The sequence below is a fragment of the Suillus subalutaceus genome (assembly GCF_016647625.1).
Source record: "Suillus subalutaceus strain FC151 chromosome Unknown DFJ58scaffold_150, whole genome shotgun sequence".
In the NCBI taxonomy this organism is placed as follows: domain Eukaryota; kingdom Fungi; phylum Basidiomycota; class Agaricomycetes; order Boletales; family Suillaceae; genus Suillus; species Suillus subalutaceus.
The window spans coordinates 1-123,567 of NW_024540399.1; the positions used below are offsets into that span (position 1 = coordinate 1).

Genomic DNA, 123,567 nt, shown 5'->3' on the forward strand with positions numbered 1-123,567 from the left:
GGTCTTAACATTGTGACACCCATCAGCTTCAGGTAAGCAGGTCAAAGGATGAAATCCTGCACTATCTGAGAGTTAGACAAGAACATGGCATCATCAGCATTGCATAAGCAGATCAAAAGATGAGATCACACATGGTTCTGAGAGGAGGACATAGCCACAGCACTATCAGCATTGGGTAAGCAAGTCGAAAGACAAGATCACATAAGTCTGAGAGTAGGATATGGTTGTGACACCATCAGCATTGGATAAGCAGGTTCAAAAGACAAGATCATGCACAAAAAAAACAAGGTAAGTTAGTGTTGTGAAGCACCATAAAAACATACAATATACACATCTCTCTGTGCACAGATGAGTGCCTAGTGTTGAAAAAAGGGTGAAAACACCTGTAAGTAATGTACATACATACATAGATTTTCAAGTGCAGCATTGGAGTCAGCAATATACACCAGTAGTACTCATACCTGTGACCCACACAGGTTTACCTAAACCTGTGCAGATCCCTACCTATGATAAATTCTTACCAGTCAAATAATCCACATTTCAACTCCAGTGCACATTGCAAACATTTGACCAAATGTAAAGACAATACATACTTTGCACTTTAAACAAAATTGGTATAAATAAAATAAAATAAGACTTCTTTTTGTTAGTGAATCAAAATTTGACCAAAGTCGACATCAGTGGTCAGCAGTCAACACTCAACAGATAAATTGATTATGGTAGGTTGACCTATTGACTGTTTACTGTCTACTGTTGATATTGACTATGGTCAATTACTGACAAAAAGAAATCTGATTTTATTTTATTACTAATTTTGTTTACAGTGCAAAGTATATATTATGTTCACATTTGGTCAAACCTTTTTCTGTCAGCTGACTTTGTGTTTTTTATTACATATCAGACAAACAAAGTGTAGAAAAAGGAAGAACATAGGGTGATATAAATTAAAAACTGCATAGAAAGTGATCAGAATGAAAATACTATCTTCCTTGCACTCACTGGAAAAAAATCCCTCAGCTTGATTCTAATGACAAAAGAATAAACACAATATAATTGTGGTTTAAATTCATTCAATGTGTACTATCCATAACTTATTGAAAATATGGTCATTATGCAGTCGGAAGGGAAAAAAGGAACAAAAAGATGTCACAAAGCAAATGTTATGTCTGGTTAAAATGTGTACAAATGCTGAACAAAATTTAAATGTGAGAATAGAACCCAAGCTGATATAGATTAAGGAAAATGTGTGCAAAAAATAAATTGTTGTTATTATTTTCCACCAGAATTAAAAGTGACCCAAGTTTGTCTGAGATCACACTGGGTTCAACATTTGATCAGCAGGCAAATTGGTCCCTGCCCCCAGTGAGAAGTTGAAGAGCAGATGAACCATATCAAGAATGGGGAGAAGCTTACTCCTGAGCTTGAGCCTCCTATGCTGCCTGACTCCCTTCCTTTAGAAAAATCAGCCCTAATGCCTGGCTCCCATCCTTCAGAAACATCACCCCCCCACAACTGCTACAGAGCTTGAGCCTCCTATGACACCTAACTCCCTTCCTTCAGAAACATCAGCCCAAACACCTAGCTCATGTCCTTCAGAAACACCACCCCCCATGACTGCTACATCTTTCACAGCACCCCTTCCCAATTCTTCACCTTCTCCAGTCGAGGATGAGAACAATACCAATCCCTTCATTCCTGATTCCAGTACGTCTGGGCCTTCTCCTTTTGAGGACAACAACAATCCCCTTCCTGCTGAATTTACTCACACCTCCTCAATTACAGATGTCTTGTTGGATCCTGTACTTTGTGTGCTTGACAATTGTAAGTGTTGTATTAATGCTCTGTCATCATCATTGTATTAATACTGTCTTTTTAGCTTTTACTGCGCCTGTTGAGCATCTTCCAAGTCAACCTGATAGCCCCCCCTCCAGTCAGCCTCAACCTCATACTACTACCTCATTTACTCCAACTAATCAAGATTCCCTGATCCCAATGATAAATAGTAGTCATAAGCAACCTGTTAATGACACTGCACCATCCAAGGGACAATGCCCAAAGTGTGCCCGCAAGCTCACCAAAAAGGCACAACAGCTGTGCAGCATGGGCTCTGACTCACGTGAGAGCAACAAAGGACAGCGGAAAGCAAAAGGTGGACAGCGCGCAAAATAGAGCAAGGCCATCATCAATTCAGATCAAGAGAACATCATGTAGAATAGTTTTTGGGCAATATATCAACCATTTTGTGTACACATTACCTCTGTCCATGAGAAGTACATTTGTTATCAAAAAATTGCTATTAAAAACATGTTATTTTGATGATGTACTTGAGCTCGCTGTTGCAGATGATGAGGGCAAGGGTGGCAGTGCTGTGCTGCTGATGATGTTGCCTAATTGAGCAATCTGAATAAACAAACCCGCAGTGTGCCACCGCCAGTGCTCTATACCACATGTACAAGGTAGAAAAGCTTATTACAAGTCTATAGAACCTGCCAGTGTGCACCGCCAGTGCTCCATAGGAATGCTTGGAGGCTTAATTAAGTGGTTCTTCAACAACTGTGGTGCCACTTTACTAACTAGATAGGTGGTAAGTAATAGTGTCAGTGTTCAACAAAGTATCTAAGATATGTCGAGTGTTTCTTGGTTGATAGTCTCGGAGTTTTGTCAGAGAATGCATGTCTTCTTCAACACATTGCCAATGCCCGGACGTCAGAATAGGGACACTCAAAGTTGGGCACACACGTCACACACCGCACACCGCACACACACATGACCCCCTCGCACATGACCCCCTACCCAAAATGGTAATCTTAGATAATTGTCAGACTTTGGACTAAACCTTGCGGCACCCAGCGCTGAACAATACTCTACAGTACTTGTCGTGAATTGTCTACTATATAGCTTTAAAGCAGCATCTCTAAACCTTGCCTGAACCAGTTTCAAACCTCATCATCCCTAAAACCTTACAGGCCATTGTAACCCTTGCCATGTTTGGCCTAGACTTTGTCCCAAAACCAGCAACTTAGATAACATTTTGGGTCTTTCCAAGTCGAGTTCATCAGCCAACCACTAGGTCCGACATCCACAACCCTGCCTCAACCTCAGTACTTGACCAGTCCTAAACCTTTTAAACCCTTTCCACACAGTATATTGTTCAGTATATACAATGTTATGCTTTTTCATATATCATATATCACGTGATCACTCAAAATACGACTTTGAATTGATTACATAAAATATTCAAGTACTTGTGTACAACATGTGCACTGAAGGTTTAGGGTCCAGGGATGACAAGGTTTGAAACTGGTTTGGGCAAGGTTTAGGGATGCTGCTTTAAAGCTATATAGTATGTTGAATGTACAACTTCGACCATGTCTTTGTCATCCCAGTGGCTATACTATTACTATATAATTACAATGTGTTACGTTGTTTGTACCTCAGCTGTTTGTCTACAACACTGAGGTATAGTTCATGTTCTCTTGCACGCTGTCTCTTACTTATGTTACTTCGTCTCCAGACTTGTCTATTAGGTATTATCAATGTCAGCTGTTTGTCTACAACGCTGAGACTTGTCTATTAGTTTCCACTTCCAAGATAGTAGACAATGCACGACAAGTACTGTAGAGTATATATTGTTCGGCGCTGCGATTTGTTACTTAGTAAAAAACTGTACAGTACCAAATATCTGATTGAGATCGTTGCCGCTCATAAGTTATAACTTATAACAAGCTTGATGTCTGATCATTTATTTTCGGATCCTACTAATGGTTTGGTTACGGTTCGAACAGGTTCGCTATGGTCCACAAATTCAGTCAGTCCCCAAACCTCGAACCTCTCGAACCAGACCGTTGTTGGACCGAACCGTGCGTCCAGTTCGAGGTTCAGAACTGGACTGTGGCAACTTTAGTCGTGTGCGTGTGCGGTGTGCGGTGTGCAACGTGTACGCCCAACTTTGAGTGTCCCTATTAAATGATACACACCCATCACAATCCAAATGATCCCAAACTTCCAGGGCCATATTTTAATTGTACTTGTTCACGCAACGCATGATTTTACTCATTCAAGCATTGCGCAGAGGCGTCCTACTCTTGTCAGTGGGGACATTAGCATTAGTGCTTGTCTACTTTCAGGGCCATGTTTTAGCTACACTCGTTCATGCAACACATGATTTCACACGTTGTAGCACTATGCAGGGGTGTCTCCACTCTTGTTAGTGGAGACCTTAGTGCTTGTCTCGACGATTCACTCTATTAGTTTGTGTCACATCTTTTATTCGCAGACCAGTTCGTGTTTACAATGGAGCATAGAGAGCAGTACAACTCGACTGGCTTACTTACACATTCATCTTTCCTTCGTAAGGTCAAACATTTCTAAGTAAGCCCCCCCGCCACATTTATGTTGATTGCTGATGTTGTTACCAATACAAGTTAACTATGACCTTTTCATTTGTTCACCAGTTCACTGATGACTAACCCTGACATTCATTCATGGACAGTTCCTCAGAGGTTCATCTCAACTCCATCTTGATCAAAGTGGTTACCACGCCAGAATCAAAATCTGTTTCTCTTGGACTGCGCAGGTTCGAAATCTGCTGAACGTTCGTTGTTTTGCTATCGGAACACACTTTGATGTTCACTCATGGATGGTTTCCTCGGAAGTTCATCTCAACTTCGTCCTGGCAAAAGTGGTTACCTCAACAGAGTCAAAAAAAATCTGTTCCTCTTCGACTGCGTAGGTTCCGAAACCTGCCGATGAAAAGGTTTGTTTTACTCCAAAGCACAAGTTTCAGGAACATGGGGAGGATATATGGAATCTTGTCTGCTTGCACCACATCATGAGTGCTTCATGAGACGGCATGATGCAGAAGTGGAACAATACTGTGACACAGAAGGTCTTGTCGAGCAATGCGGTTGGAACACTCTTGAGTCTTGACGATTCACTCATAAATGGTTTCCTCTGGTCCATCTCAACTGGGCTTAGCCAAGTGGTTGTTAACAGAGTCAAAATCTGTTCCTCTCGGACTGTGCAGGTTTGAAACCCGCATACAACAAGGTTTTTTGTCTATCGGAACAGCCTCGAAGATTCACTTATGGATGCATCGATGATTCCTCACGCGTTCATCTGGATTCCGAACCGATCTTACTAGCCAAGTAGTTCAAACCACAACGGAATCGAAATCTATTTCTCTTGGACTGTGCAGGGTCGAAACCTGCCGTCGACGTTTTTTTAATAGGAACATCCCTTGACATTCTTCATGGATGATTTCCTCGAGGTTCATCTTATTAGTCTAATGCTTGTCCAGGTATACTCAACACCAGCACATAGAGCACGTTCAAATTTAAAACCTGCCGCGGCTGCGTGCCCAGTGATACAGACCTGCCTTAGACCGGCAGTAACTCTGACTTTCGTGACGGTAAACACCATATATAAACTTCGTCTGATATCAAGACTATGAACTACTATGACTTTCACAATCTTAAATGGCCCCGTCTGTAGATTACTATATGCTCTTTACATGGTGTGTCACGACAGTGCCACAGATGTGGCCCACGTGCCAGTGTTTCAGCGCTCAGCGCTCAGTCCCTACAATAGGAATCGTTGAGCTCTACAGAATGACACGACGTCGCAAGAATACGAATACCCCCAAACAACAAGCCAGAACGGAGCTTGCAGGAGAAGCTCAGAAGACGGACGGCTCTCCGAGTCCATGTGCATCCACCATACAATACCAACATTTCATTCCATAGTTTATATTGCGAAGATTCCAAGTTGGACCTGTGAGGTGTGTTTTCAGAGTCTTCTTGAGCACTCTGCGCGTAGGCACTAGACCAGAACACTGAATGATATTCTTTGCAGGTCCAAAACTGAACGACAAAGAGAATTTCGACAAACAGGTGTTGATCCTGAATACGTCCACTACTATGATATTGCTGCGGGTAGCTTTGACATTCGCCCCATTGAAAAGGTTTACGGGGTACCAAATTTCTATCAGGACGTCCGCAACACCCATAATATTAATGAACTAGAGGAGAAATTAGCGGACCTCGAACGCCATGCAGCCTCCATCATCATGGGGTTGCATAAAGCGCTTCCTCAGGGTACTTTCACTCTGAAGCGGAGGTCACTAGAGCTCCTGCGGAAATTCCTGTTTATCATGCATTATCGTAACGTATCGTGCGCCAACACCTACTTTCAAGCGGATCACCCGGAGAACACAATGAGTCGCCAGTGGATTGAATCCATCATGAAAGCGAAGGATATTCGATCTGCTGTCGAGTTTTGACTATACATCCTCATCCTCAATACCAAGGGCATAGGTGACCTCCTGCTTCCACGCAAAGTATGTATCCGGACCTGTCAATTCCGGGATGTGGTTGAGCTTTCGTATGTCAAAGAAAGACGACGAAACATCTCTAAGAGAATATTACAGCGAGTCGCTGAAACAAGGGCGCATGTCGGTATGTAGCCTGATAAAATTTCATTTAGAAATCGCAACTGATAACCTGTTAGAAGCTAGACGTGAAACACGCTCAGTGGTTGGAGACAACGACTCAATATTATTAGTACCTAGACACAAAACACGCTAGAGAACATAACATTAAGAGACGGCGGGACGACGAGGAACTAGGAACCATACCTCAGACCTCAGTACTAGTGGTTGGAGACAACGACTGAGGCATGCGGAGACGAGACGGTGCGTATTATATATGCAATTGGTGCACATGATAAGTAGGAAAAGGAATAACGCTCCGGGCGATGACGAGAATACTTAGACGAGGTCCGAGGATTCAACAATGCCTAGTAACAAGACAAAGAATGAATGGGGCGCATATGAACTGCAGCAGAAAGACGCTGCAATCGCCCTATCAGGTTAATGCGCACAAGTTCCTAGCAACAGGATCCGGGACCGCAGACCGATTACAATAGAACAAGGTCCAGCAGATAATCTGGGTGACGGTCAACATCAATCAGGATCCCATGCTTCCGCTCGGTAACAAGATACCAAAGATAGCGCTCATATCAAGATGTGGAGTTGAGGGTCAAGTTCGCTCTAGAACCAATCACCCAGACCGAAGTGCACGTTTCACACCATTGATGAGCAAGAACACCGTATGTTATAGCGCATATGAATCGGAATCGCACGGACGTTTATGACCTTTCAGAGAGTTAGCTTGAGACTTCGCAAAATGAGATGATGGATATTAATGGACATACACGTGCGCGATGATGTGATCCGATCATCCTGGTATGTTACACAGCTTCGAGTATTTTTAATTTTATATATATATAAATTTGGGTTTAAAGTAGACTCATCAAAAATGTTCCTGACCTTCAATGGAGTTGTCAAATGGCAGGACGTGTGTTCACATCATGGTCGTGAATGATTTCTTGCTATCTTCTCTACGTGTTCGAACTTTCAACGTGCAGGCTTTCGTCCGCGCAACTTGGAGTCGATTGCTTTGCATGGCCACTGAGGTTGGTGGATCTCAAATTATCAAAATAACGCACCATTGCCCACACAAATGAAGTTTCCCTCGCAACCCCATCCTAGATAGCGCTAATCTTGATATGCCTCGCAAGGCTGCCGTGAAGTGGAGAGGGTTTAGTAATGCCTTGTGAGGTGAGCATGGGCATCTTGGACAATGATGCATCGATGTGATGAACAAATGATGTCGCCGCTCGCGCCTCGGAAGGCATCACGGGTCCGTCGGATTTTCTCTGGACCTGACCACTTTTCCTGATGGCCGAAGCCAACTTGATCCGCAATACTTATTAAATGCATTCCCCAGGCACGTACTATTTAACCAACGTTGTGTGCCGAAACAGAGCTATTTTCGCTAGACTCATAATTCCAAGGTACCCTCTTATCTCGCTACTAGACACGAGACACATGCTCACGATACCACGCGTGCAGCTGGTGCCACAGAGATGGCCGTACCGAACAATTGGATCTCCAATTACGAGAATAGTCGCTTATTTGCGTTTGAGTGACTTTGAGGTAAATACTTATAGTCAGCGGCTGAGCGCTGAAACTTCTCGCTTCTCTTACAGTACTGTCTTATCAGGTACGATGAGTCTGACCGCTGCAGGGGCGATCGGCGAGCACACTGTGCCCAGCGAGAAAGCTCTTAGCAATAGTGACAAATCGTTCGATAGGAAAGGCGACGTCGAAACTGCAACAGTCGATGCTGACTCGGACAGCGAGGAAGGCGTGCTCTCCAATGAACGTGATATTGCTACGCACGTCATCTCGGTGGACGACGACCCTTCTCTGAACCCGTGGACATTTCGTGCATTCTTTATTGGTCTTGGCCTCTCAACCTTTGGTGGAGTACTCGGTGAGCTTCTTTGAGTTCGTTTTAGCCAGTATGATATTCATTAATGTCAATTTGTAGCGGAAATCTATTATTTCAAGCCTGTGCGTAGTAGAGCAAGCATGACGAATTTATGTGCTCATATCATTGCCGCAGCAAACAATTTTAGTGTCATTGATGTTCCTCGCGGTTGTTTCTTATATCCTGGGCGTCTTCATGGAGACCTTTATTCCTCGTCGCGGACTCCTGCGCTATTTGAACCCCGTAAACCAGTTTACCCTCGCTCGTTGCTTTATTCTAAGCATCTTTCACAGGGACCGTTCAATAAGAAAGAAAATGCCTTCGTTGTGATCATGGCAAGCGCCTCTGCCAACTCTGCCTTAGGTTCCGAAGTTCTTGCTGTCCAGCGGTCAGTGACCCTTACTCATATTGATAGAATTTACTGATCTTTGCTAAAGATTGTATTACAATGTCACGCCCAATGCCGGTGCCTCAGTGTTCCTACTCTTCTCTTCTCAACTTCTTGGGTACGAGAATTTTTGTTAAATTTACAGCAGACGCTGACAAAGTTCTCAGTTATGGAATTGGTGGCATGATGAGAAGTATGTCCACAATTGAGTCTGTTGTTGAACCCGGTGTTCACATACATCTACCAGGCATCCTGTTATATCCATCAAAGATGTTATACCCCGGTGTGCTACCATTGCTGTCCATGTTCGATGCTCTCTACGAGGGCGGGATGACAGCACGGAAAAAGCTCAGAGTCTTTTACATTGTGTTTACTGCGTAAGTCCCTCGATTAAGACCGGCAATGATCAAACACGCTGATCGACTCAGTATCTTTTTTTGGGAGCTTTTCCCAGAATGGATCTTTCCGCTTCTGACCGGGTTGTCGATTATGTGTCTTGCAGCTCCCAACAATGCCGCCGTCTCGCGAGTGTTTGGTGGTACAAACGGTAACGAGGGTCTAGGGCTCCTGTCTTTCTGCTTTGACTGGCAAGTAAGTGTGAACACGAACTTTGAAGTAGATCGCGTTACTGACTGGATCTGCGGCAGTATATTTCTCCCGGGGTGAACCCTATGACTATCCCGCTTAAAGCACAGGTATGACCTCTTCTCAGATACGAGGGCCAGAAGTCTTACATATTTTTTGGACAGCTCTCGACTTTTCTGGGCTACCTCCTTTGCATGTGCGATCACTCCGCCCTGATTCGAGACCTTGCATTGACTTATGTCTAGGGTTGTGTTTGTGGCTGTATATTACAACAACATCTGGAAGGCCCAGAACTTCCCATTCGTTAGTCTACATTCGTGTGCAACGGCAGAACATTGACGCCAACTCCCCACAGCTTTCTCAACTCTTGTTCTATGAAAACGGAACACAGTACAATCAAACACTCATTCTCAATTCCAACTATCAAGTCGATCCCACACTGCTTGCTGAACAAGGAATACCTTACTATTCCAGCACTTGGATAGTCTACTTGCTTTCCTCAAATTTGGCAAGTTCACCAAACGTTAGTGAGACTCTGCGGACTGACAGTCTGAAATCCTAGGGTTTGGCGGCCACGTTTAGTCATCTTCTCCTCTGGAATCGTAACGATATATATTTTGCATGGAGTTGGATGAATCCGTCGGGCATCAAAAATTTATGGGCGAATTTTGACTGGAAGTTCTGGCGAGCCGACGGAATGCGGAAGCAAGACGTCGATGATGAGGATATCGATCCCCACTACAAGCAGATGCTGAAGGTTAGTTTTGCATTTCTCTGTATTCAGCTTACCAACATGAATATTTCTGTAATAGTACCCCCGATGCTCCCAATAGCTGGTACTTCGTCGTTTTTCTCCTGTCCTTCGTTGTTGCCCTGGTCGTTTTATACAAGACCGATTCGACTTTGCCATGGTGAGTAGCTGTGATTGGAAATGTGGTCCAGGCTGATGAGCGTTAAAGGTGGGGCTTCCTTGTCTCGCTCTTGCTGGCGACGATTTCTATTCTATTCTTCTGTGCACTCGCCGCGATTACAGGATTGATGTTCGCCATCCAGCCGTAGGTGCTTGAATTCAATTTTGATCTTCGATATTTCAATTTGCATTCAGGTTTGTCCAGATGATTGGTGGTTACCTTCACAAGGGGTTGCCAGGTGATTGCGTTGCTCGTCGTTGATTTATAATGTGCTTTGATTGACGAATACGACAGTGGCAAATATGTACTTCGTTCTATATGGATCCAGTATGCGTCAGCCTTGCGTTCCAAGATCAGGTCAGCTAATCCAATGTTATAGACTCTGTCACCCAAGCCTATCTATTACTCCGCGACCTCAAGATTGCTCAGTGTGCGTGTATTTCAAGCGTGTAGGAGGACAGGGCAATCTGTGTTGACCGTAATTTACAGATGCAAAGCTGCCACCTCGCGCTGCATTTACCGCCCAGATTCTTGGCACGCTGCTTGGTGCTGTCTTGAACTTCAGTGCGTACGCCACTTGTTGCATGACCAAAACAATCAACTGACATTGCACGTGTAGTCATGATGAATTCAATCATAGATAACCAACGTGAAATCTTGTTATCTGTTCAAGGAACCAATATCTGGTCTGGCCAACAGCCACAGATGTACAACTCTCAGGCAATTGCATGGGGTGGACTCAGTCAGGAGCTCTTTTCCGCAGGCCAAAGATACCAATGGGTTCCTTGGGCTTACCTAGTTGGACTTTTCATACCTGTTCCTTTCTGGGTCATTCACAGGTATTGGCCAAAGCTTCGTGCTGATTATCTTTATACTCCAATTATCACGTACGTTCAGTGTTCCTTGAATTACTGACAGCATGCTCACATATTTCACAGCTACTACATCGGATGGCTTTGTGTTGGAATCAATTCATCTTCCCTCTCCTACTTTACTGTCGCATTCGTCTCGCAATGGTGGCTGCGTACGCGCTACCCTCGCTGGTTTGCCAAATACAACTACATCGTCGGAGCCGGTCAGTATTCTCAAACGTCATTAGGGACCCCAGACTAATCAAGTGGTGTAGCCCTTGACGGAGGCACTCAAGTCATGGTGTTCATCCTCTCGTTTGCGGTGCAAGGCGCTGCTGGAACCTCCCACCTGTTTACTACATGGTGGGGCGCGAACCAAGGAGGTAATTATGACCGCTGTCTCATGTTGAACTGAGATTAGTGATCATTGGGTGACTGTGGGACTTATCGCACGTATCATTACTAAGTGTGCGGTATCCATTGTATATAAGCATGGTGCAGCACTATTTCCACGCCCTTCAACTACGCAGCTGAGACGAGGAGCACAGGAAAACGCCTCATTGAATGTGTTTCACGGCTGGAAACATGAGGCCGCTAAGCTCTAAGCAAATGATGCACTGCCACCAATGCTTCTCACCCGATTTCATCCTTTTGGCGAACCGCGCCACTCGTTCCAAATCACTTTTATTTATTTCGATTGAAATATTCATGGCTCCAGCTACAACGTTCCTTGCCCCACTGCACCTCCTTCTCTAACGCTAGCTTCCAGCAGGCTATAGGTGTCCTGCACCACTCTGTCGCAAACGGAGAACAAGGGAATACGTAACCACAGCTTTCAACAACAATAGACCAACGGTTAGTACAATGGAACAATAAGTAAACAACACGCCTTGGACATGCAACTCATTTTGGAGTATCCTTTATCATGATTCGCAGGTGAAAATCCAGACTCAGCAAGATCGACAGCCTGTGTATCTACCCTCACTTCTACCTCTACCACCACTGGTTGGTGCTTTCATAGTTTCTCATGTTCGCCCGTATCGCCAGGTTGCGATTCCTTCTACCCCTTCTTCTTACATTCTCTTCATTGGCAGCTGCTAGAGATGACTCTCTGTGTACGTCTTCACCTACGGTATTGTAATTAGAATATACCTCATGATTTGTACAGTCACTTCCTCCGTGACTTATTGCTCACCACCAGAGAGTCTCCTCATTCAGCAGTTTGACGTCGCATACTTTGCAAGTAATCAGTCCATATGGTTCAACATTTCCGCAGCAAGTGTCGTACGTGGCTCTCTGCTAAAGCAAAGCTTTACCTCATTTTTCTTTCAAGGACGCCAACGTCAATGTGACCGCTAATGTATTGGTGAACGTCTATGGAATGCATCCCGTCAACTTTACCATCGATTTATGCTCGCTGTTCAGTGGTGCCCTGTGCCCATTACCGATGTATAACTTTACCGGTTCCGACTCCATCCCTCTGCCATCTTCCCTCGGTGTTTCCGACAAGATCCCTAGCATCGCTTTCCAAATTCCGGACCTTGAGGCATATGGTATGTTCTCGCTACGTTATACTGGACGTTGCGCTCATGTCTTGTTAGTACAATTATCCCTCACGGAAGTGAACACTGGAGTCCTTAAGGCTTGTGTTCAGGCAACCCTTTCTAACGGCTGGTCAGCACATCAAGTAGCCGTGGAATGGGCAACTGGTGCACTCGCACTACTTGCTCTTCTTTCTGCAGTTTTCTCTTCGTTTACGCCAAACACCCTGGCACCCTTCCGTCTTTTCGATCTTCTCTACCTATATCAATGGACTGCGTCAACAGCACTCCTGGATCTTAATTATTCCTCAGTCTATCAAGCATTTACAACAAACTTTGCATGGGCGATGGGTTTATTCTCCGCGTCTGCAACCTCTCCCATTCAGATTTCCATCAACAACATGCGTCACCTCACCGGAGGCAATATGGCTGATGCCACTGGAGGTTCTGCAGTTGCTCTCGTGAACCGCGAACTTAGCCCATACAATGCCATAGCTTCGTTAACTTCTCTCGCCTCTTCCGATCAATATGCGGGCATCGGCGTAGAGAACCTTTGGGCGTCTTCTAATATGACTTCAGCCAATTATATCTCGGACATCTCGGTAGCCTCTGTTCAAGAACTCTCTACCTCTGGCGATGTACAGCTTGTGACATCGGCATCCACCAATGTTCTCCAGGCCGGTGTACCTATCTATGTCAACTCTGTTGGCATCGCCACGGCCAACGCTTTCATGACCGTCTTCTTGGTCGTCTTGATGATCACCGCAATATTACTTGCGGTCCTTTCCGTCGGTTATTGCATCCTTGCCGCAACATCCTGGTATGGACAACGGACAGAAAGGTACATCGCTAATTGGCGTCATCGATATCCTTCATTTGCCCGTGCCTGGCTGCTGCGCATCGTAAGTATGGCTCGGCCTCCATTTAATCATATTCGCTTACGCATTGTCCTAGTGCCTGATTGTATTCACACCAGTGGCAATATTTGCGTTCTATCAGTGGACGCTCAAGGATTCATGGCTGTCTATCTTCCTCTCAGTGATTTTATTCCTTGCGGTGGTTAGCTATATCCTACATTCTATCGTCCTCGTGCATCGCCTGGCCCTTCGTTCAACGCCCTCTGAACTGTATACGCAACCCGATCTCCTAGCTTCTCATGGTCCTCTGTACGCGATATACCGCTCGGAGCGATTTTACGCGACTACTCCCTTGATATTGGCTATTTTCGTGAAGGCCCTCTTTATTGCCTTTTCTCATGTCAACGGTGTCGTGCAAGTTGCCGCAATCCTCGTTGTAGAATGCATGGTCCTTGCCTCTCTATTAACCCTTCGGCCACACAAATCAAGAGGTGCTGATGTCCTCGCAACCTACCTGGCGATTACCAGAGTACTTTGCACTGGCCTCATGATCGCTTTTTTGGAGAGCCTAAACTTAGGGGCAATACCTCGCGTTGTGATCGGCATCGTGATAGCTGTGATCATTTCGGTTGCGGTCATCGTCATGTTTATCAACACGCTTGTGAACATGGGCATCATGAGACTTGTTCCGGCACGTTATAGACGGCGCCCGGGTGCCACACCCAGTGGTTTGGATGTGGAGAAGGGCGCTGAAAATGATGAGAAAGACTGGCGGCCGCGGAATCCTACGCCAGAGCGGAACATCCCCCTGGATCCTGATGTTAATCAACCATATCCCGACAGTCCTTCCCAGACTGTGACGGACCATCAGAGTCTCTATTCAGAAGAGTCGGGGTCAACAACCCTAGGTTCACTGCTCCCGCGGCGGTGGTCAATCCAACAATCTCAACCCTCAAATCACTCGCGGTCCAACTCTCAATCGCAGTACTCATCAAGTCAATCCAATTATTCACCCTCCCAGTCCAATTATATATCAAATGTGTCGTCACCACGGCAGTCCGTGCCACCTTCGCCGCTACGCACACAATCACCATCACATAGCAGACAGCCTACTATAGACGAGCACCCTCCATTTCCATAGACGTTCCTTTTCCCCCTCAAGTCATTTTCCGTAGAGTTAAAGCACTTTCGCCTTCTCGCATCTGCATGTATCGTTCTTCATCTTGTTTCACTCGCATTCACTCTCACTCATTTGGACAAATCTGGTAATGCATGTAGATAGTTCTCCATGATGTGCATGATGAGTCACGTTATATACTTATTCTTATTTTCTTAAGTTGCTTTTGTTATAGTCTTACGGGCGAATAATTATATTGGTATCCGTAACAAACCTAAGTAATACAATCTCCATCTATGCAGTGTCATTGCACCTACACAGGGCGCAGATCATCGGCATGCTGAAACTACAGTGACAACTTTGACATCCCTTCGTAGCCACTAGATTTAGTGAAGCAATATCCCGATCGATATTCGTAAAGTCAGCGCCAAAGCTGGTTTCTTGGAGATCTTCTGTTGGACTGCAGAGCCACTGACGTCAGTTAGATCACGTTGTGATCGATCAGGCGCCCTTTTGTTCTCCACTCACCTATGTAGGCAAGCTCAAACTGCACATTGTGCTCCTCCCATGACTTCATGACACCAATACCCAAGACTATGACGTTATGGCCAATGAGCTTCGAAGTTGCTCCGAGGAAGGCTGGCATGAAAGCCCCGCCACCTAATCAGCGTAAATCCACAGCACAAAGGTATATCATGTGCTCTTGTCACGTCACGATGGCGCTAACGTGGGCTCTTGCACCTCTGATCGATAACTTCGTCGTGGGGCCGAAGAAAGCCGCGTGTTCGACTTCCCTTAGGCACATGAATAGATTGAGACTTGCTATAGTGATGACATCGGCACTGTGAGCTTCGATGATGAAGCGAAGGGCGAGGTGCCTTGAATCCACTGGATGAACTCCAGAACGTCAAGTTTCATATAGAATAGAAAGTACATTTTACTCCGTGAATGCTCACCTGACATCTAAATTAATGTTGCAAGAATAAACAAGGGTAGCAGTAACCCTGCCGGTGACGGGCCATAATACTGTAATTACTAGGCTTCGTCATGATTAACGACACGCAGCCAAGCCCTATTGTGTTCCTTCTGTACGTTGGAATCAAAGCGCTTTTCGAGATGAGAGCTGAGCTGGGGATGAGCAATCTATTTGTGAGAGCGGAACATGAAGGGGTATCTTTGTCTGATGGCAGTCCCAAGTGATATTTCGGACCGATCAAGGCGCGATTTGGACAAAAATATACGCCCACTGGACACGTTAATCGTTCTCGCGCACATGCTTGTTCGGGTCCACGACTGAATTGAAAGAAGGTTTGGGTTTTGGGGTCAAAAGATTGTCAAAAGATAAGTTTTAAATGAATCACGTGACTAGTATACACGCATTTTGTATTGCAATAAACATAGTTTACGGTTCACCGCGACACGACAACGATGAGCTCTAAAAATTCATCGAAAAAAGCCGCGAAAGCGAAGATCCCTGATAGAAATCTAAGGGTAACCGACTTTTTTACCCGAAGACCAGCCCAAGCGTCGGGTTCGTCGGTTGTGTCGTCTCAGCCTAGTTCAGTCGCGTTGGCCACACGTTCGCGTCAAAGCCACGCTTCAAAATCATCAGCTGAGACATCTGTGACAATTTCTAACAAACAGACCATGACTCCTATTCTCTCTGCTTCGCACACGTCCACTTCTAGTGGTTCTGCTACTCTTCTCTCTCCGCCCCACACAGCATCTAGAACTCGTTCTTCTGCTTGTCAAACACCGACAGGTCCTATGGTAACGCCTCGTATCACACGCAGCCATGCAGCACGGAACACCCCTAGGAGGGTCTCTCAAAAGCGTCCTCGTTCCCCAGACCAGTCTCTTGGCGCCTCTCACCTCCTGAGCGCGTCTAAGGCCAAGTTGCCTCATAAGCGCAAGAAGAAATTCGAGAGCGACTCCGAGAGTGAACGTCCAAGCGGTGTCATCTACGTCCAGAATCCAAGCTCTCCTTTCAAACCATCCGTACTAGCCCCTCCACTCACAGGGCCTCGCACCCCGTCATCCAGTAAGCATCTCATATACAGTAGCCAATCTGACGAGATGGAACTCGTCGTCCCTATACTAGACACCCGCTCCCTCAGTCAAGTCAATGAACAAGTCTACAAGTGGCGCCAAACCACTTTGGCATCACCATCCTCGTCTGTCATTAATGACAGTAGCCCCTGTGACTCAGGTGTAACGGATGCAGGCCTACCAGTACCTGCTAATTCCCCATCACATGACGGCGCGCGCTCGCGCTCTGCAACATCCTTGCCTAATGCACCACCTGAGACGCCCCTTCAACCCTCTGCTTCACTGCCCTCCCCGCCTGACACCGCAGGCGCCCCACCACTTCCCACCACACCCCGCGTCTGATAAAGCAGCCAAGGCTGCGCAGCTCATTGCAAGTATCAAAGCAAAAGCATTTGCCGAAAGCCCCCTGAGCGACGAGGAGAAAAACTACAAGTTCCGCGAGCTCGATGAGAGCAGCGATGATGACCTTGAAAACATGTCTCTCCTTCCCGACAAGAAGGGCAAGGGCAAGAGGTCTGTCTCATTCCATACACTTCAATGTACCATATTTTGAATCCGAATTCTCTTTAGCTCGCATCTTCCAGTCCTGAATGGTATGGATGGCATATTTGACTCGCCGCTATCAAGTGTTTCATCTTCGCCACCCAAACCCTCTACCTCCTACAATCTCCGCAACCGCCGTTCTCCTTCTGCCTCCCCCACGTGCGCCCCTGTTGATACCCACAGGATGTCCCGATCTCAAGTACATACCCGCTCTGGCCGTACAAGCAAGCCTGCACCACCCCTACGCCTTCCCACCATTGTCGTCACCAAGAATGCACCTGGACCCTCAAAGCTCAAGAACTCCTTCAACCCGCTTGAAGCACTCCTTCGCGAGAAAAAGGCTGCGGAGAAACGCGGGAACGGGAGTGCCGCATTCCTGCGTGCTGAGAACGCTTTACAAGCGCACATCTCTTCGGATGTGAATCTGGAAGATGATTTGAACTTGGCAGATGAGGGTGCCGCGTGGCAGGCGATTCAAGAACACGCTCAACGCAAGTCGAGTAGCCCCATGCTCGAACCACTGGAAGATGATGTGTTCATGGGCGAGCGCGAGACTAAAATTCTTGGTCGTGAGGCAGGCGAAAAGATCGAAAAGATCCTCGTCAGTGACAAGAACAGCAAGAGCAAAAAGCCGAAAGGAGAAGTTGTGGGCGTGCCGTTCTGGCAGGAGGGTGCGGATGATGATGGGATGGTTATCGATGAAGAATATAATGTGAGCTTCGGGGGTGCCAGTAACCATCCCGTATTGGCACTTTTGCAGCACTTGGGTGAGATCGGAGGTACGTGTATATATCGGAGCCAGACTTGGGGACTCATGTTCTGGGTAGCCGCCGATAAGCTGGCTTTGACTCTGTCTTCAGGAGTGCTCGGTGCTCTAGGTCCCGAGGAGAAATATATTGTTGTCTCTCCTCTTTTTGCGCTGGGTATGTATCGACACTGATCGAATGATTCATGTATTTGTTCACTCACGTTTTGCATTTCTAGCCATCAGCCTTACTGAGTCCCGCCTCTCTGGAGCGGCATATAGTGCTCTGCGTGGTTTGTGGAGTGCAACATCCTACATATCTAAATCTGTGCTCCGCTTTACTGACATCGCTACTGCACTCGTCAACCTTGGTGCATGTCGTCATGTGGCAGAAGACCTCCGCTGGACTATCCGTGAGGATGTACACCCGTTACATATTACCGCTGAAAATCGTTCGCGTGTTTTGAGTAAGCTGGTAACGCTAGTGGGCATTGCTGGTCGGTAGGTATCAATCATTCTTTCATAGACAGAAACGTACTCACGCATGACGAATCACAGAACGGAAAACCTTGTGGCAGAAGATATCCCGGACGTGCTGTTGAGCCTCGTACTGATTGGCCTCGACAGAACCACTTCGAACGAGTTGAGGGCCAATTTACATCTCGCCATTGACAGCATTTGCCGGACTATCAATACGTCAACTGTGAGTTTGCATTCCCAGAATCTAGCGCGTCATTCGTCTGAGCGTCTTGTAGCACCTTTCCATTCATCAACGACTTCTCAGCCATGCATCTACACTTACGCCAGCCAATAAAGCTTATTTTGTTTCGTTCTTTAGTAGCGGCAGTGGCCGCACTCGTCACATCGCACAATGGCTAGCATATGCGCTGTTCCTTCCAAACAGTATACCCTCTGTACGTGTCTCTCCTACCATGTCTAGGTTTTGTTTCACTGACCGACGTGACTCATAGGATGCACTCCCTCCACTCGATCCGCTCATCCTTCTGCTTTCACCTATACCTGGCTCTGATGAGCTCTTCGACGTGACAAGCGCAAACGCGGATTTCGAGGACCTCGGGCATTACTTCGCTATCATCAGTGTCGCGCTCGCAAACATCGAGGCCTACGTCCATGAAGAGCACTCGTCTTCCCAGTTGCTTTCTCGCCAATCATCGATAGATGATAGCCCCCGGAAGAGTCAGAAGCCTCTTGCTCCCCTCGAATTACTCCTGCGGGTGTTAGAGGTCACGCAGGGGCGTATTGGTGAGCATCTTTGTATGTAGTCAGTCTCGTGCGGTATTGACGATAGTTTGATGCAGTCGACACGCGCGCGGCGCACCTGGATCGCTCACGCACCAAGGCAGAGATGCATCGCCTCCAGATGCGCGTGTATTATCAAACGCCAGGCGCTCAAGCCCCCCGCAGCGTGGACAAAGACGGCCACCATCCAGCATTACTTCGGCCCCAAGTAGCCCCCCTAAGTATACCTAAGTCGCGCATTTTGCATGCCTCGCTTCTCTGTCATGCGACTTCATATGGAATGTTAACCTTATTCTATACGCATCCACTTCGCTTTTGCATAATGCCCCTTTCCTCATGTTTTCCTCAGATGGTGCTTTCTTTTAACTGTATGAGCTACCGACGATGCTACTTCCCCGTCTCCCCACCTGCTGCAGTAACATATTGTGTCCATTATAGCATGCCTATTGTAGATGAATTTGCTGTCAACCAGCTTTAAATCGTGTATGCTACCTTTCGTATTTGTAGCTTGCTCTTAATGTTTTTTCGGTTTTTGTATGACGTGTCAATTACTCAATTCTTTATCGTATGGGTAGTGAATGTGCATACAATCAATACGTATCCACCGCCATTTCTACGATGTATAAGCCTCACTCATCTGAGCCTAATGAGTTCCCAGCCCGCCCGAACCCCTTCTTAGCAGCCAGCCGTGGGTCCACATACAGGTCATCCGAGTCATCGTTGAGGTCAAGCTCGATATCCCATACTGGCGACGGCTCACGTGGAGGTGGAGGCCCGGAAGATGCGGTGGGCGGAGGACTGTCAAGATCAAGTTCTATATCCCATACTGGGCTTGGGCTGCGTTGCGCTGGTTCTTTTCCCTTTCCTTTGCCCTTAACCCCGCTTTGTGTAGGTATCGAGTCCAATATCGCTTTCGAACCTGAGGCAGCCATAGGTTCTGCCACCTCCGAAACCTTTTCTCCATTGGACGTAGACACGACCTCATCGCCAGCACCCCGTGGGAGTTGCGAGCCTACAGAAAATACAGCACTGGTAGGATTTCGAAATGGTTTGTCGAAGGCGTCTTTGATGCGACGGACTTTCACGGGGCCAAAGCCTGGTAAGGTCTGGAGGCGATCAGATGGGGCGCGAGCTATGTCGGCGAAGCTCTGGCCCGTTAGCTAAGTATATTTTAAATCGAAATAGTGTGAAGATGACATACCCCAAGTGACGAGCGCAAAGTCTCGACGTCGGTTTTGTTCACTTTATTGATGCTGGTGAGCGCAGTGCGGAGGACGGCATTGTAGTCCTTATCCACACGCTCCTTGATGAGATCTGGTGGCTTGTGCTCAAATTGCTTGAGTGTAGAGATGTACTGCCCTGCTTCTTCGATACTGCAAAAGTGAAGCAGTCAGTTGTCTGATTAATTAAGAGAACTGTGAACGAATACCTCCATGCGACGATGATGGTGATGTTATTGATGAGACAGACCTACGTGGAGCTGAGAATTGGTGGTCACCAGTGGGAAGGGGCAGACCTTGGTAAGCTCCCGGATTGGCTCCTGATGCTCGCTCTGCGGGTGAAGGAATTTAGAGAGCTCTGGGTGGGAACTCGAGAGCTACTTACCACATCACACATGATAAGCAAAATCCTGAGATTGAATGCATGCCCAAGTTTTTCTATGCGAGTATGAATGTACTCTGGGTGCAGGCGGTGATATTTCAGACTTCAATCCAATGTCAAGGATGCACTTCAATGATAAGCAACGCGAGACAGAGCCCACCTGAGAAAGAGAACGCCAGAAGTACGCCCCACTTGGAAGTCGGAGACAATGTCGCCAAATTCTTTGCCAACATTGCGAATGCACTCGAGAACGGGGTTCAAGCGCTGAGGTTGCTTACATCAAATTGAGTCAAGAGAACTGACAGGGGCACTGACCTGGTTGGGATTTATTATAATATTGTTGCCTGTGCCAGGCTGTACTACAGGAGGTTTGGCTTTTTGAGCAGCGGATCCCCCTGCTGCTGACACGCTCGTCATAAGAAGGCTTAGTAATCAATGATCAGCACCTCAACAAATAAAGGACCCGTTAATCGGAACCAACCCGTGACAGTGCTCCGGCCCTTCTTGTCCGTATGATCAACTGACAATCACTAGTACTGACAAGGACTGACTGTGATTTCCCAGCTAATTTTATTTCGTTATCATACACCGTAGCATATAAGGACCAGCGTCTGTCATTACTTGGCTCTTGTTCATCTCCTTGTTCGGAATGGACAAGCTACCTACATATTCCGAGTCTCCACCAGTTGACTTTCCGCGACTGGCAAGATGGAAGCTGAAGCACAGAATGGCACCAATAGCACTCACGTTGTGTTTGATATCCATAGCGAGCTTACTTTTATCTCTGTCACAGATCGCGTTACTAGGAAAGCAGGCCGTTCAGCTCCCCCTCCATGCTGAGCAGATACTGCAGAGATGCAACATGCTACACGCAAAGCCTGGCCCACCTTCCGACTTTCACCAACGCACTGAGTCTGATCGTTTTGTCGAAGGAACCCCCGCGACTCTCATTAGAAATGCGTCCATTTGGACTGGAGATCGGGAGATCACGCAAGGGGATATCTTGCTCGATAAGGGTATCATCAAATTTGTTGGACATGCAAGTCCAGGTATGTTCAACAACTTCAAGGACTTGGTCACATTGGATGCAGGTGGAAGTTGGGTCACACCTGGGTACGCGTGCACATGATCAAACCTCTCTTTCTCTTCTCTAATCCTACACCCAGGATAGTCGACCTTCATTCCCACCTGGGTGTTGACAGTGCCCCAGCTCTAAATGGCGCAGGTGATACCAATTCATTGAAAGGTATTACATCATCTCATGTCTCAATGATGCATGAAGATCCATTTTTTTTGCAGGTCCTATCTTACCCTGGCTTCGCAGCCTGGATGGACTCAATACCCACGATGATGCCTACAGACTCAGCATATCCGGTGGCGTAACCACCGCAAATGTCCTTCCTGGATCTGCTAATGCCATTGGTGCGGTCAACTTGATTCCTTGGTGTGGTGCTATTAACACCTCCTACAGGTGGCCAGGCTTTCGTTATTAAGCTTCGTCCCACTGCAGAACGCTCTCCCTCATCTATGCTCCTGGAACCACCCTATACTCTCAATGGCACGCATGTTGATCCGACCTTGCCTCCAAGATGGAGACAAATGAAGTGCATATCCTTTTCTTTTTTGAAGCACATGTACTGATCTATTTTAATCACAGACACGCGTGCGGCGAGAATCCCAGTAAGCTTTCATTCTTCCTTATCTCGCATATCCTTGTCAAACACGAATTCGAGGTCGTGTATACGGTAACACGCGTATGGACACTTTCTGGGCTTTCCGACAGGCGTGCGTTCTACAGGCTCTCCTTGGCTTCCTTCTCATGACAACACCTATACCCACAGATATGATACTGCTAGGCAGATTAAAGAACAACAGGACGCGTATTGCACTCGTGCGCTAGCAGGTGAATGGGAAAACCTCGGCGAGTTCCCTGACAACCTACAGTGGGAAGCGCTTGTCGATGTATTGCGCGGGCGTGTCAAGGTATGTTTCAGTATTTCCTATTATGTAAGAGGACATCCTAATATCTTTTTCCTTGAAATCAGGTTCACACGCATTGTTATGAGGCGGTTGATCTGGATGACTTTGTCCGTGTGCGTAACGTCGAAGTGGTTGTGCTATGGGTTGCTGATGAGGTTTGAACAATAGCTTACCAACGAATTCCAATTTCCGATCGCTGCGTTCCACCACGCTCATGAGACATACCTCGTCCCAGGAACTCTTAAGCAGGCGTATGGTATAGTGATCTCGCTTTACTGACCTCTTATTGTGTTGATCCGTTCTGCAGGCCACACCCCTGCAGCAGCCTTGTTCGCCACGAATGCCCGGTACAAGCGTGAGGCATACCGCGGGTCGGAATTCGCTCCGCGTATTCTAGCCGAGAACGGGATCGACGTCGTGATGAAGGTCTGCACATTTGTGTTCCCCCTGACTCCTATGCTGATTTGATGTATCGCACAGAGTGATCATCCTGTCCTCAACTCTCGCTTCTTGTTATACGAGGCGCAGCAAGCGTACATATACGGCCTTCCGGCACATCTTGCTCTTGCAGCTGTTACGTCGACATCCGCGCGCATCATGGGGCAGGACCATCGGATTGGATTCATCCGCGAAGGTTTGCTACTATCTTTTCAAAATCGAACACATGCTGACATATTTCCAATACCAGGATATGACGCTGGTCAGTCCACTTGCTGCATCTCTGTCGCGAACCGTGACTAATTCTAACTACCACCCAGATCTTGTTGTATGGGATAGCCACCCTCTCGCGCTAGGTACAACGCCACAACAAGTCTGGATTGACGGCATTCCCCAACTTTCTGAGCCCGCCGTCGCCTCAAAACCTGCGTCCTTCCAACAGGCCCCGCGCACACCAAATTTTGATCTCGAAGCTGCCGCGGCTATCAAGTATGACGGTCTCCCGCCCCTGACGCCGAAAAAGGCAAAAGATTTGGTGGTGCTTGCGAATATAAGTAGCATGTTTGTGCCGGATGGAATGGGTGGTGTAATGAGTGTGGCCGAAGTAGGAGAGGGCAGTGTGGTAGCACTCAGGAAGGGTGTGGTGCGATGCTGGGGTGCTGCAGCTGCTTGTGCGGATGAATTTGCCTCAGAAGATGCCGAGTGGATCGACCTCGAGGGCGGGTCTATCGCGTGCGTTGTCACTGACTTTCAGCCCTATTCTCTCATGTTAACGCGACTTACGTAGTCCTGGCCTTATCTCTTACGGCTCCCCACTTGGTTTGGAAGAGATTCAAGGCGAGAGCTCAACGCACGACGGCACTGTTTTCGACCCTCTCACCGGCTCTATCCCAAGCATTCTCGCAGGGAGCGAGCTCATCAAGGCTTCGGATGGTCTCCAGTTTGCTGGGCGCGACACGCTGTAAGTTGTCTATCGAATTACCGCTATGTCTGCTCTAACTCACAATCACGCTAAAGCATTGCCTACCGCGCGGGTGTCACTACAGGTGTCACCGCGCCAAGCTCAAATGGGCTCATTGTTGGGCTGAGTACGGCGTTCAGCACTGGCGCAGCGCACAGACTTGAGGACGGGGCTATCATCCAAGATGTTGCGGCACTGCATGTGCAAATTGGTCACTCAAACCGAGGACCGAGTGTCAGCACGCAAATCGCAGCACTAAGGAACATACTGCTGGATGATAAGAGTAGTACCACGTTTACTGAGGTTGCAAAGGTATGTTTCCATCTGTCTTTCTGTGTCATGATGTATCTTAATGTATATCCCATAGGGCGCTATACCCCTGGTTGTGCAAGTCCAGAACGCGGATATCATTGCCTCGCTTATCGAGCTGAAGAAAGAGATCCGCGCGCGCACCGGGACTGATATTCAACTCACTGTTTCAGGTGCTGCTGAGGCCCATCTTCTTGCCAAGGAACTTGGTGAGGCGGGCGTCGGTGTTATTCTCACACCGTCACGTCCCTTCCCTGATTACTGGGAGTCAAAGAGGATGTCAGTGATTATGCATTAGACTGTGTCAACAAACTCATTATCTACCAGATTGCCTGGCCCGCCATTGACCCATGAGAGTGCTATTACCACCCTCCTAGCTCATGGTGTTACTGTTGGTATCGGTAATGTGGAGCAGTGGAGTGCTCGCAACACGCGCTTCGACGTAGCATGGGTGTGTAGATTCTCTTTCATCAAGTTTCCGGCTTATCGTATGGCTACCAGGCTGCTCTTGAGAGCTTTGATAGGATCTCAAAGGAACAAGCTCTCGCACTTGCGTCAGTCAATCTTGAGAAGCTGTTGGGAGTCAAGCCCTCTGGAGGGCTCGGCGATATGGTCGCAACTCGTGGCGGTACAGTCCTCGACTCTGAAGCGAAAGTCGTCGGCATTATCTCAGCTCGCAGAGGCGTCGTAGACCTAATCTAGATATAGGATAGCAGCAGGACAGCATTCGAGATAGCGATACACGGGAAGGAGGATACCACGGAGTGCAGCGTGGCACGACTTTGATACTTATGAAAAGTGCTTATTGCGGCTTTCCTATGAGGGACTGTCTGATATGGTCCTGAATCAAAGGGAGCCCTTTCATAATGAGCTTAATGGGTTTGGTCTCGTCTATGTTGATCGAATCAGATCTAAACGTAGTCACTTCTAAAAGACACGAACCGATCTGAAGGACTCTACCATGTCTCTTGAGAATCCTCGCTTCAGGAGCAAACGCTGGGTGCTCTGGATGGACAATTACGACCGAGTTCTTTGTGGCATATGATTAGATATGCTAGCTGCAACAAAACACGATACAAACCTTGGAATACCATGCTCGGAGCTCATCAGCGTCCTTGGGTATCAACGGGATGCTTATGCTTCCCACAACCTGTATCACCGTATTGACATAGCGAATCATGCCGACCGCTTAGTAGAAGTGAGCTACCTTCAAGTATGTTTAGAGTACGAGATACGTACGACGACTCTCCATAAGCTCCATAAGTGCATGACAGCCGGGGCCATGTCCAATGAAGACAATGTTTTTCGCTCCCGAAAGCCTGAAGAAAACTTAGCTTTTAGAGCTAGGAAATTCGTGGAGACGGCCAACTGTATATAGTTATCCCATAGGTATGTAAGAACGTCTCGTGTCCACGACTCTACGTGTTTGTGGCCGCGCTGACAGGCCAAAGGGGTCAATACTAAATACCACAACATGAACACTAGTATACGTACCGGCAGAGGCGAGGTAAATGGTCTCGGGAAGACATTGACATCGAGCAGGGCATATTTTTCCTTCATAATCCATGAAATGAGTTCCTTCGAAAAGTCGATCTGGGACATGTTAGCATGAGTTGTATAAATGTGCCGTCAAAGATGGGCAGCTGACTAGATAAGAGTTCTCCATCTGCACATCGCACGTGGGCTTTCCGTCCAGTTCTATGCGCAGATTTCCGCTGTAATAAAGTCAGCAATGAACAACGAGATCACTCGAGGAATGTTCACAATTCATGGACAAATACAATAATTGTAGGATTTTCTAAAAAGTCGTTCCTGCGTTTTGCTCAGTCTAACAAAGTAGTAACAAATCAGACTACGCACGTGCACATAACTTGAGAGCCGAAACGCTCTTCAAACATCTTGGTCATTAATGGAACCTGGAGCATTTGGTATTGCGTGTAGAGAAAGTGTTGTCTGTGGCCCTTGAGAATTTCTGCAAGGAAGTCATGAAACGCGAAATACACGACATAGAAGGAAATGCTTACCTGGGATTGAGAATGATATTTCATCGACCTCTGTAAGGAAGTTTGTATGAGCACTCGACTGTTTCCCGCTGGATATGAGGAGACAAACCTTCGCGTGGTTCACAGGCCTTGGGGTTCACGCTCTTCCAGTATTTGCTCTGTTCCATAGCAACTTGCCAAACTGTTTCTGTCCCTGCCTCAGACGCAACCATAGGGGGGAGCTCAGGAGGAGCCTCGCCAAGAAGTACGCGAGCGACTGCAAGAGAAGAGTTAGATATCGAATCAAGGTTATAGCCACCCTGTGGAAATTGGAATCGGAAACTCAGAATGTCATGGATTAAGCTATCATCAATAAACCTACCTCTAAGGCGACGACTAACTTTCCACCAGCAAGCCCCGATAACATGTGTGTCATGTGTGCGTATCCCGCTGGAGAAACAAAACATTCGCCAAGATCATCCCCAACAGCAGCGTCAAAGCCAGCAGAGACTTCATAATGTTAGCCCGCGGGTGGCATGAAAATAAAAGAACACACTAATCACTAGGTCTGGAGCAAATTCCATTCCTATTGGCATCACGATTTGTTGGAAGGCGTGAATATAATCCGCATCTGTCATGCCCTTCTTCGGCCAGGGTATATTGACAGAGCTGCATTCATCAACCTCTGTGAAGCTGAACGAGGGGTGTTCACTCACTAGCCGAGGCCAGCCCCTTCACCACAGGATTCCATGCTGCCAAATGGTCCACACGGGTAAAATTGCCCTCGCTCGTAGCGATGCAATGAGATGTACAGAACGGAGGGATCATCATTGAAAGCACGCTGTGTTCCATTACCTATACAGGCATTTATATGATGAAATTCATTTAGTAATTGACGTACCATGATGTACGTCCCTTCACAGAAAGTAAGAATACGTATAAAAGAAAGATCGCGAAGACCTACCAGTCGAGTATCAAGATCTTTTTAACTGGAGTCAGAAACTGTGTGACCTTTGCAGCGACAGCGACATTGTTAAAAAAACAAAAACCCATGTGCTCCTCAGGCTCAGCATGGTGCCCGGGGGGTCGTACTATTGCAAAGGTCTTCTTCAGCTCACCACGAGCCACAGCGAGACAGGCCTCAATCACGCCTCCACAACTCAAGCGCGCAGCTCGGGTAGTACCGCTGGTAACGTACAGAGATAGGGACTCATAATATGCTTCTGATTCAAAAATTTCGGACGGTGTCATTGCTGAAGAAGCAGGTAAATTCTCGAAGTAAGCAATGTATCTTATGCATGAAACACTAGTGCGGATATGATTTACGAGCCGCCACTCACATTGAATCGCAAGGACCTTGTGCCAATGTTCTTGAGAATGGACAAGAAGGACTTCATCTCGCTTTACAGGTCGAATCGGGATTTGTTTCATTTTCTGCAATAAATTCGCATCGCGAATTGCCGTTCGGATTCTTGATATTCGTTCTGGCTGCTCCGGATGCTCCCCAGTTGCCGATGAATGGAGCATCATGTCCTGAGAATAGACATAACCGACCGTGAAATGCGGCAGACGGTGCGGCACGGAGGAGGCGCGTTGGACAGGACTCAATGAACGTTGAATGGATACTTGATCTTGGTGATGGTCTTCTCCATCTACGTCCATTGGATTTACTTGTCCTGTCATGGTGAGCTCAGTACCAGCCGCGCTCGATAGAGCTCGGAGACTTGTTTGAAAGAAGAATGAAGGAGATAAAATCACTATAGATCCAAAACTTTAGTTTACAGACAAGGAGGGCAAGTGAACAAAACAAGACCAAACACCGGTGAACCTGCCGGTAACCAAAAACATGATACTTATGACGGCATGCGACTACCAGTAACCACATGCCATGCGTGTGCACCGCTCCCTTCTCAAGATCCCAGGACTGAGCTCAGAGCGCTGAGAGCACAGGTGAGATTTTTTTAGCTTGGATGTCACCATAGCGATCACGAATGCTTAGGTTAAACTATGTATTCTTACCAGTTCCGACTCCGAGCCGTGCACAGACTCTGCGGAATCCGTTGAGTTCACTAATGAATTAAGTCCCGGGTTACCGTGACCGCCACGACTACTACTACGCCTCAAGGTCAGCACTATACTTTATTTTCACTCTTCCCCACACACCATCACCTATTAATATTTGCTTACAATGTGCTTTCTCAGATCCTGCTAGATCTGGCATCTAATTTTCTTTTTTCTTGGCGACCCGATTTTCATTACCCACCGCGTTATTAGGTTCCATTAGCGCCATGGCCTTCAGCCTCAAAAACTACCTGCTGTATTCCCCGTATTTTTGTTTCTGCATACCAGTGCGATTCGGATTCGTGCTATTGACTTGTCTGTCCTTCCTGTTTTCGGGTGTACTATCTGTTTTGGTGTGGTTTGAACTGTCTCGTGCGTGTGCTCAGGTCTGTCACATTATCATGATATAACACTGATCATGTTGTTAGATTCGTATTCACTAACTAACAAGGAGAAAATTTCCTTTTGGGCTGTGGGCATTATAGAAACCATATTGCTTGCTGTGTCTGTCATTGGGTGCGTGTCATACATACCTCATACTCTGAACCAATTCTTACTTACTGGTGACCTTCACATAGGTTCATTGGCGCGGTTGCCCGCAAGCAACGTTTTGTTGCGATTTACGCATACTTCGTCTATATCCATCTTCTCCTCAATGTCATTGTCGGCATCTACTTCCTCGTTACTATCCGCCAGAGCAACCGACAACAGCTAGTTGACGAATGCTATGCTGTACTCACCAACAATCCATCTGAATCCAACTGTCAAAGCCTCATGAATGTTTCAACATACGTTTTCATCGCTGTGGTATCACTTGTATTGCTTCTTGAATTATGTGCGTCCAATACATGTCCCTCTGCTCAATGCTGATGGGCATCCATCGTCATTTTAGACGGTGCTCTCATCGCCACTCGTTATCTAAACACACTCGCAAAGCAGAAGAAGGTCGAACACAGTCGCAGATTGGGATTATACCATTCAGTTGCCAACATCCGTCCCAGTCATTCTCGCGATCCAAGCGGCATGTCTGATGACATAGAATTGCTTCATCATCGAGACAGTTCCGGAACTACTTTTTCGTCACTTGGAGGTGCATATGATTATGGTGACGACGTTCTCGACATAACGCATCCACCTACAAGCAATGAGCTTGTTCCGACTCATCACCCCGATATGCTTTCCCATAACCAACGACCATCACAGTCATCAAGCACTCCCACCCATCGGCAGCAGCCATCTCATTCAAGCGCATACCCTTCATCCAGTACTTCTTCACCTCCGCGAAGCTTCCGTGCACTCCCCCCTCGTCCGTCGAGTAGTGTAGTTGCTGAAATCCCAGCGACAAGTATATCACCGCAAGTATCGGATCAAACGCCACGTACTACGACAATCTCTGACCCTCCGTCGAGCTTCTCGTACGAGAGCCGTGATCCATCAACACATCCGAATGATGACTTTGATCGACGATCAACATATTCTGTTTCTACAAACGCACATGCAGCATTGATGGAACATGCTTCGTTGATGTTGCCAAGGTTCTTTCCACCATCTAATGTTCCTCCAGTTCCGGAGTTGCCACCGTATAGTCAGTCTGGGGGATAGTATGGACTCGATGGAATAATTCCTCGATCTACTTTGACTTTTATTATTGATGATTTTTATTGCTACGACACACCGTAGTTTTGTTCTGTTGCATTTCGACAAACTCTTTAGGTCAACATATGTAAAATTTTCTATAATGGACAGTGATACCGGGATGTATTCACATTTTAAACATGAAAACGACTCTCCGCTTGCTGTTTTGAGGCTGTTGGACAACAGGTCCAAACACCGGCCTTGATGCCAACACTCTACAGAGACTTGACAGCAGAAGCAGTACTTGGCAGGGACGAACATAACGACTATATCTCCACGGCGAGACATACTAGATGACATGCACAAGCGTCATGACGCCCAACGCCAGCACATCATCGACTCCGTACGTTTCTGTCTTTCTGAACATTATGTATGAAACTCACGCCGGACCACACAGTTGCATGACCTATTGTTCCAATTGCATGCCGTCTCCTTCTTTCTCGCGCCCTCACTCGTACCACTGGTTACCAGAGCCATGTGTTGTCAATTCCTGTGCTACAAGCCGAGGGAGATCGACCCCAAAGTCTCTCTGCGATCGTGGTTCCTGCTCACTTTCTTCCTCAATTTCCCAAGCTTCTGGTTACATGCACGGGAAGGCACGGGTGAGGGGCGGACGGTCGTGCTGGATTTTGTCGGAATGGGTGCGTCCATTATTCTACTAGCTTTCATGAAAATGAAAACAATGACCTCACAGAGTATGGACCCTCTAAAATGCATCTCCTTCTGCTTGACGTCCTCATCTTGGTTTTCCTATTGCTGTTGGAAACGCTCGCATACGAGAAGTCGCTACAGCAGTCATCCTCTATCACCTCCGAGGTTCTCCTTCGACATCCCTTCGTCCCCACACTGCCACTCTCATACTCGGACGAGGATGAACAGCCGAAACCTTCCCGCAGTGAACGAACATACATAGTAGACCTGCGCCTTGCGCCCCTGATAAATCGCATACGACGGCCGGCCCCAGATGTAGTAGAGCAGCCTATGGAGGCACTTCCACTTCCTAATACCACCAACATCCCCGTGATACCCCTCCGTATTCAGGCATTCATGAGGACGAGAGGACGTCCGTCGCAGCCCGAACATGGTTTCACAGCTTCAGGTGGACAGGAACAAACTGAGACGGAGCAAAGGTTACCAGGGAGCATGGGAACTGAGGATGTCGACTAGTTAACGTCGTATGTATCTTAATGGCATGGCTTTCCAAAAGAACGCAAATCTACATCATCTCCTGGGCGTCTGCATCTTCGCATACATTTACATAACTAGGCATCACCATTTGCGTTTCATCTTGAGAAATATACAGGGTCAGAAGATGCGTCCTTTATCATCACAAAGAAGACATACAGCTTCACGCAAACACTGCCCGAACTTTTCAAATTCCTGTTTGCAAGAATCTTTGCGAACATCTGTATAAGCAGCAAGTATGCATTTTCCATATGCCGTTGCATGCGATGAGCATGTGGTAGTCGAATGCAGTGCTAACTGCCTGAGAGGCGTCGTGCTTGTCTTTGCTGTCTGCATGACCGACGACTGGGAGCAGCACTGCTCCCGGCAATTTAAACTGCTGATTAGTCAACGACGATGAATGCCGCAAATTGCTTAAACGGCGAATAGCGGCTTCGGAACTTCCACTGACCAAAGCCGAATACATGATGCAGCTCTAACGCACACACCACCACTACATAGCACGAAGGGCTTCAAGTCATCCGACGCGGAAAGCGCGGTATATAATAGTCTTTCAAGGTCCTAGTCGTACCGTTGTCGAACCTAAATCTGTGAGAGTCACTGCAACATGCTTCAAGTTTACCTCCTGGTTTCTTGCATCTGCGTGCTCATAGCCGCAGTCTTCTATACTTTCTACTGGAACCGCATTATTTCTGGATTTATTAGTCTTCTCCTGCGAATCAAGTATTGGCGACAAGGAGGCTCCAGTATATGGGTGCACATCGGTCGGTTTTCCATTACACTCGACTCATTGGCACCACTTAAGGTATAGTTCAGGATCCATACACCTCTCAATCCTCGCGGGACGCATACTACTCAAAGATGTCAAATATCATTCCAGCAATATGACCGTCAAAATTGTGACAGCTCAAATATCTTGGAGATATTGGTTGCGCGTCCCAGCCACTGAGGATGATCTGAATCACGCCCATGTTGGTGGAGAAGAGTGTAAGACTGACGCTTATTTGGCCTTTTTGTGCATTGAGTAACAAGTGCGCGTTCTGACAGTCAACCATACGTCGCCGTTCCCTTCTTGCCGAATCAAGGTCTCCGTCCAAGGATTCGAGTGGCTTCTATACAACAAGACTGCAGCATATGATCATATCATCTCCCAAATGCAGGCTAAGGCATCTCCATGTTCAGAGGTCTCGGAACCTCACAGAATGTTTTCTCCTACTTCAGGAGCTGATGGTATGTCATTCCATGTACTTGTTGTTCATCTAACTTACTTGTTTGATCATAGGGCTAGGTTTCTACCCCCCTCCTGCACTGGCAAACATCAAAGCGCTTCCCGTCATTCATGCTGCACTGGCGTGGATTAAACGTCAGATGCCCTATCTGGATCCGAATGACATTTTGCCCATTGCACTCGAGTTGTCCAAGGTTGCCATCACTTGCGGCAATCCTTCAACACCAAGTCTGTTGGTCGCAGAGTGCCATAGAGCGGAAGGCACGTTTGGGATAGTCCAGGTCGGCTTGTTCATCTTTGGTATGCATATTGATACCGACACCTTGGATAGGCGAGGTCGAAGTGCGACCTCTATAAACAGCTCTTGAATTTGAACTTTCAAAAAGTGCTCGTGCAACTTGTTGAGAACGACTACTACCAGGGTAGCATGCCAACAATAGGGCATCGCATTCGCGAGAATGCAGAAACATCGAGGTTCGTCGCGTTTGTGTTTAATGATTTCGATTGACGTCATTGCTGCGTATTCAAGTCGGTTCCTAGAACTAGTTCCTTTAGGTTATCTTCCATTCCGGGCATTCTCCAGGATTTGGAAAGGACTGAAGTTATATACGTCTGGCCATGGCTCGTCCGTTCACGACCGCCGCGCAGCTGAGAAGTGTTTTGGACCTATGCCAAGCAGAAAATCAGCCAAGAGCATTGACGAAGAAACACCTGTTGGCGCTGACTTTACTACTCTAGAGTATGCTATTGAACGGCGGATTATCGAAGCCCCCGTTCTGGAGCTATCATATTACACAGATATCGTCGGCGATGTGCCTGCTGCACAAGATGGTCCAAGGGGCATGGGGTTGGAATCCTATGACATCGGCAATGGTGACCTACCTCCTGAGTGGGGTGTAGATCTGGTAATAAGAAAAGGAACCATTCGTTATGGACCATGGGCTGATCGCCAACGGTAATGGTCATTTTCTTAGTCAGGAAGCGCGCTCATGATTCAAATTCTATTTCCAGAGTCCATCTGCAACGGACATTTTTCCCGCCAACATATCACGACTTGGAGGTGTCAAAACATCTTAAGCCAGGAGATAAACGTACTTGGACTGCAATGAAAGTATTTGTCGAACTTCGTGATAAAACAGTGCTGTATGTTCCTTTCCGAGAGCCTTCAAAGGTAAATACATGGCAAGAGGCTCGTATCTCTTTGTTCATCCTCTCTTAGAACTGGCAATGGGATGGTGTCAGCGACTATCCACGGCCAAGGAAGCGTGACCACGCAGCTCTTCATTGCACTGCAGGTGACAGCTCCTCAATTAGCTACCTTCTGCCTATGGTTACAGGACCCGACGGATATGAACCTCGTTTAGAGGTTCATCTCGATACAGTTTCTGTAACGTCGAGCCTCAACGATATCAAGCTCATCGAAGCCGAGTCATGTCGCGTTCGTACATATCCTACTATCCCATGGAAATTATGCTAAAAACCACTCAGGTTCATGCGTCATTTCCATCGCCCCTTGTATGGAACGCCGAGCGTCTTTGGTCATTCTCTATCTCTCTTCGTCAACCGGTTATATATCTCTTGCGAGACCACATCAATATGTTCACTGATTTGACGCGGGACTGGACCTTTGGGCCGCCTACCGAATGGAATCTTTTTGTGCCAACTATTTATGCGCTCGAGCTTGATCTGCATCAGTTTGAGCTCAATCTATATGCTAACGACCAGAACATAATTGATAAGCCTTTGGTCAAGGGAGAGAACAGTAAGTGGATTCTATTACCTGGTTGAAAACATCATTATTTATAAAAATTCAGCGTTGGTGACGATCCGTGCACCGCGTTTAAACATTCAAGTTACCTTACCGTCAAATAAATATCGACCCGAGGCGACGTCCATCCCATTCGTTGTTAATGTTCCAGATGTGAATGTTTTTCTCTCTTTGCCGCGGTGGAATACGCAGTACCTCTACAATTCAGGGAATGAACATCGTATAATCCATGCAGCAACCTTCCGCATCACGTCCTCGTATTACTTCTGGGCCGACGTTCAACCCGACAACATTGATCAGTTAAAGCTCACTGTCGAGGTATGTCTGGCATTTGCTGATCGCAGCCCTTGCTCATTGCCACTAAGACTAGTAATGTCGCATTCAAGGCCCTCGGTTGGTGTGTCAGATACTTAATGGTACTTCGGGACAATTATTTGGGATCTTTCACCCACTTTTCTACGCTCGTGGAGTATCTTGAAAAACGGAGCATTAATTTGATTGGAGATCCACTGGAGATGAAGCATCGGCCAGGCAAAGTCAGTGAACCAGCTGTGTATCTTGAAGTCACCTAACGGACGAGATATAGTCAAACTCCCTACAGGTTCAGGTATCAGTACAATTACAATCTGGGATAATGCTTTTACCTGCGGGCTTGCCTGGCTACGAAGTGCGCGTTGCAAGCGACAGATCATTCGATGGTATTGGCGCATCCACAGTCATGGCTTGTTCAGTGCTTCAACTAGACTTACGACTGCATGACTATTTCATGGGTCAGTCAGCGTCAGAAGATGAAACATAACTATTTAACTGTGCAACAGATGCGTCACTGAATCTGAACGCAATCAAGGGTTCTGTCCTGGACGCTTGTTCTGAGCATGCTTTCTTCGCCCAGGCACATCAACGCTACGAAGACTCGTTCTTAATCGATGGTACTGTCGATTCCGTTTGTCCTTAACAACCATAACTCATTCGATTCCAAGGCCTGAATATCACTGCTAACAGACTATTTGGGCCACAGCCGCGTACTCGCACATATATATGTGTTTGGGAAATTGCAATTGGACCAGTGAAGGCCCTATTGACATCTCATGATGCCCGAATCTTGCTGGCATCTATGAATGCAGTCCGTCTTAATTACACGGACCTCGCCAACGCTCCCGCGACTGAGTTTGGAGTACCTGTAGATCCAGATGGTAAAGGAACTATCCTTGCACGAGAGCATTCCCTGACACAATTATTTAGTCACTTTCATCAGATTCTCAACTAGCCATGTCGACGCCACTTGGTCTGCTGGTGCAACAGCCGTAAACCTGTCAATTCCTTCGGGTTTCAGTGTTCATACCAATGATCTAGAAGGCCAATTTTGCGGCAAGCTCACGAGTGTCAGACTTCCCCTTGTGTCACTGAAGATTCTGTTATCATCAAGGGATTCGAAGACGAGCTGGTGTGAGGCGGCCGATCTGTCTACAGACATCAACCTGGATGTGTACAGATCCCCGAAGGTCCGCAATCTATCACAGATGGATTTCATGAAGGAGCAAGATGAGTTGACACATCGAGCACAACATCTACTTGATGAAGTAGAGAGGGCACGAAAAGCCTCTCTTTCTGATAACCGACAGTCGCTGCAACGCACGCGTTCTAGTCACCATCGCAATGGACTTTATCTTCCTCCTCCGCGTCTCCCACATTTCTGCAGAGTAAAACCACACCCTCCAGCACCACTCACGAGCGTTGCACCCTCCAAGAGCACGGCTGCTTGGTGGCCTCAACTTTCCCATCTCTCAGAATCCGACGGAGAGGAGAATATATCCGAAGCGGATCGTGATGCACGTCTGGCGTACGTTGTCCATTTTATCGTCTATTCTACTAGATATAACAGTTTTTGCAGGAGGAGTCGACTTGCGCCACCGGCCGCCGTCGACGACGACATCTCTGTGTCAGGGGAGGAGTCGGATGATGAAGACTTAACAGATACTGAATCCTCGATAAGCGGCTGGTCCTCGACTAGATGTAAGTGGTTTTTAAATGCAGAGCGTTACAACTGCTGAGTTTAGACAGCCGCGACTCAAAGGCACTCACTGATCAAGCGCTACCGTCGTGTAACGAGGTGGTACCAAAGTCTCGACCTGGACGACATCAACAGCTGGGAGGACTCGCCCTTCGTTATAATCAAGGTAAAGTGGGCAGGCCCATTTTTCCGGAACGTCCCTCAATTAGAAACCAGGAACCTAGAATTACAGCCCCAAAGAACAAACATTCATCCAGAATACGTCCGATCGTACAAGCCAATGAAACAACGAGTTCTGTCCACTCCACAACTTTCCGTATACAGTGCAAAAGGGAGATTATGGTTCGATTAACCCCCTTGGCTCTCATGGGAGTCAGAGATATAATTGAAGATCTGCAATCGCGAGTTCGTATTATCTTTTGAATGTGTTGCTTTACCTTAATGGTTTCCTGCAGCGGCTCAGTCCAGAATTGATATTGGACTCAGTGATGGCAAGCCACATGGCAAAGTTCGGTGACTCGTCAGATTCCCCCTCTCTCGACGGCCTTCGACATTACCATAGGGTCCGCTCGTCTTCAGGTATTGGAACACATATCTTGCCCACGTTCCTCCTTCAAGGAAGCATCAGCTCAAAGAGACTTCATGGTTACAATCAACTGCTTGGCTTCCTGGATGCCACCTTGCCATGTCCCACGAGGCTCAGAAATTAGCTTGCCATCTAGAAATATCTGAAATATCTGTAGGAGTGACGGATAACTCGGGAGTTGCTCTGGGTTCCAAATGTCCGCCTGGAAATAGCCCAATATTATCTCTTCGTCGCCTCCAACTGGATGCCACAGGAGAATCATGCTAGTATCTCTGTTGGCCGTGCTGCATTGGAACTTCAACCCGTTAGCCTTGAGTACGCTGTCGCCACGTTTCAGGCGTTGGAACAGGATTCGCGAGACCTCCTACTCGACCCCTCTGTGCAATTTGGCTCAACTACCCGTTTTGCTGAGATTGTCTACTACTACTCTGGATCTCACTCAGAATAGGGCAGCCGTCGATCCACTTTCGACTATTCAACCTTCTTTCCTCGTCCAACGGGGTCACCCCCAAGCTCTCCGGACACATGCTACCTACAAGTTTCTATTCCATTTACGAACTGCACTCCAGTTCGCCCGCCTTCAAGGAGATATTGGCACAAATAGCACGGGCCAATTCATTGCAGCACATGATGTGAAGGCTTTGGTGGATTCGTGTCTCGCAGAGCTCATGCTGGACCTAGACTCCTCCAAGGAAGGTATTACCTAGTCCGTTGGAAATGATTCACCCTCGTACCTCTCCCAAGTCCACGATTAGCGCGCAGCTTATCATTGGCTCCGTCAACTTCACTGCCGACCTTGTTAGCATTATCATTGCAGATGAGTTGCCGGCTTCCACCAGTCGCCTGGACATTAGCTCTTGTACTCTACGGCTTCGCTCTTCAAAGCTGGTCCCTTTGGAAGGAGTCCAATTACAGTCACAGAGCCCTTCCCTGGCAAACCATGATACTACTACCATTCCACAGACTGTATGTACTCTTGCCATCAGTGACGTCAATGTCACCGTCTCCCCTCACTTGATGGTCTTCGCACAATCTGTACTTCGCCTACGGAGGGTATCAAGTAAATGGAAGCCGGTCTCCAACCAAGCACTTCCAAACTCTGGGCCGTCTCACCTCATTTTGACGGTCGCCCTCCGCCGCGTTAGCATCCGCGCCGCAGCTGAAAAACTTGCATTCGAGATTGGGGCCACGAATACGGACATTTTTTTCACATCACTCAAACGAGTCGATCCGTTGATACACAATGAGGTCCACTCTGTCAGTTACACCGCTAGCTTCAGCGACGCCTTCATACGTGCGAGGGCCACCGGTATTGCCCCAGGAATTTGGGCCCGGCATCAGGATGTTCTTGCTTCCTTAACCTTTTCTTCTGGCAAGCTCAACTTGCTTTGGCGCCAGGAATCATCCGCGAGTACTATCCGTCTCGCGTTCCTCTTATCCAGTATTGCTATTTCCGTACCTCGCAGCGCCCTTCGTCTTTACCGTTTCGTGGAAGAGTGGAAAGCGGACTTCCTTCCAGGCGTTGAAGCCGCCACACGAGCCTTTCTAGCAGAGTTGAAGGAAGGGACGGGAGGTGATGCACAGACAACACTGACTCGCCCTCGTGCTGCCAAGAGGAACGCACTAGTGGCCCATGTTACGGGACGCATATTAGAATTTGGCGTGTCTCTTCAGGTCATGCGAGGGACGTGGTTGTCATGGAACATACATGATCTGATTATATTCCTTTCCTCGCCAAGTGGACCAGGACCTAAGTCGTCCACGTCCTTTGGCATCCAATTTGGCTCGCAAACGTTGGGCGTTTCATACAAACTACAGTCCACTGATGATCATACAGATACGCCACGCATCAAAGTCAAGCTCCCTTCACTTTCATTGACAGGACGTCATGGCCGCTCTTTTGTCAAAATGATTGTTTCTGTGGACTTCTTTGATGTTTTAATCAAGCCTTCACATTGGGATACACTTCTCGTCGTCCAACAGAAGTTCGGTCAAGATTTTACTGACTTGATGGACCTGATACACCAAACTCGCCAACGAAGGTCTAATCCGTCTGGATCGACATCGAATACATCGCGATCCTCTCTATCATTCAGTGGACATGTCAACGTGAAGGGATTTAGACTTGGACTTGAAGGTCGCTCCTCCACCTCCTATCTGGAATGTGAAGATGTTGGTGGAGATATATCCAGCAGTGATCTGGGTATTGCATGGCGAATCAGGCTTTGTGACCTGGCTTTGTCACTTGCACCTAGAGCGGGCGTTGTGTCACGAGAAACTACTTTCAATCGGAACCATCGATCTGCGTTTCTTATCGTGGATCTTCGCGCCAGGGGAAATGTCCACAGATTGGAATTCCGCATCCCAAAAATCCATGCTGTGATGCAACCCAGTTCTATAGGAGAAATTGGCGACTTCTTAGACCATCAACAAGTACGATATCATCTTCGGCATTGGCCTTGTTACTCAAACGTTTTTCAGGCTGAATTGCTTATTCGAAGAGATCAGCGAGCTGCAGAGTTAGCAGCATTCAAGGAAAAGACTCGCAGTGTTTTGAAAACGTTTGATGTGAGAACGAGCGAGACTACTCGTGACCAAAAACCCTTCTTGGTTTAGCAAACATACCATAGATGTAGTCATTCAGAAGATTGGAGTGGCCTTCCCCCTCAGTCTTGAACAAACGCTGGAACTTCCCCGGACGAGTTCCCGTGACGGCCCTTCAGTCAGGGCTTTCCTGTTTGCTGTTCGACGCATCAAGTTTAGCGCACAGAGAGGAGAAGCGGGCGAGATGTCAACAAAAGACTTATCCTTCCTATTTGTGCCCAGGTAAGACTTAGCGGCGCTCCAGCGAGCTCATCACACTTATTCTTCATCATGGCACCTTAGTTTCAGGCAATCTTCGTCTGAAGACTTTGCGGCAGACAAGCATAGAAGCCGAAACCGACTGGTGTACCCCTACATGACCGCGCGGCTACGATCCGAGACTTCTTTGCTCAGTCGTCGTATCTGGCTCTTTGGAAACGTCAGTGGGTTCATCCTGGACTTGGACTCAAATATCCCTGATTACATATTCTCGCTCATTGATGCGTACCGTCAAGGAAGAGAACGAATGATTCGCATCGCCGCAAGCCTCCCCCGTACTACTATATCGCACGCTGACCTTGCGAGGGACGATGTCTCACCGCAAGGCGGACACCAAGATGTTCCGGCATCGAGTGTTTTTGCAAATATGGTCTTCCAGAGCGGAGAAGTGCACGTTCATAGCGATGCAAAAAGTGCACAGGCCTCGCTTCTGGGTACTCACCAATCGTTGGACGGCCAGCTGTATCCAGAGCAGGAGACACTGAGGCTTCCTGTAGTCTCTGCTTTGGTTGAATATCGTGCTTCAGGTATACGAGCCGGTCCTGCAGCCCTGATATTCAAAAGCACCATTCATTCCAGCCAAAACACTTTGAGACCGAGTCTTCTGCCTTTCATAACCGAAATCGTCGACTACGTGCAGTTGCGCTTGCGCAAAACTAGTCGAGGAAACACGCTGCTCATTGCGACATCTCCCATAGAAGATGAACCATCCCTGCTGCTGACCTCGAGCCGCCTAGAGAATTTATCTGAGGCATCATCGAGTTTGCAAATCACCTTCAGTCTCCGCATAGACAAGTCAACGCTCGAATTGACTTGTCAGCCGGATGTCAATGTGGCAGCAGCTTTACGCTGGGAAAGTGGCGGTTTCCTCATAAGCATCTCACCGGGTGCTCATAACCTGACATTGACGGGCACTGTGGACGGTCTCACGATTGGCCTCAAGCACGGGTTTTTGAGCGACGACTGTGTCAATATCGCAGCTCGCAATCTCGCATTCTTCCTTGCTTTTGCCAAGAATGAGGACCGAGCTGGCAATATCGACAGCACGATTTCCCTGGTGGTGGATACAGATATTTCTGGTGGTGTGCGTTTCTCCCGCTTGCAAGATGTTTTATGTTTCAAGGCGGTTTGGCTCGATCGTATCCCTTTGTTTGTCGCAGAGCATGCAAGCTCTGACAGATCACGCCCGCCAACAGCCTCTTCCTCCTCGATTACCACTCCTGTGGTGAAACAAGAGGTTACTACCGCGCTCATGATTCGCATTCGCCAAATCCACTTGGAGGTAGATTTGGGACAGTCCATCAGCAATGTGACTCTGGACCTCCAGAGCGCAGTTACGCGAATGCGTTTCTCTGAAATGTCAACTGAGGTGTCGCTCTCAGTGGCAAATGTCTCCATCCTCGCCAGGGGAAACGTCGCGGGTAGCATGAATGTACCGGACTGTGTCTTTCAGACGGTCCGCAGGAATGAAGGCGCCCTGTCCGATGATTCACGGACAGCTAGGATGCTCGAACTCAGCATGACTAGTGGTCCTTTAAGTGCCGAGCTCGAGTCAGACCACCAACGGCTGTTGATTTACAGGTAATTGTTATCATTATGTCCCGCCTTATCTTTGTCTGATCCTTGAGTATCTTCAGGGCTGATCCCGTGCAAGTGGAAATCCACGATGATTGGTCACTCGTTTCCTCCGCAGACAGAGGACAAGACCGGTTTTTGCTGCTTACATTCACAGTCAATGGCGAGGAGATCATTGCTCTTGCTACCATCGCAACCATACCGAAGTTGTTGATGTATACCAACAAGTTCCAGGCCAATATTACCGCTCAGCGTGAGGGCGCAAGTCATGAATCGGCCGCTTTCCGTGCTACCCAATTGCCCAAGCCTGACAATCCACTCACCGAAGTCGCTTCGGCATTCTTCCACTCAGCCCGTAACCGGTTCAAGGAAGCAGACGCGGAGCTGTCCCACAGAATTCGCCAGCAGCTGAGCTTCCGCTTGGAGACCCTTCGGCTTGTCCTTTTCCCTCGCACCATGGGTGACACCGAGCTTGCGCAGTTCATCGGACGTGATGTTCATGCGAGCCTGCAGCGTACGGTGATAGACGAAAGCCCACCTCATAGGGAGATCCGTTTATCATTCACGACCTTGACTATTTCCAAGTTCAGCCAGCCTCAGCCACTTCTCCCGTCGACTATAGCAGTGTCTGACAACAAAGCTTGGGTGGATCAATTGTTCAAGCATCCAACAGAGGCAAACATCGTGGGTCTGCCTGCGATGAATATGCTAATGTTCACCGACGAGGTGGTCAAAGAACTCATCAAGTACATCGACTACAACTTCTATAGCTCATTCGTGCGAGGCAAGGGCACCAAGGAGCACGAGGACATCTACATCTCGCTCAACGTAGCGCTATATTCATGGCTCACAGGTCTTCGCAAGAATTTGACCAGGGAATTGGAACAGGTTCAGGGATCCCAGGACTTGCGCAATGCGACAGCAGGTCCATCATCGCGCAAAAGAGCAGGGGCTCCAGAACCACCTCCGTCCATGGACGTTGCTCAGATAGATGCATCAAGTCCAACCAGCTCCACATCTAGTCCATCATTTCCCGAAAAAGCCCCGTCACTGGGTCTCAAACCAATTGTCGCGGTTTCTCCTCAGCTGCCCTCAGAACTCTTCGCACACCCACCGCTGCCAACTTCCCAAGCCCGTTCCTTACCAGATGTGCTGGATCCTTCTGTACTGCTTCCACCCCCTGCCGCCACGAAAATTGTAGCCGTTGTGTACACGGCTCATGAACGCGTGATAGAGCGACTGACCATGCGACAACTTGGCGAAGCGACTCCGGATATTAGGCACCCATTCTTCATGAAGACAGCTGGTTTCAACCTCGAGGATTCTCTTCCGCAATACGTTCATGAATACGCCACGATTCCTCTGGAGGAAATCATGGAGGCCCTGCTGAAATTGTACTCGAAACAGCTAAGAACCGATAAGAGGATAGGTCAAAATTAAATCAGGTTATGACCGTAACGACTACACATAATGTAGATAAACTACTTACTTCAAGCACTTAATTCTCTCATTTACTTCATTGTGTAGCAGGCATCTGGGTTTCCCAAGAGTATCATAATTATGGGAGGGAAAACAAATGTAATGCAAGTGTCTATCTGGCTGTACTTCCTGCGCCAACATTAAATACACTCAGTAAGCCAAAGCACCCGTAGAGAAGTGCAACTGGATATGCGACAAGAAGACGTTGGTCCGACATCCTCAACACAGCTACAAATATCCCAGAAGCAGCGAAAGTGCACCATATGATGGATAACAAGGAGAGGACATAGCCAAGGATACCGCTACAATGAAATAAGTACTTGTGAGACAATGGGAGATTTGGAGCAAAGCAATGGATCACGCACTCTAATGTAACAACCACGCTGATTGCACCAACGCCTACCATTGGCAATAAGCAATAGCCTAGTACAGATACCACGCGATATGCATCGATGCCGTTTTCCGACATGAGATTTAGTAAGGTGTAAATGGAGATGGAGCCAAGCAATCCGAAGCCATATATGTACCCAAACTGAGGCTTCCCTGACTATCAACACCAAATGAGATGCGTTACCACCGTGTCAAAGAATAAAACTCACCAGCAGTAAAAGGACTCCAAAACAGAAGAAAAACAACAGTGGACCGGCAAGGTCTGCGTCATCCATTATCCGCTCATCAACACGTCTTAAGGGATTGAGAACTGTCATAGACTTGGCACGTATGTGAGAGAAGTTAATCCCCAATTCTGTCGCGCGCATGGTTCCGTCATTCAACAACATGTCTTTATGGAAATTGCTTACCCTCCAACAACGGTGGCTCTCCTTCAAAACCACCAGTTCCGAACGCGGTCCACCATCCTCCCGGTTGTTGCTGGATATTCCCTCCAAATGCTGGAGCAGGGCCCCCTTGTCCTATTGGCACATGTGCACCCATATTCCCCTCCAGGCTGGAACGAGACCCTGGATAGAACTGCCCTTGGTCTGGTCCAGGCGCGTAGAATTGAAGGGGTACGCCTTGTTGGGGAGTCTGACCATAGTATTGGCTATGTGACGACGACGCGCCGTACTGACTCGCGGTGTCCTGCCACATGAATATTTAAGTCGTAAAAGAAAGATGGAAGATCAAAAAGAGCTGGAAGCAAATGACGTGCCACGTTTCGCGGCAGCGTTGCACTCGTCACTCGTGCGTCTCACCTGCGGACGCCAACTTTCACAGCGCTCCGACGGCAATTGCCGGCGTGTCCCAAAGTTCCTTTCGTCTGTCACAGTCATGGCAAGTTTCTTCAATCTCTCATTCTAGACTATGCTAACATCCTCCCGCTCTGCCACCAGCCGCAGGTAAACCATATTTTATAAACCAAATCTAGCTTTCATATGCTCATGTCCAATTTTAGAATGAGTATATCGAGGAACACATTAAACGACATGGTAGACGATTAGATTACTACGAACGCAAGTGCGTGATTAGTTTTTATCGTGGCCTTACCTTTCAGTGCTAACGTTCTCGTTTTAAGACGTAAAAAAGAGGCTCGTGCTGCTCATAAATCATCAGCAGTAGCCCAAAAAGCCTTCGGTCTCAAGGCTAAGATCCTACATGCGAAACGTCACGCAGAAAAGGTTCAACTCAAAAAGACCCTCAAAGCTCACGATGAGCGCAATGTCAAGCAGGCCGACACATCCGCCGTTCCAGATGGTGCATTACCTACATATTTGCTCGACCGTGAAGGCCAGAAGGATGCCAAAGCCCTATCATCCGCAATCAAGCAGAAGAGAAAGGACAAGGCGGCTAAATTTGCGGTTCCATTACCCAAAGTCCGGGGGATTGCAGAAGATGAAATGTTTAAGGTGATGAAGACAGGGAAGAGCAAAAGCAAATCATGGAAGCGGATGGTTACAAAAGCGACGTTCGTTGGGGAAGGATTCACCAGAAAACCTGTCAAGATGGAGAGATTTGTTCGGCCCATGGCACTTCGATATAAGAAGGCCAACGTTACCCATCGTAAGTCTCGTTATCTTATCCTATACGAAAGTGGGGACCTGACCGTCTTGCAGCGGACTTGAAGGCCACTTTCCAGCTTCAAATTCTTGGGGTCAAGAAGAATCCACAGTCGCCGATGTATACTCAACTCGGAGTTTTGACGAAAGGCACCGTCATCGAGGTCAACGTTTCAGAACTTGGGATGGTCACGACAGGCGGCAAGGTAGTATTCGGCAAGTATGCTCAGATTACCAATAATCCTGAGAACGATGGTTGCATAAATTCTGTTCTTCGTAAGTTCTTCGACTTGGTTGCGAGTCCGTTGGCCTAATTTGAATTTTGTAGTGGTATGACCAGTGACAACTGCACTATGTTGTATTCGAATCTATCGAGAGGTCTCTCCAATGTTTCAAAAGTAGAATCTCAATCCACTATCACATGTATCACAAGAGGTAGGTACATACGTTTGTTCAGGCCTCAGGTCACCCTCTATACGCGTTAAAATGCAACGCCACGAGAGAAAACAATCATACGGACTTCGTGATACAATAGGTACTAGTCTGTCTCAGTGTCTACCTATGTCGATAAAGTTTCCAGTTAGTGTAGCTCAAATAGTCGTGCTGCAACACAAGAGGGCGTTGTTGTGGTCTGTTTACCAAAGCTCTTGCGTAGTCGTCCATGTCAACTTCAAACACTCCCGCTCCGGCTTCACATTCCGCCTCGCCCGCTCCCGATCAGGCTAAGAGACGACATGTACTCACCGCTGTCGAACGACAGCGGTCACAGCTTGATCGACTCCTCAAGGATCCCTCGAAGCCTGCCTATGTACCTCCTGCACCAAAGGAGAAGACTATTCGCCCGGCTCGCGAGATGATGAAGAATGTCCAGGGATCAAGTGCTGGTGCCGGAAGCGGCGAGTTTCACGTATACAAAGCCAGTAGGCGCAGAGAATACGAGCGACTGAAGATAATGGAAGATGAAGCGAGAATAGTATGTGGTCCAGCTCCATAAAAATAACATGTCCTGAAAGTTTGGCAGGAATCTGAAACAGCAGAGTTTGAGAGAAGGCGGAAAGAAGCGGAGGATACAGCTGAAGTCAAGACAGCCAAAAACAGAGCCAAGCGACAAAAGAAGAAGGAAAGAGCAAAAGTTAAGCCATCAGAGAAAGGTGTTGGGAAGGATGGCACGCAAGAAGCTCCATTGAAGAAAAGACGATTGGTAAATGGAAAGGAACTCGTGTTTAGGAAACCTGGGGAGGAGAGCGACGAAGAAGAGGTGGATGACGCTGAGGAACACGATAAAGTCGGTTTACAGGATGACTTGGAGGCAGAACAGGTTCCATCCGAGGAAACACCCCAAATTGCACAGGAGCAACGAATAACTTTTCACGAGGATGACTAGGCTTGTTTTTCACTCACCATGCATGTCTTCCAACGCCAGTACTAAAGCTCCGTGACAGAACCTGACCTTCAGAGCAAGCAACGCGCACATATTTTAATCAATTGATGTCCTACCGTTCTTTTGGCGGAACCCGTTACTAGGGGTCGGCTGTACAAAAATGTTTGCATTCAAGTAGCTGATCGTGCCCCGCATAGTAAATCACAAAATTGTTCCATGCCGACAGACTGCTGGCAACATCATTGCAGATATCAACTGTTCGAAAGGGGATTTCAGGTCGATAGGTTCCTTCGCCAATAGTCAGCATATAAAGCAAGGTGTTTTCCTACCGTCCCCCCAGATTGATTTGATCCTCTTTTACATCCACACAAACGATGCGTTTCTCCTTTGTCCTCGCTGTTGTTGCTGCTTTGACAGTATCAATATCCGCTATGCCTTCCACATCAACATCTGCCAGTGAGGCTAACACTGAGAATTGTCCTGTCTTTTGCCTAAAAGATATCGACTGCTTTGGCTGCTACCAGACCAACTGCGTGAGTAGTTTGCGTCCTGGATTTAACCAATGATTACAATGATGACTCACCGGCGTGATAGTACGTCTTTTTTTGCACCGGTTAGGTCGCGTATGGTCGATGGCGAGACACGTGAAGCCCTAATCGGGTGCTCAAGCGCTCAACCATTGGGGGCGGGATAAGGGCTTTGGTGGCGGCGGAGGCGAAATTTGAGTGATCGAGCAGTGGTATCAGAGCCCTTGCAAGCTTATCCAGTTAGCTATTAAGGAACCAGCGTCTATCATTCACCCTCAAGTCCAATTTGAAAATTCTTATCCTCTTTCTGGGGCTAGTTGCCCACTCAGCCCTTGATACTATACGATATTAACGAGTTAGGCCTAAGCCGCAGCTCTCCACAGCCCTCAGACAGACAAGAGGTCGACCAGCAGACAATCAGCCCAGGAGGTTGTGATTAATAGTGTCCACTGTCACAGTGGATGTCACAAGGAGGCGTCGTGCGATGGCAGGTAGAAGTGGTTAGACTTTGCGCGAGATTATAATTCTACTTTATAATCTCGCGCAATGTTAACCAGATACCAGCCAAGTGTTTGATTGGGAGAAATTCTAAGCTTGGCTAAGTCACCAAGTACAAAAACACGACTCTATAATGTCGAGGCACATGAAGTCTGTGATAATGGACTGAGTCAGTTCGGATGTAAACGGAAAAATAACATCAGACCCCGGGGACGACGCAGACGAGTTACTGGGCCTCTCGATCTCCTAAGACCTTTGTGCTGGCAAGATACGAGCGACACATTGAATGCAGAATCTGGAAACTTCAAGTTATCAATGTATAGTAGTGACCAGACTAGTTACCCGCTGCTGTTTAAGCCAGCACGATCGTTCCTCAGGCCGGAGGATATGCCAACCTGTTGCTGGCATTAACCGTATTCGCAAGGTGATGTTGTTCCGCGCCAAGCTGCCGTCAGACTGTGCTTCACAGCCTGCAGGCAATCTGCTGGCATTGCAGATATCAGCTGTTCGAATGAGGGGATTCCAGGTGGATAGGTTCCTCCTTCGCCAATATTCAGTATATAGAGCAAGGCGTCTTCCTACCTTCCCCTTCAGATTGATTTGATCGCCTATTACATCCTCACAAATGATGTGGTTCTCGCTTGTCCTCGCCGTTGTTGCTGCTATGACAGTATCAATATCTGCTATGCCTACTGTCGCTGACACATCGATATCTGCCAGTAAGGCTAACACTAAGGATAATTGACCTGCCTTTTGCACAAAAAGCAGCGACTGTTGTGGCTTCTGCGTGAGTAGTTTGCGTCCTGGATTTAACCGCGTGACTCACCGGCGTGATAGTTCGTCCTTTTTTGCCACGAGTAGTGAGTGTATGGCTGACGATGAGACCCGTAGAGCCTCGATCGGATGCTCGACCATTGGAGGTGGGATTTGAAGAACTTTGGTGGCGGCGAAGTCTGGGTGATCAGGCAGTGGGATGTTATCTACTTTCTTTGGGGATGCTCGGTAACTGTAACCTAGTACTTACTTCAAGTTGAAGCACTGGGATGCTATGCGAACTGGGCGGGCCCATGTGCGAATACCACATAACGTCGCACTAGTGAAAATCCATATACCGGAAGGGCGGGATCAAGGTGGAATGCTGGGTACGAAGCAGCATGTGGGAATGGAAACAACTTGAAGAACTGCGGAAATATTCGAGCTGAGGCCAGGATTGCGCCAGTGCCATCTTGATGAAGCGCCATTAACAGCCGAAGCACAAATCTCATTGATGTCTAAGACTATTAAGTGACTACGGTCTATCCAGAAAGTCTTGACTCACGTGTTTGGGAGGGTCAAGAAATGGTGAAATCATAGTTGGTGTGTACGGAGCGAGTTACTTAGATATGGTTGGCGTGAAGCCTCGATCGGGTGCTCGACCATTCAGGACGAATAAGGACTCTAGTGACAGTGGAGGCAAAGTTTGGGTGGTCAGGCAGTGACATGTTTTGCTTTCTTTGGAGAACAACTGGAAGTTGAGAAGTCCTGTGGTATCAGAGCCCTTGCAAGCTGGCAGGTTGTTCTATCCTTTATGGGCTTAATTAGCGGGATGTTTACCAGAGATCTAAATGTGCTGTGGACAAATTGTCGGGCAGTATACAATTTTATCAGGTGGTCTCGGTTCGACTAAGCGATCCACTGGCATGCCCTGTAACCAAGTATTTACTTCAAGTCGAAGCAGGGAGGTGCTGTGCGAACGGACGAGCCCAGGTGCGAATAACATACAACGTCGCACTAGTGGGAATCCATATAAGTACATGAAGAGTGGGATGATATCAAGGTGGAATGCTAGTGTACGAAGCAGTAGGCGGGCATGGGAATGAGAAAGGCGGGAATTCTCCAGCTGAGGCCAGGTTTGAGTGAAGCGTCATCGACAGCCGAAGCACAAATCCCGTTGAGGTCTAAGTCTATTAAGTGACCAAACGATAGCAGTAAGGCAACCACGTTAGAGGCAGAGGCAGAGCTCCGGAGACTTATCGACCATTTGACGAGTACGAGTAAGGTAACCAGCCCTTCTCAGATCCTAGATCGTGACCTGAGACTGGAGAAAATACGTGCATACAGTCACTGCAGCTGTCACTGCCTCATTTACTTGAGAGCTTTTCTATGTCTTCTTTGTATCAGATCTGTTCCAAAGAGTTAGCCACTTCAAAAATCAAGATCTCATCTTGATTCTTGATCGACAATGTAGTTGCAATTGCATTTCCATCTACATCTGTACATATACAGAACAAAAGTTTTGCGTTAGCGTGGACTAAATGTAGACATTGAGGAGACTGTGACAGATGTATAATTTCGCAGTACGTACCTGTAGGTATCTAAATCAATGCGCACTGTGTCCAGGGTCCGTCAGGTCTACAACATGGGCTAGTGGCGCTTGACCCGTGTTCCTTTTCATTTTTGCGTTTGTAAAAAGCACTTTGAGGAAATCATTCACCCTCCTCCATCCATCTTCAAAATGTTCAAACGGCGGCGGCACGAGGAACTCAGCATCATAAGCAAGAAGCCCCACGGAGGTCAACTTGGGCAGCAATGTATGCAGTTGACAGGCCACAGAGATGGGATCGACAATTGGAGAAACCCCCACAAAAAGTGTCGTGATCCTCTCATTGGGAATGGTTTCAGAAAAAGGCTTGCTGTTGGCGTCTACCGGACATGCGCAAAAGGGAAATGCAATGCTACGCAAGCGCCGGCAATGATGTATGAGGTGGACAAGTCCTACAAATGTGAGAGATGGCGGAATGAGCCAACGAGCCAAACTTCCAAAGAAGAAATTCTCGAGGTGTGGCCATGATTGCGCCATTATCTTGAGTGAAGCATCATCGATGGCCGAAGCGCAAATCCAATCGAGGTCTAAGTTTATTAAGTGACTAAATGACAGCAATGGGGCAATCGCATCAAAGCGAAGTGCAAAGGTGGGATCGTCATCAAGGATGTCCTCTTCGACAATGTCGCCGATCGGATAATCGAATTCGAAATAGATGTTCTCAAGAGTAGGAGAGAAGCACCTCGAGAAGGAGCTTATGAGCTCTGTAGCATCCACTGGATCGTACGGAGCATCATCGTGATCCACGTGCACCGTCACCGATCGACAGGAGAAAAAACGGACGTTGTTAAGACGTTGACTGAGAACGAAAGGTGTCGGTATAGTGAAGCGCACTTGGTCGAAATGAGAGGAAAATGTTGAGATGCAATTAGGTTGCGGCTCGCCAGCGTCGTATGCCGACAGGATGAGATGTAGATACTCCAACGACGGTAAAAAAGCCAAGTGATAAAGTGCCCGTGTGTTAAGAATATCTGTTTCAAGACGGAGGAGCACCTTCAAGCCACATAAGGCTTCGCATATTGCATCTGTAGTTTCTTCAGAATCCACACCGTCATAAAAGCACTTGAGATCCCGAATGCATGGACATTGAGCTCCGAGGGAAGCTAACAAGGAGGGGTAGTTTGAAGAACCACTGTTCATCTTCAAGCACGTAATAGTTGGACTAAGGAGTGTGCGCAACAATGGAACGAAGCATTCTCGGTCATCATGCCAAGACAAACGACGAAGGTTCGGCAACAGCAGTGATGGCGCAGAAATTAACGCTTGCACGACCCGATCGTCTATGGTGTCTAGCTGGGTGGTGAAGACCCTCAAGGATTGAATACGTTGTGTATATCGATTGATAAGCCTCCACTCTCCATTTAAGAGAGGTCTTTTGATCGTCTATTGAATAATTTTGAGAGTTTAATATTGCGTAGGTCTTTAGATGTTTCACTCACCAACATTCCTCGGGTATTTTTTTCACTGACCCCTTCGGGGAGGCATGCAACGAGGCATGAAATGAGTGGCTCCAATCCACCTATGTCTTTCCAAAGAATGTCGAGCGCAGGCTCCTTGAAGATCTTACAGGTCCTTGCCACAGATGCAAGTGTAGCGCGAGAATTCAGTCGTCCATAGTCTTCCTGATGGATGGCGAAAATGTGAAGTAAAATTTCTGGGGGTAAGAGACAGATATGCATGATGGAAGGTTCGGGTCTAATAGTGAGATGACTATACTGCTTGGCCAAGTTTACTAGGCATTATATGTATTTGCTTTTGATTGTCCTGATCAATCTTATCTCATCCCTAAATTATATTTGATCGTCCTATGGAGCATTTGCATTAATACTGGCCCGACTGCCTTGCTACCCCATCGTCTTGCAAGCGGTTTGACTTCATTAGCTTCTCTGAGTCTTACAACGAAGAGTCTGGAAGCGTACATCATTTCGATGAGTGAGACGTTCGAGGACGACTTTGAGATCATTGACGATGCCGACGACCCCGAGATCATCGCGCTGACTGAGTTGGGGACAACACTCATTCAGGCTATCCTGGAGAAAGAACCTATCTCAAACGTGCAAGATTTAATAGACGCAGGAGCACCGCTGTGGTATCAAGACGATGAAGGTACTTCAGCTCTGCATGCTGCTGCCTACGTCGAAAACGAGCAGCTCGTGAAGTTACTCATCGAGGAAGGCGCCGTCTGGAACGCAGGTGCGGCAGATGCCACTCGAGAAATGGCTCCATTGACTAAGTAGAGGGTGTAGTCGACAACTTGCAGAATACTGCTGGTGATATTGCATTGTCGCTCAACAATGTAGAGTGTTACAACCTAATCCGCGACGCAGGCATCCGATCAGGTACTAAGTATTTTGGGCTTCACTTTGGACGAGTGCTCATAGGTGTCCTCAGAGTTACTTTTGACCTTACTTTCGTCCCAGACATACTTGAATCCCACTCCGTCATCATTTGTGTTTCGGGACGTGGACAACTCTGCAGTTGCATCCACAGATGCCTTTTTGTCGTCTAAGTTGCGCTACACTCAAGATGTCCATGGCCAGGATATTTGCCTGCTTGACCTCGATGATGGCCAAGAAGTGGGCGTTATGATGGGATGGGAACGGGAGATCAGTAAGTGCAGTCCTTTGAGTGATGTAAAACGTTAAATGAGATGGTTTCCGAAACAGTGCAGAAAACCGTTGAGAAATTATGCATCGATCACGAAAAGAAAAATCTAGGGTTGAAAGTCCTTAATGTCGGGTTTGGTCTTGGTATAGTGAGGACCGCGTTGAGCCGAACAGCGCATTCTTCTAACGATGACGCAGATCGACAATTTCTTCCAAAATCTCAGCACACCCCCTGCATTGCATGTGATTGTAGAGCCCCATCGTGACGTTCTCGCTCATATGAAAGAACAAGGGTGGTACGACAAAAAGGGAGTGAGCATATTGGAGGGCAAGTGGCAAGACTGCATTGCTAGCGAGGCCCTTCAAGGATTTGGAAAATTTGACATCATCTATACGGACACCTTCTCAGAAAACTATAGCGGTGAGTTATTGCCTAAATCACTAGAAAACGGGACATTAGTGTTCATGATTTCTCGTTAAGAACTCCATAATTTTTTCAAACATCTACGAGAACTTCTAGCGAGTCCTGAATCGAGGTTCAGCTTTTTCAATGGCCTGGGCGCAACCAGTGCGTTTGTGCTCAAATTCTATATTCTACGAACTCAACATATCTACAGACGCGCTATTTTATGATGTGTATACTCGGTTGTCGGAACTGCACCTTGCCAATGCTGGATACGATGTTGTCTGGAATGATGTGGATGTGAGCGCTCAAAAAGAAGAAGAAAGATGGGGTGAAACGCGAAAGTACTTCTCTTTGCCAATTTACCGTTTACCCATAGCGAAGCCCAAGCAAATCTAAAACATGAGATCATTTTGGACTATCATTTTGACAGTGTAGTAAAAGGTAGTCAATGCGAGCTAATGACTCTTACCGCTCATGAGCTCAAAAAGACCCGCCACAGCAATGAGTATCTTATCTCTTCGCAGGGGCCTGTTACTGGATGATCATTGTGACAGCCAAGAATCGCCTTTTGTGGAATACGGATTGTTCAACGTTGCTATGCCAGCTTATGTCAGTATGATAGTCCACTGACTTGTAACAAGGCCCTACTCCGTTGCGGGACTGCTCCATCGCGACATACACCGCCTTATAAGTTATATTTACATTGGCCAGCCACAGCGCAGCTCTTCAAAACTCACTCTGACCCCCAGAGCTGGATCTGACTCCTTTATCTCCCTTTTCCGCTCACAAGCAGGCCTTGTAACAGGATTGACAGGCTCAGTCTTGCTATTATTTCTCCGTCTCATTGATCGCGAGCTAGTCTTGATCCAAGTTGTTGCGAGACCATCTGTTGCAGTTACCTGAACGTTGCTTATTCGTCCTGACTTCTGTTAAAATGGCATTGAGTCCTCCCAAGTATGATGGTATAATGCGACCTGCATTACCCCTTTGGTCCAGCCCCAAGACCAGGAAGAATGAGGTGGTGGTGGTGTGTAGTTCGATCTCTGCTCTCCAATGTAATTAAGGCGTCTCTTCTAGGAACTATCGCATACTCAGCCTCCTCCCCTATTTCCTATGGGGTTGCAAAACTATGTGGGTCCTTTCACATGTAGAAACTTCGTGGGTGCTCACCACTTGCACTTAGGTTTCTCCCCATATGTGGGAGACTCGTGTACGTGCTGTCACGCGCATGGCCTCCCAGTATTCCAAACCAGTGCTGGAAAGATCCTGGATGTTCGTAGCTATGATGTAAACTCGTCTCTTTTTTGTCCATATTCTTCTCTGATCTCCTACTATAGCTTGACATTTATCGCTCCAATCGTGGCTTACTACGACTACATTCATCAATTTGATAATGAGCAAATCGACGAGGATCGTCAAAATCAGGTCATCTGGCAGGCTAGGCTCATAGCCCTCCTTGTTACAGTTGGTCTTTGGATCGTCATGTTTTTGCCAATTGTCATCTGGAAATACGTGGTGATTCTGATCTTGTTTCTTTATTACTTCGGTGTACTGAAACGAGTTCTGGAAAGGGTCGTGTGCGAGTAAACAAGATGGTTGATCGCTGGGCTAAGGATGATATCCGATCTGCTTCATCCTATGCGGCTATTCCCACCTGGAAAGTCACCATGCCCGGCATGTTTAGGGACGGGATTGTAGGTCTCACCTCTCAACTATAGGCTCATTGCTCAATGTCAATTTCATACTCCCGGGCTCCTTTAGGTCCTGGCTGTCTCCTTCCCTGCGTCACCTAGCAGCTTTGAACTTGAGAATTTGCCTCCGGTAAGAATGCGCGTCAATCGTTCATGTTATATGTCTGACGATGTACTGCTAGTATATCGCCCCTCCCTCTGATGCTGCGCCGTCCTACGAGGCTGCCAAACGGTTCTCGGGTCTCCAGGGGGATGGTAAATTTGGCGAGATCCCGCTTTACAGTGATGCCAAGGAGATTGCGGCGTAGATAGCCACACTAGATACCGTAGCTAGGCTGAGACTTGAGCTTGAACAATAGAATGCAGGTCATTCTCAATGAAATGGATCGTGGGAAATACGAACTGTGTATTCCGGGAGTTGTTGCATTACATAATGCGCATTCTTCATCGATGCATCCAGAGCTGGATGTAAGCTCGTTGCTTACCTGAGTTCCCATAATCAACATACAAGCTTGAGCGCTTGAGCTTTGATTATCACTGCCTTTTGGCCTAACGGTCTGGGCGTAACTGTTAGGGGACGACAGTCTTAACTACTTACACTGGACTGGCTTTCAATACTGTGCTCCTTCGAGAATTCACGGCGACAATCGCAAGATCTCCTCAGGGCCGAAGTCTTGGTTTCATACCACAAGATATACTCTTGCTATGCAAATGAACTAGTCATCAATCTCTTAAATCCCACTGCTAGTGACTTGCAGCAACACACGAGGCTCGAGCTTTTGTACCTAATTTAGTGGTGTCGTTGTGATGTATAGTCCAGTTGACAATCAATCCCTGCGACAGATACACGGCATCCCTAAGATTCATGGCCGTGACATATGGACACCTTGCTGACGGACATGAAGGTCCATGGGCCATTTCTTACCCGCGTGCACGAACTCCTTGATATTGGCAAACATATTGCTTCTCCCGAGAGGGCTTCCATTTTCACTGCCTTTTCTTTCAGTGAGTACCCCTGTTGGCGACATAATGAACATCCAGCATAAGGTTGCAGTCGTGCCCTGATGCTCAGTCTGCCGTTTGTATTTCCGATTCGGAGGTGTGTTTCTAGTGAAATACCCGTAGGGTAGTGACTCATTCTTCAACAGAATCATATTCTTTGCTGCAGCATTGTCTATTGTGATTTCCCGCACTTTTAACGTTATGATCGCGTATCCGGTTTGGGCTATGGCACACACTGGTTGCGCACCTTGAATAATTGGACGATATTTCATGTCATACATCTGGTCTTGCATAACCCAACGTCCTTGAATGACTACTGATCTCAATCTACGTAAGTTGTAGTACGAGTGCATGGATTATTGTCGACCGATATTCAGGTAGGCCAACGTTGCAACGGGGATGGGCCCATGTGAACCAACCAACGGTGTGTAGCTTGGTTGCACCGGGTCACTGGAATTTGGAAAAGGATCTGGTTTCTGAAGAGCCAATGGGTTCGAAAGCAGTTCTCTTGTTCGTCAGAAACAGAGGCCGCAAAACCTTGCCATCCAGCGCACTCTGCGCCGTTGTATAATCGTGTGCTATTATATGACAGACCACTACAAAGCCTACTTTGAATTCATCATCGCTCGAAGATGTCCTTCTCTCGCTGTGTTCACGCTTTCAAACGAGCAGTGAAATGGTTCAGGGTGACTTCGACAGAGTCAGCCGCAGGTTCTTGGGTACATACTAGGTCACTGTCACTTACATCACCAAGCCGGTGCTGAACTCTGGCATCACCTCGATCCTGTCTCCATTTGAGTCTTTGGCATGATCGATGCGCAAGACGGCGAGTATGGCAGCAGCTGCAGTCCACAGACTGTTCTCTGCAAACCAACGACCTGTCGAATGCATTGGTCGGTTTCAACACTGCCAGATAAACCATAGATCAGCCTACCAGGACAAATACGCCTGCAAGGGTCAGTGAATAATTGAAAACGATAGCAAGTGTGGAATATTCACCTGCCATGACCAAAGGCGAAATGGTTGACGAAAGGGTCCTTCAGTTTCCCGTCAATTGTTAGATAGCGGCTAGGATCGAAGCGCGATGCATCAGGAAATATGTCTTCATCCCGAGACAGTGCCCTAAGCCATACTCAGCTCAAGCCGCCGTTACATGCATTCCACCGTAACATACCACTGATTAACCATCACTATCGCACCTGATCGAACTCCAGATGAATCAACGGTAACCTCGACGCATATGACTTCGAACCTTTGGGTATAAAGTATCCGCCGTAAACATCATCATTTGATGTCGCATGTGGAGCTCCTGTGCAAGGGGTCAACCATGCAAACACAAAGTTATATTACTGCCGACCAACCTAAGGGACTGACAGGATGCCATCTCAGGACCTCGCGTAGAATGGCATCAAGGTAGGGCAGTGACGCCCTATCATCAAGACACGGCATTTCATCATGCCTCACAGCTTGATTGATTTCTGCACGAGCTCGGGCTTGGACGTCAGGATAGAGCACCATAGCCAGAAGGAATATCTGCAATGCGGATGCAGTCTGCGGGACGTCAAAGTAAGAATCAGCACTGCTTAAGTAGCGGCTCACAGTGTCTATGCCACCTAAGATGCCGATTCGCGTCAATGGATGAATTCTGTCCTGGTAAAAAAACTCCTACCCATGTATCCCATCAACGCAACAGCCTTCATCGTGTCTTCGTCAGCGTCGTCGTGGGCTTGACTGAGAAAGTCAGCGACTAATGAGTGTGAAGCAGTACCATTTGCCTTCACGCAAACAGATCAGGCAAAATTTCCATCCACAACTCTACGTGAACGTACTATCTGGGCCTTCACTTCGTCAAAGGGCTCATTCAAAAGCTGTTGACATAATTCTCTACTGCGTTCCATCAGGGCAAGTGTTCCACCGAAGCACCAAAACGGCAACTTTTCGACTGCAACCTCATGCTAAATGTTCATTATGTCGTCAACAAAGGCACTCACTGAAAGGAAAGGCTGTGAAAATTACAGCCCTCTCGGGAGAAGCAATGTGTTTGCCAATATCAAGGAGTTCGTGCGCGCGGGTAAGAAATGAGCCTTCATGTCCGTCAGCAAGGTGTCCATATGTCACGGCCATGATTAGGGATGCTGCGTATCTGTCGCAAAGATTGATTTTCAACTGGACCATATATCACAGCGACACCACTAAATTAGACACGAACGCTCGAGTATGTTGATGCCAGTCACTAGTGGGATTTAAGAGATTGATGACTAGTTCATTTGCATGGCGAGAATACATCTTGTCGTATGAGACCGAAACTTCGGCCCTGAGGACTTGATGAAAGATCTTGCGATGCCGCCGTAAAGTCTCGCCATATGGAAGGAGCACAGTATTAAAAGCCAGTCCAGCTCTGCATCGTCAGTGGATGAGGAACAAATCGAATGTAAACCGGCAACGCATACAATTCATTGGAGCGAATAACAGGGCGAGTAGAGTAATTCGCAGAGCGCCTGTCCAGCAACTCTCGCGCGATGGTTTCGGAGTTTATAATGATCAAGTCGATGCCAAGTATACGGGAGTGAATGATTTTTCCTATGATTAGGTATGAAATTGAATCTAAGAGCTTGGAAAAGAGGCCATTGGTTTGCTACCAACCATATTTCTTTCCCCACTCAATATATGTGAGCCAAGGTCGTTTAGTATCCGACTGCAGCGCGTTGCCCAAGAATGGTAACGGACGAGGGCCAGGCGGCAGAGGTATAGGGTAGACACGTCTGCGAGTCAGACCCGAAGCGACAACCAGGGCAATAATGCACGATATCCCTAGAGCGAGAATATGAATGAAGAGCATGGGGAAGGATTATAACCGAGCCCGATATGTTCAAGTTAGTTTACTTATAAAGTGGGTCTTTAACACAGGGAAAAAGCATGGGTAACTATTATTACCTCAGATACCCCCATAGTATATACATACCTACCGGTACCAGAGATCTTTAGAGGCTGTATTGATCGAGTACCAATGAACGTCGAGTCCATTGCTACAAGTAGCTTGAAGCTCCCAGTGAAAATCGACCAGAAACAGGCCGATACGTAGTGAAATAGGTCAAGTAGAGAAAGGTGTAGATAGAAAAGTTCGAGACGGCAAAACTCAAATTTTACGTTAAAAGTACAAAGCCCCCAATTTGGAAAGAACGTATGGAAAGCCAGACCAGGCCAGACCACGGAGCCGTCAAGGTGCCGTGCTCAACTTCTTCTTCTCAGAACCTGCCTATTGAGGTAAGTGCTTCCATTGACCTCCGAACACCCTGTACGACCATTAGAAAAATTATTAACCGTTAATTGTGATACGTCCGCGTCATGATCTTCTATTCTGACTCGGACATCTGGCAGCCTGTATGCTGAGCATAAGCGCCACGCAAGTACTGGTATGCGCTACAGCAGTTTGTGAGTATATTCGATCGATGTATGCTTCACTACCAGAATGTATTGCAATACTGATTACTTAGGCTACATCCGAGTCGAGGCATGGACATTGGTGACTGCTCACGCAAGTGGAGCCATGTTCGCACCCAAGTGTTCTCCACTCTCAGGTCCTTCGACAATTGCAGTAGATCATCCGTTTGTGATAAGCGGTACGCTCTTTACTACCAGGACATCATACGAGAGCTTGATTACGCATTTCAGATTGCATGACTTCGGAGGTGTTGGCGGTCTGTGCTTTCAGCATTGATGTCCTCAAGAACACTCTGGACCTCGTCAAATATGTGGATGGTAGGTCACACCAACTCCCGAGATCGCAAAACTTATTGTACGTCAAGTGGAGAACGATTGGATTCAGTCGGTACATGTCAAATATTCCATTGGTAAGTAGTCGTATTTCGCGTGCAATAAATGACATCATAACCATTAACGAGTCCAATCTCCTGCACCAGGGCACTGTCAATACCTCAATTATCACGGGCAGCAAGGCGCATGACTCTCCCGAGACCAAACTGTACATGGTGACTCCTACGAGGAACAGTTCATGATCACCCTTACTCTTCAATGTCTCTTATGAGCACGTCCGTTCTCTTCACAAACTCTACGTCGACTCTATAGTTAATCAGTTCGACTGGCACACCTTCGTTCAGAAGCTGAACGGTGAAATGCAGGATTTCAATCTGCTTGTAGGCTCATTCCCTGTTAATTTTGCGATATGCGGATCATGCTGACACGTCGATGATCAGGCGACAGTGCTACAGACATGGTTGATATTGCAGTGCGTCTTCTTACAGCTCGCTCATTGGTCATCTCCAACGAACGTATCCGATTAGCAAGCATGCCTGGAGAGCTTAGTGCACCCCAAGCACGGCCTCGAGTCGCTTGCAATTATATACAGCCTTCTGTATGCTCTACTCACGAAAAGGTACGTTCGACCACAGCCTCCCCTATCGATTTCAAATTATCCACTACAGCTGATAGGATGGTGTTCTTCGTGCTTGCATTCTTTATTGAATGTCCTCTGGACCTCATCACTCGAGTGCGGTCCCCTCGGTCCCTGTGAGTGTGGCGGCAATATTGACGGACCCGTATATATATTCTTAAGCTCTTTCCGGAGGCTCCGGCTGCCACTGATGCACTACTATCATGATGGTCAGCTCCGTTAGCGGAGGGCAGGATATTTTTGGTGGCGGCAACATAGAGGTCGCAGTGACAACGTTCGAGGTGCATCATATCTGTAACAAGTACTGTGAATGGGCTGGCTTGCAGAAGTATCTGAGTCAAGATGAAACAGTCGAAACTCGGGCCTCTTAGTAGTGAGCGTGATGTTTGGATTTCGCCGATGAAGACGCTCCGGACTCTCAGTAGCGAGCGTATTCACGTAAATTTACTCCTTGACACGAACTTGAAAATGATGTACAATATGACTTCCTTCTCCGTATCTGCCATGGCATGTCACAACTGATGGATCACAGTTTTATATATTTTTCCGATGGGGGTGTTCGGAGGTCAATGGAAGCACTTGCCTCGATAGGTGGCAGGTTCTGAGAAGAAGAAGTTGTAAAAGTAGAGCACGGTGGTCTGGCTTTCCATAAGAACGTGTTGCAAACTAGACTCGTGACCAGTCTGGACTACTGTCAATGCATTGCAAAATGTTCAATCACTGGGCAGAATATATATGTACGCACGAGGAACGTTCGGGAAGCCGATCCGGGCGTCATATGTGCAGGTGAACTTCTAGACATTAGTCAGCGTTGAATAATATCCCCTAACGGGTCTCTAATGATCACAAGATCAAGAGCTCAATGCTCAATTGGCAATAATAAAACTGATCCACTCAATTCTGCATCACCACGCGGTCAAGAGTTACTACTAGGCCACGAAATAAGAATTGAGCGACGCTATTAGTTTGAGGCAGAGATGTAAAGCAGTAACTGGCACTTACCCGGTTTGCCTGACATGGTGTCAACAGCTCATGCAAATGCTGAGAAAGAGCCAGCGGCTAACGAGAGAGACGGCGGGCAGATCATGCTTCCAATTGGCAGCTGATGCGCACTGACCGGAAACTCCCGAAAGAGACCTGCATGCGGAGTCTGCGTCAAGCTTGTACAGACGGTCAGACCTCACACAGACTGACTACCCACTTCCCGGACTTTCTGAGCGACAGTAGCCCGCACAATGACGATCTATAGCTTATATATCTACGATAGGTGAGTAAATTGGCTGATCGGTCACTAGATCATGATGCCCAACCGTCGAGCCAGACATTGCGCATGTGTTTACTATCAGGACTGGCACCGGACCAAGCAGCCAAGGCGAGCTGGAGAAGGAGGAGGCATCTTAAACGCCGTCTCCCAAGCTGTCTCTCCGCTTGCAACAGACAGTACCGCTCCTACCCCATCAGCATTTAGCAGTCCCCGAAATACGTTGTCATCGACATCAGGGTTGGTTGTCGCTGTGGGCGAGGATCCTGTAACACCTCTACCAAATCAAGCTGAGCATGCAAGGTCGAATACCCTTCCTTTTGATGAAGAGGCGAAGCTAGTATATGGCGTCGTCCTGTCACTCAGGAACATGGTCAAAAAGATCTCGGGAAGGTGTGCATTACTTGCTTGTCCCATTCAATCCTCAGCTGATCGTATAAAGAGATGAACAATTTACCAGCTACCGCACATCATCATACAGGCTTCACTTGTATGAAACCGTATCTGGCTACAAATTCGTTATGTTAAGCGATGCGGCTACTGACGGCCTTCGCTTCATACTTCGTCAAATCTATAATGGTCCTTTCCTCGAATATGTTGTCCGCAACCCTCTTGTTCCCATGGACTCTCGTTCTCAGGGCATCGACAACGATTATTTCCGCGCTAGTATCGACCGTCTCGTTCGTGGACTGTCAGTTTTCTTTTAATTACTTGAAAACTCTACCAATATCTACATACCATACTATAATCAAGATGGTAAACAATAAGCAAAAACACTAACGAATGCAAAGGCAACAAAGCATATTGATAATCATTAAGAGGACGGTGCGGGTATTTGTCCAGGTCCGGTGGGAGCTCCATCTTGCCTTTCCAATTGCCTCCTCAACTGCCCCATGAGTGACTTTTTAACCTCTTTCTCCTGTCTGCTGGCCCCCTTGTCGCCGTCAGCTTCCTCACTTTCTCCTGCCACTGCTTCGTCGAGGGCCAGTTTAGTTTCCCCAAGTCTGAGCATATCTTCTTCAATCGTCCCGCGACTGATGAGCTTCACGACATCTACATCTCGCTTCTGGCCGATGCGATAAGCACGGTCTTGTGCCTGCCGATCATTATGAGGATTAAAGTCCTGGTCGAACCTTTGGAGGATGAGAAACTGGCCGCGTGTACACTGATAATGTAGATCACTTACATGACAACGACGCTTGCAGCTGTCAAGTTGATACCCATACCACCTGCCTTCGTTGACAGGAGGAACACAGGTATCGACGCATCTTCGGTGAACTCATCCACAAGCGTTTGCCGCACATCTACGGCAGTGGAGCCAGTTAGAATTAGATATTTAATGTCCTTCAGCTTCAAAATCGCTTGAAGAATGTCTAGTATCTGTGTGAACTGTACAGGGGTTGTAAGGTTGGAAATTCTTTATTCAAGCAATAGGGACAAACCTGAGAGAATATTAAAATCTTTCGTTCCGCCTTCATATAGTCCTCAAGCAACCGCAACAAAACCGATATCTTTCCAGCGTTAAGATAGCAGTTTTGATCCTGGAGAAATTTTCGCGTCGACTGCGCAGCGTGAGTACGGCGCATCCACATGAACAAAGTAGGTTAGCCCTAACCTTATATCCCTGACAGAAAAATTGAAGCTCTGCATCAGTCATGACTTCCATATCCTCCTTGATATACTCAAAGACTGCGCCTCGCTTCTTGAATTCCGGCTCCTTGAGCAGTTGTTTTGCTACTGAAGTCAACGCCTGATCATCGAACAGCTTGCGGAACAACATAGGATGTGAGGCTGCTTTGCGCAGATCCATGAGCACGTTGGAGCTGTTTTCCAGGTATTTGTCCTTGGCACGAGGATTGGCTTTCGTCTTCTTTTTGACGGCTTTACCATTCGTGACTGGCGTTGTTGTACCTGATTCGTCGGGAGTAGCACATTCTGCATCCAATATCGTTTTTCGCGACCGTTGCAGAGCATCGTGGTATATCGATCGCTGTATGTCGGTCATATCACACCATTCTATCCGCTCGGTTTTTAGCGGAAGGTCCTTTAGAACCTGTAATAAAAGAAGGTTACACGTCAAGCATAACAATAGCATCATAGACTTGCCTGATCCTTGCGCCGTCGAAGGACAAACGGCGTCATCATCTTCTTAGCTCTTGAAATACGCTCCTGAGAGAGCAATGTGACCTTGGCATCGCCCTTCGTTTTGAAGATCGCTCGCAAGGTCTCCAGCTTTTCCGAGAGCATACCCGGAAGGATGAAGTTCATCAATGACTAGACGGCATTTTTTTTTTGATGTGAAGTCGAACTGAGCAGGTCGAAAGATTGGGCTCACCACTAGCTCTTGAAGGTTGTTCTGCAAAGGAGTACCTGTTAAAAGGAGTCGCCATTTTGCTTCGAATTTGAGTAATGCCTGGTAACGCTGAGACTGGAAGTTCTTCAAGACGTGTCCCTCGTCGAAAACAATAGTCTAGGTCACATGTAAAAAAACCTAAATGATATAGAGCGAATATGTTGACTTACGTCCCACTCCATTTTTCTGAAAAACTTGCGGTCTTTGTCGTCACCTTGAGCAAGGTTGTAGGTGGTGATTAGCACCTCCCACCCCGTCCCATTCTTGCTTGATCCCCGCCGTGTGTCTATTAGCATCTGTCGCAAGTTTGCTCGTTCCTCTTTGCCAGCATAGAAAGTCTGCACTGATATTGAGGGCGCGAACCGAGCAAACTCTCGACACCAGTTTTCCAGCGTTGACGATCTGCAAGAAAACGGATTCAAAGCGAATACACTATCAAAGCACGATCAAGCATACGGCACAATGACGAGATGCGGGCCAAAGTTTCCACGTTCCTTGAGCAGAGCGAAGAAACTGATGACTTGTATGGTCTTCCCGAGGCCTGGATACTCTCGTGAGCGTCCTGACTGTTCAAACCGAGGGAGCACAAACCCATTTCGTCGGCTAGAATACAACTGTGTCTTTTCCGATAGAGCAAAAACAGCCAATTGATGCCAAGAAGCTGATAGTCCTTGAGCATTATGCCTTCCGCAATCATTGAGGGTTGAGATGAGATGAAGCCCTTGGATGCAGCATCGTTTGAAATTTTCAATGCACGTAGACTCAACGAGCCTTCCTCAGTTTGATCCGGGGCTAGTGACGCTTCCTTGCCTTTGCCTTTGCTTGACGAATCTTCCGTAGTCCAAGTCGCAATAGCAGTGCGCAAGGTTGAACCAATTTGCTCGCACTCTTCAAGGATGCCATCGACAGTGTCGTAGCCTTGAAGGATTTCCTGGCAGTCTTCGAACATACGGGGGCTGATTCCGGATGGTCCTGCCTTCTTCTTGCCTTGGTTAAGTTTGGTATTGAGGTCCGCTATTGAAGAGTAAGGCCGAAGCTCGATGATCTTCTGCGCTTGTTCTGGGGTACAGCCTATTGTGATCTTAGAAGCTGCGCTTGATGGAGATAGCAGTAGGAAAGATATACCAGTTAATTCCTGAATAGCATCTACATTGGCCTGGCTGAAATACTCAAACGCTGCCCTCTCCCGAGAAATTTCTCCGTTCTGACGTGTTCGTGGAAGCTCCTCCTCGCTTTCACTGGCTTCGGCCTCGTCGTCGGAGAGGATCAACTTCTTTGGTCGCTTGCGGCGTGGGGCCATGATGGCAGGTGTGGATGGGGATGCAGGCGACATAGCTCTGGGTATTGGGATATTGGGAACCGCAGGGGACCGTGTGGTATCTAATGTAGATCTGTTAGCATAGATGGATGATTTCTTGGCCTTCTCCCTGAGAGCAGCGCGCTGGGTTTTGGTGGCTTCATCGACCTCTTCCACTCTCCCAGTAGTCTCGACAGTAGGTGGTTCTGGCGCTGACATAGACGGTGCTTTAATGACGGTGGTAGAATTAGATGGAGTCGATGTGGATTGGGGCTTCCATGACGAATCAGAGAGGAGTAAAGATGCCTTGTTGTCATTCCCATTAGCTTCATTCCAAGCAGCCCTGAGGGTGGCTAGGTCATAACCAGGGTGCGAAAGCTGGAACACAGTGAACACATATGAGTCAGTGTGGTCTGGGCGCTGGCCACGAACGATCCGCTTCGAAGGTCCTTCCAGCGACGACCTGACATCCAGCATCGATTCATCCGACGAATGCGACTGCCTTTCTGCGTTCACATTCTGTTTACGCCTTTGCCCTGGATGCTGGATATCTGGAGAGCCAGGGGTTACCATCCCGAGAGGTAGAGTGTCGGAGGGTGTTCCGCGATTCATACGCTTTCTCGGTGGACCTTCATCCCCAAAACTGTCAACTTCCGATAACGGTCTCACATCTCCAGCCCATGGACGCGACTGACGCGTGAATGACGCGTGAGCAGGGCCACTACCGTGGACAAACCCACTTGATGAGGACAGGACGTCGGGCACGGCTGAGGGACCGGACTGACTCCACAGATTGAGGTGATTAGGGCCAGTCGTTGAGGAGCTACCTTGAGCGTACTGGAGATGATGTGGTTGATAAGGCTGATGATAGCCTGCATCTTGAAGTAGGGGGCTGGAATTGGGGACGAGGACTATGCCTCGTGACGGAGTCGCTGGGGGATGGTATCGCGCTGGTGCCGTAGCATCCCGGGACTGAGGAGGAGGGACAAAGGAAGGATAAGCGACGTTACTAGTGGCTGCTGAAGAGTTAGTAGCTTCAGATCCATCTTTGTTGGGCTTCTTCTGGAACCTTAGTCCGCCAACTGCAGTCGTTTTCTGTAGAGACGACGGGCGCTTTGTGAGAAAACGATACAAAAAGCTGAGTTCTCAACTAACTCTACTGCTTGCGACGTCGTCGACAGACATCGACGACGACATACCAAGTTAAATTTTGGAGAGGATGAGAAGAACCCAAGGGATTTGTAAGTTGTTGCCTACAAGTTGGTGGGAGGCAAAGTGGATGTACGCCATTTACCCGTAACGTCGGAGAGTCAATGAATGTGGCACAAGAAAACTATATTTCCACTAGATAATAGACATGAAAAGCCAAAGGCTGTACAATAGATAGGTGCATGGTATGTAAGGACACTGAAGCCGTCGCGTGTGGATGGAGAGTAAAGACTTGCATGGTCACGGAACATATGCTGCGTCGGTAGAAGGTGAATGCATATGGAGCAAACGTGTCCACTGTCGATCCTATTAAAAGGAGTGAAGCAAGATGTTGTGATACCATGTGCACGACGGCCTCTTGACAGATGCGGCGGGGAGGCAAATAGCACACTCGTCTCTGGTAATCGGATACCAGAAGTCGACGACGAAAAACAGGTTTGAAAGATTTATTGTCAGATATGGACTACACATAAAGATGTAAGAGCCTGCACGTAGATGTGACGACGCACGTAGAGAAGAGTCTAGCACATTGCTAGTGATGTGCCGCACAAATACTCAGAATCGACCAACGGATCAGGAGTATATCAAGATCGCACAGTTCCATGTCCCGAATACTAAGTGCCAATTCAACTTTGGACTTGATCATACCAAGTTCCTTGCAATGAAAAGCTAATGAATATTTCCTAAAGAAAATGTAAGTTTAATTGAAACAAACAAACGATCTACTCACTTCAATCGAGGTATAGTAACACGCATCGGTATTGAATGACCACATCCAAATGATCATTTATAAAAAAAATGGGATCTAGCGAGACCCAACTGAAATTCTATATACAAATGAAGCTGGTAAAACTCACGAGAAGCCCCAGAAATTTATGATTGATCATGCATCATAAAAAGCTCACGAGAGAAGAGACATACAGTCCTGCTGTAGGCTTCATATCATGAAAGTAGGCCCATGTAGAGGTTGCAGCAACGGCAACAAAACCTGGGAACTTCCGGGGGAAAAATCAAACAACATAGAAAACGGGTTTAACCTAGAAACTCGCTGAAGCTGCCTGAAAAATTGCGAAAGATCAGCGATACAAGTTCACATGAGCCACTCAAAGACGTTTCAAAGAAGGGAAAAAAAAAGTATAAAATTAAGAAGAGAAAATGAACTGCGGATGCCTTTATTGAAGACAAAGAGACTGTAAGAGATGGTGGTGGTTCGAGTTCAAGATGGTTATCACCCGAATTACCACTTTGGCAGTGTCAAGGCACTTGCCGAACTCCCAGAGGACTGCGCACGCCTCAGCAGCCCAAGCGTTTCTCTATTTCCCTCCTTACTGCAGCCATCATGCTTGGACTCTTCGATATGATGATGTTGTTAGGGTCATTGGCCTTGTCACTGGCCATCTTGGTGCCATTAGCTGGCGCATTAGTGCGCTTCAGAGCGCACTACAACCCAAAGGGTCTGCAACTTGATGCAGAGGGCGGTGTGCAGCCTCATACTGGCCCAGTCATCTCATCCTTCTTTTCAATGTTGAGAAGGGTACATAGAATCGAGGTAGGTATTCTCGCACATTCAGATGACCAGCGCTTTGACATTAATATTGTGTAGGGTTGGCCAGGACTATACAAGGGATTGAGTACGAGCTCAACATAATATTATTATGCCACATCTGACGCATATTGCCTAGTGCCTACGTTGTTGTCAACTCTCGTCATCACCTTCTTCTTGATGATATTTTTGAGTGACAGCAACCTTCGCCATGGAACATACAGCGCCCCTGATACAGGCGTTGTCGGCATACTCGTCTATAGCATTTTCGCCATGCTTGTTTCTCTTCCTCAAGTAATCATCACGAACCGGTTAGATCGTTCTATTCGGTTCATTTGACAGCGTTTTGAACTAATCTACAATGATCCGGTTTTTTAGCGCAATTACAACACCTCACAAGTTGCCGTACTTGAACCCGATTTACTCACTCCGTGTTCTCCTGACACCCACCGAACGTCGGAGACCTTGGATTCTCTATCTCACTCCCGGTCTCCTTACCGCCCAAGTCGCCCACATCGCCTACATTGTTCTTGGTTTGCGATCGATCCGGCAGCTTCTTCTCCCGGAACTCGCGAACCCAGGCATGCCTCGCAGAGAAGAAATTTCCCCTGTCAAACTCGTCATATTCTTTGTCATCACGCTTCTGAGCACAATTATCCTAACCCCTTTGGAAGTTATTGCCATCAGACTGTCTATCCAACGGAACCACGCGGCCCCTGAGTTCAATTCGATCTCACAAGAGGAAGAAGGCGATGCTGAAGAAGCAACCGAGTATGCCGGTATGGAAGAGGATGTCATTGGGTATGTAAAATCACCTTTCTCGTTTTTGCTCCCTGAGATAACAATTCATAATTGTAGCCTGAGAACCGAGAGGGAGCCATATGTCGGCTTGGTTGATTGCGGGAAGAGGATTATCGAAGAGGAAGGATGGGGTGCTTTATATCGTGCATGGTGGTTGACGACATTGGGCAGCCTGAGCGGTGCATTCTCATAAAGATTTTCAATTTTCTGGTCCATACCGAATTCTTCTCCCTTCGCCCTTCCCTCCTTCCCCCCACTGGTGCATATCCCGATTCGCGAAGGCGCCTTTCAAACCGGAAACATACTATGCACATTGTATTACCGTTGTACTTGGCTGCCCCTGTTAATTTCATCTGTCAATTGCCCACATCTTACTTCATGTATTCGATGGGTGTGGCATGGTCCGATTGATCTGTTGCGTACAACAATGTTGACTGACAGCGAACGAGGAAAGCTATCGATTACAACGCAACCTACAAACAAACGTCACTAGGTGCTCGAAGCTTGAGGCTCCAGATGTAAACAAGTACTACCCAACACTCTTCACAGCTGTCTACATTCCTCTCGTGCACCTCGAGCTTGGCACGATGCTGGTTCACATCGAATTATGTAGGCCAGAGACTTCGGCAACACAGCGTATGACGAGCTATTACTATAATTCGCATTACCCCAAATACGGCAGGATCAAGTGTCCTACTATCGACCCCCCATTATGTTAACCCATCTCCCCGCTCGATTATTCTCCAGGCGAGCCATCCGTATGTGATGAAGCCGCAGTGTCGGACGTAGCTACAGACGACGGCTGCCCCCCTGTCGTCGAACTGGCGTTCCCTTGCCCAGAAGTTGCACCCCTCGACATCATAGAATTCAATAAATATGCCAGTCCGCTCACTTGCGGTGACTGTAGTAGCGACACATTTATCTCTAGACTCAAAATTGTTCCATTGGAAGTAGACCCTCGTAGCACAGCCGCCGGCTGCGGCTGATCTGGAGGCGGGAGCGAAGTAGCGGGAATCGGCACTATTCCGAGAGCGTGTAGGGCAGGCAACGAACTGACCGGAAGCTGTATTGGAATTGCAGTAGAAGCCGATGTTGCAGTGGAAGCAGCCGGAGGAGCTGATGTAGGTGTCGAGTAAAAATTCGAATTTGTAGTCCCTTGAGAGGTATTGGTATATGGTTGAGTGAATGCGTATGGGTACGTGCGATAGTACTGGGCTTGCGAGGCTTGAGGATAATAGGTTGGACGAAAGGAACTGACGGCGACATTGGCTGCGATGCGTTTTTCACGCTGTGACGCGTCTAGTTCGTTCCGTGCGTTGCGTAACTCGGTGCTGACAGATGATGTTTCTGCCCGTTCGTACTCCGCCATAGCTTGAGTCAGCACATATCCTTGATCATCTGGAGAAGGCCGCTAAGGAATACGTAGTAAAGAGTCAGCAAAAGAAAGCCCGTTAAACGGAAAGAACAAACCATGCCGGACTTCATTTTGGCGCGTCGAAATCGCGACTCAAGTTTCCTCAGTCGACGGTGACATTCCAGGGCAAATTTAGTGTCTATGACGAGCAGATTAAGGAACTCCACCGCCGTGAAGTATGAGACAGCGTTTTCCTACCTTCAATCTCATCCCGGATCACATCGTGGGCCTTCCCCTTTCCCTTCGCACGTCTCCTTTCTGCGACGGTCCTCAAGTCTTCTTGAGGTTGTTGGAAGACGTGGTAAGGAAGAAGCCGATGGACAACATCCACTGCATCAACAAAAGGAGAATCCACGTCAGGATTGAGCACTGCTGCGTGATCAGCAGCAAGGCACGACGCAAAACTGTCCAGAGCATGAGTAAAGGCCATTTTATGAATCTCCAAGACATACCCCTCCGCAGTTTCCCTGGTTATACGCAAGTCCTCGGCCATTCCATTGTTCAAATAACTCACTAGACCAGATGCCGCATTACTGGTGGATCCGTTTACAATGGGAGTGTGTAAAGATGATAGACTTGCGACCGGGTCCTGCAATGAAGAGGAAGAAAAACTTTGAGGTGATGGATCATTTGATAGCCAAGTAGCCGTGTTAGATGACTCCTCGACTGGTTTCAGAGAGAAGCTATGCGCAGAAAAAGAGCTCTGCGCATTCAACATTTTCTTGACTTTGTTGTGTTTGTGATGCTTTGCCTTGTGACAATCCTCGTGACCGCGCGAACGGCAGAATTTAGGGCAAGCCTCTTCGAGGGGCAGTCCATTTTTTGTATAATAGAGTAGGTATACTACTTAATCGTTGATGGTTCAACGGTCAGAAGTCTCTTCGGTAATCGGGATGGCTGGTCGTGTGATGAGGACAGATTTGAGCTTCTTCAGCCAATCAGACGCTTGAGCAACCTCCTCAGCATTGCTATTTGCAACACGTTCTAGGTAATCCTTGGCAAGCAACAGATCCCCTCCTACAATCACCATGTTATGGCGTGCGACGAATATACTTGACTTGGCATAGTCTTGGACAGGCCGCTCTACAGAACTAAGTGTGACTTGGCGGAAGCTTGGCCAGGGAAGAAAATCAAACCTTCGATACGACAGATTTCCACAACTCGTCGGTGGTATGCCGCGGCCTCCGCTTGGTCCTCCAGCTCCTCGTGTAATTTGGCAAGTTTCATATGGATGGTAGTCTCACGGTGATCGGCACCAAGTAAAGCACGCTTCAGACATTCGATGGCCTCCTTCAGCCTGTGGGTATGGTAGCTCTATCAGCGGCCCCTTTCCCAAGGAACGGGAACAAAAACGGACCTTCCAATTTCTTCGTAACAAGCGCCTTGGGCTTGCCACAGGCGGACATCATATGGCCTTGGTAAAATGTCAGTTTCTTACAAAATAAATAGGGCAGTGTCAAAAACTGACCTGAGAGCAGTGGCATGTTGATAGTAATACAGTGCATATCGGTGCATACTTAGCAATTCATAAGCCTGGCCAAGACCATACCACGCCCTGTAATCCTTCCGATTCACATCTCAGAGACGACGTGTAATTAGCATGCAACCGGTTCAAGAATCGGTGGATTACATACCAACTGCTCGACGATATGCTTCGATGGCGGCATGTGAGTTTTTCATCTCGACGTACTCATGGCCCATCAACGTCCACGCAGACAAATAGGTTCGGTCCAGCTCGGTCGCCCGTCTGAAGTATTTAACTGCTTTCTCGTGCTCTGCGCGGAGAGAGTAATGATTCCCTGCATTCCAAAGGTTAGCACACACGAATAATATCGGCTTCATATCATGACTGACCAACCAAACAGCAAACTTCCGGTCGATCTTTGTCGAGTTCAAGAAATTCATGCGCTAGCCTAGAAAGCTTCAGCCGATTGTCGGTGACATAGAGTATGTTGGAGTAGACGTCAATATCATCGATACGGTGCGGAGCAATCACCAGGATTTTTTCAAATTGTTTTTCTGCCTGTCCAAAGTCTTTTTTATCATAATCACATAGAGCACTGGTTCATAAGCAAAGGACCGACCATGCAAATGATACAAGGCACATGCCCGTAGACTCATGACCCACGCATTGTCACGGAAACAGTCATCCCCAAGAAGACGATCGCACATGGCCAGCTCGTTTTCTGATGGACTGTGAAGCTCGTTCATCGTTCGAATTTGAAACAATAGAATGAGGGGATGAGTTGCAGGAAGGGGCAACAGCGGAAGAAGTGCTGTCAACTAACAGTCATCAAAAAAGGCAAGCTTTGATATGCTCTCAACCAACCTCGTCACCATCACCCACACAATTGCACAAAAGGGTCCATACCGACCAGTTCCAGTGATAGCCACTGATGGACTGTATGATGCTTTCAATGGCTTCTTCTCGACGGTTGAGACGTGATAAGAAAACGGCTTTCCTAGAAAATGAAAACAAAGATTATATGGAGATGGTACGAGGAGAGTGCAGCGATAAACTTACAGGAAAAGAAGCCAAGGATCTGTAGCGTTCTTGACCATGTCCAGAAGAGTTGTAAGCAGACGATTTATTGGGACGGGGGGTTGTCCTCGAGTATCTACCAATGATAGGTTTCGAAAGGCAACAGAGAGCGCCATGAATATAGACCCACTATTTTGTCTGTACCAGTCTCGCTGCGCTTTTCGTTCTGCAGCCTTCAATGAACACGTCAGCTGCTGTTGGAGGTCATGGCTTGGTGACAAACCAAGAAACAACTATACACGTAAATAAATTGTGCTTTGGCACTCTTGCAGTTCTTCACAGTGAATTCAGCTCTTGTGAACTCTTTCGCTGTCATAAAAGCTCGAGCAGCACATAAGGCGGCTTCATCCTGTGTTTCTAACTCGGTTTCTTGGGCACGGACTCCAGGGAAGTGTGACGGAAGATGAGCCTGGTTTCCAGGAGTAACAGGGATGCATAGTGCAGCACTGGAAGCAGGCGATGGCTCCGCAAAAGGTAACGATAGCCTAGGAGACCGAGAGCGCGCAGGAGTAGATGTTGAAAATGTGGCAAATGCTTCAGAAATTAAAGCGTCACGTTTGTTTGAAGGGATGGCATAATACAATTCAGAAGACCTAAGAAATAGAAAGTCCTGAAGTCAGCCACATCCAACCAGATCCAACCATCAGCTCGAAAAAAAAACCATTTGGATGCAACTGATAGCCCTCTTTCTGTGCAATCTTGGATTGATTGCCGCAAGTCGGCAACAAGTCTGGCATCCATCAGAGGTACCGGAGATGACATGATGCCGCCGGCCAAGGTCGACTAGGTTAGAGGACCTGACGAGATACCTGAGCCGAACCGACCGTCAGGAAGAAGGTCGCGGAAGAGTAAGTTTGTAGCACCTTACGGAACAGATATCGAGAAGAGGTAAGGTTCGAGAAAATCTGAAAGAAAGCCAAGAACAAACTCAAAATGCAAGTTGGAGATAATCGGAGCGCCGCACAGAGGTGAATTCTGGAATGCGAAGGGAAGAACTTTGAAAATTTGACGGATCAGATACTGATGAAATACGACCTTCCACTGGCAGCTGCTGCCACTTGTGGCATAGTCAGTGACTTGTTGAGTCATGCAGTCCTGCTCCCACCAGGCTCCCACGCTTTAAATGGTAAGTAATCGTTTGGCCTTGTGTAGTAATTTACGTGCTGAACGCTGAGCGCTGAGTGACAACGCCTCCGATCCTTCCTATTGCTTCAGGCTCGACAATCTTGCCAACCCTGCTCCTTAGCCTGACGGCAATCTATTCGAACTTTCCTTCAGTTCGAAGTTAACGTGCAGTATTCAACTTGGAGCCGCTTTTAATAGAATTAGAAGTGCACCATGTCCAGCTGCGCAATAATCCTCTTGCCATTCCTCTTGTTCTTCTGTGTCAGGTTATATTTTGTCATATTTTCTTCCAGACGCATCAGGCTCGCCCCGGCAAACCCCAGGCCTCAACGGACCTGCAGCATTGCTATTTTTCTTGGTTCAGGTAAGCATTTATTTACTGGTCCTCCAGGACAGCTTGACCCTGTCGATTGTAGGGGGACATACCAGCGAAGCATTGAAGTTGGCTTCTGCGCTAGATTTCGGTCGTTACTCTCCACGGACTTACATAGTCAGCGAAGGCGATGCGTTTAGTGCACAAAAAGCTCTTGCTTTGGAGCACCTTAAGGCCACTGACGATACTTTATCCGACGTACGGAATATGTCGAAATCCCCGGGATTTGACTCATTTAAAATAGGATCAACCGCAGTATAGGCTCTTGACTATACCCCGTGCGCGTCGCGTCCATCAGTCACTGCTTAGTACACCGCCAGATGCGGTCAAATCACTACTAGCTTGCATGTATCTTGTCTCAGTTCGCCCGTTGTTCAATAAGGGAGCGTTTCGGGAACCATTTGTGGACCTTCTGATCCTTAATGGCCCGGGAACGTGTGTCATTTTATGCGCAGCAATTCTTCTGAATAGGGTAAGTTCTATATTTTTTTTCAAGGCATGCTTGCATAATTTTGATTCGTGATTTGGCAACATTGATCCAAATCAGATTATCGGACTACCTAGTCCACGGGTGATGTACGTTGAATCTTTCGCCCGTGTCAAGTCCCTCTCACTTTCTGGAAAGCTGCTCTATTATTTTACCGACCGGTGAGATTGCAGTGTTATCTACAGCGAAAATAACTCATGCGCCTTCTAGCTTCGTGGTCCAATGGCCAGATCTGGTGCAGTCCGGCGGTCGGGAAATTTACCGCGGATGCCTTGTATGATTTTTACACGGAACCCGATAATTGTTATTTAATTAACAAGACTCATTGTATTCAACTGTTGTCACATGCACTCGTCATTAACTGGTACTGACTGCTTGGCTCCAGGCTAAGCCCAGTTTGTGAAATTTCCTCCATTACGACTTGCTCAAACACCGGTTTTTTTACGTTGTGTGCAACATTCAATTCTTGGACGATACCGCCGGAGAGCATTACCGCTTCCGTACTTGCTTGGCAGCGTCGATACGTGTCATATCTATTGCTCATAAGAGATTTCATTCATCAGTCCACGAGACCAAATTGACCTTCGAGGCGTTTCTGTGAGAAGTCTTTGGGGCCACAATGGTACAACTAGATTCACATCGTGTACACAATATGAACAATTAAGCTACGCCTAGCTAAGCCACGTTAAAGCGTGAGGATAAGCACAGGTTTGTGGAGTAGAAACTTCTACTTTACTTTCTTGTCCAACGATCTTCCCCGTTACTTCCGCCTCTTCTGGATGGACTGGCGCTCCTCCCGCGGCCGCCTTCCCTTCTGCCCGGTTCCCACCCACCGCCTCCACCTTCCGTTTTTGCAGGGTGAAGTCTTCTCTCCAGTCTTTGTCCTGCGCGGAGAGACGAAACTAGTTCTTTTGAAGCGAGGCGAAGATGCATGAAATTACAAAAACCACCACGGTTACATTCTCCGTTCTCATTTTGGCGACAACACGCTTCCCGGAAGTCCGTAACAGGAGAGAGTTCCGCGTATAACGGCCGTCCTAACAGGCGAAAGTAAGGTGGATATCCGGGTCAAAAAGAATCTCACGACCGACCTGCATACCACCGATCGTTTAAGTTGTCTACAGCTGCCTGTGCTTCGGTTTCCCACTCGTACCGAGCGTAAACGTTGCCAATTAAATGGTCACCGACATTGTCGCAAACCTAATGGAGTTGAATCATGATGCAAGTCTTGGATCAAGACAGTTACTCACATGCAATTCCAACAAATGTCCGAACTTTGCTAATTCGCAATACAAATCTTCATACACCGCATCAAATCCTTCTTGTAGCTCGGCCTCGGTGAGCTTACAAACAGGATCATGGGCGGGATTATGATACACATTCGGAAGTAAGATTGTTTGCGAAAACGGTGGCCTTATATGTTTTCTTGAGCATCTGTCGCCGTGTCTGCAAGCACCAATCTAACCATTGGTTGTATTCAGCATGACTTGTGAGCGACGCTCGATTATAACGTACCTTGTAGTAGAAAGAGCAATTTACACGATCTTGCTCTGTTCCGAAGATGTTTGCCTAGACGGTGTTCAAAGATATAACTAGCAACAATAAATTATTGACGCTCACCAAGTGAGATGCCATGTTCGATTGTACGATTCTACTTGGTTCGTTGGAAAGAACGACGAGTGCAACTCGAGCGCTCTGAGCTCGAACAGTGACAAAGGAAGATCGCGGAGTCCCAAAACTTCTTGATGACCAAGCATTATAATTATGGTATTCAAAGTACTCAGTAAGTGAGCGAATTAACTTTTAAGCAAGTAGGTATGTTCTCGAGGTCCAGATTATTGAGAAGAGCAATACAGCACAGACACATTGATTCTGCACAGCTGCTCATATTTTTGCTCAACCCGTGCAATATGTGGCCATCTGTTCCAGCCCACTGCGGCTCCGAGTCTCATGGCCCGCCGCCTCATTATTCTTGGCTTTGTTCCTCCAGACTTTTCGGGGCGGCTCAAGACGGTGTAGCCTTTTCCGCTTCGGTTGTTTGTGTTATTACACGCATCCGAAGATATCCACAAATAGTCTAAGTCTGCTAGCCTGCGCCAGACTCAAACAGCCAATCGAACTCAATTGCCGATATCTGATACCTTTTCTAATTCTAGCACAGGCGTTTCATCCTTTCTGATTGGAACCTATGCTCTCCGAGTCCAAAGGACTTACCGAGTTTTGAAATAAAAGTAGGGTTCCTGCCAAGTGGCCTGTTTCCTTGGCATATGCTTGACTGATGGAAGTTCCATGTTGAATGGAGCTCCAAGTGCCTCTGGCCTAATGAAGGTAATCTGATATAAGAAGATCCGCCAGAAGTTCAAACCTCTGTCCCTCTTCTCGCATGAACCTGACGGCCGCTTTTAAGATCATTCCCACCTCCAGAAGAGGTGCAGGTTTGGTAACTTCCTTGCGGCCCGCGACATGATTAATTGGTATGTGAGAGTGACGGTAAACTTGACCAGTCAGCAAGCAAATCAAAGCTCTAATCGTTACTTGAATAAAATTTAACTGACGGCTGCCCCTTTCGAATAACGTCAGAAGTTGGAATTACAAAGCGTTCCACACGACTAGATTGCTTATCAGGAGGCTCTGAAAATCCTGCATTCGGTTTGAGAAATATTGCTTTATTGGTAGGGAGGGGTCTCACGGGACGAATGTGGAATGTGTGTAGCCTATGTGGAACATGGATGCATCGGAGTGTGACGGCCTTGATATGGAGTACATCTAATACAAGAGATAATATTGCTGTTCAGTATATTGTACAATGCCCACTACTCTGGCAGCATCTGTCACAATACGTAAGGAGCGGCTCCCAATTCTACACGCAAGCAGGAATAATTGAAAAGATCAAATAATTGTGAATACAATCTAAATGTTGGTCGTAGTCAGCCACGTCGTGAAGGCTCCCATGACATAAAGGAGTCTTCGCGAATAGGTGATGAATCCGACACGGATGACATAGGAATATCCCAGGAGGTAATTCCTTGCAGAGTCTGTGGAGAGACTGTCGAAGCAGGCATGGTGCGCCCCGATGCTAAACCAAAAGTGGTCAATGGGGGAATGAATTTATGAGAGAGCGGATGTTGTATTTGATTGATATCGTTAGGTGGTGTAGTGATATTGCCTAGTGTCGTCCTGTTGAATGACGGTAAGTTGATGCAGAAAATAACCATGGGTAAACTCACGTAGCAAGACCGTCAAGTTCCATAATTCGCTGGTTAAGGGCGCAATTATTGGATCCATGGTGGTGATATGCCGACCGGCTTAGGATGTCCGCTGCTTTACGCAAGCGCAGAGAAAGCTCGAGCACTACATTGTAGCTCGATTCTTCGGTCAGGCAGTCACAATGACCGTGTGCAGAAGTATCGTGGCAGTGATTAGACCGGCAAGTATCGTCGAGATAACCGGTGATAACATTATGTCCCAGGTTATCTTCACCTCCAATCAAACCCGGAAACGACATGAAAATAGAAGCAAGATCGAATTCTCCGGTAAGTGGTTGCTCTCCCACAACAAGAGGTTGAGTTTGCGCATATTCATCGGTCGGCGTCATTATAGGAGGAGAGGGTGTGCTCAAGGGGGATGATATATTACTGAAGTAAGGAAAGTATGACGCAGATGTGTTTGGTAAGTCGGCAGGTGGTTGAGGAAAAGTCAAGGCAGGACGTGGGTGTGAGGGTGATGGAAGCTGAGGAGACGGATGTGACTCATCCCTAGGGCTTGATATCGAACAAGTAGTGCGAGATGGAGAGGCGCTCGACGAAGATGTGCTTTTTGTCTTGGTTTGCTGTTTGGTCTGTTGCTGCTCAACGGCCGAACCAGACTGAGAGCGGGTGTGCCACCTCTCAAATTCTACTTCTGGGGTCGAACCCACTTGAACCCAGCGAGGATGGGGTTTGTTCTTCAACTGTTATGAATATTGAGCTTAATATTTTTTTCCTGTGGTATGACCATACAAACCTCGCGTATCACTCCCTCGAGCTCGGCAACTCGTTGACGAAGGCGCGAACCCTCGTCTTGAACTTCGTTTCGTTGAGAAGGATCATCCACTTCGTAGACACAAAGGCCGGTCTATAGGACACTCGCTATCAGACATTAGTAGCACATGTTTTATATAAAGACCCTCACCAGACCTAATTGCGTGCAGCGGCCACAAGGACGCTTCCGGTCGCACTGTTGTACAATATATCTTCAGAATGACGACGTACTACTAGGTTTTGTACGTACCATTCTCTTGGATGTGTGGCAATTAAGACATGATTGAGTTGTACGATTGCGTCGACGCTTGCGATGGTCTCCGTCGGAAGTAGGGTTAGCCTCTGTGGTCCGCTTTTTGCGAACAGTCCTTGAGCTCTGTGGACATGCTAAAATTTGGGGGGTGGTTCTAGCTCCATGAGGATGATGAGATGTGAGATATTTGTAGTTGCTCATCGATCACAGCCTTGGCTTCGTAACCCGAAAAACTTAACCGTTGACGCAACATGGGATCGTAATAGAAACCCGGCACAAAATACCACACAACCCCGATGAACTAGACCCAGAAGACAACTTTAAAAAGGCGGAGACAAAACGAGGCGCATCAAGATTACTCAGAATAATCATTTCCGAATCTGCTTACCTAATATGGGTATTAAGATGCGAGCGCGTGATACAAGGAATACTCCAAGACGAAGAAAAAACAAAAAGAAGATGGATGAACGCAATAGATAAACGTCTACAACTAGATAGAGTAATAGCAAGCAAAATAAAAAGAAACAAAAAGACATACAACCTAGTCCACTCCAAATAAACCCAAAAACTGGATAACATCCTTCGAGGTTTTAGTGGGTATTACACTCCCCAGGTCCCCGCAGGTAGTTCACAGAGCCCCACAGACCCCCCTAGTAACTAGGGAGTGCGTAAGTACATTTTTCCTCGGACCGCTATCCCCGATACCGCTATAAGCGTTTATATAGGACTAGACAGTGTCAGTAGCTATATAATAGACTCGCTTGTCCAAAAGAAAAAAAAAAGGAACCCGGCACAGTGATACGGTGCAGGACTCAAGATGCTAAATTTGATCAGGAGACGAGGAGAAGTTTCAAGTTGGAATTGGCGCCGCGCTAATCTTCCCACCAAGATGGAAAGATCAGAACACGAATGGCCATAAAAGGACTCGGACGCAACTCGGATGTGAGTGCATTAACAGTCACGGAACGGTTGTTCGTCATGTGACGTTAACTTTTTAATCACTGTTAGTGTTCAAGCGAATTAGTACAAGAAAAGGCCAGCTAAGTCCACTCCGAAGACCAACTCTTTCGGAACAGAGTACCGACATTTCATATGCCAAGCAAATATTAGTGATACCCAAGACGCTTTATCCCGGATCCTAGTACGTATAATGTACGTGACTTAGATTGATCTTCTGTAAGATCAATATCGATACCAAGGCATGCGGTATTGCCGATCCCATCAGAACCACGAAACTAACCGTGTAATATGCTGCCAGCTTACGTCGAACTCAACTATTATTATTATTTTATCAGTGTTAATGATAGTCCTGCCCTATGGTAGACAAGTTCAACTATCAATTCACGCGACTGATGCTAATGTTTTTTCCCGATCATTGGACGTTTGACTCTAGCCTTGCAGCCCGTTTGTATGATATTGTCACGGTTGCAGCGTTGAACGTTGAATATTGATTAGTCGAATGGTCTCGACTGTCGAAACAATTATATCAAGAATCTTATCTTTCCATTCACGACCTAATTATGCGCCGGCCAACACCACAGAGTACCTAAATTTGTGTTGTGGTATCTAAACGGCGCGTACCATTTTTCAAGTTGGGTGCGGCAGACAAGTTCTATGATCCTATCGAGTTGCACTGAGATCCGACGTGAGAATTGTTTTATAGCAGACAAAGAACCTTCCACTTTACTCACCGCATTCTATCAGAGCTGTGTGGGCTTGCTCATCATGTATGACGCCCGGAACTCCACAGTGAGTTGAATGTGAAAGGTCGACACATCCCATGTCGACAAGTTGCAAATTACGCCAAGACACTGTTGACGTTCATTTTATCTTATAGGATATGAATGCTCCCTCGGAGCGGAGACTATTTTGCTGTGCCTACCTACGACAACCCATTTTCAGTCAACATGAGTCAAATATATGAATCGATCAATAAGGCGGCCCAGGCCCCAGGTTGTGATAGCGCTGGATCCCGCAGACTCGTCGGTGTCGCAACATTACTTTGATTGACAATGATCCCCATTGTCACGTGCTCGTCCAGACTTCCAGACTCCTGAGGCATACTTAATTTACGAGTTCGTTTGCATCGTAGCCGCTTTAAAATGACTTTGAGTGTGTCCGCGGAGATGTTTGAAAGTTGCGCTTGCTTTGAAGGCACCACATGCGTCCGAATAAATCAAGACGATCTTAGTTGGGGAAACCCCCGACATTCGGACACATGATTGGACTTACCGGGTGCTGAATTTAGAGAAGCAATTTGATCAATGTTGCTGCGCAATTCCTTCCGCCGGCGCGAGACATCGCGAGACGGGGATGTCTCAGGGTCGCTGTTTGTAACGTAAGAACTGAACGAACAGTCTACTCACATGTACCTAAGCTGGTTTTAATTGCAAACCACTTCACCACACGACTATCGCAGCTTGTCGCGGTGTCTTTGTTGTCGTCGATGGCGCCTGCGTCGGCAGAAACAATAAAGTAAGAGATGCTCTGCATCTAAATTTTTAAACCGCACCACTAAAAAGTATTGTGCACAGCACTATAGCACTTGGGCATCAGCTATTAGTTGGGTCTCAGGCTGGAGAGTCGTGATTGGTAATCCCAGGTCACATGGGGGGGGGGGGGGGGGTTGCCGCCTCGAATTATGCCAGGGGACTCCCAGAAACAGCCCAGAAACTTTGTCAACTTCAAGGTAATGTATGCGCAGCGCCCAGCGCGCCCCTCGACATTTGAAAAGGTAGACAGCACGCTCGACCGGTACTAGACTGCAGACCAGAATGCAAATATTGTCATCGTGACCCCTTTGAAGGCTAGCGAATTTATTTGAATAGGATGCTTTTACTTACCAGCCTGAGGTTCCGACGCGCTATACCATATGCTCACCTATTCTCAAATGAAGAGTTACAATATAATGACACAAACTTGAAGTGCCATATCACGGGTGATTAATCGATTTCCTCTCTGCTATCCTGTGTTGCCAGCAAATTGAAAGGATTGGTGTCATTCCATTTCAGGGAAACGGCGTCAGCTATTCGAGAAGACTACGAATAGATGTGAAGCTCCACACGGCATCACGTTCGTTTATACTATGACCACCGGTTCCGCACATACAAGTTCTCGCTCTCGGCATCATGATCCATACCGTGAGTACTGTCTTGGCATGTCGATGTCAGGTACAAGTCTAATACTAATGATACACTATCTGCATGTTTCGTGAGCCTATGGGGTACCTTTTTGCATCTCTCCACCTGCGTATGTACATCAACTCGACAATCATCTAATTTGGCACAATGCTATCACTGACAGTATGTACCAACTCATCTAACTCAGCGCTCTTAACTTGATATTTTCGATAGACCAGGTAAATATTATCACCGAACCAGCCGAACCCCAAGGCTAATTCGGAGCAGATCTTATCACACATCGACTTGGTATCCAGGATCAACCCCTTGGACTGCGTCAATCACCGTTTTAACCAAGCAATCATCGTCACCGGACCTGTGGCACTTTCATTTACAGAATTTAGATTAGCCAATCGTAATTTTCACCAGTTGAACAGACTTACATGTAGTCATTTCCAACCGATTCCCAACGGATGTCTTGCGCCATCATACCAACATCGTGGTACCTTGAGTGCGCAGGTGCCCGCGATCGTTATCTTTGACTCTCCTATCTGAGAATTACTAGAAGGTGTGATGATTACAGTACTCACCGAAAGCGCTACTGACTCCGCACGCGGTGAGATTCTTTACTTTACATTCGGACTATATTGCCAGTCTCCTGAGTATCACTTGATACAACTTAGAATATTCTAGCGACCTAACGAACCCCGAATTTCAACCCATGTTTCATCTTACCCAGACTGATATACTGATCTGCGATTTACATCGTGGCAGGCATCTTAAGCGGGTTTACTACTCGACGATCCCGTTGACCACGGCATGTCTCCTTCTCCAGTGTTCACAGTCCATAGCCTCGGGTTTATTTCCTCACGTATTTGACTACTAACACATTTCCAGCGATATCGTCTGCATTCGACGTGATTCCTGCAATCACGCGAATCAAAGCATTTGGGGTGCGTGTACCAATGGATGTTCCAGAAAGAACGTGTACCCAAGTGCCGGGGCACCCACGGGCATGTCCGTAATAAGAATGTACGTTTTACGAACCCGCCCTGTAGGTGAGACGAGGAGATCTGGTCCAAGCTGATTGGCCCAGCGAGTCACTTGGAGTTGCGAGATGTTGATCACTATCTCCACGCCGTCCCGGAGTGGGACTGACATTACCGAAGTGAAATTGACGAGGCGGGGACCGGCAGGGTGTGAGGGAGCGTAATGAGAGAAGGTGGGTAGAAGTGTTGAAACAGGTTTCAAACGTGCGATGAACGATAAACGATTTAAATTGGCTAACTACGCTACTCGGTGATGCAACTCGGGCACTACATATGTATAGTAAGTATGCTAGTACCTCGTCAGCTCATTGAACAGATAGAGTGCATGCCCACAAATATAAGGAGTGGGGAGGTTAGAGCTAGGAGATCTTGGCAAAAGGAGCAGTTAACGGCATTATCCGGGAACTATATCTGTAGTAAAGAACTGACGAAGAAAGTCCCAATCGATTAATGAATCTTAATGAGCCCTCACTCACCCCCTTCTCAGCTAGAAGTTTATCCTGAGCTCATGGTTAGCTGAACGAAGGAAGATGGCCGTTCTCAAGAAATTTTCGAAATTGATTCGGCGTCTCGCGGGAGATTTCTAGATTATAGAGAACAGAAGTAGCGAAGGTCCCGAAACAAGAGAATAATCGCTGCCAAGCAAGTCGCGGCGGCCAAAGTGAACCTGCCTTCTTGCATGACTTCCTTAGACATCCTATTGTGGAAACTTCCTCCAGTCATTAAATGAGATACACTCTCAGGTGCTGTCACTGAATAGAGGCGTATTAATTCAGAGTGATCATTAAATAGGCCAATCTCCAAAGACATGATCGTGGATAAGGAAGAGATTGAAACCTGTCTTCGATGAGCCGGGATGCGGTCCCGACCATTTGCCCAGGCCAAGTCCGATTCCGGCGAACTCAGAGCAGTAGACTGATAGAAATTACTGATCGGCGAATGAGCAGACGCCAAGACACGCACCTGTAGCCTGTGGGGTACTTGTTTGCGCAGTTCGAATGACGGGCAAATATGGCTATTAACGTGGTCTTGGGGCCATCCACAGATATCAATCAAATGGGTGCGATTGATAGAGAAAAGTATATGTAAAGTAAATATCCATCATAGGTTCCATCCACTGGCTTGTTGAGTAGGACTGCTCCAGCCCTGTTGAGTAGATGTCCCCCAACCGCTCCCGGATGCTGCATTCGGACTTGAAGCTCCCCACGTCTGAGCTGGACTCGTCCCCCAAGCCGCAATCGGAGCTCCTCCTGCGTTTTGCGCAGGACTTGTTGCCCATGCACTGGTATTTCCCCCAGTGTTTTGTGCTGGACTAGTGCTCCAACCACCACCGCTACCGCCACTAGTGGTCCAGCCGCCACCAGCGGGACTTGCATATCCAGCACCTGAGACGGCACTCTGACCCCAACCGCCACCACCTGGTTGGGGCGCCCAACCACCAGAAGTGGATACATGACCATTCACCCCAGCCTCTGCCGTATCTCCGCCAGTTGGTAACTCCGCTCCTTCCTTCAAACCAAGTATCAAATTTGCAAGTTTTGTCTGCAACTCTGCAAGACCCTGTACCGTGGGAGTGGGGAAAAAGTAAGGGCGAGTGAGTTTGTTGACTGTACTGAAGGACGGATAATGGGTCCCGCACCTTCATAATCACTTCCTGGGGCCCAAGGCTCCCGTCCGTCTCAACATCGAAATAGAATCTTCTTGGCTTGGCATTGAAGTCAAAAACTTCGTCATCTCTTGGCGCTTCTTCTTCCTTCGCGTTTTCACCAACGGGCCACTCCGCCCGTGGATCTGCCTCATGCCAATATGTCGTATGCCGCAATTTATTGTAGGGATCATATTCGAACGCAACTGCTGAGCACGGTGACCACTTCGCGTGCTCCTTTGCTATACCCTGTTATAACTGTGAGATGACGAGAACTACCTAAAGGTGGCCGCGCACCTTTTTGGCAACACATCGTAATTTGAGCTCTTGACCCTTCCGTATCTTGCAAATGAGGACTGGTGGTACATCAGCCTTGTCTGAGTGGCCGCAAAAGTAAGCATGTGAATCTATCAGGAGAAGTAGGTCATACTTTTCCCAACCGGCTGCCCGAAATCGTCTCCCCTTTTCGTGAGCTCGTCGCCAGGATTTTCTCCATCAGTATAGCTGGGCGGTATGACCTCAAGATGATTGCTAGTGACGTCCATTGTGCGATTATCATTACACGAGACGTCCAGTCTTAGCTCTATTGAGCAATACTGACAACCAGACAGACACAGGCAGTCCTGTACAAGCATCGTGAGGTAGACTAGGGGTGAAAGCGCGTAACGTACTCGAGTGTATCTTATGCCTTCATCGCAATTTGCGCTCACCAACGGGACCATTCCAATGCGATGTGCTATGAATTCATCGGGTAGCACAGTTGTATTTGCTTCTATCTCGACCATGTCGACGGCTAGGGGAAATTAGTCAAGACACACAGTATCACGTATTTAAGGACACCGACCAATGGTTGGTATGTCCGCCTGTACTACACGTCGAAAAGAATTTGCGAATCTGCGCGTTTGTTCAGCAAGGTTCATCACATGCAGCTGCTACGCGTACGCGAGGTCGACATTCTCAAGCATAAAATTCACTCGGTCCTGCTTGTAATCGCGTATTCGAACAATGGGCTCATTGTCCTCATATGTCTGCATGATTGGTTGTAGAATGGAAGGACTTCAATCAAGTATTACAGTCGTGGTTTGGGGGTAAGCGGGATCTAAGCAAAACCCAGACTTTTGAGGAGAGGACCCCGTGCACCCGAAACCCAACGCAGTATTCCAAAAAGACAAGTAAATTACTAGATAGTACATAGCAGATGCTTAAGCTTAAAGGCTTTAAAGCTTCGCTACAATTCTCTGCTTTTCGTCCTTGATGTGAACAATGACCTTCCCCCATGTCTGTCGTCTCTCCAGTGCATCCAACCCTACTGTGACCTCATCCAGGGAGAAGATCTTGTCATATATTATCGGTTTAATGCGACCAGAAGCGAATAGCCTCAAGTCGATGGCATTAACAGGCGAGCAACCTCGAACAACACATATGTTAACTCACCCTAGCAGTTCCTCCCATACTACGGGAATGCGAGATGGTTCCTTGTCTGCATAGATATCAGGCTCTGTTAAACCTTGAGGCAATATAAAACCTACAGGTATACAAGCCCCAGTGAAGGCCCATGACAGTAATATTCTTCAGTAGTACTATGTTTAACGGAAGCTGCAGAAGTATTCGGTAAGCAGTAATAAATGCATAACAGACAACACATGCCTTCTCGATCTGGCCTGCGGCGAAGCCGATTACGAGGGCTCTCCCTTTGAAGGCGATGCATTTTAGTGAATCTGGCGGAAAGGAGAGTTATAGCTCCGAATCCTACCCGCGAAAATCACACTCACCAGCAATTCGCCCAACTGGATCATAGACAACATCTACGCCTTGACCACTCGTGATACGCAAGACTTCTTTCTGCCAGTCCTTTTCTGTGTAGTTTACCGTATAATCAGCTCCCCCATACGTCTTACAAATATCAAGTTTAGACTGTGATCCAGCTGCTGCAATGACTGTAGCGCCCAGTGCTAACGTATACGGTAAATTCAAAGACGGAAATCTAATTTCGAAGGGGACAAACCTTTGGCCAATTGAACAGCAACAATGCCAACACCGCCGGCGGCTGCATTGACGAGGACAGTTTCGCCTGGAATGGATCATCAACACATGAGAGAGACATGCTTGATGACTGGAGCCACCTGGCTTGAGCTCTGCACGACCAACCAGAGCCTCATAGCTAGTCGGCCACGTAATGTATAGTCCTAACACATGTGAAAACTCGGGTGAGTGACCGTAGTTCGTGGCTCAACACACCTGCACCCTGGTCGAAAGTCAGGTTATCCGGAAGCCGATTCGCAGCCTGCCATTTGACAGCCACTTTATCTGCAAAGCATCCTTGTGCATTACCAAAGACTCTGTCGCCAGGCTTGTAGGGACAACCTTTTGGAATTGGAGAGCCTTTGGCAACTTTGCCAGCGAACTCTGCACCAAGGGTGAAAGGGAATGGAGGCTTAATTTGATATTTTCCTTGAGCTTGCAATATCTGATAACGTATAAGAATTGCGTCAGGAAGCAACTAGCAAAAACGTTTTGGAGACGATGGATCTCACATCGAAGAAATTCAAAGCTGACGAGTATACATCCACGATTATCTCGTCCTCTGTAGCTTCCGGCTCTGGCGCGTCGTCGACAAGCTTGAGCTGAGACGGATGGACCCACTCGTTCACTACATATGCTCGCATGGTTGAGAAAGCTGTAACAGTTCAAGTCATTAAGCTTAAGAAGTAAGAACCTGAAATCGCGGTAAATTGGATAACCGATGTACCGGGAGCTCGACGTCCTCCCACGTGCCAGTGGGACTTGCCGGCTCCGAGGTCGCCAATTGCTCCACTAGTACTGGCAGTTCAACGTTCTCGCAAGATGGAAGCAAACCTTGAATTACATAATAAGCAAAGAGCCAACAGAACGAAAGTGCTGGGGTCCCGGGGAATATGTGAATGCTTATATATACAATGCGTATTTCTACATGTCGGTGATCAATATCAAATGGTCTATTTTCCATCAAGATACTCTGCATCATGCAAATCCAAATCCTTCCCCGCCCTCGTTAATGGCGAGTAGTAATTGCTGTCGCAACATCTCATACGAAGAATATTGGGGCAAGTCGATCTGATTGAAGCCTAGAAGACAAAGTTAGAAAGTGGAATATAATCGTGTACGGGGTCTTACAAGTATGGGCCTGTGGTAATCGATCTGGGTCTCCATATGCGCGATGAATGGAGAATCTCTGAACGCCCTGAACACCTTGCAGATCCACGAATCCACCAAGCGGTACCCGCGAGGTACCAGTAGCGAAACTAAGAACTTTGGCTCGCTCCTCTCGGTTGAAGGATTTCAAAGCTCTCCACCACCAAACTATCACGGGGTCAGAGCTTGTGTAGCCACTGTACTCAGTAGCTGCGCGCCATTCGTCTACGTCGATATCAGGAGTGCCGGAGATGAGTAGCTCGAGCTCTTGTTCATTGAACTGAGAGGATGCGTGAGAATGCATGCCATAGTTGGTCGTGAAACATACTTACGATTGTGATAAGCTCGTTCGGAATGATCTCCTGGAAGCCCGACACAAGATTCTCGATTTGTTTGCTGATTGACGAGTATAGTCGGAAATTCGCAGAGAGCTGTACGAACTCTCGCTTGTTCTCCTGCGTTACAGGTATTGACTCCCCGCCGTCCTTTAAATTAAAGATACGATTCACACCAAACTGTTGAGAAAATTTAGCCACGAGTAGAATGCAAGGAAGTTGATCAAACCTCATCCGCTTCCACGCTGAATGTCAAGTCCAGGGGTGTTGGATCATTTTCCAGAATCCAGCACAACGAGTTATAGTACGCGGGATCAACCCACTCGACGTCCCGATAGTCCACGGGTTTTCCCAAGAGCTGTCTGTATATGCTCTTCGCAAAGTAGGCGTCCAGGAGACGGCCATCATAAATCGCCTTGCCAATGATGCGTCCTACAAATTTAAAGAAAGACAAATGCTCGGGATTGACCCATGAGTTCTTGTTAGGCTGGTAAGTGAGACGGTCGGCCGCGCAAGGTTGGAAGAGAGCATTATTAGGATCGAACATCTGACGTGCCAAGATCTGGAACCATTCTCTAGTAACGCCGCCAGCATCCACACCCTCCTCGTCATAGAAGCGCACGCTGAGTTTGCCATGCTTGATCTGTTCTCCCGTCTTGCGCTGAAGGTACTGGAAACTATCCTCGAACACTCTGGCTCGGCGTACGTTTAGCTGGAGCGTGCCCTGGTGTTCACGGGGGTGCGGGCGACGGTGGAGTTGCTGAGTGAAATAATTTCGCTTGTTGTCGAAGTCAAGGACACGGGGGTTATGTACCAGCAAGGAGAATGAGCCGCTCATCAAAGACGGATTGTTGCGGACCATGAGATTTAGCACTTTGCGGTGCGCATCCGTAAAGGACACGAAAAGGTCTTCCATACTCTCCCGAGAAGTCGTTGGAGAGCGAGGAGATGCTGCCGCTCGAAGGGTACGAGCCGCGGCTGACTTTGATCCGACGTATTTGCACACTACCATCAGTGCCTCGATCAGAGGGAGCAGTACAATCGCCATGTGCTCCAGCTCCGGCTTCTCTTCAATCGTAGATAGACAATCTCCTAGGCGTCTCCAAAGAGGTGCAAAATGGAAGGATTCGTAGATAGTCTGCACCTTCTCAGCATCTTCACTTTTCCGAGTCTCGTCCGTCACGGGACCAACCATGCGAGGCGTATACATATAGTCAATGGTCTTGAGGACCCGTAGAAGCTTCGTCTGGTCTGATGATGGTGACGAGAATTTCGGTGCAACGGAGGATGCCAAGACATCATCGCGTGAACTCGTCAAGGCATTCACGAGATCGCCCAGGTCTGCAAGAATGGCGTGTCCACAATCCTGCGCCTTTGTTTTAAGCTCCTGCGCGATGACATCGCGCGCGTCAGGAATGTAAGAGAGATTTTGTATCAGGGCAAGAGACTGTTGGAAGGTGCGCGATGAACATTCTCCGACCGCAAGAATGTTCACGATCAAACGTAACACGGAATGGGGGATTTGCGGGGGGACAACAAGTAAGGGTTTCACATCTGTCTGCGCTTCTGCTGGGACATCAGGCTTAGGAGGTTCAGCTGACGCTGCTGTCAATGGGCATCAGACTTTGATGTGGAGCCATGAATAAAAACTGACCAGTTGATTCGTGGGCCCCAGCATCCTCAGAGGTAGTCGGTGCAGGTGCAGCAGGTGCCGCAGAAGTGGAAGTCTCTGGCGCAACGTCATTTGACTGCTCCTTCTTATCCGATTTAAGACTGGTCAGAGGTTTTGTGACCGTCGACAAGAGCGTCACGACGGAATCCATTGTTGAGGGTGTTTTGAGGAGTGATTGACGATCAAGAAGACCAAGGAGTAGTACAATTGGGAAATGTGTCTGGGGCATTGGTTTCTCTTTGCCTTTACCCTTCCTGGAAGGCATCTTCCTCAAACTGGCCGGGAGTTCATGTTCGGTCAAGAAGAATAGCGACGACTGTTCATTTGAACTGACGATGTAGGTCATGGCTTCTAAGCAACGCTGTACGACGAGATCTGGGACTGTTTCGATCTGAAAGCCGCCAATCGCCACTGGTGTGCTGAGGTCCGCTGCTGTTTTCACCTTGGCAGCGGCCTTAGGTGTCTGGAGCACCGCAGATTTTGGAGTACGAGTTGTCATTTGCGCGAAGCTCTTGTCCACAGCAGCAAGGTCCCCTGGGCCACTTTGAAGAATACTGAGAAGAAGATTGAACAGCTCAGAACGGGTTTTGCTGTTTTCGCAGATATTGACCAAGATCTTGAAAAGCATATTCTTCTTCAGAATGTGAGGGAAGAAGAGTAGGCGAACGAGCGTCGCTACCCCAGTCTTATCGAGAAGCTGAATAGCGTCGCGCGGGGGAGGGACTTTGCGAGGTGGGACAGGGCGTTGAACAGCAGCAGTTCTGAGAGCTCGAGCAGCAATACCGCCTCGAGATCCATTTGCCTCGTCGCGGTAAACGCCAGCTTCCGCAATCATGTAAGATGGTAGAGTTTGCAACAAACCATCGTCAGAATCCATCAGAACGACTTGTCGGAGCTGTGGATCCAAACTTGCAATAAAGCTTGCCGGATCAATATCCGCTGCAACTCCCGGAGGGCCTTGCGCGGCTGCAGGCGCTGGAGCATGTCTGGACTGCTCTATCCTTTCTTGTTGGATGAGTTCGGCTCTAATTTCCGGTGGCAAGGCATCAAGAAACTCTGGACTGATCTGGGAGTCGGCAGGGCGCTCGACCCTTGCTGCGCGTTGGTCTCGTACATGCTGGTTGATAACCTCTTCCCGTATATCGTCAGGTAAGGCGTCAAGGAAAGTCGGATCAATGCCCATGTCAGTGATATCCACCTCGTTACCATGGATCATCACAATAACACGCTCAGAGGGAGCAGGTTGAGAAGGCCCTGGCATTTCTCCCACAGCGGACACTTCTGAGGAAGAGGCTTCTGGAGCTGGAACGGCGACATGCTCGTCAGAACGCGAAGCGGGCACGCGTATATCATCCATCTCTACATCAGAATTCGAAGCAATGGTGGTCAGAGGTGGTGGATCAGATGCGAGAGGCTCGGGTTGTGCATTCGCAACATTTTCCGGAATTGCATGAGAGGCCACCACGCTAGAAGTTGCAGCCTCCTCTGTCCCAGTGTGATCGGCCTCCAATTGGCGCGCTTCCGCTTCTTCTTCTGCTTTGATCTGAGCTTGACGCTTCTGCTGTTCCCTCTGTTGTGAGGCCTCGATGGCGGCCGGGAGCAACGCTATAACGACATGGTTGCCCAGCCTATTTGCTCTTTCGGAAACGTGTTTACCATTCAACGTCTTGGCTTCTTCAGTCCACCTTTGCATTGTCAACAAGGGATCAAACGCGTGGGAATCGCCACGGGAATCGCTTGGCCGAGATACACGATCCACCCGCACACCGTCGACTCTGACCCCAGTAAATAGGGCAGCGCCCCTTCGGCCAAGGAATCCTCGGCCGTCCACCATGGCACCAGGAGCGACGTCCACTCTTATGGCTTCTGGGCCATGACGGTCTATGATTGTTTGAAAGATATGACCTGCATCGCCCCCAATAATGTCTTCGATAGAGTGTATGAGATCATGCTGAACGCCCCCAGCTGCGCCCCTGTGGGAGCGGCGAGCCACGCGAGTCAAGCCAACAGGACGGTTCGTCGCTGCGGAGGCGTCCAGAAGAAGGGGGTGAATAGTAGCTTCTGGTGGCGCAGCTGGCACATGCCGGGGGCGACCGAATACTTGCACGTCCTCGCCCGCTTTAAGTACAACTTAGCTTGTGAACGAAAAAAAGTGTTCTTTGACCTACTGTTACGGCGCCTGCGAACGAAGGGATCCCTGCCATCAGACTCTTCACCCTCGAGGTCAACAGCACCGGTGAATCTGAATCCCCCGTCTTGGATGATGCCTTGCACACCAATGACACCCATTTCATCATGGAAACTGAACGATGGGTGAGCAACAGCATCATAGCGATGCAAGGTGACTTGCTCTTCGTCATCTGATAATATATCAGGTTCCTCTCCTTGATCTGCATGAATGACGGCAACTGGTTCTAACAATGATGCTCAGCAAGAGGTTTGGAAAAGTATAGACGGATCACCTCCGTGTTCGTCCTCTTCCTCGTCCTCCTCTTCCTCCTCTTCATCAGCAACTTCGTCATCTTCGTCATCTCCTCCCCCGATATCCTATGAAATCCGTAAGGGAAGCGGAAACGTTTCAACTATTGTAAACATACCTGCCACATGATCTCTTCTTCATCTACCTCTTCACCGGCCGCGGGATCATCGTCATCCTCGCCGTCCTCATCGTCCATTCTCGACCAAGTCATCTTCCTCGTACTCTTCGTCTTCGTCATGCCATTCACCTCCGTTGCTGTCTTCGTCGTCGTCATCATTCCCGCCACCTTCCAATTCATCCTCGGAATCCGACGTCGCTGCACTATCAGTTTCATCGGCATACTCCATCTCAACGTCTTCGTCTTCGTCCTCGTCTCCTTCGGCCATTTCATCCTCTTGTGCATAATTGATATCTTCCATCTCCTGTAATTACCGTTATTTAATATCAAGAATGGCTTAGAACTCACTCACGCCTCCGAACCTATCGATGGAATAATCAAAGTCAGCGGAGGTTGAGCAAATAAGAGTTCGCACTTACATGCCTAAAGCAGAAGTTCTATACAGATCGGGAGTCTCTTCTCGATCGTCGTCATCCACGTCAATGTTCTCGTCTTCATCCTCGTCTTCGGATATTACGCTTTGGGAGACCTTTCCATCGCCACCGTCTTTGGCCTTTTCAGTTGCGCGACTCATCTTGATGGCAATCCGTGTGCTTTGTTTAAATGATAAGCGCCTGATCGTAACGTGCACGATTACACTCACAGATTTTCCATTGGCCTAAGGATCGATGCTACGAGACCACGGACATTGGGGTAGTTCAGGTCAACTTCAGCTAGTGCACTGGTCAAGATTGAGACAAAATTCTTTTCCAACATGATCTTCGCAATGTGCGTTGTACTCTCGTCCTGCGATTTGCGGCTACCGTTGTTGAAGCGTACAGTAAGAAGTCGGTTGCATAGATCCGCCAAAGCGAGAAGGTGCCCGTATCTCGCATCCACAGTGTCTTGCAACGTGAACTCTTTGATGGCGCGACTGATGGCCTCTAGGGTGAATTTGCGGACTGAGATCAAGTCCGTGGAAACATCCTTGGATTCCACCCCTGCAGAGCTGTCGACGCAGAGAGCCACAAGTACGGACATTGCGCAAGTACAAAGAGAGAAGGCCTGGTTCACCTTCGCATATGGCTGGGAAGCAATGGTTTTAAAGGTTATGAGGTCAGAAAGGAAGAACTGGAGGACAGCTGTGCGATGTTTGGTAGCGGGATCTTTGGCAGGAGTTGACATTTTCTTTTTCGGAGAATAGGATAAGAACGCGAGTTTGCAGGCATCGTAGGAAAAAAGCAATTCAGTGAGGCATTGCATAATGAAGCAACAGTACGAATGTCGGTCTTGATCGTTTAGATCGTCAACGCTCTCGGAGGCGCTCTGTGTTGCATCTTCGCGCTTCGTTATGACATCATTATCAGAGGGAGAACGCACGTTCTTCATCAACTCGCTTATGAGAAAATGTACCATTGTCTCCAAAGCCTCCGTGTCAGGCCCATGAACCTCCGGTGATGCTGGTTGGTCAATCTGCATGTCGTTACGCTCTGTGGCGCCAATGTTCGCGCTCGACTGCGGAGTCCCGGGCTTAAGGGTAATATGATGGACAACGGAGAAAGGTTGCTGAAGCTGGCAGAGGTCCTGAGTTACCTGGATGAATGCAGAGGGATCTCTGAGAGCCATTGCACTGCAATTGCGCATGTATCCTGAGACATCAATTATCCTTGTCCGTGGTTGAGAGAATATCCGCTTGATTTCTTGCTTCATGATGTGTTGAAGCACAGATAACCCCTCAGCGATGTGGCGAAGTATGATCACCGCATAAGATTGACCACCAGGAACAGCAGATCCTTTGAGATGTGAAAAGATATGCGGAAGTCCATCGCGCTTGATGAGTTCAGATGCTGTGCCGTGGTCCCTTGTGAGTAAGACCAGCAGACGCAGTGTGGACAGTAGCTCATCCCTGGGGAGGTCGGGACCAGCTAATAACCGGAGGCAGAAATCGAATATAATGGGTCGTGCATCGGTATATGCTGGGCCAGTAGAAATGCTAGGAGTGGTCACAGGTTCATTTTCTTTCGGCACAGCGACAGTAAAGGGCTGTTCGCCGATGGTGAACAAAGCCTCCGTTACAAGGAGGTGGGAAGCCAGCCACTTTGGATGAGATGAAGCTCCGCGGGCAGAATTCGACAGGAGCAGAGCTAAAAGGGTGTCCATCAAGCTTTGTGCAAGGGCTTGTGGGAGCGTTGGGGACTCCGAGAGAACTATTGCAAGTAACCGACATCTAGCAGCCAGTGGCTGTTCATGAAGATCGTAAGCCGCAGGTGAGGAATGATTGTATGTCGTCAATCAGTGTGCGAATCGACTGCCCCTGAAGCTCATCAGTTGGGTGCATAAATGCCCGATGAACCTCAAATATTAACGAAGGGTGTTCATCAACCAGTTGCAAGGCCTTTCGAGGCAGCTCTTTCTTCAAACTCTCTCTTGCTTCGTCGAGATCTTTCCGTAATTCTTCGAGGCCCTTCCCTTGCTCTTCACTAGTCGTTTGGGGGGGTGGGGTAGACTCGGCTGGAGGAGCGGGCGGGGCAGCATCCTCAACATCCATCTCCTCATCAGAGGGATCCTCGTCACCTCCATCCGCACCTGTTTCATCTTGTTCCGCGGTAGATCCGTTTGGCTGTGGGTCAGGGGGAAATGGGTAAGGCTGGCTCAAGAGTAGTTCGGTCGCGGCATTGACATTATTATGAGTGCGGGCAAGAGCGCGTTCGGCGGCAGAGCGAGGGAATCCCATATCAGTGAGCTGGCGGATGCGATTTTCATCTGGCCCAGCGGTTCTAATATGAAAGCCGCTGCCAACAGGAGGGCCAGTTCCGCTATTGAGACCTTCTTGGGAAGGATCCCCCTTGAGCTCTTCATTCTCACCTGCCACCACCTCGAGCATAATCTGAACAACCGACCTGACCAACGTCAAAGGGGATGAACGAAGCCAAGAAGCCTCCCAGATACTACGCAGTAGGGGTATGCTCTCGAGGCGAAGCCCGACAAGGAAATGGTGAGGCTCAAAATAATCGGATTCCGTATCTTTCTTCTCCCGAGTTGTGACTAGTGACGTTTGGCCGGACTCGATGAGCGGCTTTGAAGAAAGTAATGGGTGCAAGAGATTCAATGCAACCTTCAGCCCTCCCTGAGCATGAGCAAGTTCCTGCTGCATAGTCTCCGTTCGATCTTCGGGTTTCACTGCTGTTACGCCATCGACCAACTCAGTGAAGTACTTGCAGATCCTGAAAATGGCTTCCAAGCCCTTTGCACGCTGAAAAGCAAGAAGCAGCACGGTGTGAAGAGTGGGATTCATCGTCCGCTCTGTAGTGCATCAGTTTGAGTGCGGGAGGAGAAGCAATGATTACATACCGTCTACAACTAGGATCGTTACAAGTCCCAACATGACGCTGTGATAGTCTAGGCAACAGACTCGATCGCCTACGAAGGTTACAGTGAGCATACGATCAACTTTTGAGGGTACATCAATACCTTCAACCTCGTACTTTAGATGCTCCACCATGATCTCTGCAATAGTGGCTGATGCAGATAGAATCTGCTTCTTTTGGGTTGTATCAGGATTTCGTCTCGCATAGAACAACTTTACGATGGCTAAGAGAACACATCCAGTCATTTGCCTTGAAAGCTAGGTAGGACCGTAAAACGAACCTTGGAAAAAGGGGGCCAAAGCGCTTGGAAGACCATGTGTTAGATGCTTGAGAGCCTTGGCATTTTTCTCTCGCGGTGTGTCTATCTTCGGTGATGCAGGCGACGATGACTGCGCGGGTATAGGCGCCGATCCCGGCTGAACACCGTTGGCAATAACGCCAACATTGGGTTCGGGGAGAGGTATTGAACCATGGCTAGGTGACCTCCCCAGGGGAGATCCCTGACTGCTCGGACCCACCTCCATCCCCTTGGCCACTATGTCGGCTTTGAACAAGATGTTCTCCCACACCGATGCACGGTGGAGAGCACCTAGCTCTTTGACGACTTTCGGCGGATCGCTCATGAGAGTCTGAAGAAGTCCGATTGCAGACCTTCCGTGTGCATAGCCAGCAGTGGAGAAAACATCAGCCAAGACAGTGATGCGGATGTGAAGGGTCACCAGGCTCCGGAATTGTTGATTTGCTGCACTTTCCTGTTCCACTTTAAAACAAGTTTGAGCAAGATCTCGCTGTCACATCTCGGAGGAAAGATTACCTGAAAGATCAACGAACGGCGCCAACTTGGAATGGGACTGAGGAGTCGCCCAAAAACTCTGAGAGTCGGAGAGGGAATTCTCCACGAGTTTCGAAAGATGGTGAAGTGCCTCATTGGGTCCTACGTCCGCCATCGTCCGGATAACTTGTACTAGCGAGTCTGAAGCAACACTATTCGCATAATCATATGGAAGGCATGGCAACGCAGTGAGCCTGCCAATACGCTCGAGACCCTCAACATTCCTGATGAAATCTCTGCAATGTTGCGTATGTTGGAACAGACCCTCAAGAAACTGCGCACACAAAGTACCGTGAATGCTAGTCTCGGGAAGAAGTATGCACAACTCACTCTGCACAAGACATCAACATAAAGAACTACGTTGTTGTCATGACTCCTCAGCGAGTCGTCGTCAGACGTGTCCTCTTGAGCGTCAGAACGAGCGTCACTTTCCATAACATCCATCGGGATGACATCGCTCTTGTCGTCTTTATCGTCCTTGTCCGTAGTTTGCGAGGCGAGCATGAGACCATACCACTCTTTCTTGTCCGCAGGGATCACAAAAGTATTTCCAAGATCCTCGATTTTACTCAGAGCAGACTTGACGGCATCAAAAATAGGAGTTTTGAGCGTTGGATGGTGGCGGATCAACTCGTCAATGGCGGTGCCCATTAGTACGGCGTTTTCCTTTTCACGAAGGACCTTGATATGGCTCTCGGAAGTGAAGATTGAGATAATGCCAGGTATGACACTTGGGCGAGTTGCAAGCTGATCCTGACCGACCTGATTGAGACAGAGCGCCCCGATTGCATTTGGAATGGCTTGGATGAGCTGAAGGAAGGCGTAAGTCAGTGCAAATGGTAGAGAAACAGTACTCACTTCAATGACAGGTTCCAAACCTGCTTCGATCACCTTATAGAACACCTGAGGCAAGCCTGCTTCTTGAATCGTCGCAAGCGACGTCGGCTCATTATGAATAAACGTTGCCATTATGTTCATAGCTTTCATCGTCATCAATCAATCAATCAAACCTGCATAGCATACAAGGTGCTCACCAAGAGGCAGAAGATTGGGACCAAAGAGGCCACGGTACTCCATGATCTTCTTGATTGATTGTGGCAGGGTGGAATCAATCAGGCCGCGCAACCCTTCAGATGTACCCGTCGACTGCATCATGCGATGTATGGAGCGCAACGTGTGTTTAAGTACGGCGGCCCTTGGAACCGGAAGTTGTCCTGTGACTATTATCACACTTTGTTCTACTCCTGACTCACGACAGTCACTCACCGTACGAACCAAACAGGTCCCTGGAGCGCTCATTTCCGTACATCGTGATATCAAAGTCGACCTCGTGCTAGTCAGATTTTGATGAGTCAATGATTGACTGTAGGGCGATGCTATCCTATGCTTACCTGGATCCTAGCTACCAAGACTTCGACCCCACGGGAGTTTGAAAACACCTGGAACGCATTTGAGAAAGCGTAGAGGATGTTATCCACCAATTGCATAGCCTTCGAGACCATCTGGAGTCTCTGAGCCAGCCTATTCTCCATGATCTGAACCAGTAAGGGAACCAGGCCTGCGCTAACAAGCATATTTCCCCCATTGATATGTTGCGCAAGGTAGGTCACAAATGAAAGAAGAGACTCGACGAAGGTAGCTGAAATTCTGCTCTCCGGATTGTTAACCTCCAAGATAGTTTTTCGCAGAAGCGCCATGATGATTCCATGGTTGACACCGGCATTGACGGCGCCCAACACCTCCGTCACTTTTCCTCGGTACCTAGCGATCGAGTCCAGTGCTGAGATAGCCGCTGTCTGCACAGGTATCGATACCCCACGATCCAACTGGAGTAGTTCCGCGATGTGCGTAGTGAGATCTGGCTCATACAGGAAAAGTGTTGAAGATGCTTGACTCTCGCTGTGCGTATGGCCATATATGGCGATGCAAATTAGTCGTATGACAACAAGCTCCTCTCTCATGATCTCGTTGCCGCTGGCAAGTGCCTTGGCGGATCGAACGCGACAAAGGAGTTCGAACTTGTCATCGTTATTCAGTGGGTGCGTCTCCAATACATCTGCCATGATCTCCATGACTGCCTTGTTCTTCAGGGTCTCTTCGTCAATATGAATGGTAGACGCATATGAATGCGAAGTCGAGGGTGGAACGGAGAGTTTGCGAGGACTGGACAACGTGGCTTCACTGTGATCGGTTTCCTTCCCCTGTCCCTTCTCCTTCTGGTCAGTTCGGTAACAAACGAAACTTACATCACGAGCTTCGGCAGGCAGAGCATCGACCTGCAATAGACCGTTTGCACTGACAAGATCCAGCAAGCTTATGCCGTGTTCATGGATGTGAGGCCACCGCTTGGAGAGGGAGAGCAAACGGGGTGTGGATATGCTAAGGGCTGTTGATACCGCGGGCTGTGCGGAGTATTGTTGTGCGGGGCGAAGGAGAAGACTCAGTGCTAGCGTGAGCACGTCAAGATCTGATGTGAACAGTAGGGAATTAAGCCTCTGAGATCGCATGCATTAAAGCAATGATTAGACGCGGATCGATGATTGAATGAAAAGGACGCACATCATAGGAGTTGAAGGTTTTGCGATTGGTGGAGTTCTCCAAAAGAAGCCTCTCAAACCTGAGAATATAGCTTATAGTTTTCTTCGTCGCTGGAGTGAACACGTTTATCTGCAACTTGTCCACTTCGTAGTCCCGGATGGCTTCCTCTAGGATAACATCGAACTTATCAAGGACCTTAGTCCAAGCATTGAGATCGGATCGCGGCCATTTCCAGGAGTCAATATCAGCCAAAACGTCGGCAAGATCATCGTTTGGGGTGTTTACGAGCTTTGTGACAAGCTCTGCTACTTGAGGGTGCTGAAAACGCCACGACCCTGGTCAGATACCAATTGTTTCGCATGTAAATGAGATTTAGACTACTGACCGGAGAAACCGCCCTCCTTGATTTCTGAGATATCTTCATTGATCCGCAGTGAATGCGGGAAGATGAAGTTGAGGCTTCAGATCTGAATTAAAAGGCTCGACTACAGAAGATAGGAAACCAAATGGGAGGGGAGTTGACGACGTAACATGTCCAACAATATATTAGGAAGGTTTTTTCCACGAACGCGTCTTCAGCCACATCCAACTTGAAATTCAACGACGCGTTCTGGCAAGCTAAGCAGAATATTTCCGAACAATCTATCACTTGAACACCGTCTAACACGTTCATGCCCAAGCGCAAGATCCAAAGCGACGACGAACACGAAGACTATGAGCACTCGGAGGACGATCAGCCAAAAACCGAAACTAAGGCAAGCCAAGTACCGTGTTTGTGATGTCATGCTCATCAACTATTCCATCAAAGAAAAAACAGACCTCAAAGGCAACTGAGCAACCTTTGACTATCAAGAAGCCAAAAATTGGTTCTTCAGACAGCCAAGTGCGCGTTTTTTTACAGCCACTGTACTTAAACCCCTAATTCCGCCACTGGTAATCAGTCTCCAACAGGCTCGAAGAAAAAGTCAACCCATGACAACGATGTGGAGGTCTTCACCAGTTCCGAAGGTGAAAAATATGTTGAGTTGGGCCAAAAGAAACGCGTAACCGTCCGTGAGTTCAAAGGTGAACCTCAACATTTTGCGTCTACATACAACGATGTTGCTAACAAAAAGCAGGCAAGATTCTTGTTGATATTCGTGAATTTTATGGTAAAGACAAGGAGGATGAAAACCAGGAAAGAAAGGCATTTGCTTGAATCAGGAACAGGTTAGTCCAACCAATTGCATGTTTAAGGTTTCCCAAGTAACACCTCTCAGTGGGCTTGTCTGAAAAAGAGCATCGACACCATCGACTCTTTCTTTACTCACAGCAAGAAATAACATTACATCTAAAACTCTATCTGTCAGGACAGTAATGACCTTCTAATTGTATGTATCATAAAATGTAACTAGTAGAGACCAGCGGCCGCATCGTGCGCTCCCGCTAATCCTCTTGAATAAAACCCACGTAACCACGCGCTCGACATGACCAACGAAGCTTGCCAATCCATCATGAACTCGATGAATGTAATTTTGGAATATCCAGTTGCGAACGCCCTGCAGGTGAGTGTAATCAAGTGTGTGGTCAAAGCAGAGGATTCAACGCACCAAGCACTACCCAAGAAAGATCCAAACCCGAGTCCACCCTCACGGAAGCGGTTTTTCTCATCTTGCCATACTGCCTTCATGCAGTACTTTGACGTAATGAGAAATATCCTGACCTATTTATCTGCGCGTTGAGATTAAGCCATGGAGTAAAAAACAATACTGACGCTCGAATGAGTCGTTGCCAGTGAATGATCCAAATGCCTGCGAAAGTGGTTGATTAGCGGTAAATTTCGAGAATGTAGTAGAACCTACCTCGCCAGGTCATTGAGCTTCAAGATCATCACCACGCGCCTAGGTAGTCGGCGCAGGACATCGAGTACGGATACCAATATGTCCTCTTGGGGAGCAGTGCTACGATTGAGTCCTATTTTCTCCTCAGTCTGAGAAGCCATGTCGAGCATGCCTGTAGCTTGCGGGATGTTGCTCTTGGGTTCGTCATCTGCTTCAATTATACCATCGGGTGCCAGCCGGCCTAATGAAAACAGTTAAAAGAGGAATATCTACCAGCGCAGGGGCTTACCAGTCATTGCTGCCTCGAAAACAGGATACTGTTGATAAACACATCATGACATGCTTTGCTCCACCAAAAAAACCAAACCCTTACCAAATCAGATGTGATGTTCCCAACCAATTCTGCATACTTCCGACGGTCAGCGTCGACAATCGGCGACGAGCGAGCAATGAGCGACAGCCACAACCTGCTGTAGTTCACGCGAAGTTCCCGTTCAAGATCAAAGTACAATCCATGGTCCAAGAGTGCGATCTCAAAATTATAGGGCGACTTGGATAATTTAGAAGCAGGCCGTATCAACAAGTTACCTGTACTGCGTCAGTCAAGCTAAATGCATAGAAAGAAACTCATTTACCAGGGTGAGGGTCCTGTAGGAAACCCGAGTCAGACCTGGCTCAACTGTTTGTAAAACACCTCACCGCATGGAACCACCCGTTCATAAACACCATTCGATTGAAGATTCGCGTAAGCTCTAGTGCGACTTTATTCCTGTCAATGTTGTGCTTTGCAAGGTATGCAAGGTCGTCTACGCGGCCGCCTTGAATATATTCCATGATGAGAACTCGTTTGTTTGCAAATATGACCTCGGGTATGTATAATGACGTCTTGACATTTTCAAAATCGGCAATCGCATGAGCTGTATTGCGGGCTTCATGCACGAAATCCATTTCTTTCGGGAGGTTCTCCTGCATATCCTCACCTAACCAGGTAAATTCGAATTCCGGGAACCAGTACTTGATCCAGCCTATAGCAAACTGTGAGTGGCGCTGGGCTCTAGGGACCGGACACGCATACCCAAAGTAGACTGGACCATGTTCATGTCGATGTTGAAGAATTCAACCAGACGAGGATGTTGAACCTTCAACCAAGGTGAACGTCTCAAACCAGCACAACATTTCAGTGCGCACCTTCACTGCAACCTTTTTGCCCGATGCCTTATGATATCCCACATGAACCTGAGCCAAACTTGCAACACCAATAGGAACCGGGTCGAAATCGACAAAAAGCTCGCTTATAGGTTGTCCCATATCTGATAGGAACAATGCTGCAACATCCTCGTATGGAGTAGCATCGCACCTGTCTTGAAGCGGGGCCATGGTACTGGTCCATTCCCTTGGTAGTACAATTCTTTCCTCAAATGATTAGAATCTGCAAAGTATATCGACGTCAAACGAACATACAGCGATGCAACATGCTGTCCCAATTTGATATAGATGCCTGGTTGAAATTTATCATTTCAGCTATAAGGTCCACGGCGCAACCAGCGTACTGGAACAAACCTCCATTAACCAACAGAGCATCCCGCACCTTCGTAGCACTCCGAATATGACATTGTGAGACTGCTTCAAGCCTTTCTTCCTCAGAAGCATAGGCGCCCGCAAGAGTACGCTTGTAATCAATTGCTCCGGATATTGCAGCCCCTGCGCGTTACCATTGAGTGTTTTAAACATCAATTTGTCGCCATAAAACCTTACGCGCAAGTCGTGAGCACCGTAAAGTCGCTAATACAGCATGCTGGGAGGGTTGGTGATTCTCATATGCATAGTACCCTACACCAGTGAGCGCTAGAAGCGTTGCCGGATACCAAAGCCACGACTTTCCCCGAGGACGCTTTGGTAGAGCTTGGGGCGCGTCGGATGAGGCTAGGCGCTTAAATAGGTTAGTATTATTCTGACGAACGAACGACTTTTGAGAGGGAAGGAATGAACGTGAGCTATGCCAGCTAGCTGGCCCACGGAATTTCAGGATGGTGTGCATGTTAATGGTCTGGCAGCAACATGATCGGGCTCGGGCAATCAGGCTACATCATAAAACTTTTCGTAACTCGGCTCGGGCACATAGCCCTACTTATACTTATCGGCTACGAGCACTACTTACGTCAATAACGGCGCTCGGACGCGTCAGACTGTCAGGCCAGACACCTACTTACGACGATCAATTTATTAGTTTGATCAAAGTTTATGCACCAATAGCATCATGAGCTATACCTCTACATACCGTGTCTCGTAGTACTAGTACAGGTAAAAACAGAACGGACATAACATCATGTTCACTATGTTCGGCATCTTACGAGATCGTAGGCGCAGGGTGAGCATATCGGCTTGGCCTCGTTCCTCCGAGTCGGCCAGCCCGATATGCTCACCGGGACAAGAACTTCGCAACCACAGGCCAAGAGTCCAGTACTTTTGGCACACGAAAGTCGGATTTGGGTAGCTTACATCGTGCAGATGACAGACAACAGAAGCCACTAAAGTGAGTGTAGGGGAAGAAAATATGACAGCAGAGGATGAACAAAATCCTGACATGCTATATGTGTCCAAATCAATCTTCAAACAGAGGCTGAAATGCCTAAGGTAGACAATGTATTAGCACTCAGCCCTGATTAGGATGACAAAACATACCTTCTTCCTGCCTCCGACGTCGTCCTGTGTTGGCCCAAGCTCAGTGCCAATTCCTTCAACAAGTTCGAAGCTTTCAGGATCATCATCCGCAGAAAGCATAACCGAATCTCTATCTTCCATGTTGGTAAGATTCTGAGACGCTACGAACTCAAAGTCAACTTCTTCGCCCTCTCCTTCGAGCATTGCCTCTAGTTCATCCTGGTTCATGTCCTCAATACCCAAACCAGATGCGCGTATTACCTCCTTGTCTGCCTGAGAGAGTTGTGAAAGGGGATAAAATAATGGAGTTCGATCCCGTGCTTTAGCTCGACCAACTTCAGGGCTCCCGCTTGGCCCATCCGATAATAACTGAGAGGACTGAGGGTAGAAAAGAGGTTTGGGTTGCACCGTAACCCCATGGGATGGATCTGGCGGGAGATTCCAAGACGGCGAGGGATGAGGCGGCGTCTGATTTCGCGGAGAACCTGGCGTGTGTTGAGGAATATAAGACGGTGGTGGCATTGATCGTACATCGCTTTGGGCTTTTGAAGTAGAAGTCACGTCGGGTGTACACGCATCCATACGCTGCACGGCTTTCATTGGTTTCTTGATCCTCGGTGTTTCGCTTCGCTGTCTCGAACTGCCTTCGCCATCATCGTTCGAAGAAGGACGTTTGCGTGCGTTGAGTAGAGTAGAGTTTGAGGGTGGGGGTGCGGCTGAACCACCGTGTTGCGAGGTGGATATGACAAAAAGACATTCTAACTCGTCACTTTCGACGTCGATGAAGAGAGGGGCCGCAGGATCTGTGAAGCGTAGATCTATGCAGAGACCCATAGATTCCGCAAAAGTAATTGTGGCCTATCAGATAAAATAAGTCAGAGACCTGTAGCAGTGGACATTAGCTGTGGTGACACACATTAAACTCTCGCAAGTGGAAAGAAATGGTAGTCGGGGCTGCATAGACGTCATAGACATCGAACTCATCCGCGCTGATTGTCAGCTCTGTTGATAATTGAGCTTTACCTGGTTTGGGGACAGATATGAGCAATCCACCGTCTGGATGAGGCATTCCCACCTCTAGTGTCGATAGAAGACTCAAGGCTCTTAACCTCAACTTCCGTGTCTCCAAAGGTCCATACAAGTTGAGGATCACTTTTCGCTCCTCGAGCATTCGGGAAATGCTCCGTTATGTCTTTTATTGCGCGTGGACCTATTGTAAGACGGGATTCAGTCAAAGGGTCCGAGGGTACCCGGTGAAAGTGATGATGTAGGGCTCAAGAGAGGCAGTCGGTGAGTCTTTACGATCCCTGCGGAGACTTTTACATGTCTGTGCACGTGGAGTGGGTTCCGTGCATACCATGTTTACAGTGCAGTCGAATGATCAATCTGCTCTCTAATGTGTCCTGGTCTTCGTCTGGCTCGTTCTGGTCGTATAGGTCTGTTGCTTCAACGATTGTGAATTCGCAGCGTTCCATTGTCTTCTCGATAGTTCTATGTTTAATAATGGAAAGAAATGTCTATGTTTCCAAACAATCTGTCACGGAACGCAGTTAGGCAACAAAGCAGACATACCTTAGCGAGCAACTGTCCTTTCACGTCCTGGACGCCGTCTTCTGCCGCGCCATCTCTGAATTTATATCTAGAAAAGAACCTGCGCCCGAACTTGAAGCAACAGTATGCGGAGAGTGAGGAATTAGTTGCGCTTAAAAAGAGGTGTTCTGGATTGGCAGAAATGACAACATCGTCGCCATATCTTGACAGACATGTTAATGCCCTAATGAACGCTGGAACCGAGTGAGCTCTGTAAAATGCAATATTAAGGTTGGAGCAAACGTTTGAGAGCGGCAACGCTGAGTGTCGCTTGCATGAATCACAGCTGATGAGTCAAGAAGTCCAAGCACTGAGCTAATTTGAGGTGCCACTGGTACGCGCCGCGTCGGTCACGGCGGTCAGCAGCGGTCGGTGTCGTTCACACTCACGCTCATCAAACGCTCATCATCTTTTTTTCCAGGCTCGCGAGCTTGGCACTTGGTTAGTCCCTCCTGGTCTTTGCACCATGCCGCCTCCGGTGAAATTAGCTATAATCGGTGGAGGGCCATCTGCATTTTATGTAGCCTCGCGCCTGCTTTCTCTCCTCCCACTGAAGGATCCAATGTCCCCACCACTAAGGGTGCACATGTACGATCGACTGTGGGCACCTCATGGTCTCGTCCGCTATGGGGTTGCACCAGATCATCCAGAGGTCAAGGTGAGCTTTGGATTTCTTCATCTCTCACTAATCACTGAGGAGACTCTTAGAATTGCACGAACAAATTCGATGCGATTGCAACTGACCCGCGTTTTCGTTTCTTCGGAAACGTGAATGTCGGAAGCACGCCCCTCCATTCTATTCCTCACGCGCTTCATTTACCCCTGACCTCCATACTCAACAACTACTCTCACTTACTATTTGCGACGGGATGTACTATGCCCACCCAGCACCCAGCAATCCCTCCGTCTGCTTGGTGCATACCTGCTCTGTCACTGGTCCATTGGTATACACAACACCCATCCCAGCCGCCACCCCCCGCGCTTGACAAGATATCACACCTCACATTAATTGGACAGGGAAACGTGTCACTGGACATTGCACGTATTCTTCTGACCTCCCCATCTGTACTTCGTCAATATGATGTACCAGAGCATGTTCTCGAAGTTCTCTCCCGCTCTACCGTCAAGCATGTCTCCATAGTTGGAAGGCGGGGACCTCTGGAGGCTGCATTCACTACTAAAGAGCTTCGGGAGATGATCAATCTCCCAGAGGCATCGATGGTTCCCATCGAACCCGCTTTGCTTACACCCCCGTCAAATGTCACATTAACACGCCAGCAGCGGCGCACACTCGAGCTACTCCAGAAGGGATCCAAGAATCTACCAGGGTCGACGCCCAAATCCTGGTCGCTCCATTTTTACCGCTCTCCTGCTAGTCTTACTCCACCATCAAGTGCTTCAGCATTAGACATGGCGAATCTTACCCTTGCTCACACCCGTCTTGATCCCGCCACTTCTCGTGCAGTGCCTACTGGCGAGACATCGACCCTTCCTACTTCTCTCGTCGTCACCTCTCTCGGATTTTATGCAGATCCAGAGACGACTTTCTTTGATCCTGCTCTCCGTCACCTTCGTTCATCTGCAGGGCGTATTACTTCTTCTGAGGGTTCAGCCTTGAAAAATATATATGCTTCCGGATGGGCAGCCAACGGTGCTAAGGGTGTACTTGCGTCAACTATGATTGATGCATATGCGGTCGCAAGCACTATTCTCTCTGACGTAGTGCCGTCATCACAAGCGGTAACAACTGCTGCACCACCCCTGCCGGAAATGGGGATGGCACCAGATGAACTGCTCAATAGTCGACCAGATCTTGATGCATTACCATCAGAAATTGTCCATGGAATTAAAGACGGCATGGTCACCCAATATGATGACTGGAAAATCATTGACGCCGAGGAAATTCGCAGGGGCGAAGCCCTGGGAAAGGAGCGGGAGAGAATGGGCTGGGACGAGGCCTTGTCGATTATCGCTCTCTCGCGCGTGCGGCCGTGATCCGACAATCGTGTCGGCGGTGCCTAGGTGAGGGCTTAACATTACTAATTTATATTAGCATATCTATCAAACGCTCGCTTGTCTTTACCTAGATCACTGTACTACATAGATCGCTATTCTCCACTCCCATATCCATCATAATACCCCAGTCACTCAGCTCTGGTTCTAGTCCGAGGATCACGCCTCTGAAACTTAATATCATCAACACCGTGGTTTTCAGGGCTGGGTAACGGACGTCGTTGTGGTAATTCCGAGCCAGCTATATTCTGAACATTTTGATGACCTAAAGGCCTTGGAGGTACACGCCGATAGGGGGCCTGCAATTTCAAAAACAAAAAATTATGAAGCCAAAAGAAGATCGACGGGACACACCTCGGATTCCTGCTTTTGCTTGGAGTAGAAAGCGAATAGGTCCGCAATTTGCTGTTCGATCGCTTGCTTCTCTTTGTGCAGCCTCCCAACATCTTGTGTCATTACTGCAACCTCACGACCCAACTCAGCCTTGAAATGTTCAACGTGAGCTGCTCATCAGAACGCCGTTAATGAAGGACCGTGAGGACATAGGCCAAACGCGCCTTGCACATTAATTGCTGTGGCCTCTTTCATCGCTTCCACGAATCGCAGCCGTTCCCCTCGGATCTCCTCCGTCAGTTCTGGCATGTATCAGACAAGTTCTTCTGGGTAAAGGAAACCACTTACCGCTCGACAACGCTCGCAGCATTTGCTCCTGGTCTGCTCTTTGGCGATTGATAATTTCCATTACCGAGTCAGTCACTAAGATATACCGCCATTTAATCACTGACGCCACAAAGAAGACCCGACAAACAAACCAAGTGCTTTGCGTTGTTCGTCTCCATGAGTGAGATGTTCTTGAACGACCTGGATCAACTCATGGACTGTTGATCGTAAATCATCTTCATTGTACACCTGACTCCGCGCCGCTTCTAGCAGTTGTTGCACCTGTCCACTCAGGTTGGTGCTTCGAAGTTCTTCGGATGTGCTGATACCCAGTTGATTACAAATTTGTTCAACACCAGTTGCGACAGCCTGTATCTGCGTGGTGCCTTGATTGACAAACGCGTCCAGCCACTGATGAAAAGTTGTCAGTAGCAGTGCACACTTTACGCTCTGCAGCTAACCGAGTTTAGTTCGTTCAGGTAGCGGACACTGTCGGCCTGCTGTGCGAGCTGCACTTTTTTTTGTTCTTCATCCGCGTTCAGGTAATCCAGGACGGCTTTCAGCTTGTGAGGTTCAGCCAATGAAACCGCGTGATTGAGAAAAAACGGACCTTGTCATCTAACAGTTCATGTGCTAGCTTCTCTGGAGTTTCCGCATTTTCGCGGGGGCTTCCTACAGTGGGGCTCAACGGGGTGTTTCTAGTCTTGTAAAGTAAGGCTAGCTCATCCAGCTTCACATATATGTCCGAGAGGTCCACGTTCAGAGAGGGTGTTGAACCTTCCGCCGACGGAGTCGGTGTAGAGAAAGGAGGTCCCAGATTGTTCATGGTGATGCTCGCGCGTGACGTCGACATCTCTCGCTCTTGATTGTCATGGATCGCATCGAGTTTTTCGAGAACACGAGGAAGACTCAACTTTAACTGCGTTTGCATGACGTCCAGGATCTTCATAATGGAGTTTCCCTGTAATTGGACAGTACTGGAGGAGCCCTGTTGCTGAATCTCCTCTACCCTGGCAACCAAGGCTTGTATCGTAGAAATAATAGCCTCCTTAGCCTCAGTAGAAGACTGACGTGTGGCGTCGGCCAACAAGGGTGCCAGCTCATTGGGGAGGTGCTGAATATCGCGTTTTAACGTAGCTATTTGTTCGCTGATACCTGTCGTTTGATCTAAAGTCATTGCTGCGCCCTCTTTGATCAAGTCCGTAATGGGCACCACCTGCAGACTACCAGGCTTGTCTACTGTAGATTGTGAAGGAGATCGGACCGGTAAACCATCCCCGATAACTCGCGGGGTCTCAGGAAGAGTCGGAGCAAGTGTTAGAGACGTCCCACTACGAGCGAAAGCACTCCTTGACCGCGAAGAGTATGTTTCGATCGATGCCGGCGATCTCGGTTGCGGGCTGGGTCCACCACTGCTCAACGGCGAGTCGCTCGAAAAGCCTTCGTCTTTGATCTTATGGATTTCCGCAAACGCACGACGAGCACGCGTAGACCGGATCTGAGCACCCCGTAAGTGCGGCAAGATAGTGTCACTACTCGCTGATCCTGGCGAACTCGTTTGATCAATCTGCGCCAACCGTTGTGTGACGACGGAAAGGTTTCCGAGCTTGGCAATGGAGGGACTTTTAGGACCAGGGCTCCGTGGTGATATTTGTGACGGAGGTCGTGGAGGCAAGAGAGACATGGGAGAACGATTCTGTAGTGAGTCGTGTAGACTGAAACGAGCCGGAGACTGAGTAGACAGGGGTGAACGATTCTGTGACGAGTCGTGTAGACTGAAACGAGCCGGAGACTGAGTAGACAGTGGTGATTTACTGCTCGGCGTCGGAGGAAGAGACTGCTCCGTCGTCAGCGAGGTCTCGGATTCAACACCACTAGACGAAGTGTATTCGGAGGAAGTATACTCTGATGCTGACGGAGGCTGCAAATAGTCTTGACCTTTACGCTGCAAATTGGTCTGTATCGTTAACGCCTGTACCCGTGTTGTTCCCTGAGACTGTCTTTGAAGTAATGTATCCCTGTGAAAGTTGTCGTATTAATCTGTATCACTAATTGTGTGTCATCATCATACCATATGGCGCTGACCCATCGTGCCCGTTCTTGACTCGACGATGCCGCAAATTTCTCTCTTCGACGACCCTCGAACAGAAGCTCGAACACCTTCGGCTCCGACTGGTCTGTTTGGGTCGGAAGAAGAGCCTTCTCATCAAGATCCAGTCGGTTCAGAGAAATAGAACGGACATCAGTGCAACCGTCTAGTGAAAGGACATGAGTCGAAGGATTGCCGTAAATAGTATACCATGTTATGACTATATGCAGGGTATGCAAGGTGACATCGCAGGACGTCCAGACGGGCAGGATAGTCGAAGTAGTGGAAGATGATGGCATGGAAAGATATAACAGCGCACCAGAGTGGAGTGTAGAGACTTTACCAGCTGACAGGACCACGGTACCTGTATCATGAGGGAGGGGAGCGCTCTCGGTGTATATTGAAGGGATCTGAGCCATGCTCGGTGCATCGACCACAACTATAGGGATGTCTTCTTCCTGGTCATCTCCGTCCTTTCCTTTCCTCCCCTTCTGGAAGACGGACAGGAAATTACGCAGCGAGGCACTCAGAGACCTTCTCTTGCCCTTGCCAACGGAGCGAGACAATGATACACCATGAAAACGGGCTGCGCTTGGTGGCCTACGAGCAGTTGACGGTTCCACCCTCGAAATGGACTCGTATCTGTCGATGAGCTGCTTGGCTGACTGACGTCGCTGAACAGTTGGGTGGTCATGAGAAAGAGAGAAGTAATGTTGTGCTGCATCGGCGCGGTATGATTGATCATGACTGAGAACAGGCAGGCTACCTGCGTCCATTCTCCTTGGACCAGCGACAGTCGTACCGAAGCTGCGCCTCATCGGTGCCGGGTTTGTAGATTCCACAGTTGTGCTAGTCCAGGCCACTGTTGGTGTGTGCATTGAGGACTCGAGAGGGCGCCGACGCAACAGTGGGCATTGCAAACCGTGACTCAGACGCGGAACAAGTGACCAGGAGGGAGCCAGGCCGTTTCATAATAACACGCACACACAGGCTGCTCAACATGGCAAGCACTGTCATGGTCCCAGGTCTGATACATAATCAATTGACGTCGGGCCTCTGTGGATAACTCATGGCTCGCAGGCAAACCACTACCTTCTAGTGATGGCATCAATTATCATCAATAGTCAGATCTACCCACTGCTGCGCCTCAAGTTGCCCACCAATTGACAGCAGCTCCAAGTCACTAGTACCGAGCTGATCAACCTGCTCCTGGGCGAAAATGATGATAATAAATAAAAGACCAACAAGCTAACACAAGTACTCGTGGTGGCGGAAACAGTACTATCACAACGGTCTCAGTATTAGTCGAGAAGGTATTACAAATCACACTTAATACAAGCGTATCATCATGTAGTTCAACGCTAAAACATAACGCAGTTTGAGCTACAGACTCTAGAGGACAGACTCAGACATTCACTGTATCCGACACTCGGAATTCCGCGACTGCTCCCGTGATATGACGGCCAAACCCGCGGAGGATTTAAGAGAATCGAGATGTCCGTTAACCTCGTCCCACTTCTTCTAGAAGAGCATCATGACGTTCCAGGTGTGTCGCCCATTTGTAACTGAATCAATGCGAGGGAGGATGGAGAAAATGATGCTAGCGACAACTTCAGCATTCGGGCTGCTACACTACACCGGGTCAAGTCCAATTGTTGTAGGGTGGTATGCTGGAATGTCTCGGTTGTAGGATCGGTCCATTGTATAAAGGGGTTCTTCCGTTTCTGTGGAATTTTAGCCGTGCCTCCTGAAGTTGGTGGGGATGAAGGAGAGAAAAAAGCCTCGCCAGCAGGTTTTGAACCTGCACTGGTACAGTCCAAGAGACAGATTTCGATTCTGTGATAGTGACCACTTTGGCCAAGGCAAAGTTGAGATGAACCTCTGAGGAACTGTCCATCAGTGAATCTTCAAGGCGTGTTCGGATAGAAAAAAACTCGTCGGCAGGTTTTGAACCTGCACTGGTAATGTGAGTCCAAGAGACAGATTTCGATTCCGTTGTAGTAACCACTTTGGCCAGGGCGAAGTTGAGATGAGCCTCTGAGGAACTGTCCATCAGTGAATCTTTAAGGCTTGTTCGGATGGAAAAAAACTCATTGGCAGGTTTTGAACGTGCACCGGCACAGTCCAAGAGACAGATTTGGATTATGTTGCAGTAACCACTTGTGACTTCAGTCAGGGCGAAGTTGCTCCGAGGATTTGGGCGTGTTCCGGTAGAAAAACAACCCTGTTGTTCGGCAGGTTTCGAACCTGCGTAGTCCAAGAGAAGCGGATTTTGATTCCGTTGTGATAACCACTTTGGCGAGGACGAAGTTGAGATGCACCTCCGAGAAACTGTCCATGATTGAATCTTCAAGGCGTGTTCCGATAGAAAAAAACGAACCTGTGAAGTACAAGAGAAACAAATTTTGATTTTGTTGTGTTAACCACCTCAAGTTGGGCCAGGACACTTCCTCGCCAAGTTTATTAGACGAACCTCCGAAGAACTGTCCCCGTCGACAGGTTTCGAATCCGCACCACAAGAGAGCAGAAATCTAATCTGTTCTGGTGCCAAACGGTTAGCTATGACTACCCTTGAAAAATTCATCCATGAGTGAATGTTCAAGGCGTGGTAGAAGGAAAAGATTGTTTGTCCTGTCACGTTTGGCTTAGCTGCTTAGCGCTAAGACTGGTCAAGATTATCTGATAGATACGAGTCGAAAAACATCATGCATTGACATGGGATTTACCAAAAATGAAATAAAAAGACTGTTTTGCGTTTACATAATAACGCGCAAGGCCGCACGCGGCAGAGCCCGCTACGGTCGCTTTTTTGAGCCGTCGTAACGTGAAATCGATTGGAAGTGCTACTAGTACAAATACAAATATCAAACAGGTCAACCCAGACGAGTCGCGAGAACGGTGAAAAGCTACAAGTATCGTACAGATCAACCTAGAACGAGCTGCGAGATGGAGGTGTGTACTATAAATGCAAAGTGAACTTTGGTGAATGCCACAAATATCGATAGGGTGAAATCGAGCCGCGAGATGAAGGCGAGATAGCTGTCAAAAATGCTATCATTGCAGAAAGCACGGCATCTTCATCACCACAAGATATATCAAGTTCTTGACGCACGGATTCACACCCCTCGAGCATTCGCGATAAAGGAGATCCACAGAATCCAGGATCCTGTCCCAACGTGCTGAGATATAGCTTGCCGTAGATCTTCCATAGATGAGTTTGAGGGTACCCGAAGGCCGTGAGCAACTGCCAATTCACTTAAAACTGATCTAGATAATTTTTCATACCCATCAAAAAAATTATCCACAACATGTCCATTAAACGTGCATGACGGAGATGACGTAGATAAGCCCGCTTGGGTAGCTGAAACTTTTTCTCGGTCTGTAACAATAGAAGACGACGGAGAGCAAAGATACGTGCACCGGCCCAAGAGCCTGAGGGCCTTTGGAGCCGAGAACCGTCGTACTTCGCATTGACAGACGCGAGCCAATCACGACCGAGTTCGACATCGCATCCACTCAGATAGACGGGTCGAAAGGTCTGTCGGGAATTGTACCATCCGTCCACAGTAGGAATGCGAACCGGCCCAAGAGCAGACTCTACAGCCATTCCATGATGATCGGAGACAGTTCGCAATCGTGCAGAAAAGACAACGACACGGTCGAATCAAGACTCGCATCATCGACACGAATAACAGCAGGGATGTCGGCAAAGGATCCGAAGACTTTATAAGAAGACATAGACATAAGTAGTCAAATCAAAGACTAAGAAATCAGATCAATGTGCGCAGGCGGAGCAAGCGTTCAGAACGGTGCGAAACAAACACCTCAAACAGACATGAGTCACATGATAAACATGTTTAGGACCGGAGTTAACTCATTTTTACGCCAAAAGTGAAAAGATGAGGTTTTTTGGAGGATGACACCGGCAAAACCCACTACTGACGTAGCGGGAATTCGATTCGGACACAAAACATGCCGGGAATAAGCGAGTCGGGGGCTGGCGCCGGCGCCGTCACGATATGACACTGGAGCTGCAGGACAAAAAGCCGGACAGCCGCGCCATACTCATAGGCGGGCTGGTCACCAGTCTACGCTATACTATGGAACCTACAGGTTGTCGATCGCATTAAAATCTCTTTAGAGGTGTACGGAGTCCTCAACTTGTGACTACCATTTTGGCGGGTGGTAAAACAGAGCGCGGCTGTCCGGCTTTCCATAATTATAATAATATATATATTGATGCTTGCAGGCATCACAGTGGTTGCAATTCTGCTAAATCTGTTGGACTTGGCAGAAGTGGTAGGATCCCTCTTTATGAATCTACTTTCGACAAGTGAATAATCGAGAGGAAGGCCTTTAGACTTAGGCAAATATTGCAGAGAGCCTGTAGTATATCTTGAGTTCTGCCATTCACTACGGGCCGGGTGGCGGCGAGGCCAATGTTACTTTTCCGTTTATATCCGTTATCACAGGCTTCGACATTAGTTGTGTTTTTATACTTAGTCAAGCTTAAAATTGCTCCCAATCAAACAAACTAGGCTGGTATCTGGTTACATTGCGTTCTACTTTGTGCCGCCATGTGCAGTCTAACCACCATCATGCGAGGCCTCCTTGCAACATCCACTGTGACAGCGGACTCTTATATCAATCACAACCTCATGGGCTGATTGCTGACAGCAATTTGTATGTCGATCAACCTCATGTCTGTCTGAGGATTGTGGGGAGGAGAAGCTGCGGCCCTAGGAGGATAAGAATATTCAAATTGGACTAGAGGGTGAATGATAGATGTTGGTCCTTTAATAACATTACCACACTCGTTTCCAAAGTCAATTCACTCACCGAGTGGCATGATAAAATGGCCGGCGGGAATGGTGGACTGGCGGGGAAGATATTCCTTACATCAGGGCATTCGCAGACTTGAGCGCATCAGGGACTGGCATCCTTTAGATTAGCATGTATCGTTCTTCATATTACTGCACAGGACAAAGATGATCGGATATGACCAGAGAGATGATATAAAGAGGACAGCGTGAGGTGTGAGCCCACGGAAAGCGAAGTCAGACGTCGCGTACAGTTTGATGGCTTTCAGTCGTAGCGAACGGCTGCTGTTACAGGTGCCTGAACCCAAGGGAGCAGTTCCAGTGCTCGCGTTCGTAGCGTCTGGGAAAGTAGAATCTGGGTCGGTGTCACGGGGGATATGTCAACTCACATGAGCCTGGCCAAGAGCGCGATCCAGGTAGTAACCCGTCCTTCTCGTGTACGAGTTTCCTACACGAATTTGCAAGATTGATATAGCAGTCACAAGATTCAGAGTCTCGAAACTGGAAGAGTCTGATGGCAATAGATCATATCGAGTCTGACGATTAGTAGATTCAGTACTATGCATTGCATTGCAGTGCGAATATACAATGAAGAGGGTAAGTGGGCTGTAGGGCAGAGTGAGACGTCTATCGTAATATAGATTGTGAGGCAGGTATGGAGCTAGTGTCCTGAGGGTTGTGGCTGGATAGTGTCCGGTACTGTGGACGTGACATAAAAGGCGCATAGGAAGTGAGGAGAAAGTATGACAGGGAGGTGAAAAATGAGTGAAGTAAGTGAAATAGTCAGTCAACTCAACAAAATCAGATGACACGACGTACGTTGCGGAAGCTGTGGTCGTGTACCCTCGCTGAACACACGGGAGAGAAGGACACCGACGCCCTCGAATACACCCAAAAGGATACCACACGCAATTGCAGATCCTAAAGCCGATTTTGGACCACCTGACGTCCGACGCATTAGAGTCAGAAATAAAGAAAGGAGTAAAGACAAACTCACTTCGTGCAGCCAAACATCCACCCGTCATAAACCCCGAAATAATAGCGTTCCAAGCATCCTCTTTTTGCCGCCAACCTTTCACAGCACAATCGAAAGTGGAGAACATGCCTCCCCAAACGCCGAAGTTACCACCCGTGACTGGGGCACGTGCTTTTATAGTAGATATGGCACCGACCAAACGTTCGCCCTGTGAGCGTCCACGTCAGTGACGTTTGTTCCAGTCGGACCAGGAAGAGAACGAGATAAAATAGTAAGACGGAGAACTGACCCTAGGGGAGTTTCGTGCGCCCTTGATACCGTGCCATATACCGCCACCGACAGCGCCCATAGCAAATGCGCCTCCAAAGTCATTCAATATGACCCATGGGCTTTACAAATCATCACCTGGACTGGTCAAATAATTGGTTTATTACGCACCATGGATCTCTTGTGTGGTCAGCATGAGACATGGTGAAGGGTCAAAAGGGAGCGGAGGGGGAAGGGAGTAAATGGATTATGGAAGTAGTGAGCTAGCTGAGGGGACTGCGTGACAGCTCGTCAGGATAAATTTCATTCCCACGACATTCGTCACAGCCACCGACTCAGGTAGTGCTTTCCCGGTCTGAATCCCGGATCTAGATCATCTACTCTTTCATGCCCAGGATAGCTCATGTCCCCAGTTGCTGGTTGCTCTCACTCTGTCGAGAATCGAACAGTGACTCTCGGCAGAAAATAATAGCAATTGATGGAAGAAAACGGCGTCAAAGATGAAGGAAATCGTATGCGCAAACACATCCAAATTCTCCGTGATTCGTGAAGCATATTTTAAAGGGAAGGTTCAATTCATTCCTAGTGAATGAACACGTATAGATCATTACATGTGGGATGAAACTATTGGAGTAAAAATTCCCATGCGACCGGTGACCTATGCCAGCTGTGAATTTTAGAGGCTGCGCAGTGCAAATCAATTAATTGTGATATCGTACCACGACGTGGACGTAGACGACAGACGCGCTAGTTCAGCCGCAGTCCAATTGTCAACGTTTGACGTCGACTAAAACGACATGGATATCTCGTGAGTGTGTTCATTCTCAATGATCTCACATCTAGAACGCTGATTCCGCTCAGTTCAATCCTTCAGGGTGGATACCAGCACCCCCTGTCGCGCTCATGGCAGGGTCGCAGGCAGCTCACAAAGTCCATGTTTATGTATCCCATCTTCATCACCGATGATCCAGATGCCAGCGTCGTTATATCTTCACTGCCCGGTCAACGCCGCTGGGGTGTCAACCAGCTCGAATCCTTCCTCGGCCCGTTGGTGAAGAAAGGACTGAAAAGCGTCATCCTCTTTGGTGTGCCTTTGAATTGTGAAAAGGTGAGCTTTCGTCCGGTGAAACTGCGTGCGGTGGCCTTATAGATCTTGCAGGATGGCCGTGGCACCCCAGCAGACGATCCATCTGGACCCGTCATCCAAGCTATCAAAAAGATCAGACTCTTATTTCCATCATTGTACATCGCCTGTGATGTCTGTCTGTGCGAGTACACCTCACATGGGCACTGCGGTCTTCTCCATGCTGACGGCACCATCAACACCAAGCCATCCGTCCTACGTCTCGCAGGAGTGTCCGTCAGCTACGCCAAGGCCGGCGCCCATTGCGTAGCTCCCAGCGATATGATGGATGGACGCATCAAGGCCATCAAGCAGGCACTCATTGATGCTGACTTAGCCAGCAAATGCACCCTTATGAGCTATTCAGCCAAGTTCGCGAGCGCACTGTACGGCCCCTTTCGCGATGCTGCCGGAAGCGCGCCATCCTTCGGGGACCGCAAATGCTACCAACTCCCTCCTACTGCCAAGGGACTCGCACGGCGTGCAATAGTAAGTCCGGCCCTCCGTCTCTTACACAACGCGCTACTGATCGTCGTGTTTTTTTAGCAACGAGATATGGCGGAAGGCGCAGACATCATCATGGTAAAACCCGCGCTTCCGTATCTCGACATCATCTCGGATGCTGCACAGCTCGCACCGGACCATCCCCTTGCTTGCTATCAAGTCAGCGGCGAATTTGCGATGGTTCATGCTGGTGCTGCTGCGGGCGTCTACGATCTCAAAACCATGGCATTCGAGACCACGGAGAGTATGGTCCGGGCAGGTGAGAACATGGGTATTGGCTTTTCGGTGCTCTGACATAATTTCGTTAAGGTGCTACCCTGATCCTATCTTACTTCACGCCGGACTTCTTGGACTGGTTGGAGGTGTAAAAATGATGATCAATACTGCAAAACGCTTTAAGAGATCGAAGGAACTAAAATGCATTTTTTATTCGATTAACTGTAATGCTGACTCACTGTAGGTGGAATATATATCTTGTCAGCTGCTCATACTTTAAGCCTCGGTTCACTTCAGAATGATACACTAGGTAGTGCACTATCAACGCGTCTGAGCCTTTTGTCAACGTGCATTTGGAGATTCTCCCCTGCGCTTCTATGCTAGAGAAGCACAGGCCTGTGAACTGCCTTATAAAGGTGTAATTCCAAAGAGTCACCTCGCGTCTCTTTTCTCTTCCCCCTTCTCTATGTGACGCCCTTATATTTTGCTTGCCCTTCCCTTCCATCTGTTCGTATTCCGTCTCCCATCGATGTTGCTCTCGGACGTATACAGGCGGTAAGCCAGCTTATCCAGTGATGGTGACTTGGCAACATCATCGGATGCGCTGGTTTACCGCAGGCGCCAGCATCCACCATTGTCGATTCTCGATGACGGGTATGATGCTATGAACCAGTGCAGACTTGATAAGTCGCACGAGGGTCAAGTGGAGCTTCGCCACACTGGATTTGAACTCTAATCTTCGTTCAATTCAGATAGTCAAGAGCACAGGGTTACAATTACCGGGTAATCTTGACCCTAATTTAATTTGACCCTAAAACACGCACTGCTACCGACCCCCAGGCCTGGCTGGACCTTGTATCTAATAGTATTTGAGATTACACAACACAGTCGCCATAACTAAGTATAAGCTAGATAGGCTCATCATTGTAGAAGGTGCAGTTAAAAGGAAAGTCGTAGGATAGTTGGTACGCCCCATATGCTGGCCGAAGATTATGGAGGTCATAAGTGTATGTGAATATCATATATATATCCGATGTCTGCCAAGACAACAAGATATCACCGTACCGTAGGTATCGCAGGAAGCTCCGTTAAGATGTAACCAAGTTGCTCCCGTTCGCGGATGGACTTCCTAGCATTGAGCCTGATCACCGATTTAGCACCTTAGTGAGCTTCGCGCACAGAAACGATCTCACTCACACCGTCATCATCGAGTTCATATAGGCTATGACGAGGGTTTTAGTGTATTCACAGCGCAAAGGAAACACACTGACATTTCGCTAGCACCGCTCCGGGAGCAGCGGTATAGAACTGTCCCATAAGACCATCTTGAAACATATACTGAAACAGTCTTGATCTCTTGTCTTGCAAGCATGGACGACAACAACTTACCACCACAACCACGGTGATTGCTAAAATGCTAGGAAACATATGGAGTGGAATATACAACAGGTGTGGAGGATTGCACATACCACGAAAATAAACCCATGTTGATACAAATCCACATCATATCACTGATATAATTTCTTGATTTTCTCCTTCCATCACAGAATCCGGCATGAGTCGGACAACAAGCAAAGCAGAGACCACGCACCGAATATGTCCCGTTCGTGCTGGTCGCATGAACAACCATATGGACCCTGTGATGACAGAATCACATAATGCGCTGGTAAATGTCGATATTGGCGACCACTGATTCGAGGTATGGATTCGTTAGGGTTATCGAAAGTTATCATATGACTGGCCGGACCTTCGTGCTGAATATGAATTCAGCGCTTCTCGTGTATAATCTTTGACGCCTAAGTGAGGGACAGTATAAGCTCGATGATCAAGCACTCACGCTAAACCACAGATGGCTAGAAACCAAGACGACGACAAATCAGAACAGTGGCACCAGAGTTAAAAGATTAATGTAACTCATGCCGCAAAACTATAGCGTTCTAAAGTCAGAGAGGTTACATGACTGATCAAAAGAACTGACCAAACGATACAGTAATGAGCACGCACTGATGGTCTGTGTCATCATGATGGCTCTCCACGAAAGAAATAATGAAAACGTGATCTCACAATTATCCCTGTAATCCAGTGATTGTTGCCCGTGACTAAAAGAACACATTGAGACCCTTGCTCTCGCAGATCCTGAAGGACTCACTTATCCACACCCTGTACGCATAGAAACTGTGTTGTTGAAACAAATAAGCATCGTCCCGAGGGCTAGTCACTGGGAGACACATACCACTGGACGAAGAAAATGATCGAATACTGATAATTTGTTACTAGACATCATGAACGACCAAACATGGTGGACTTACTGACACAAATAGTCCCAGCTTCGTCGCCAATGATCATTATACCGTACACTACAATAACACAGATGTACTTGCCAGCATCTGCCTATTCTCCGGAGTCCCAATGAGCCCGCTTAGGATCCAGGAACAAGTCTATCGACTTACCAGGGGAATGTAGTCGTACACTCGAGGGACGTGCTACGTCGGCACGAAATGAAGATAGACCAGTATATCCCTGTCATCGCGTATTGGTGCATTGTGTCGAAAAGACTGACACCGTTATGGTATCAGCATACACTCAAGATTGTGCGAAGCACCCACAAGGCTGTCATTATCTAGTGATGAAAGATGTCATTGGTGATATTTTCATGAATGTAAAAAGTTGTGCTCACGAATAACTTGAGTCTTTTCGGATCTTGTGGAAAAGATCGCAGGTAGAACATATACTGCCCAAAGGATATCCCATAGAGCCTTTACAATTCTGCAAGTCAATCTTAGATAGAGATGAGTGACGCGAGTCCATACGCTGTAGCTATGATGTATCCTTGGCCTAGAGTCAGCTGCGAGGTAAGGTGAATCACCGGAATGCTCACCAATGAATCCCGGCCCCCACATACCCTCAATGGAATTGGGCGCCATGAGACACGAAGGGAAAACAAAGAAGAAAGAGAGTGAACTGAAGTAGACGTTGTACCTGCAAGACTCTTTTATGCCTTTATATTCACGCATTATCTTCAATGAACCAATGCGCTTGGCACTGCGGCAATCATGACAGCATAAGACTAAATACATTCCGAGCTTTACCCGCCGAGTCTCCCGGCCCATCAACTATTAGTACTTAAACAGACGAAATGGAACGAAGACTAGCCTTGCTTCGACGGTGTTTGGTAACCCTTTATCATCATTCGGACCTTTCTCGGTTCCTTCGAACAACTTCAAACCCTGAGCAAATAAAGTCTGGACACCCTCACGTCATTCACAATGAAAAGACCCCAGACTCTGCTCAACATCTTCGCTTCAAGTTAATATTGCAGCCATCACCGCCGAGCTGTACAATCCTCACCTATGTATCCCCACTGCCGGCTCCCAACCACTACCGTCTTTTCTTCGTTAATATCTCACCTTCGTTACTTGACAACTTTCGTTAGGATGTTGTTATTTGTATCCTAGCATGTAGCACATCAATTAAGTACAACTGTATGATGGATAATCTGATATAAGTGCGCGTGTCCGACTAACGTAAAATAAAGCGCGCCTTGAGTTTTGGAGCGGGGCGAGAGCAGCGAAAGTTATGGAAGAATGGAGTTTCGTGCGATGAAGTGAATATTCAATAAAATGGGAGGCTTTACTTGTGAGTTAGAAGAAGGGGGGGGGGTACTCTGGACAAGCAAAAATATGGGTAATGAAGAGCACACAGCCACGAAGCCTGCTCATGGCCGTAAAATGGGTCAGAGTGTTGGAGCGGTGTATCCGTGACTGTGTGCCTGCGTGTCGCGAGCAAGGCAAGAAGTGGTGAAGAGCACTGCGCTACGACAAAGCCCCACATCTATCATATCGTATCTCTGAGCATATCAGCATCTTACCGACATCAGGAAAACGTAATTCGTTACAGAGTGCTACAGAGCGCTCTGTAGCGCTCTGTAGCACAATTGAACCCACTGATGGATGGCAAAGATAACCAAGCTGGATTTATATCAGCCAGATATGGTGCGTAATATTGGTGTTCAGGATCTCCACCAATCGCGTGAGTGCGCTACTGAGGTCGTAAGCATTCATAAGTGTCCGTAACGCGCGTAATTATATAAGTTGAGCGTTCATTTCAGTGGTTTTGCAGATGTAGAGCGCTTCAGAGCGATCCAGGCTAGGTCTAGAATGCTCTAGCCAGGTCTAGGATCTGCTTTTGATTGGAATTTTGCAAAAGGTAAAATGTCCAAACCTCCGATGTGCCAGTCTTTCATTAGTCTGGATAAACCGGAGCGAGCGTCGAAAATCGTCTCCTTGGAGACGTGTGTGGGGCAGTGCCCACGCTCACGGTGCTAACTGTCGTGTTCTTAATCCACCCAGGCACTTGCACGTGGTCTGGACGGTTTTCGTGAGCCATTCTGGGTATGGAAGAGAATTGTATGGAGAGGAATAAACAAAAGGCGTGAGAGCGGGATAAGACACATTGTTCCAGTAGTCTGCGACTGTGATGATTGATGAGGTGGGGAGGGACGATGATGATATTGGATGAGAGGTGTGGCGGTGAAGGATGCGGAGGATGTTCGAGAAAGCTGTGTGAGTGATAGACATACGATGTGAATTAAACTGAGTACCGTGGTCGTCCAGCAAATCGGGGACGAACCATTCGCTTTTCTCGCGGCAGATGTCTTCCGGATTATAGTCGAAGGACGGGGAGTTCTTATGGTCATCTCCCCGTCTGAAGGTTCTTCTGGGGTTGAAGCGGTTTTGTCTGGTAGAGAGGATATCTGTCGCCTCAATTTGCACGTCTGTTTTCCAGTCTTCTGCAATCGGAGACGAGGGGAGAGACATGGGCAGTGAAGAGGTAGAGACGCAGGATGCCATGAACTCCTTGCCTTGAAACTTGAGACAAACAACACGTTGTTTTGCAATGATGGAACAAGCTCTTGCAAGAGACTCTGCGCCACGAAGCGCGTGTAATGATGTCAGCTGAAAATAATGCAAAGGGGTCCCGCCCTGGTAGCTTGGAGGTGAGCACGCAATGCGGTAACTTACTGTATACAATTCAAAAGACGAACGGATGAATCCTTGCAGAGACAGCGTGCCATGATTTATGACTATCCATTGACCTTTCCATTCGACCTCAGCTTTTCTCCACTTCTTTTTGGGTTGCAAGGGAGTCTGAATAGTAGATATCTTGCCTCTGCTTCTTGCGTTTAACCTATTGCCGGTGGCTGCAGGAGATTCGAATTGGCCTGACTTTACACTCCATACTGCACGGAGGGCCCTAGCTTTAGACTCGAAGTAGGGTTGGACATACTCCGACATGATTTCTCTTGGTAACTGGACGACCTTTCCTGGTGGTGCATCTCTAGAAGTTTTCAAGGCCGAAGGATAGGGCATAATCATCTTCTAAAATTGTTCCAGTTGAGAAGGGGATAAGGGTATATACTGGTCAGTGACTGGACTACTGCCAGGTTGAATGATGTGTGAAGCAGATGCGGTTGATGTCTTTCCAGGTCGACGAGAATATAGTCTGACGCCTGAGTTCTGGGTGGCGATAGCAAAAGTCGTCAAAGTCATCCGAGCCCTGGTCATACTCGTCATCCTCGGTATAACCGTCGTCCATGCTATGGATTGAGGTGCGTGTCCTGATGCTGGAAGCAAACGTGATAGGAATAACTGGGCGCTGAGCGCTGAGCAGGGAGATGGGGCGTTTGGATGATATTTCGTTTGGAAAGTATCCAATGCTTGACCTGTGACTTTCTGGGTGCGTGAGATTTGCAGGAGACGTGCTTCATATCATTCTTACGAACTTGAAACATTTTGACCGCGCACCGAATCTGCATGCTACCGCCAGTAATGGGCGACAGTTTTCTGATTGGTCAAATCGCAGATGGATGGGTATGATGCTATGAACCAATGCAGACTGAGCTTCACCGTGACCGTGACCACACTGGATTTGAACTCTGATCTTTGTTCAATTCAAGAGCACAGTCAAAAGTCAAAACTATATGATCGGTAAGCTTTGTTCAAGTCTTAATCTCATTTTTGTGCGGGAAGACGTCTCGCTATGTCCGGGGGAATTGCATTCACTAGTACCATGCCATACCAGTATCCAAATTCCAATCAACGTCGAGAGTAATTCTCTGAGTAAATA

At 47.9% G+C, this 123,567-nt stretch overlaps 41 protein-coding genes across 41 annotated transcripts; 21 read left to right on the forward strand and 20 right to left on the reverse strand.

Annotated features, from left to right (window-relative positions):
• Positions 1 to 1,535: 1,535 nt before the first annotated feature.
• DFJ58DRAFT_733507 (uncharacterized protein) lies at positions 1,536 to 2,169 on the forward strand (the record flags this gene model as incomplete). Its single annotated transcript, XM_041386306.1, has 2 exons — positions 1,536 to 1,821; positions 1,877 to 2,169. 2 exons carry the CDS (start codon positions 1,536 to 1,538, stop codon positions 2,167 to 2,169), a joined length of 579 nt encoding a protein of 192 aa, XP_041238398.1.
• Positions 2,170 to 5,458: 3,289 nt separating this feature from the next.
• On the forward strand, positions 5,459 to 6,577 carry DFJ58DRAFT_917051 (uncharacterized protein; the record flags this gene model as incomplete). The annotated part of the gene is made up of 3 exons (XM_041395509.1): positions 5,459 to 5,515; positions 5,745 to 5,779; positions 5,854 to 6,577. 3 exons carry the CDS (start codon positions 5,459 to 5,461, stop codon positions 6,278 to 6,280), a joined length of 519 nt encoding a protein of 172 aa, XP_041238399.1. The 3' UTR covers positions 6,281 to 6,577.
• A 1,491-nt stretch (positions 6,578 to 8,068) lies between these two features.
• DFJ58DRAFT_908094 (OPT oligopeptide transporter protein-domain-containing protein) lies at positions 8,069 to 11,560 on the forward strand (the record flags this gene model as incomplete). The annotated part of the gene is made up of 22 exons (XM_041395090.1): positions 8,069 to 8,336; positions 8,394 to 8,416; positions 8,469 to 8,576; positions 8,627 to 8,721; positions 8,771 to 8,839; positions 8,889 to 8,914; positions 8,969 to 9,098; positions 9,150 to 9,312; positions 9,369 to 9,416; positions 9,471 to 9,502; positions 9,552 to 9,609; positions 9,662 to 9,814; positions 9,869 to 10,067; positions 10,091 to 10,217; positions 10,266 to 10,361; positions 10,412 to 10,455; positions 10,512 to 10,544; positions 10,597 to 10,647; positions 10,707 to 10,781; positions 10,837 to 11,104; positions 11,156 to 11,292; positions 11,344 to 11,560. The coding sequence occupies 22 exons, from the start codon at positions 8,069 to 8,071 to the stop codon at positions 11,481 to 11,483; spliced, it is 2,343 nt and encodes a 780-aa protein (XP_041238400.1). The 3' UTR covers positions 11,484 to 11,560.
• A 39-nt stretch (positions 11,561 to 11,599) lies between these two features.
• DFJ58DRAFT_813072 (uncharacterized protein) lies at positions 11,600 to 14,845 on the forward strand. The gene is made up of 5 exons (XM_041391572.1): positions 11,600 to 12,183; positions 12,237 to 12,352; positions 12,402 to 12,621; positions 12,670 to 13,511; positions 13,564 to 14,845. The coding sequence occupies exons 1-5, from the start codon at positions 12,096 to 12,098 to the stop codon at positions 14,605 to 14,607; spliced, it is 2,310 nt and encodes a 769-aa protein (XP_041238401.1). The 5' UTR covers positions 11,600 to 12,095; the 3' UTR covers positions 14,608 to 14,845.
• Positions 14,846 to 16,011: 1,166 nt separating this feature from the next.
• DFJ58DRAFT_917053 (uncharacterized protein) lies at positions 16,012 to 19,759 on the forward strand (the record flags this gene model as incomplete). Its single annotated transcript, XM_041395510.1, has 9 exons — positions 16,012 to 16,815; positions 16,940 to 17,145; positions 17,203 to 17,954; positions 18,003 to 18,098; positions 18,160 to 18,421; positions 18,479 to 18,623; positions 18,676 to 18,834; positions 18,892 to 19,183; positions 19,240 to 19,759. The coding sequence occupies 9 exons, from the start codon at positions 16,012 to 16,014 to the stop codon at positions 19,656 to 19,658; spliced, it is 3,135 nt and encodes a 1,044-aa protein (XP_041238402.1). The 3' UTR covers positions 19,659 to 19,759.
• A 1-nt stretch (position 19,760) lies between these two features.
• Positions 19,761 to 21,245, reverse strand: DFJ58DRAFT_749114 (restriction endonuclease type II-like protein). The gene is made up of 7 exons (XM_041387632.1): positions 21,098 to 21,245; positions 20,943 to 21,046; positions 20,786 to 20,885; positions 20,697 to 20,732; positions 20,610 to 20,650; positions 20,382 to 20,553; positions 19,761 to 20,328 (listed from the first exon to the last, which is right to left on the reverse strand). The coding sequence occupies exons 1-7, from the start codon at positions 21,197 to 21,199 to the stop codon at positions 19,810 to 19,812; spliced, it is 1,074 nt and encodes a 357-aa protein (XP_041238403.1). The 5' UTR covers positions 21,200 to 21,245; the 3' UTR covers positions 19,761 to 19,809.
• Positions 21,246 to 21,254: 9 nt separating this feature from the next.
• DFJ58DRAFT_119479 (carbohydrate esterase family 9 protein) lies at positions 21,255 to 25,222 on the forward strand. Its single transcript, XM_041378711.1, has 19 exons — positions 21,255 to 21,288; positions 21,347 to 21,895; positions 21,949 to 22,028; positions 22,082 to 22,204; positions 22,254 to 22,386; positions 22,440 to 22,462; positions 22,516 to 22,567; positions 22,624 to 22,765; positions 22,828 to 22,875; positions 22,931 to 23,018; positions 23,070 to 23,188; positions 23,243 to 23,396; positions 23,451 to 23,462; positions 23,521 to 23,932; positions 23,988 to 24,161; positions 24,218 to 24,473; positions 24,529 to 24,749; positions 24,798 to 24,921; positions 24,972 to 25,222. Exons 2-19 carry the CDS (start codon positions 21,432 to 21,434, stop codon positions 25,170 to 25,172), a joined length of 2,826 nt encoding a protein of 941 aa, XP_041238404.1. The 5' UTR covers positions 21,255 to 21,288; positions 21,347 to 21,431; the 3' UTR covers positions 25,173 to 25,222.
• DFJ58DRAFT_119505 (histone deacetylase clr3) lies at positions 25,217 to 28,260 on the reverse strand. Its single transcript, XM_041378713.1, has 17 exons — positions 27,793 to 28,260; positions 27,417 to 27,705; positions 27,354 to 27,367; positions 27,169 to 27,307; positions 27,009 to 27,121; positions 26,835 to 26,962; positions 26,583 to 26,772; positions 26,495 to 26,524; positions 26,331 to 26,442; positions 26,235 to 26,282; positions 26,119 to 26,185; positions 25,965 to 26,063; positions 25,840 to 25,907; positions 25,710 to 25,789; positions 25,552 to 25,658; positions 25,413 to 25,500; positions 25,217 to 25,361 (listed from the first exon to the last, which is right to left on the reverse strand). Exons 1-17 carry the CDS (start codon positions 28,133 to 28,135, stop codon positions 25,273 to 25,275), a joined length of 2,004 nt encoding a protein of 667 aa, XP_041238405.1. The 5' UTR covers positions 28,136 to 28,260; the 3' UTR covers positions 25,217 to 25,272.
• Positions 28,261 to 28,317: 57 nt separating this feature from the next.
• On the forward strand, positions 28,318 to 30,314 carry DFJ58DRAFT_813094 (uncharacterized protein). Its single transcript, XM_041391573.1, has 6 exons — positions 28,318 to 28,402; positions 28,475 to 28,577; positions 28,655 to 28,885; positions 28,942 to 29,029; positions 29,092 to 29,348; positions 29,406 to 30,314. The coding sequence occupies exons 3-6, from the start codon at positions 28,741 to 28,743 to the stop codon at positions 30,113 to 30,115; spliced, it is 1,200 nt and encodes a 399-aa protein (XP_041238406.1). The 5' UTR covers positions 28,318 to 28,402; positions 28,475 to 28,577; positions 28,655 to 28,740; the 3' UTR covers positions 30,116 to 30,314.
• DFJ58DRAFT_813098 (uncharacterized protein) lies at positions 30,315 to 31,679 on the forward strand. Its single transcript, XM_041391574.1, has 4 exons — positions 30,315 to 30,491; positions 30,546 to 30,789; positions 30,843 to 31,435; positions 31,493 to 31,679. The coding sequence occupies exons 1-3, from the start codon at positions 30,447 to 30,449 to the stop codon at positions 31,313 to 31,315; spliced, it is 762 nt and encodes a 253-aa protein (XP_041238407.1). The 5' UTR covers positions 30,315 to 30,446; the 3' UTR covers positions 31,316 to 31,435; positions 31,493 to 31,679.
• On the reverse strand, positions 31,367 to 31,709 carry DFJ58DRAFT_119581 (uncharacterized protein). Its single transcript, XM_041378714.1, has 2 exons — positions 31,493 to 31,709; positions 31,367 to 31,435 (listed from the first exon to the last, which is right to left on the reverse strand). The coding sequence occupies exons 1-2, from the start codon at positions 31,667 to 31,669 to the stop codon at positions 31,418 to 31,420; spliced, it is 195 nt and encodes a 64-aa protein (XP_041238408.1). The 5' UTR covers positions 31,670 to 31,709; the 3' UTR covers positions 31,367 to 31,417.
• A 992-nt stretch (positions 31,710 to 32,701) lies between these two features.
• DFJ58DRAFT_813100 (uncharacterized protein) lies at positions 32,702 to 42,896 on the forward strand (the record flags this gene model as incomplete). Its single annotated transcript, XM_041391575.1, has 24 exons — positions 32,702 to 32,842; positions 32,893 to 33,035; positions 33,091 to 33,516; positions 33,573 to 33,732; positions 33,781 to 33,999; positions 34,050 to 34,323; positions 34,376 to 34,647; positions 34,695 to 34,865; positions 34,916 to 35,099; positions 35,148 to 35,258; positions 35,310 to 35,522; positions 35,572 to 36,169; positions 36,221 to 36,342; positions 36,391 to 36,506; positions 36,557 to 36,745; positions 36,796 to 36,853; positions 36,903 to 37,027; positions 37,180 to 37,341; positions 37,370 to 37,632; positions 37,682 to 39,359; positions 39,408 to 39,516; positions 39,557 to 39,752; positions 39,813 to 41,369; positions 41,426 to 42,896. 24 exons carry the CDS (start codon positions 32,702 to 32,704, stop codon positions 42,801 to 42,803), a joined length of 8,865 nt encoding a protein of 2,954 aa, XP_041238409.1. The 3' UTR covers positions 42,804 to 42,896.
• On the reverse strand, positions 42,897 to 44,068 carry DFJ58DRAFT_813101 (Yip1-domain-containing protein). Its single transcript, XM_041391576.1, has 4 exons — positions 43,643 to 44,068; positions 43,442 to 43,587; positions 43,208 to 43,389; positions 42,897 to 43,144 (listed from the first exon to the last, which is right to left on the reverse strand). The coding sequence occupies exons 1-4, from the start codon at positions 43,929 to 43,931 to the stop codon at positions 42,955 to 42,957; spliced, it is 807 nt and encodes a 268-aa protein (XP_041238410.1). The 5' UTR covers positions 43,932 to 44,068; the 3' UTR covers positions 42,897 to 42,954.
• Positions 44,069 to 45,479, forward strand: DFJ58DRAFT_813102 (ribosomal protein S8e/ribosomal biogenesis NSA2). Its single transcript, XM_041391577.1, has 6 exons — positions 44,069 to 44,114; positions 44,159 to 44,162; positions 44,234 to 44,297; positions 44,356 to 44,840; positions 44,894 to 45,112; positions 45,165 to 45,479. The coding sequence occupies exons 1-6, from the start codon at positions 44,112 to 44,114 to the stop codon at positions 45,170 to 45,172; spliced, it is 783 nt and encodes a 260-aa protein (XP_041238411.1). The 5' UTR covers positions 44,069 to 44,111; the 3' UTR covers positions 45,173 to 45,479.
• Positions 45,472 to 46,406, forward strand: DFJ58DRAFT_119611 (DUF1168-domain-containing protein). The gene is made up of 2 exons (XM_041378715.1): positions 45,472 to 45,809; positions 45,858 to 46,406. Exons 1-2 carry the CDS (start codon positions 45,498 to 45,500, stop codon positions 46,218 to 46,220), a joined length of 675 nt encoding a protein of 224 aa, XP_041238412.1. The 5' UTR covers positions 45,472 to 45,497; the 3' UTR covers positions 46,221 to 46,406.
• Positions 46,407 to 49,358: 2,952 nt separating this feature from the next.
• Positions 49,359 to 51,301, reverse strand: DFJ58DRAFT_689817 (uncharacterized protein). Its single transcript, XM_041383371.1, has 3 exons — positions 51,044 to 51,301; positions 49,587 to 50,987; positions 49,359 to 49,532 (listed from the first exon to the last, which is right to left on the reverse strand). The coding sequence occupies exons 1-2, from the start codon at positions 51,281 to 51,283 to the stop codon at positions 49,602 to 49,604; spliced, it is 1,626 nt and encodes a 541-aa protein (XP_041238413.1). The 5' UTR covers positions 51,284 to 51,301; the 3' UTR covers positions 49,359 to 49,532; positions 49,587 to 49,601.
• A 93-nt stretch (positions 51,302 to 51,394) lies between these two features.
• Positions 51,395 to 53,130, forward strand: DFJ58DRAFT_813111 (uncharacterized protein). Its single transcript, XM_041391578.1, has 7 exons — positions 51,395 to 51,797; positions 51,851 to 51,943; positions 51,996 to 52,214; positions 52,271 to 52,359; positions 52,409 to 52,631; positions 52,692 to 52,778; positions 52,828 to 53,130. Exons 1-7 carry the CDS (start codon positions 51,533 to 51,535, stop codon positions 53,010 to 53,012), a joined length of 1,161 nt encoding a protein of 386 aa, XP_041238414.1. The 5' UTR covers positions 51,395 to 51,532; the 3' UTR covers positions 53,013 to 53,130.
• Positions 53,131 to 53,225: 95 nt separating this feature from the next.
• DFJ58DRAFT_813113 (uncharacterized protein) lies at positions 53,226 to 54,689 on the forward strand. The gene is made up of 7 exons (XM_041391579.1): positions 53,226 to 53,643; positions 53,694 to 53,747; positions 53,800 to 53,903; positions 53,954 to 54,131; positions 54,188 to 54,310; positions 54,378 to 54,437; positions 54,490 to 54,689. Exons 1-7 carry the CDS (start codon positions 53,551 to 53,553, stop codon positions 54,613 to 54,615), a joined length of 738 nt encoding a protein of 245 aa, XP_041238415.1. The 5' UTR covers positions 53,226 to 53,550; the 3' UTR covers positions 54,616 to 54,689.
• A 963-nt stretch (positions 54,690 to 55,652) lies between these two features.
• On the reverse strand, positions 55,653 to 58,433 carry DFJ58DRAFT_749125 (cytochrome P450). The gene is made up of 15 exons (XM_041387633.1): positions 57,953 to 58,433; positions 57,760 to 57,889; positions 57,519 to 57,707; positions 57,301 to 57,452; positions 57,139 to 57,251; positions 56,979 to 57,084; positions 56,909 to 56,922; positions 56,671 to 56,860; positions 56,562 to 56,618; positions 56,484 to 56,508; positions 56,309 to 56,431; positions 56,244 to 56,257; positions 56,055 to 56,187; positions 55,919 to 55,999; positions 55,653 to 55,864 (listed from the first exon to the last, which is right to left on the reverse strand). The coding sequence occupies exons 1-15, from the start codon at positions 58,146 to 58,148 to the stop codon at positions 55,825 to 55,827; spliced, it is 1,563 nt and encodes a 520-aa protein (XP_041238416.1). The 5' UTR covers positions 58,149 to 58,433; the 3' UTR covers positions 55,653 to 55,824.
• A 106-nt stretch (positions 58,434 to 58,539) lies between these two features.
• Positions 58,540 to 59,413, forward strand: DFJ58DRAFT_119969 (uncharacterized protein). The gene is made up of 4 exons (XM_041378716.1): positions 58,540 to 58,573; positions 58,688 to 58,741; positions 58,804 to 58,929; positions 58,982 to 59,413. Exons 2-4 carry the CDS (start codon positions 58,693 to 58,695, stop codon positions 59,323 to 59,325), a joined length of 519 nt encoding a protein of 172 aa, XP_041238417.1. The 5' UTR covers positions 58,540 to 58,573; positions 58,688 to 58,692; the 3' UTR covers positions 59,326 to 59,413.
• Positions 59,414 to 60,845: 1,432 nt separating this feature from the next.
• DFJ58DRAFT_119978 (snare-like protein) lies at positions 60,846 to 61,742 on the forward strand. The gene is made up of 2 exons (XM_041378718.1): positions 60,846 to 61,374; positions 61,424 to 61,742. Exons 1-2 carry the CDS (start codon positions 61,019 to 61,021, stop codon positions 61,686 to 61,688), a joined length of 621 nt encoding a protein of 206 aa, XP_041238418.1. The 5' UTR covers positions 60,846 to 61,018; the 3' UTR covers positions 61,689 to 61,742.
• Positions 61,613 to 65,926, reverse strand: DFJ58DRAFT_119975 (SNF2 family N-terminal domain-containing protein). The gene is made up of 11 exons (XM_041378717.1): positions 65,787 to 65,926; positions 64,460 to 65,726; positions 63,926 to 64,405; positions 63,791 to 63,875; positions 63,505 to 63,736; positions 63,317 to 63,451; positions 63,088 to 63,255; positions 62,597 to 63,034; positions 62,424 to 62,543; positions 62,168 to 62,370; positions 61,613 to 62,114 (listed from the first exon to the last, which is right to left on the reverse strand). The coding sequence occupies exons 1-11, from the start codon at positions 65,826 to 65,828 to the stop codon at positions 61,796 to 61,798; spliced, it is 3,489 nt and encodes a 1,162-aa protein (XP_041238419.1). The 5' UTR covers positions 65,829 to 65,926; the 3' UTR covers positions 61,613 to 61,795.
• A 1,137-nt stretch (positions 65,927 to 67,063) lies between these two features.
• Positions 67,064 to 68,614, forward strand: DFJ58DRAFT_120019 (mitochondrial carrier). Its single transcript, XM_041378719.1, has 5 exons — positions 67,064 to 67,389; positions 67,444 to 67,471; positions 67,523 to 67,694; positions 67,762 to 68,184; positions 68,242 to 68,614. Exons 1-5 carry the CDS (start codon positions 67,180 to 67,182, stop codon positions 68,375 to 68,377), a joined length of 969 nt encoding a protein of 322 aa, XP_041238420.1. The 5' UTR covers positions 67,064 to 67,179; the 3' UTR covers positions 68,378 to 68,614.
• On the reverse strand, positions 68,592 to 70,383 carry DFJ58DRAFT_813157 (uncharacterized protein). The gene is made up of 4 exons (XM_041391580.1): positions 70,051 to 70,383; positions 69,797 to 70,002; positions 69,655 to 69,737; positions 68,592 to 69,595 (listed from the first exon to the last, which is right to left on the reverse strand). Exons 1-4 carry the CDS (start codon positions 70,314 to 70,316, stop codon positions 68,921 to 68,923), a joined length of 1,230 nt encoding a protein of 409 aa, XP_041238421.1. The 5' UTR covers positions 70,317 to 70,383; the 3' UTR covers positions 68,592 to 68,920.
• Positions 70,376 to 73,234, reverse strand: DFJ58DRAFT_813161 (uncharacterized protein). The gene is made up of 13 exons (XM_041391581.1): positions 73,004 to 73,234; positions 72,802 to 72,949; positions 72,364 to 72,733; positions 72,271 to 72,313; positions 72,123 to 72,216; positions 71,928 to 72,060; positions 71,683 to 71,881; positions 71,453 to 71,632; positions 71,233 to 71,397; positions 71,067 to 71,175; positions 70,956 to 71,012; positions 70,735 to 70,895; positions 70,376 to 70,681 (listed from the first exon to the last, which is right to left on the reverse strand). Exons 2-13 carry the CDS (start codon positions 72,900 to 72,902, stop codon positions 70,461 to 70,463), a joined length of 1,833 nt encoding a protein of 610 aa, XP_041238422.1. The 5' UTR covers positions 72,903 to 72,949; positions 73,004 to 73,234; the 3' UTR covers positions 70,376 to 70,460.
• A 70-nt stretch (positions 73,235 to 73,304) lies between these two features.
• DFJ58DRAFT_813184 (glycosyltransferase family 1 protein) lies at positions 73,305 to 74,491 on the forward strand. Its single transcript, XM_041391582.1, has 5 exons — positions 73,305 to 73,629; positions 73,682 to 73,836; positions 73,883 to 74,110; positions 74,186 to 74,286; positions 74,336 to 74,491. Exons 1-5 carry the CDS (start codon positions 73,479 to 73,481, stop codon positions 74,403 to 74,405), a joined length of 705 nt encoding a protein of 234 aa, XP_041238423.1. The 5' UTR covers positions 73,305 to 73,478; the 3' UTR covers positions 74,406 to 74,491.
• A 241-nt stretch (positions 74,492 to 74,732) lies between these two features.
• On the reverse strand, positions 74,733 to 75,843 carry DFJ58DRAFT_813188 (uncharacterized protein). The gene is made up of 5 exons (XM_041391583.1): positions 75,746 to 75,843; positions 75,641 to 75,694; positions 75,376 to 75,585; positions 75,217 to 75,325; positions 74,733 to 75,162 (listed from the first exon to the last, which is right to left on the reverse strand). The coding sequence occupies exons 1-5, from the start codon at positions 75,758 to 75,760 to the stop codon at positions 74,858 to 74,860; spliced, it is 693 nt and encodes a 230-aa protein (XP_041238424.1). The 5' UTR covers positions 75,761 to 75,843; the 3' UTR covers positions 74,733 to 74,857.
• Positions 75,844 to 77,052: 1,209 nt separating this feature from the next.
• DFJ58DRAFT_733531 (uncharacterized protein) lies at positions 77,053 to 78,598 on the reverse strand (the record flags this gene model as incomplete). The annotated part of the gene is made up of 5 exons (XM_041386307.1): positions 77,053 to 77,302; positions 77,353 to 78,074; positions 78,128 to 78,238; positions 78,296 to 78,340; positions 78,395 to 78,598. 5 exons carry the CDS (start codon positions 78,596 to 78,598, stop codon positions 77,053 to 77,055), a joined length of 1,332 nt encoding a protein of 443 aa, XP_041238425.1.
• Positions 78,599 to 78,740: 142 nt separating this feature from the next.
• On the forward strand, positions 78,741 to 78,911 carry DFJ58DRAFT_644578 (uncharacterized protein; the record flags this gene model as incomplete). The annotated part of the gene is made up of 1 exon (XM_041381405.1): positions 78,741 to 78,911. A coding segment is annotated over one exon (171 nt), but the record flags the coding sequence as incomplete, so codon positions are not given.
• A 4,633-nt stretch (positions 78,912 to 83,544) lies between these two features.
• Positions 83,545 to 85,312, reverse strand: DFJ58DRAFT_120268 (DNA-directed RNA polymerase II, subunit 3). The gene is made up of 6 exons (XM_041378720.1): positions 85,153 to 85,312; positions 85,055 to 85,104; positions 84,641 to 85,003; positions 84,508 to 84,587; positions 84,205 to 84,459; positions 83,545 to 84,125 (listed from the first exon to the last, which is right to left on the reverse strand). The coding sequence occupies exons 1-6, from the start codon at positions 85,242 to 85,244 to the stop codon at positions 83,667 to 83,669; spliced, it is 1,299 nt and encodes a 432-aa protein (XP_041238427.1). The 5' UTR covers positions 85,245 to 85,312; the 3' UTR covers positions 83,545 to 83,666.
• Positions 85,313 to 85,427: 115 nt separating this feature from the next.
• DFJ58DRAFT_718639 (uncharacterized protein) lies at positions 85,428 to 86,876 on the reverse strand (the record flags this gene model as incomplete). Its single annotated transcript, XM_041384502.1, has 9 exons — positions 85,428 to 85,587; positions 85,645 to 85,690; positions 85,740 to 85,806; positions 85,858 to 85,928; positions 85,983 to 86,162; positions 86,216 to 86,281; positions 86,334 to 86,396; positions 86,449 to 86,677; positions 86,745 to 86,876. 9 exons carry the CDS (start codon positions 86,874 to 86,876, stop codon positions 85,428 to 85,430), a joined length of 1,014 nt encoding a protein of 337 aa, XP_041238428.1.
• DFJ58DRAFT_860626 (uncharacterized protein) lies at positions 86,741 to 99,126 on the reverse strand (the record flags this gene model as incomplete). Its single annotated transcript, XM_041394013.1, has 26 exons — positions 86,741 to 87,314; positions 87,364 to 87,661; positions 87,714 to 87,866; positions 87,946 to 89,321; positions 89,371 to 91,506; positions 91,557 to 91,802; positions 91,851 to 91,935; positions 91,986 to 92,064; positions 92,090 to 92,289; positions 92,338 to 92,347; positions 92,405 to 92,578; positions 92,629 to 94,205; positions 94,318 to 95,267; positions 95,316 to 95,384; positions 95,436 to 95,555; positions 95,613 to 96,092; positions 96,147 to 96,438; positions 96,495 to 96,974; positions 97,023 to 97,144; positions 97,199 to 97,384; positions 97,431 to 97,497; positions 97,556 to 98,380; positions 98,411 to 98,440; positions 98,465 to 98,659; positions 98,724 to 99,020; positions 99,088 to 99,126. 26 exons carry the CDS (start codon positions 99,124 to 99,126, stop codon positions 87,211 to 87,213), a joined length of 10,590 nt encoding a protein of 3,529 aa, XP_041238429.1. The 3' UTR covers positions 86,741 to 87,210.
• Positions 99,127 to 99,326: 200 nt separating this feature from the next.
• Positions 99,327 to 100,021, forward strand: DFJ58DRAFT_120491 (uncharacterized protein). The gene is made up of 5 exons (XM_041378721.1): positions 99,327 to 99,457; positions 99,511 to 99,585; positions 99,644 to 99,767; positions 99,821 to 99,911; positions 99,962 to 100,021. Exons 1-4 carry the CDS (start codon positions 99,374 to 99,376, stop codon positions 99,898 to 99,900), a joined length of 363 nt encoding a protein of 120 aa, XP_041238430.1. The 5' UTR covers positions 99,327 to 99,373; the 3' UTR covers positions 99,901 to 99,911; positions 99,962 to 100,021.
• A 71-nt stretch (positions 100,022 to 100,092) lies between these two features.
• On the reverse strand, positions 100,093 to 102,560 carry DFJ58DRAFT_668032 (ABC1 family-domain-containing protein; the record flags this gene model as incomplete). The annotated part of the gene is made up of 12 exons (XM_041382663.1): positions 100,093 to 100,404; positions 100,456 to 100,492; positions 100,544 to 100,763; positions 100,812 to 100,839; positions 100,896 to 101,110; positions 101,158 to 101,170; positions 101,222 to 101,547; positions 101,598 to 101,661; positions 101,711 to 101,930; positions 101,984 to 102,020; positions 102,083 to 102,223; positions 102,278 to 102,560. 12 exons carry the CDS (start codon positions 102,558 to 102,560, stop codon positions 100,093 to 100,095), a joined length of 1,896 nt encoding a protein of 631 aa, XP_041238431.1.
• Positions 102,561 to 102,769: 209 nt separating this feature from the next.
• DFJ58DRAFT_813207 (Rad9-domain-containing protein) lies at positions 102,770 to 105,145 on the reverse strand. The gene is made up of 8 exons (XM_041391584.1): positions 105,017 to 105,145; positions 104,756 to 104,967; positions 104,541 to 104,700; positions 104,434 to 104,490; positions 104,259 to 104,393; positions 104,100 to 104,206; positions 103,205 to 104,041; positions 102,770 to 103,151 (listed from the first exon to the last, which is right to left on the reverse strand). The coding sequence occupies exons 1-8, from the start codon at positions 105,048 to 105,050 to the stop codon at positions 103,125 to 103,127; spliced, it is 1,569 nt and encodes a 522-aa protein (XP_041238432.1). The 5' UTR covers positions 105,051 to 105,145; the 3' UTR covers positions 102,770 to 103,124.
• DFJ58DRAFT_813211 (uncharacterized protein) lies at positions 105,146 to 106,920 on the forward strand. Its single transcript, XM_041391585.1, has 2 exons — positions 105,146 to 105,431; positions 105,482 to 106,920. The coding sequence occupies exons 1-2, from the start codon at positions 105,240 to 105,242 to the stop codon at positions 106,766 to 106,768; spliced, it is 1,479 nt and encodes a 492-aa protein (XP_041238433.1). The 5' UTR covers positions 105,146 to 105,239; the 3' UTR covers positions 106,769 to 106,920.
• DFJ58DRAFT_813212 (uncharacterized protein) lies at positions 106,921 to 110,560 on the reverse strand. The gene is made up of 7 exons (XM_041391586.1): positions 109,518 to 110,560; positions 108,057 to 109,464; positions 107,908 to 108,009; positions 107,599 to 107,857; positions 107,468 to 107,542; positions 107,344 to 107,421; positions 106,921 to 107,289 (listed from the first exon to the last, which is right to left on the reverse strand). The coding sequence occupies exons 1-7, from the start codon at positions 110,411 to 110,413 to the stop codon at positions 107,108 to 107,110; spliced, it is 3,000 nt and encodes a 999-aa protein (XP_041238434.1). The 5' UTR covers positions 110,414 to 110,560; the 3' UTR covers positions 106,921 to 107,107.
• Positions 110,561 to 114,861: 4,301 nt separating this feature from the next.
• DFJ58DRAFT_813222 (mitochondrial import inner membrane translocase subunit Tim17/22) lies at positions 114,862 to 116,109 on the reverse strand. The gene is made up of 5 exons (XM_041391587.1): positions 115,770 to 116,109; positions 115,621 to 115,720; positions 115,353 to 115,539; positions 115,175 to 115,297; positions 114,862 to 115,054 (listed from the first exon to the last, which is right to left on the reverse strand). Exons 1-5 carry the CDS (start codon positions 115,799 to 115,801, stop codon positions 115,017 to 115,019), a joined length of 480 nt encoding a protein of 159 aa, XP_041238435.1. The 5' UTR covers positions 115,802 to 116,109; the 3' UTR covers positions 114,862 to 115,016.
• On the forward strand, positions 116,098 to 117,712 carry DFJ58DRAFT_689865 (uncharacterized protein). Its single transcript, XM_041383372.1, has 5 exons — positions 116,098 to 116,406; positions 116,460 to 116,706; positions 116,758 to 117,210; positions 117,268 to 117,484; positions 117,535 to 117,712. Exons 1-5 carry the CDS (start codon positions 116,396 to 116,398, stop codon positions 117,591 to 117,593), a joined length of 987 nt encoding a protein of 328 aa, XP_041238436.1. The 5' UTR covers positions 116,098 to 116,395; the 3' UTR covers positions 117,594 to 117,712.
• Positions 117,713 to 118,376: 664 nt separating this feature from the next.
• On the reverse strand, positions 118,377 to 120,592 carry DFJ58DRAFT_813239 (uncharacterized protein). The gene is given in 17 exon segments (XM_041391588.1): positions 118,377 to 118,582; positions 118,639 to 118,663; positions 118,713 to 118,779; positions 118,886 to 118,976; positions 119,033 to 119,130; positions 119,189 to 119,228; positions 119,279 to 119,294; positions 119,496 to 119,540; positions 119,591 to 119,616; positions 119,675 to 119,700; positions 119,751 to 119,768; positions 119,876 to 119,879; positions 119,913 to 119,996; positions 120,126 to 120,197; positions 120,252 to 120,270; positions 120,320 to 120,490; positions 120,502 to 120,592. 16 exon segments carry the CDS (start codon positions 120,363 to 120,365, stop codon positions 118,498 to 118,500), a joined length of 762 nt encoding a protein of 253 aa, XP_041238437.1. The 5' UTR covers positions 120,366 to 120,490; positions 120,502 to 120,592; the 3' UTR covers positions 118,377 to 118,497.
• A 1,162-nt stretch (positions 120,593 to 121,754) lies between these two features.
• DFJ58DRAFT_845859 (uncharacterized protein) lies at positions 121,755 to 122,810 on the reverse strand (the record flags this gene model as incomplete). The annotated part of the gene is made up of 3 exons (XM_041393206.1): positions 121,755 to 121,999; positions 122,021 to 122,309; positions 122,463 to 122,810. 3 exons carry the CDS (start codon positions 122,808 to 122,810, stop codon positions 121,755 to 121,757), a joined length of 882 nt encoding a protein of 293 aa, XP_041238438.1.
• Between the last annotated feature and the right edge of the window lie 757 nt (positions 122,811 to 123,567).

What these genes read in the sequence shown, in the direction of transcription:
- DFJ58DRAFT_813072 (XM_041391572.1), top strand. Translation starts at nt 12,096, where the DNA reads ATGTTCGCCCGTATCGCCAGGTTGCGATTCCTTCTACCCCTTCTTCTT. An exon ending in TGCTAGAGATGACTCTCTGT is followed by an intron (nt 12,184 to 12,236) that starts GTACGTCTTCAC and finishes TGATTTGTACAG; the next exon opens with TCACTTCCTCCGTGACTTAT. An exon ending in ACATTTCCGCAGCAAGTGTC is followed by an intron (nt 12,353 to 12,401) that starts GTACGTGGCTCT and finishes TTTTCTTTCAAG; the next exon opens with GACGCCAACGTCAATGTGAC.
- DFJ58DRAFT_749114 (XM_041387632.1), bottom strand. Translation starts at nt 21,199, where the DNA reads ATGACGAGCGTGTCAGCAGCAGGGGGATCCGCTGCTCAAAAAGCCAAA. An exon ending in TTATAATAAATCCCAACCAG is followed by an intron (nt 21,047 to 21,097) that starts GTCAGTGCCCCT and finishes AAGCAACCTCAG; the next exon opens with CGCTTGAACCCCGTTCTCGA. An exon ending in CAATCCGGGAGCTTACCAAG is followed by an intron (nt 20,651 to 20,696) that starts GTCTGCCCCTTC and finishes AGCTCCACGTAG; the next exon opens with GTCTGTCTCATCAATAACAT.
- DFJ58DRAFT_119479 (XM_041378711.1), top strand. Translation starts at nt 21,432, where the DNA reads ATGGACAAGCTACCTACATATTCCGAGTCTCCACCAGTTGACTTTCCG. An exon ending in TGGATCTGCTAATGCCATTG is followed by an intron (nt 22,205 to 22,253) that starts GTGCGGTCAACT and finishes CACCTCCTACAG; the next exon opens with GTGGCCAGGCTTTCGTTATT. An exon ending in GGATCGACGTCGTGATGAAG is followed by an intron (nt 23,189 to 23,242) that starts GTCTGCACATTT and finishes TGTATCGCACAG; the next exon opens with AGTGATCATCCTGTCCTCAA.
- DFJ58DRAFT_119505 (XM_041378713.1), bottom strand. Translation starts at nt 28,135, where the DNA reads ATGACAGGACAAGTAAATCCAATGGACGTAGATGGAGAAGACCATCAC. An exon ending in CAAGGTCCTTGCGATTCAAT is followed by an intron (nt 27,706 to 27,792) that starts GTGAGTGGCGGC and finishes CTGCTTCTTCAG; the next exon opens with CAATGACACCGTCCGAAATT. An exon ending in GGCTCTCAAGTTATGTGCAC is followed by an intron (nt 26,283 to 26,330) that starts GTGCGTAGTCTG and finishes AGCAAAACGCAG; the next exon opens with GAACGACTTTTTAGAAAATC.
- DFJ58DRAFT_813094 (XM_041391573.1), top strand. Translation starts at nt 28,741, where the DNA reads ATGGCCTTCAGCCTCAAAAACTACCTGCTGTATTCCCCGTATTTTTGT. An exon ending in CTTGCTGTGTCTGTCATTGG is followed by an intron (nt 29,030 to 29,091) that starts GTGCGTGTCATA and finishes ACCTTCACATAG; the next exon opens with GTTCATTGGCGCGGTTGCCC. An exon ending in TGTATTGCTTCTTGAATTAT is followed by an intron (nt 29,349 to 29,405) that starts GTGCGTCCAATA and finishes TCGTCATTTTAG; the next exon opens with ACGGTGCTCTCATCGCCACT.
- DFJ58DRAFT_813098 (XM_041391574.1), top strand. Translation starts at nt 30,447, where the DNA reads ATGCACAAGCGTCATGACGCCCAACGCCAGCACATCATCGACTCC. An exon ending in GCCAGCACATCATCGACTCC is followed by an intron (nt 30,492 to 30,545) that starts GTACGTTTCTGT and finishes CGGACCACACAG; the next exon opens with TTGCATGACCTATTGTTCCA. An exon ending in GCTGGATTTTGTCGGAATGG is followed by an intron (nt 30,790 to 30,842) that starts GTGCGTCCATTA and finishes ATGACCTCACAG; the next exon opens with AGTATGGACCCTCTAAAATG.
- DFJ58DRAFT_119581 (XM_041378714.1), bottom strand. Translation starts at nt 31,669, where the DNA reads ATGCAGACAGCAAAGACAAGCACGACGCCTCTCAGGCAGTTAGCACTG.
- DFJ58DRAFT_813101 (XM_041391576.1), bottom strand. Translation starts at nt 43,931, where the DNA reads ATGTGGCAGGACACCGCGAGTCAGTACGGCGCGTCGTCGTCACATAGC. An exon ending in TTGGAGTCCTTTTACTGCTG is followed by an intron (nt 43,390 to 43,441) that starts GTGAGTTTTATT and finishes TGGTGTTGATAG; the next exon opens with TCAGGGAAGCCTCAGTTTGG. An exon ending in AGCGTGGTTGTTACATTAGA is followed by an intron (nt 43,145 to 43,207) that starts GTGCGTGATCCA and finishes ATTTCATTGTAG; the next exon opens with CGGTATCCTTGGCTATGTCC.
- DFJ58DRAFT_813102 (XM_041391577.1), top strand. An exon ending in TTAGATTACTACGAACGCAA is followed by an intron (nt 44,298 to 44,355) that starts GTGCGTGATTAG and finishes TCTCGTTTTAAG; the next exon opens with ACGTAAAAAAGAGGCTCGTG. An exon ending in GAAGGCCAACGTTACCCATC is followed by an intron (nt 44,841 to 44,893) that starts GTAAGTCTCGTT and finishes ACCGTCTTGCAG; the next exon opens with CGGACTTGAAGGCCACTTTC.
- DFJ58DRAFT_119611 (XM_041378715.1), top strand. Translation starts at nt 45,498, where the DNA reads ATGTCAACTTCAAACACTCCCGCTCCGGCTTCACATTCCGCCTCGCCC. An exon ending in TGGAAGATGAAGCGAGAATA is followed by an intron (nt 45,810 to 45,857) that starts GTATGTGGTCCA and finishes AAAGTTTGGCAG; the next exon opens with GAATCTGAAACAGCAGAGTT.
- DFJ58DRAFT_689817 (XM_041383371.1), bottom strand. Translation starts at nt 51,283, where the DNA reads ATGCATATCTGTCTCTTACCCCCAGAAATTTTACTTCACATTTTCGCC. An exon ending in AAAATACCCGAGGAATGTTG is followed by an intron (nt 50,988 to 51,043) that starts GTGAGTGAAACA and finishes ATTATTCAATAG; the next exon opens with ACGATCAAAAGACCTCTCTT.
- DFJ58DRAFT_813111 (XM_041391578.1), top strand. Translation starts at nt 51,533, where the DNA reads ATGAGTGAGACGTTCGAGGACGACTTTGAGATCATTGACGATGCCGAC. An exon ending in CGACGCAGGCATCCGATCAG is followed by an intron (nt 51,944 to 51,995) that starts GTACTAAGTATT and finishes AGGTGTCCTCAG; the next exon opens with AGTTACTTTTGACCTTACTT. An exon ending in TCGGGTTTGGTCTTGGTATA is followed by an intron (nt 52,360 to 52,408) that starts GTGAGGACCGCG and finishes ACGATGACGCAG; the next exon opens with ATCGACAATTTCTTCCAAAA.
- DFJ58DRAFT_813113 (XM_041391579.1), top strand. Translation starts at nt 53,551, where the DNA reads ATGGCATTGAGTCCTCCCAAGTATGATGGTATAATGCGACCTGCATTA. An exon ending in CTATGGGGTTGCAAAACTAT is followed by an intron (nt 53,748 to 53,799) that starts GTGGGTCCTTTC and finishes ACTTGCACTTAG; the next exon opens with GTTTCTCCCCATATGTGGGA. An exon ending in AACTTGAGAATTTGCCTCCG is followed by an intron (nt 54,438 to 54,489) that starts GTAAGAATGCGC and finishes ATGTACTGCTAG; the next exon opens with TATATCGCCCCTCCCTCTGA.
- DFJ58DRAFT_749125 (XM_041387633.1), bottom strand. Translation starts at nt 58,148, where the DNA reads ATGCTCTTCATTCATATTCTCGCTCTAGGGATATCGTGCATTATTGCC. An exon ending in TGGCATCAACATACTCGAGC is followed by an intron (nt 57,453 to 57,518) that starts GTTCGTGTCTAA and finishes TCTTTGCGACAG; the next exon opens with ATACGCAGCATCCCTAATCA. An exon ending in CGGATACTTTATACCCAAAG is followed by an intron (nt 56,509 to 56,561) that starts GTTCGAAGTCAT and finishes GAGTTCGATCAG; the next exon opens with GTGCGATAGTGATGGTTAAT.
- DFJ58DRAFT_119969 (XM_041378716.1), top strand. Translation starts at nt 58,693, where the DNA reads ATGCTGAGCATAAGCGCCACGCAAGTACTGGTATGCGCTACAGCAGTT. An exon ending in GGTATGCGCTACAGCAGTTT is followed by an intron (nt 58,742 to 58,803) that starts GTGAGTATATTC and finishes CTGATTACTTAG; the next exon opens with GCTACATCCGAGTCGAGGCA. An exon ending in TCATCCGTTTGTGATAAGCG is followed by an intron (nt 58,930 to 58,981) that starts GTACGCTCTTTA and finishes TACGCATTTCAG; the next exon opens with ATTGCATGACTTCGGAGGTG.
- DFJ58DRAFT_119978 (XM_041378718.1), top strand. Translation starts at nt 61,019, where the DNA reads ATGATGCCCAACCGTCGAGCCAGACATTGCGCATGTGTTTACTATCAG. An exon ending in GTCAAAAAGATCTCGGGAAG is followed by an intron (nt 61,375 to 61,423) that starts GTGTGCATTACT and finishes GATCGTATAAAG; the next exon opens with AGATGAACAATTTACCAGCT.
- DFJ58DRAFT_119975 (XM_041378717.1), bottom strand. Translation starts at nt 65,828, where the DNA reads ATGTCGTCGTCGATGTCTGTCGACGACGTCGCAAGCAGTAGA. An exon ending in ACAACCTTCAAGAGCTAGTG is followed by an intron (nt 63,256 to 63,316) that starts GTGAGCCCAATC and finishes AATGCCGTCTAG; the next exon opens with TCATTGATGAACTTCATCCT. An exon ending in AGATTTTAATATTCTCTCAG is followed by an intron (nt 62,371 to 62,423) that starts GTTTGTCCCTAT and finishes ACCCCTGTACAG; the next exon opens with TTCACACAGATACTAGACAT.
- DFJ58DRAFT_120019 (XM_041378719.1), top strand. Translation starts at nt 67,180, where the DNA reads ATGCTTGGACTCTTCGATATGATGATGTTGTTAGGGTCATTGGCCTTG. An exon ending in AGGACTATACAAGGGATTGA is followed by an intron (nt 67,472 to 67,522) that starts GTACGAGCTCAA and finishes CATATTGCCTAG; the next exon opens with TGCCTACGTTGTTGTCAACT. An exon ending in ATGGAAGAGGATGTCATTGG is followed by an intron (nt 68,185 to 68,241) that starts GTATGTAAAATC and finishes TCATAATTGTAG; the next exon opens with CCTGAGAACCGAGAGGGAGC.
- DFJ58DRAFT_813157 (XM_041391580.1), bottom strand. Translation starts at nt 70,316, where the DNA reads ATGTTGAATGCGCAGAGCTCTTTTTCTGCGCATAGCTTCTCTCTGAAA. An exon ending in GATCCGGGATGAGATTGAAG is followed by an intron (nt 69,738 to 69,796) that starts GTAGGAAAACGC and finishes TGCTCGTCATAG; the next exon opens with ACACTAAATTTGCCCTGGAA. An exon ending in CCAAAATGAAGTCCGGCATG is followed by an intron (nt 69,596 to 69,654) that starts GTTTGTTCTTTC and finishes CGTATTCCTTAG; the next exon opens with CGGCCTTCTCCAGATGATCA.
- DFJ58DRAFT_813161 (XM_041391581.1), bottom strand. Translation starts at nt 72,902, where the DNA reads ATGTCATCTCCGGTACCTCTGATGGATGCCAGACTTGTTGCCGACTTG. An exon ending in AGACTGGTACAGACAAAATA is followed by an intron (nt 72,217 to 72,270) that starts GTGGGTCTATAT and finishes TATCATTGGTAG; the next exon opens with ATACTCGAGGACAACCCCCC. An exon ending in GATCCTTGGCTTCTTTTCCT is followed by an intron (nt 72,061 to 72,122) that starts GTAAGTTTATCG and finishes TTCATTTTCTAG; the next exon opens with GAAAGCCGTTTTCTTATCAC.
- DFJ58DRAFT_813184 (XM_041391582.1), top strand. Translation starts at nt 73,479, where the DNA reads ATGTCCAGCTGCGCAATAATCCTCTTGCCATTCCTCTTGTTCTTCTGT. An exon ending in CTGACGATACTTTATCCGAC is followed by an intron (nt 73,837 to 73,882) that starts GTACGGAATATG and finishes CATTTAAAATAG; the next exon opens with GATCAACCGCAGTATAGGCT. An exon ending in CTCTATTATTTTACCGACCG is followed by an intron (nt 74,287 to 74,335) that starts GTGAGATTGCAG and finishes TGCGCCTTCTAG; the next exon opens with CTTCGTGGTCCAATGGCCAG.
- DFJ58DRAFT_813188 (XM_041391583.1), bottom strand. An exon ending in ATTGCTCTTTCTACTACAAG is followed by an intron (nt 75,586 to 75,640) that starts GTACGTTATAAT and finishes ACCAATGGTTAG; the next exon opens with ATTGGTGCTTGCAGACACGG. An exon ending in GACATTTGTTGGAATTGCAT is followed by an intron (nt 75,326 to 75,375) that starts GTGAGTAACTGT and finishes CAACTCCATTAG; the next exon opens with GTTTGCGACAATGTCGGTGA.
- DFJ58DRAFT_120268 (XM_041378720.1), bottom strand. Translation starts at nt 85,244, where the DNA reads ATGCAGACATATGAGGACAATGAGCCCATTGTTCGAATACGCGATTAC. An exon ending in CGGGCAGCCGGTTGGGAAAA is followed by an intron (nt 84,588 to 84,640) that starts GTATGACCTACT and finishes GCGGCCACTCAG; the next exon opens with ACAAGGCTGATGTACCACCA. An exon ending in CCCAGGAAGTGATTATGAAG is followed by an intron (nt 84,126 to 84,204) that starts GTGCGGGACCCA and finishes CCCACGGTACAG; the next exon opens with GGTCTTGCAGAGTTGCAGAC.
- DFJ58DRAFT_120491 (XM_041378721.1), top strand. Translation starts at nt 99,374, where the DNA reads ATGCCCAAGCGCAAGATCCAAAGCGACGACGAACACGAAGACTATGAG. An exon ending in TTGGTTCTTCAGACAGCCAA is followed by an intron (nt 99,586 to 99,643) that starts GTGCGCGTTTTT and finishes ACTGGTAATCAG; the next exon opens with TCTCCAACAGGCTCGAAGAA. An exon ending in AACCGTCCGTGAGTTCAAAG is followed by an intron (nt 99,768 to 99,820) that starts GTGAACCTCAAC and finishes AACAAAAAGCAG; the next exon opens with GCAAGATTCTTGTTGATATT.
- DFJ58DRAFT_813207 (XM_041391584.1), bottom strand. Translation starts at nt 105,050, where the DNA reads ATGCAAGCGACACTCAGCGTTGCCGCTCTCAAAC. An exon ending in CAGCGTTGCCGCTCTCAAAC is followed by an intron (nt 104,968 to 105,016) that starts GTTTGCTCCAAC and finishes ACTCGGTTCCAG; the next exon opens with CGTTCATTAGGGCATTAACA. An exon ending in AAGGACAGTTGCTCGCTAAG is followed by an intron (nt 104,701 to 104,755) that starts GTATGTCTGCTT and finishes TTGGAAACATAG; the next exon opens with ACATTTCTTTCCATTATTAA.
- DFJ58DRAFT_813211 (XM_041391585.1), top strand. Translation starts at nt 105,240, where the DNA reads ATGCCGCCTCCGGTGAAATTAGCTATAATCGGTGGAGGGCCATCTGCA. An exon ending in CAGATCATCCAGAGGTCAAG is followed by an intron (nt 105,432 to 105,481) that starts GTGAGCTTTGGA and finishes GGAGACTCTTAG; the next exon opens with AATTGCACGAACAAATTCGA.
- DFJ58DRAFT_813212 (XM_041391586.1), bottom strand. Translation starts at nt 110,413, where the DNA reads ATGCACACACCAACAGTGGCCTGGACTAGCACAACTGTGGAATCTACA. An exon ending in ACCTGAACGAACTAAACTCG is followed by an intron (nt 107,858 to 107,907) that starts GTTAGCTGCAGA and finishes ACTTTTCATCAG; the next exon opens with TGGCTGGACGCGTTTGTCAA. An exon ending in GCTGCGAGCGTTGTCGAGCG is followed by an intron (nt 107,422 to 107,467) that starts GTAAGTGGTTTC and finishes GATACATGCCAG; the next exon opens with AACTGACGGAGGAGATCCGA.
- DFJ58DRAFT_813222 (XM_041391587.1), bottom strand. Translation starts at nt 115,801, where the DNA reads ATGTCTCATGCTGACCACACAAGAGATCCATG. An exon ending in TGGATGTTTGGCTGCACGAA is followed by an intron (nt 115,298 to 115,352) that starts GTGAGTTTGTCT and finishes GTCGGACGTCAG; the next exon opens with GTGGTCCAAAATCGGCTTTA. An exon ending in ACGACCACAGCTTCCGCAAC is followed by an intron (nt 115,055 to 115,174) that starts GTACGTCGTGTC and finishes TCACGTCCACAG; the next exon opens with TACCGGACACTATCCAGCCA.
- DFJ58DRAFT_689865 (XM_041383372.1), top strand. An exon ending in TGCCTTTGAATTGTGAAAAG is followed by an intron (nt 116,707 to 116,757) that starts GTGAGCTTTCGT and finishes TAGATCTTGCAG; the next exon opens with GATGGCCGTGGCACCCCAGC. An exon ending in GGAGAGTATGGTCCGGGCAG is followed by an intron (nt 117,485 to 117,534) that starts GTGAGAACATGG and finishes AATTTCGTTAAG; the next exon opens with GTGCTACCCTGATCCTATCT.
- DFJ58DRAFT_813239 (XM_041391588.1), bottom strand. Translation starts at nt 120,365, where the DNA reads ATGGCGCCCAATTCCATTGAGGGTATGTGGGGGCCGGGATTCATTG. An exon ending in CAAGATCCGAAAAGACTCAA is followed by an intron (nt 119,997 to 120,125) that starts GTTATTCGTGAG and finishes TAACGGTGTCAG; the next exon opens with TCTTTTCGACACAATGCACC. An exon ending in ATCATTTTCTTCGTCCAGTG is followed by an intron (nt 119,617 to 119,674) that starts GTATGTGTCTCC and finishes TCAACAACACAG; the next exon opens with TTTCTATGCGTACAGGGTGT.